Consider the following 144,179-nt stretch of genomic DNA (forward strand, 5'->3'; position numbering starts at 1 on the left):
CCCACTTATTACTTGGTGATTACAGTTCATGAGGGAACTGACCACACAGTCACTTGATGCTCTAGGATCAGATGCTCTCTCCTATTGGGCTTGTAAGATCCACACAGTGTTCATTCTCACTACAGATAATGCTAGGACTAGCGTGTTTCAGGTTGGCGACCCAAGTGACAGGGCAGCTTGCACCATACCCTGGCCTTGTTCTTTCTTGCAAAGCTCTTTTCTGTTCGTGTCTCCACTCAAAGATGGCAACTTTCCATGTCACCCAGTAAATGGCTGCAAGCAATATTTGCAAGTACAGAGCTCTAAAACATCTACCAAGTGTTGTGATTGTTTATATGTTGTGGGAGATGCAAGATGCAATAAGTTTATTTTGGAGAAGATGTCCTGACACACCCAAAATTACTGGATTCCTAAAAACCTGAGTGAGAAGAGACAAAAATTGAAGTGACTTCATGAGTTTCTCTTTTCTATAGCCTAGGAATTGATTGGGAGGAGACTAAGAGAAGCCCCCACCCTTAACAAAGTGAAAGATGCCTACGAGTGAATTAAATCAGGCACATATTTGTGGATTCTTCTCCAACATCCTCTGTCCACATTTATCACTTCCTCCTCCAAATTCCTGAATAAATTTTAGGAATAAATTTCTTGTCTTGTGTTGTCCCAGTCCCTGGTTTCTTGTTAAACACACATTAAAAACTCTGTAAAATAAAGGTCTACTAAAAAGAGAGACAGTGAGGATGGAAGATGGAATGTGTGAAAGAGAAAGAAGAAAGGGGAAAAAGAGAAAATAAATCAATTCAGGCCAACATATCAGCTATTCTACTCACTATATAACTGTGAGGAGCTGTTGGTTTTATTTTTCTCTCTAAGTAATGAAATCCTAATAGTTTATGGAGTTAAGGAAAAAATTTATGTTCTGGCAAAGGAGCTCAAGCAAATATTCAAGTTTAGATTTATTAAAGTGAAGAAAATTAGCTTCTTGGTATGGAAACATTAATTGTAGATCTCAGGTATCCTTCTAGCCTCTCTTTCCTCATGTGGAAGTTGCCCAAAATAAAACTGACATTTTTCTTCATAAATATTACTATCTTTGGGCTACTTCTCTATACAAGAACGAACTTTGTTCCCAGGTATTTTCAGCTCCAAATCCATATTCTTATTCCTGGTTTTATGATCTACTCTTTAATCTAACCTTGTGTTAACAATACTATCAATTTACCCCCAAAACTTACCTCTAGCCTCAACAATATTTACTTTTGTCAGAGAATCTTAGCTTTGCCCTTTATTCTGTTTATGGCTACAGGCTTAGGATAAGGCTGCTTTATCTCCAGGACGCATTTTTCCTTCCCACCACTTAAATCTATTACCATTATAAAAATGTCCCTTCTTAACAACTGCATGCCCTTGGGATAGTGGGGTAAACAAAGAGAAGGTGGAGATAGGTCTGACTTTCAGATATTCAGTAATTTAATTGATTTCCTGATGACTGTCACTATCGAGATAGGGCAATGCAGTTGATGCTATAGGCCATCTATAGCTTAGAAACACTCTTATTAGGCATATAAGGTTAGTTTTTTTCCATTGCTATCACAGGTAAGCCCTTTTTAATTGCCTCTATAGTGTCTCATCTATGACAAGTAGAGTCAGCAGTAGTCATTCAAAACAGTTATCCATAGACAGGTTCTATATGTTTACTTCATCTTCAAGACACTGGGTATTTGTTGGTGATCAAGATATACCCAACCCCTGTCCTTTTAGAGCTTATATATTAAGGGAGAGAGAATTAATACACAAATAAGGTCATTTCAAAGTGATAAATACTATCAAATAAACAGGATGATATGACAAATTGGACAAAGGTGAGACAACTGTAGATTGAGTCATTAGGGCAGGTTTTCTGATGTTGTGCAATGTGAACCAAGGTTTGATAAAAGACACGGCATTTCAAAGTCCTAGGAAAAAGCATTCCAGGTAGAAGAATCAACAAGAACAGAAATCCTATGGTTGAAAGGACATTAGTGTATCTGGGTAATTAGAGAGGATTCAGTGTAGTTGTGGCACAGTGAGGAAGGGAGAAAGTGGTACAAGTTGATGTAGGAAAAGAGGCAGAGACAAATCATCCAGGTCCTGTGGACCAAAGTACGGAATTTAGTTTTCACCATAAGTAAAATAGAGGCCACTGGAGGATTTTAACAGGGGGTTGATACTTAGTTTTCTGTCAAAATTGCTATGTTTTCTCCATGGAGAAGGGGGTAGGACAAAGACAGCACACCAATTTCACTTTTGCTCCTACTTCAGAGATAGGATCCTGGAAAAACATGAATGTTGGAATAAGGTGATTTTTAGTGTCTATTAATGATCACTAAAAATTTTCTAGGTAGACCCTGTTTCTCTTGACATCTTAGCACTAAAGTTATTGCCTGCAGAGTATTCCACAGCCAACATCAGTAGATCAAATGACTACAAAACATTTGAAAGTTCTATATACAAGCATATAGGGCTAAAAAAAAATATTCTAGGGGCGCCTGGGTGGCGCAGTCGGTTAAGCCTCCGACTTCAGCCAGGTCACGATCTCACGGTCCGTGAGTTCGAGCCCCGCGTCGGGCTCTGGGCTGATGGCTCGGAGCCTGGAGCCTGTTTCCGATTCTGTGTCTCCCTCTCTCTCTGCCCCTCCCCCGTTCATGCTCTGTCTCTCTGTCCCAAAAATAAATAAAAAACATTGAAAAAAAAAAAAAATTAAAAAAAATATTCTAAGATAACAGGAAGTTCCAATTACTATGGGCTAGACTAGCTGATTAGATAAGGAAGGGATAAGACTGAAATGATGCTTAATTACAAAGACCTTAACCAGGGCAATTTTGTGTTTAAGTGGTGAACACAGAATAGATCTTCCAATTCTGATTTACCCCCTTTCAACTAGAGAGACCCCCTTTGTTCTCAAGGTTAAAGTTAAGTCTACATGAAGGTTTATCTGTATTTATAAGCACTATCATACAGTATATTATTTTTTCATTGAGGTATTATTGATGTACAACAGTATATTGGTTTCAGGTATCCAAAGTAATGATTAGACACTTGTATACAATGAAAAATTATCACCACATGAACTCCAGTCCCTATCTACCACCTTAAAATTTTTTGAAAAAAAAAATATTTTTTCTTGTGTAAGTACATTTAAGATTCATTCTTCCAGCAGCTTTCAAATATGTAGTGCAGTGCCATTGACTACAGTCACCAAGCTGCACACTACATCCCCATAACCTATCCATTTCACAACTGGAAGTCTACCTCCCAACATCCTTTACCCATTTTGCCACACCCAAACCCCCAGCCTCTGGTAGCTACCACTTTGTTCTCCGTACTCATGAGTTTTGTTTGTTTTGTTTTTAGATTCCAAACATAAGTGAGACTAAATGGTATTTGTCTTTCTCTGTCTGACTTACTTCCCTTACCACAATACCCTCAAGTTCCATCCATGATGTTGCAAATGTCAAGATTCCTTTTTTTTTTTTTTTTGGGTGGGGGAGTAGTATTCCATTCTGTGTGTGTGTGTGTGTGTGTGTGTGTGTGTGTGTCACATCTTCTTTATTCATCCATTGATTAGGTTGTTTTCATATCTTGGCTATCGCAAATAATGCTGCAATAAATAAAGGGGTGTGTATATTTTTTGATTTAGTGTTTTTGTTTTCTTCTGATAAATACCCAGAAGTGAAATTGCTAGATATTATGGTAGTTCTAGCTTTAATTTTTTAAGGAATCTCCATATTGTTTTTGGTAGTAGCTGCACCAATTTACATTCTCACCAACAGTGCATGAGGGTTTCCTCTTCTCCCTCTTGCTGACACTTGTTATTTCTTGTCTTTAATAATAGTCATTCTGATGCATGTAAGGTGATAACTCTTTGAGATTTTGATTTTCATTTCCCTGATGATTAGTGATGTTGAACATCTTTTCATATGTCTGTTGGCCATTTGTAGGTCTTCCTTGGAAAAATGTCTAGTCAGATCCCTTGCCTATTTTTTAATCAGATTGTGTGTGTGTGTGTGTGTGTGTGTGTGTGTGTGTATGTGCGTTGCTGTTGAGTTACATGAGTTCTTTATTTATCTTAGATATTAATCCCTTATTGGGTAAATGATTTGCAAATATATTCTCCCATTTAGTAGGTTGCCTTTTTGTTTTGTTGATAGTTTCCTTTGCTGTATAGAAGCTTTTTAGTTTAATGTGGTCCAACTTGTTTATTTTGGCTTTTCCCTTTACTTCAGGAGTGAGATCCAAAAATATATCAGCAGGAGAATATCAAGAATCTGACAGCCTATGCTTTATTCTAGGAATTTTATGGTTTCAGGTCTTAATTTCAAGTTTCTAATTTGTTTTAATTAATTTTTGTGTATGGCATAAGACAGTGGTTCAGTTTCATTCTTCCATATGTGGCTGTCCAGTTTTCACAACAGCATTTGTTAAAGAGACTGTCCTTTTACCATTGTATATTTTTGCCTCCTTTTTAAAATTAATTGACCATAGATACATGGATTTATTTCTGGGCTCTCTATTCTGTTTCTTTAATATATGTGCCTGTTTAATGTGTCAATAATGATTGCTATAGCTTTGTAATATAGTTTGAAATCAAGAAGCATGATGTCTCCAGCTTTGCTCTTCTTCTTCAAGATTGCTTTGGCTTTTTGGGGTCCTTTGTGGTTCCATACAAATTTTAGGATTGTTTATTCTATTTCTGTTTTTAAAAATGCCATTGGAATTTTGATAGGGATTGTATTGAAACTGTAGCTTTCTTGGATAATGTGGACATTTAAAAAATATTAATTCTTCCAGTCTATGAGCATGGAATATCTTTCCACTTATTCATGTCTTCTTTAATGTTTTTCATCAATACCTAATAGTTTTCAGGGTACAGGTCTTTCACCTCTTTGGTTAAATTTATTCCTGGATATTTTATTCTTTTTGATGAAATTGTGAATGGGACTCTTAATTTCTCTTTCTGATAGTTTATTGTCAGTGTATAGAAATGCAACAGATTTTTGCATGTTGATTCTGTAAACTACAACTTTACTGAGTTTGTTTATGAGGTCTAAGAGTTTTTTGGTGGAGTTTTTAGGGTTTCCTATATGTAAAATACGCCATTGGGGTGCCTGGGTGGCTCAGTCTCTTAAGCATCTGACTTTAGCTCAGGTTATGATCTCACAGTTCATGGGTTTGAGCCCCACATCAGGCTCTGTGCTGACAGCTCAGGCCTGGAGCCTACTTCCTATTCTGTCTCCCTCTCTTTCTGCCCCTCCCTTACTCGTACTCTGTCTTTCTCTCTCAAAAATAAACACAAAAAAACCTTTTAAAGATAAAAATAATGTCATCTAGAAATAATGACAGTTTTACTTCTTCCATTCCAATTTGGATGACTTTTCTTTTCTTTTCTTTTCTTTTTTCTTTTCCTTTCTTCTTTTCTTTTTTTCTTTTTTTTTTCCTTTTATTTCTTTGTTTTGCCTAGTTGCTCTGGCTAGGGCTCCCAAAACTGTGTTGAATACAACTGCTGAAAGAGGGCATCCTTGTCTTGCTTGTGCTCTTGAAGGAAAGCTTTTTACCATTGAGTATGATATTAGCTGTGGTCTTGTTATATATGGACTATATTATGTTGAGGTATGTTCCCTCTATACCTGCTTTGTTAGATTTTTTTTTTTGATAAATGGTTGTGGAATTTTGTAAATGGTTTTTCTGCATCTATTGAGATGATAATATGATTTTTATCCTTTGTTTTGTTAATGTGGTATATCATGTTGTTTGATTTGTGGATGTTGAACCATTCTTGCATCCCTAAAATAAATCCCACTTGATCATGGTATATGATCTTCTTAATGTGTGTGTGTGTGTGTGTGTGTGTGTGTATTTTTTTTTTCTTTTTTTTTTTTTCTGATGTCCTTGTCTGGTTTTGTTATCTAGGAAGTGTTGGTCTCATAAGATGAGTTGTAAGTGTTTCCTCCTCTTCAATTTTTAAAAAGAGTTTAAAAAGAATATGTATTAAATCTTCAAATCTTTGGTGGTATTTGTCTGTGAATCCATCTGGTACTGGAAAGTTTTAGATTACTGATTTAGTCTCCTTACTGGTAATCAGTCTATTCAGTTTTTGTATTGCTTCATGATTCAGTCTTTGAGAAGTATACATTTCTTGGAATTTATCCATTTCTTCTAGATCGTCTGATTTGTGGGAATATAATTGTTCATAATAGTCTCTTATGATCCTTTTTATTACTGTGGTGTCCATTGTAACTTTCCTTTCATTCTTAATTTTATTTATTTGAACATTATCTCTTTTTTAATTAGTGAGTCTAACTAAAGGCTTGTCAACATTTTTCTTTTCAAAGAGTGAGCTTAGTTTCATTGATATGTTCTACAGTCTTTCTATTTCATTTATTTTTGCTCTGAGCTTTATTTCCTTCATTCTACTAATATGGAGTTAGTTCTTTTTCTATTTTGTATAGGTGTAAAGACAGATTGTTTATTTAAGACTTTTCTTGTTTCTTGAGGTAGGCCTGTATTAACTATGAATTTCCCTTTTAGAAATTTTTGCTGCAACTCATATATTTTCGTACACTGTATTTCCATGTTCATATGTTTCAAGGTGTTTTTTTTTATTTCACCTTTTATTTTTTCTTTAACCAATTAGTTTTTAGTAGCATGTTGTTTAATCTCCACGTATGTGTGACTTTTCCAATGTTCTTCTTATAATTGATTTCTAGTTTCATAGCATTGTGATGGGAAAAGATATTTGATGTGTTTTCAATCTTCTTCAATTTTTTTAAAGGTTATTTATTTATTTTGAGAGGGAGAGAGACTCCCAAGCAGGCTCTGCACTGACAATGTGGAGCCAATGCAGGGCTTGAACCCACTAACTGTGAAATCATGACCTGAGCCAAAATCAAGAGTCAGATGCTTAACTCACTGAGCCACCCAGGCATTCCAATCTTCTTTGATTTGTTGAGACTTATTTTTGTGGCCTGATGTGTGATCTACACTGGAGAATGTTCCACGTGCACTTGAAAAGAATGTATATTCTGCCACTTTTGGATGGAATGTCCTTTAAATATCAAAGTCTATTTGGTATAATGTGTCATTTAAGGTCAATATTTCCATATTGATTTTCTGTCTGTGTGATCTTTCCATTGGTGTAAGGAGGGGAATTAAAATTCCCTACTATTATTGTATTATTGTCAATTTCCCCCTTTATGTCTGTTAATAGTTGTTTTATATATTTAGGTGCTTCTATGTTGGCTGCATAAATATTTATAAATGTTGTGTTCTGTTGTTGGATTGACCCCTTTATCATGATTTAATGCCCTTCATTATCTTTTGTTAGTCTTTGTTTTAAAGTCTATTTTGACTGATAGAAGTATTGCTACCCATTTTCTTTTCATTTCCATTTTCATGGAATAGCTTCTTCCATCCCTTCATTTTCAGTCTTTGTAATTCCTTACATTTGAGTTGAATCTCTTACAGGCAGTGTATATATAGATGGGTCTTATTTCTTTTATCCATTCAGCTACTCTATGTCTTTTGACTGGAGCATTTAGTCCATTTATATTTAAAGTAATTATTACTAGGTATGTACTTACTGCCATTTTGCTAATTGTTTCTGGCTGTTTTGTCATTCCTCTCTGTTCCTTTCTTTTTCTCTTGCTCTCTTCCTTTGTAGTTTGATGATTTTCTTTACTGTTGTGTTGAGATTCCTTTGTTACTATATTTTGCATATCTACGACACATTTTTGCTTTGTCGTTACCATGAGCTTCACATGTAATAGCCTATATATATATATATATATGTACACACATATATATACATATGTATGTATGTGTGTATATATATACATATATATGTGTATATACATACATATGTGTGTGTATATATATATACATATATATGTGCGTGTATATATATATATACATATATATATATATAAAACAGTCTATTTCAAGTTGATAGCAACTTAAGTTTGAACACATTCTAAAACTACATCTTTACTCCCCTCCTCAAGTTTTATTTTGATGTCCTATTTCTTATTTTGTGCATTCTTAACTTATTACAAAAGTAATTATTTTTACTATTTTTATTTTTGTCTTTTAACCTTCCTACCAGCTTCCTTTGGGATTAATCCACTACCTTTACTATATACTTACATTTACTAGTGTGATTTATATGCTAATATGTTTTCTTGTTACTAATTAATGTCCTTTCTCTTCAACTTAAGGAAGTCCCTTTAACATTTCTTATAAGGCTGGTTTACTGGCAATGAACTTTAGTTTTTCTTTGTGTGGGAAATTCTTTATCTCTTCTTCAACTCTGAATGATAACTTTGTCAGGTAGAGTATTCTTGGTTGGAAGTTTTTTTCCTTTCAGCACTTTTATTATATCATGCCACTCTGTACTGGTCTGCAAAGTTTCTGCTGAAAATCTACTCATAGTCTTCCGAGGGTTCCCTTTTATATAAAAGGCCGTTTTTCTCTTGCTGCTTTTGAGATACTCTGTCTTTAACTTTGATATTATATGGGAAGTTTTCAATCATTATTTTTGCTAATAAGTTTTTTGCTCTCCTTTTCTCCTTCTGGGTCCCCTATAGTGCAAATGTTATTACATGTTGCCCGTAAGTCCTGCAAGCCATCTTTACTCTTTAAAATTCTTTTTTTTTTTTTTCTTTTTGCTGCCCTGTCTAGGTGAGTTCCACTATCCCATATTCTAGATCACTGATCATTTTTTCTGCTTCATCTAGTCTGCTGTTGCACCCCTCTGGTGTGTTTTTTTCAGTTGAGGTATTGTGTTCTGCTCTGTGACTTCTGTTTGGTACTTTCATATATTTTCTGTCTCTTCCTTGAAGTTCTCACTGTGTTCACCCATTCTTTTCCCAAGTTCAGTATCAGGTAATTTACTTATCTCCATTTCATTAAATATTTTTTTGAGGTTCTTTCTTTTTCTTGTGTTTGGAAAATATTCCTTTGTTTCTTCATTTTTGTCACTTTCTGTGTTTGTTTCTATATATTAAGCAAAACAGCTACCTCTCTCAGTTTTGAAGGAGTGGTCTTGTATAGGAAATAAGCCTTATTTTTTCAATCTTGCCCTAGCACTTGGTTTTCTTTCGAAACTTTGTCACTGTCTGAGCAGCCTGATGTATTCTCAGTAGATCCCAGTTAATGAGGCTGTGCAAGATTTGTCAGTGTTCCAAAGAGAGAATTCTCAGTCAGCACCTAGTTTCAGGCTGATTGGAAGCCAGAAACTTACACAGCAGCTTTTAAAGTATCTAAATATATACAGCTCTGTGGGTCTGCAATAGTAAACTTTGCTGGCCTCTATACCAGGAGACCTAGAGGTATCCCCTGGGCAACAGTTGCAAAAATCAGGGCTTTAAATGAGAGCATAAGCTCCTTTCTGGGAGGTATTGGTGAGCTGTAGTTAAGGCTGAATTCGAGTGCAAAGTTGGTGTCTCCTGGAACACATTTCCTGAGTGCACTTCCCTAGCCTCCAGATATGTGGGAAACATGAAGTCAGCCCCTGAGGCTGAAGCTCCAGGACTAGTTAATAGGCCTTTTTCACAGAAAGACTAATGTGTGCTTCAGTCTGCTCACTGTATAGTTCCTGGGAGTGGTCTCCTGCCAAGAGCTGTCTCTCTGATTGTTAGTGAAAGGGACCCAGGAACACAGGTACCCCTGGCAACCAGAGCCAGGCAATAAAGAACATCCCTTGTGTGGACTGCATGTGCCTGCCAGCTTCAGTGAGACAGAGAGTATAGGACCAGGGCACACTTGCCAGTGCTAACAAGGTAGAGGAAGAGCCCCCAAAATGGCACCCACCAGTGCCTGTATCCTTAGAGAGCATCTGAATAGGCTCCCGTCCCACCAGCAGATGCTTTAAGATAAGCAAATGAATCTCCCTTACAAATAGCCTAGGTGTTTTTCAAACTTCTACTTTTGTGCTGGTCTCTGGGATGAGTGAGTCTGTGCATAAGCCCTTTAAGAGAAGTGTCTCAGTCCCCTACAGCTCTTTGGGGCCCCCTTGGATTTCAAAACCAGACATTTGAGCAGCTCATCTCTGTTGCAGATCCTAAGGGTGATGTACCTGATGTGGGTATTAGCCACTCATTCCTCAGGGAGAAGCTCCAGATTTCTGAAACCCCTCCTAGTTTTGGGTCACCACTTCAAGGATAGAGCTTTGGGTGAAACCACATCTCTGCCTCTCCTACCCATCTAAACAACATTTAACATTTGTGAAGAAGCTATTCAGCTAGTTTTCAGGTCTTTTTCAGATTCAAAGAAAATTGTTTTATATGTAGCTATACATTTAGTGTGTCCATTGGAGGTGATGAGTTCAATGTCTTCCTCTTCTACCATTTTGATTTGGAGTTCCCCTTCCAATATTATTCTCAAAACATGTGTAATATTTTGTTTTTATCTCACTAATAAATTGGAATTTCATTTAGCATAAAAACTAGTAGATCGATAGGCAACCAGATGTCCATCCAAGATGGAATTTGGTAAATATTTGATTGATCCATTTGATATGAGCTTCTGGGACATATTCTTAAGCTAATCTGACTTGCATTTAACAAAATATAAAAATATTCAAGGTTTATGTCAATTACTTATATATTGAAGCACTCCTGCTAAAAACTACCTCTATTGCAATAACCCAGGAAATAAAATTAAGAATTTTGACAATTTATTTTTGTACAGTATCTGCTCTTATGATGTATTACTTCCAAAGTAGATAGTATTCAATAAAAGAAGTGATAAAGGCTGTATTCAATCTGGTTAGAAAATTACATAATCCTAGTAGGTATTAAGTAAGAAATATTAAATGGCTATATTTTTCAAGATATTGAGCACAAAGAAGGAGAAAGTTCTGATTAATAAAATATATCTGAAATATATGTATCCTAAAGTGAATGAAACAAATTAGGAAGATCTGGGTTAAGTGTGTTTACCATCAATGGTCTTTAAGCTCAGTTGAATGGAATATAGGCAGACCCAGTAATCACCCCTGATAGAACTCATAGTAGATATATTTTTGTTTTGTTCTGGTTGCCTGCCATTGAAGTTTCTAATTCTTATTAGCACCTTATCTCCCTGTTGTCAAAGCCTCCATGTCATGTAGCCTTGATAGAAGGGAGTGCCCAGCCCCACACATACCAAGGGGGATGATTTTTCTCACTCCATACTGACATAGCCAAGAGATAGCACATGTTTTGAGATTGGGCAACTTGGCTTTGGATCTCCTAAGACTGTGAATTTTGAAGGTCTCATTCACTAGAGTTTATATTCTCTAAAGTAGCAGTCTGAAACAGCCTCTTACTGCTTCATGAACCTTGTCATATTTTCATTACCTAACCTTGTAGAGCTCCCCTTGGTCTTTGCCCAGTTCCCAAATCAAATTCTTCAGGCTGTCATGAATTTTTTGAGCCTCCAATATTCTTTCAATAAAATTCCTTTTTTGCTTAGGATAGAGTTTGGTTCTAATGCTTGGAAGCAAGAAATGGGATTAATACTGACCCAGACAGTATTTCATCTCTTTGTCCTCAGTGTCCCTTCATACCCCCTCCAGGCCAACCCTACCCAGTCCTATTTTCCCCTTTGGTGTAAGTGTCTTCTATGTTTCCAGTGTGCACTGCTTCCCCAACCAGAGCCCCAATGACCAAGATGCCTTTTCTTTCTTTTTCTTCCAACTCAGAATCTACTCTTACGTTATAAAAATTATTAGGAGAAGATTAAAGCCAAAGATAGAACAGCTTTTTGTAAACTTAGTATCCTTAGAATCTGATACGGTAGGTGTTAAAAGTGTGGCCTCAGAGACCACACTTCCACAAAGGAAAACACGGGAGAAGCCCCAGAATTTGCCTTTTTTATAAAGTAAATAGAATCTTACTAAACAGAGTCAAAGAACTACAGTTCTATCTGATGAATCTATCTGTTTTCATTTGGCTTTGAAGGAAAAGAGTCACATTTGGATGGTTCCATATTTCATTATGTATTTCATATCTCATTCATATTTACCTCACCCACTGATTTCATAAGCAATATGTAATTTCTTTGGCCTTCAGTGCACAGTTTGCTCTAATTTGTCTGTGCTTTCTTGTGAATTTTTTATTACCATTTAAAGATTATTTATTTATTTTGCTAAACGAAGTATCTAACTTCTTAAAATCAATTATAGAGCATTTTGCAAAGGTCAGTGTAGTCATTGCATTACTGAGACAACTTAAAATCTGCTTCTCAAAGGAATCCTTCCCCTAAGCTTGGAGAATGGTAAACATTTGCCATTAGCAGCCACTTGCTGAGGAGTCCTTTAATAAACTGTAAAATACATTCACTGCTTTAGGATATCATAGAACACATAAATATGTGTTTTATTCTACTCTATCAAAAATACTACTGATAATAAAATTAATTTTTTTTCTTTTTTTACATTTTTTAATGTTTATTTATTTTTGAGAGAGAGGGAGGGAGAGAGCAGAGGAGGGGCAGAGAGAGAGGGAGACACAGAATCTGAAGCAAGCTTCAGGCTCTGAGCTGTCAGCACAGAACCTGATGCAGGGCTCAAACCTGCAAACCGTGAGATTACGAGCTGAGCCAGAGTTGGACGCTTAACCAACTGAGCTACCCAGGTGCCCCAATTTTTTTTCTTTTAAAAATAATTGTATATGTACTATTCTGAATAGAATTTCTCTGTAAGAAATGAAAAACCCAAAACATTTTTTTTCTAAATTTCATATAGTTTTCATTATAGCTATATAATAAAAATGATCCTGGTTGGAGGTTGAAAAAGTTTTAATCCCCAGTCTAACTTTTTAAAAATCTTATAATTTGCAGTTCCAATTTTTTCATCTGTGAATGAATATAATTCTACATGCCTGATTATATGACTTTAAGACAGAATTAAGCTTTATAAACTATAAAAGCACTTTACAAACAGAAAATACTTATAAACACTATATAAATATCATCATAGAGTATGTCATTCAATTTAAATAGTGTTTAAGATAGTAACAATAGTAGTCTATATAGTTTTATGTGTTTGGCACTTCTCTAATCTGTGTGTGTGTGTGTGTGTGTGTGTGTGTGTGTAGAGAAAGAGAGAGAGAGAGAGAGAGAGAGAGAGAGAGAGAGAGACTCATTTAATGCCCAAACACACCGTATAAAATTGGTATTATTGTCCACATTTTTGGATGAGAAAGCTGAGACACAGAGAAGTTAAATACTCCGACAAAGATGCCACAGATATTTCACAGGTGTTTTGCATAAACGTGGCAAGAACAAAAAATTTTCAATGAACATCTCAGTATGCATAAGTATTTGGGAATTGACCCCGGTGTCTTGATAGTACCATGACATAAATATACACTTTTGTCCTTATGAAGCTCAACAAAATAAATGCATTCTATTTAACTAAAAGGAGTTTGTGTTATTCTCACTTCCCTTCCAAATCCTATGACTCTAAGATGATTGCCTGCCTTTACGCAGATAACAAAAATAGCCAACTGGAATGCCATGTAATTGCAGGAATTTTAATTGGCTGGGAAAGAAGAGCACAAAATAGTATTACAGTCATAACTAGCCTAGATTTAAAGTTAGTGACTAAGTTCGTGATTTAGGAGGCTCTTCTGCAATGTGTGCTGCTTCCTCTGAATCCTTCATCAGAGAACTAGAGTCCTACATCTTTCCTTACCTAAGCTAAAACTCCGACCACTACCATCATTTCTGTTATATCATTTTTTATCACATTTGTTCTGGTAAAAGGCATAGAAGTCATTATGCTCATTGTGGTGTACCATGAATTATTATTTTTTTAATGTTTATTTGTTTATTTTTAAGAGAGAGAGGGGGGGCAGAGAGAAAAGGAGACAGAGAATCCGAAGCTGGCTCCACACCATTCGCACAGAGCCCTAAGTGGGGCTCACACCCACAAACCCTGAGATCATGGCCTGAGCCGAAATCAAGAGTCAGACGCTTAATTGGCTGAGCCAACCAGGTGCCCCCTGCACTGTGAATTATTGATGAGTGTTAACCGTGAAATTACAACATCAATGATTTTGTGCCAAATCAGATACCATTGCTCACTAGACTATGACGTATACTGGGCAGAGTTTTAAGAGAGGTAAATGTGTAAAATTTGATTTCCCACTTTTATTTGCTTCTTAAATTAGAAAAAGGTTGCCGCTATTGGATTAATTGCAAAGAATACTCAGGTTTAGTGGGAGATGTTCTGAGTTGTGAGGTGGATGTAGGGTATCTGGAATGGGATGAGAAGAGGGTCCTGTTATGTCTCTCTTCACTGAAAACCATTAGCAGTGATTGCTTTACATTTTTATAAGTTTATACTCACAGAAGCATGGGGAATCTGGCCCCAAGATCATGAGATTCAACAGGCCTGTGCAAAAGAGTAGCTGAAAAAAAGATGAAGGGGGCTGGGCAGTTTCATGAGGGAATACAAGCAAGAGATGTTAGCCTCCGCTGGGCACCAAAATGAAGACCTCTGGCCTAGATTCAATGTAGGGAGGTCACCGTGAGCGAGTACACTTGGATTCTGGAAAAAGAACCACACTAGAATGGAATATGTTAGAAAAGCCAAGTGATTGCCACTGTTTTGTAATCATATATGAGCAATGATTTTGTGCTAGCTTCTTCGTTAAGGATCTCATTCTCCTGAGCTATCTTTCAACGTGGAAGTATTTCATTTGGAATAGTTTTCCTCATCTCCTTCTACCCATTGGACAAGTATGACTCATATGATTAGTGAGTTTGTCAAAAGGAAATAATCATGCTTAGCTCTAAATGCATGGCATCTCTCCCTTTCAGATGCTCCTATTTTTGGAGAGAGCTGCTATCTGGTCTCTTCTCAACCACGTGATAAGTGGTCTGCCCCTACAAAGAGGGACTAAGGTCGTTCGACTCTGTCAGTGACTAAAAGTGTGAATTTATTTTCTGAGTGAACTATTAGTGGCCACATGGTGGCCACACACTGAAGTCACATCATCGAATTCAGCCTTCAGCAGTAATAGCATTAGTATTAATGTTTCCATTTGTCCTTTGTGTCTTATTTCTCAGTCTTATATTTGAGAAACAAAAGGGCTGTGATACACCGACCCCCACTAAAGCCCCAATCCATATGTCAATTCCTTAAATCTTGGAATATTATTAGTATTCGTTTTCATTGCTACCTAAACAAATTACCACAAATGCAGCACCTTTAAACAACACAGATTTATTTTATCAGTTACTGTAGGTCCGACGCATTGCACAGTGTGGCTAAATTCTGCCCAGTGTCTCGGTGGGCTCAGATCAAAGTACTGGCTGGAACTACTTTGCAACAGATACCTGGTCACTTGCCATGTGGCCCCCTCCATCTTCCAGCCAGCAACAGCCATTCAAACTCTTCTCATGCTTTGAATCTCTCTGACTTGCTGTTGTGGCTCTCTCTTTGGCTTTTCAGGCTTCACACAAGTACACTGGACCAACCTAGGTAATTCGGGATAGTCTCCTGATCTTAAACTCAACATATTAGTAACCTTGATTACACCTACAAAAATTCCTTTTGCCATATAAAATAACACGTCCATAGGGAGCAAAAATCATGAGGGCCAAGTTTCTGCTTGCCACAGTTAGATAATAACATTTCCATTTGTGAAGTAAGAATGTTGAGATTTAGAAAGGACAAAGAATTTGCCATAAGTCACAGATAGTAAATGGCAAAGCTAGAATGAAACACCAAGTATGCTTGCGTTCAGGCTCAGTGTTTCCCTTGAACATGAAATGCCCCCATTCTTGCCCACTGTTCACCTTGGACAAATGATGCAATTTATTTCTAATGAAACACAGCTTGTGGGGGACATTTTTCTGTATAGCAGAAAAGAGAAAGACATGGCCATTGTACTTCAAAACCCCTCTTCCCTTCATCTTGGTTTTTCTGATTGTGCTCCTGTGTCACAAATGTCCCTGCTTCCTAACTAATGGGAAATGGTTGGAGAGAAAATAATTAAAAGCAAATAAAAAAAAAGAAAGAAATATAAGAGGAAGAGGTACAAAAAGGAAAGAAAGAGAGGGAAATAGGAAGAAAGGAAAAGAAAAAGTCACAAAAAGGAAAAAGAGAGTAAAAGCAGAAATGACACTAAAGGGGTGCCTGGGTGGCTTAGTCAGTTAAGCAGGCTGACTGGCTCAGGTCACATCTCACAGTAAGTTTGAGCCCTGCATCCGGCTCCACACTGACAGCTCAGAGCCTGCTTTGGATGCTCTGTCTCCCTCTCTCTCTGCCCTTCCCCTCTCTCTGTCTCTCTGTCTCTCTGTCTCTCTGTCTCTCTCTCTAAAAAATAAATAAATAAACACATTAAAAAACAAAATGACACTAAAGTTCTCAGAATTAAATATACTTGTAATCTGGTATAATGGTTTATACACTGAGAGATTAGTTAAAATTTTTACCTACTATTCTTTTTTAATTTTGTTTTGTTTTTGAGAGGGAGAGTGGGAGCAGGGGAGGTAGGGAAGAAGGGGAGAGAGAGAGAGAGACAGAGAGAGAGAAAGATCTCAAATAGGTTCCATGCTCAGTGTGCAGCCTGATGCTAGGCTTGATCCCAGGATCTTGGGATAATGAGCCAGATGCTCAACTGACTGATCCACCCAGGCACACCTGTTTTTGCATTTCTAAGAAAAGCCTGCGCATTGCTGACTAAGCCCCAAACAAAACATATGATCTAGCATTAAACAGCTCAAAAGAGTCTTTAGCTGCTTTAGTGTGAAAACAATGTGAGCCCAGAATTCCAGCTTTAGGTCACTTCATTCCACTTTGTGTCTCACTGTCCTCCTACTTAACAACTGTCCTCGATGCAGACCTCGCTTCCCCTCTCTCCTACTCTGTATTTTTGTTGCAGGTTTCCTCTGTCCTCCTTCCTCCTCTCCTAAGCCCCCAAAACTCACTTTTCTTATTACACCTTTTTCCATTTTGTCCCCAGAAACCCCTATTTCACTGGAAGTATACCCCTCAGTCTTTTTTTTTTTTTTTTTAACAGAATGTTCTCTTTGCAAGTAGATCTCCCAAAAGGTCAGTTCCTTTGAGCACTTACTATGTGGAAGACACTGTTCTAGTACTGGGGATACAAAAGTAGAAAAGGACATGGTCATTGGCCTTGTAAATTTTGTAGCCTGGCTATTGGGTAGAGAAGTGGTTAATGTTAATGAGATATGGTTAAAATCAATGATAGATGACACCATGATTTTCTTGCCTTCCATCCCTATTTCAGATCATCATTCTTCCACCCTCCAACAAAATCTCTTTAAGAGGTATGCTCTACCAATATATTATATCTACCCTCAGTGCTACCCATATCTAATTTTAAGTGTCCCCCTCAAACTCATTTCTCTTTCCCCTTCAGGAGATTTTCTAAGCTTTCACCTTCTTCATGAATACCATCCCTCCACTACTGCCCACCTCATTCTCCCAGGTACTTAAGCTTCTTATTCCCCCATGTAAAAAGAACTTTAATTTGGACCTTTTTCTTGTGTCTTCTTCTTTTCATAGTAGAGGAAGTGTCTCTTCACTCTCTCTTCCCTCATTCAGGGTAATTCTTCCTCCTGTTCTTTAGATTTTGCTGCTTTGTCTTCCTCAGAAACTGTGACTCATCATCCATTGCTGGTTTCTTCTGTGTACAACATGCAAACACTGACAAGTCTCACCCATCTGGAACAAAAAAAGCTTGCCTTTGTCCCGTATTACACTCTTAGTTAACTTTTATCTCTCTCCTATATTTTACTCCTTCTTGAAGAAGTGGTATTGACTATTATCATCATGACCTCAGCTCCAGTTTGATCTAAAATCCAAGGCAATGTAGGTAATAATGCTTCATCAGAAGCTGCAACAGATGTGACTTCATGAGACAAACACACAGAAATAAGAAACATTTCTTACTTTCTTTTAGTTGGATTAAATACACTTCTAAGTCTCCCTCCAGCCAGAATGTTGAGAAACCCAATCTTTGCTTCGAAAGAACCCTCTACTACTCGGGTTCGCCATGAATTGAGAGGTTTCTGGGGTGCCTGGCAAACAATGTGTTTACTCCTGTAATTATCTGCTGACTACTGGTCACTGGCCTCATCTCCCACCACTTCTCTGCTCGGCCTTTGCCCCTGTCTTATCAGTGACTTTTATAATATCCTTTACTGCATCCATGCCCTCACCAATCCTGTCTTCCATACAGAGATTGCCCTTTTCTCTCTTCCTCCCTTGGATTTCTCCTGTTTATTCCTCAAAACTGAGCTCAGGTTTTCATTTCTTCCTTGCTCTTCCTAACCCCTCAGCGTGAATTAGACATTCTCATAGCGTCACCATTGCATTCTGTCCAGACTTCGTTTAATTATTACTAGGTTCTGTGATTAGAAGAAAATATGTTAGGCTCCCCAGGAATTTAGAATCCTGGGGAGAATGTAAAGGAAAAAATAGGCAATTGCAATACTGTATGTGAAGTTTAGCAGAAGTAATTCTAGAACTTAGAGAAAATTTTTGAATAGTTAACATGTATTCAGCCTTTTATATCTCACATATTACAAATATTTTACGTGTGTCATCTCATTTAATTCTCACCACAAAACTATGAAGAGCACCTGTACCGACTTATAGGAAAGAAAACCGAATACAAAGAGATTTGTAACTTGTCCAAGGACTCACCACCAATACATAGTGAAACCTTTGACATAAGGAAGCCTGACTTCAGGATGTAGTCTATTAACTAACATACTATACTAGTTCACTTATGTTTCATAACATTTCCTCAACAGTGAGTATTAAAAGAGACTTTGTAGCTGAGAAATCATTGTCTACTTAAAGACCAGAGTGAACAAAAATAGAACTTGATGAGTGGTGAGAAATGAGTTTTCAAAAGTAAGGGTGGGCAGATAATAAGGAGACTGTAAACCCTACAAGAATTTTCATTTCAGCGTGATAGCAATGGGCACCCAGTTAGGAAGCTATTGATATGGTTTTGTCAAAAATGGGGCAAAGCAGATAGAGAAACATATATGGATTTTAGATAAAATTACCAGCCATGGGTGACCTTGAATACTGAGTATGAGGAGAGTGAGCAAAAGAGTCTCCCACTTTCTGGCTAAATTAATTGTTGGAAGATGTCATCTTTCTTTAAAATAGAAAACCGGGGAGGAGGAGGCTATCTTTAAGAAGAGAAGGTAATTTGCATTGTTGACATGCTGAGCTTGGATGTGGCCATTCCAAATGCCCAGAAAACAATATATCTATTTAGGATAAGATCAATGTAAAGATATGAGCCAGATGCAGGAGCCATCACTACATGCACTATAAGTGACCCTACATAATTGTGTGACACCAACTGGGAATGAGAAAGGCTTTGGACAAATCCTGAGAAAAACCAACTTCTAAAGGATACAGAGAGAAAGAGAACCTATAGTAGAGACTTACCAATAGCCAGATAGAAAAACCAAAAGATTCTAGAGTCAAGGGACTATTGTAAGGAAGCCTGAAAAAGAGTGTTTCAAGAAGAGAGTGAAGACTACAGAATCTAATGCTAGGATAAAGTCAAGTAAGTGTTCATTGGTTTTGACAAGAAGACAGGAATAGTAATAGTGGAGCAACAAGGAAGAGTGAAGTTCTCTGCCCAGATCTCTGCTTCTGGGCCTGAACATCCATCCCCAGCTGCTCCAAATATTTGTGGTTATTAGCTCTCAATTGCACCCCTCAGTGGAAACTGCACCTGCCAAAGGGATTACCCTCCCTGAAGGGTGGCCCATGACCAATGCTTCCTCATGTGAGAATGCAAAGATCTCTTGTTCAATTTGGGATAATTCTGAATGACCATCTTAATTTCATAGCTCTCTTAGTTTCGGCTGAGATCAACAGATTTTATGCTTGCTAGTCCGCCTATCAGAGTCCATTTCAGAAAATCCAATCCAATACAGTGCATACCAGAAGTGGTCCTGTAAAGTGGACTGTAAGTTGGATTTTGGAGGTGGGTCCCTCACTGGCCAGCTGGCAGTAAGGACACTATCAGCGGGAGTGGTTGAAGTATGGCTAGCCCCTGGCATGATGTGATAGCACAAGAGCTGAAAGCTTCACCGACAGCTAATGGAGATGAAATACCAGTGGACAAGGAAGAACTGACTGACAAAATGTCTCAGGCATTTGCAAGGAATGAGGTAAAATACATTCTTAAAATAAGTGGCTATTGCCGATCATCACTAAAGAGAGATAAAAGATGGTCTAAAGGTGATAAATTGCCAATTAGAGACAAAATGTGAGAGTCAGAGAGACATCCTTATGAAAATTCTAACCTCCTGTAGCCAGAGGTCAGAGAGAGGAGAGTACCAGACTCACAATTTATTTATAGGAGTAGGAAAACTTCAAAGACATTGAATTCCCAGCTCTGAAAGTTCTTCTGTACCGTGGTGGAACCCTAAGAGGAAAAGAGTAGATGCTGTCGAGAGCCTTGAACACCCTGAGTTCCATGAAACCACTGAGCCTGAAGTAATGGCTCATTCCCTGTTATTAAAAGACAGTGGCTGCTCCCTTTGAAGATCATGCTGAGGCCTCAGATGAGGCAGGTGTCTCACAATACAATGCTTTCCCTCCTTAGCTCCTCCTTGTACTTTCCCCATTGGCTACCAACCAAAGGGCCAAATTCAAACACAGCTCAGTGGTATATGCTAGGTCTGCTAAGGGGAGAGAAAAACTATACACTGATGGAGATGCAAGATGGGAACAATATGTGCCGGCAAAAGGCACAATGGTGTGTATAAAGACTGGAGCCTGAGGGTGCTAGAACAAGGGGAAATCTAACATAAAGTTGGATTGGGAGAGTTTACCAATATGGTGCAATCTTGTATGACACAAGATTTAAATTCTAACAAGTGCTCTAAGAAATTATGTTAACATGTTGCTAAGATGGCTCCTAGAAGCTTGAAGAAAATGTTAGAACTATCAGGGCAGATAGGGAAGGAAGAAATCAATGAGAATGATGAGATCAAGGTGATGGTGTTTAACTGTCTAAATAAAGTGGATCCAATTTATTACAGTGAGTGTTAAGATCAGAATGGGAGCCAAACAGTCCCAACCTGTGAAGATCTATGCAAATAGTTAATACAGTACCATGATCTGAAGACAACATAGATGGGCAACATCTAGGGTACTGCCTAACTTATATAATAAAAATGAATCAATTAATCAAGAATTGATAATCAGGAAGATGAGGGCTGTCACCTCGATAGAAATTTAATTTCAAAACCTGAGCCAGTTTTCCAACCTAGAAACCACTGACTGAATTAGAAGCCATGTCCCATTAGGAAAGAACCTGCAAAACTGTGATTCCTTTAGAACCTCCCTAAAACTGTGATTCCTTTAGAACCTCCCTAATGGCTCTATCACCATTTTTTTGGGTAATGATTGCATTGTGAAATGAAGATTATCAAGGTTTTTAAGGTTGTTGGACACAGGACATGGGACATAAATCACCAAGAATCTTACCTTCTCCAAGTTAGAGTGGATGCCGATATGGGGGGAAATAATAAATGAAGTCCTGCACAGGTGTGGCTCACATTTGGTTTCCTGGGTACATGCACCCACCTGATGGCTATTTCCCTGATCTCTTAATGTATATTTGTAGCAGACATACTTGGTAATTGCTTCCTCGACCTGTGAGGTAAGAACTATCCTGATAGGTTACAATGAATTGCCCTCATCCCCTCTCTCCAACCAGGAGAGTAAATAAAAAACAATGTGTTCTCTTTGTAGGATTGCAAGTGTCCGAGATTTAAAGAAGGCAGGGGTGGTTGTCCCCATAATATCACCATTTACTTTGCAAAATTTAGATAGATTGTGGTGGTTATTAGTGGACTTGCCACAAATTTAAACAGATAGTAGTCTCAACTGCAGCTGCTGTGCCTGTTATCAGAAGTATGATGTTTGCTGGGAAGACTAACAGCCTCTGGTGTATGCTATGCAGCCATTAATCTGGCAAATGCCTTCTTTCCTATTCACGCGAGAAAGAAGGATCAGGAGCAATGAGTAGTCATGTGTGATAGGCAACAGTACAGATTTCTGGTCTTGCCCCCAGGCAATATTCACTCTCCTGCTGTGTATCATAACATAAACTGAAGAAACCTGAACTATTAGAATATTTCAAGAGATGTTATTTTAACCTGATGGGGTGAACAAGCTGTAAACACTATGTCAGTATCCAAGTAAACACATGCACACTATAAGGTGAGGGGTAAACCCTACAGTGTTTTAGCAAACTGTCATAGTGGTACTCAAATTTGTTTTCCACACAAGGCAGAGGTGTCTTTTTATTTCCCAGATAAGTTTTAATTTGAAATCACATTATGTAGTCCATAACACATGTGTATGTTTAAAAATAGCACCAAGAAATTTGCAGATAAAGCTGCAGTCCCATTTGATCATTAACTTCAGAGCTGACTATACCATTCTGAGTTTGGTATCTCAAAGTTTATTATCAGAAAGAAATTATGTGTGTAGCAGGCTATGTGTATATTCACACTCGTAAAACATATTACATTAATTTGTCTAGGATGTATGGTTTTACATAAAAGAAATCTGACACTACATGTTACTGTCAACCTGCCTTTTTTTCACTCAATGTTTTGTTTTTGAGATCTCTCAGTGTCTACATATGTAGGTATTGCTCATTCATTTTAACTGCTTTTTAATATTCTATTTCATGAGCATACCACATTCTACCTGTTTGTTCTATTTATAGGTGCTAATTGTTGGCACATTTTGATATTATGAAGAGTGTTTTAGTAAGCATTTATTTATTCAAAATATATTTATTGAGTACTTCTGATGTGCCAGGCATTGTTCTGGTTGTTTATATTAGTGAATAAAACAAACAAAAATCCCTGCTTTCATGTAATTTGCATTGTAACAGTGTAGACAGGTGGTAAATAATAACCAACAGAAAAAGTAGAATGGAATAAGAGTTGTGAAACAAAGAATAGAGTAATATAAGCAGGTCAAAAGTGCTATAGTAAGATGGGATGTCAGGTTTTATTATTAAATACAGTTACCCAGTTTCTAGCAACTCCAGAGGTCAATTTGATTCAGTATTGCCCATGTTCCAACCACACATCACATCGTTAGCATAAACTATCTGGCATGCTCCAAGGCCTCATGTATGCAAAGAAATTCCTAACAGAATATTCTAAGGGCTTAGGGTTACCTCTCAAGAACCAGTAATGAGCCAGTTCTTTCTCTGGAATGCAAAAGATTTGGACACCCCAGGCCTACTGATTAACCCTTTACTGAACATTTTCAAATATGCAGTTTTTTTCCATTCAAAATTTTATCCATTTTTTTCCCTTTGGTAGGAAGGTTGATCTGAGTATGCTGTTGAAGAAGCAGAACTTTGCTCAGTATTTTGAAAGTATTGCTTTATTGATGTCATGCATCTAATGAACCTGATAAAATAGCTGATGAAAACCAATTTTTATACTTTGTTGTGTTGATTTCCTTTCTGGTGGCTGTAGAAGTTTCTCTTTATCTTTAACATATTGAAGCTACTGTATGTACAGTGTGTTCAGGTGTGAAGTTTAATTTATTCCTTGATTGTTTATTTTTTTTGATTTTGCTTTGTACTACATAAGCTTTGGCAATACGGGAAATCACACTTCTACAATTCTGAGAAATTCTTTCCTATTATTTTCTCAAATATTGGCTTTCTTTTACTTTCTCTATTACTTTATTCTGGAATTCCATTTAAATAAAATTTTGAACTTCTGGATTTATTCTTCATGCATCTTAACTTCTCTTTGACACTTTCCAGAGTTGACTCTTGCTGTTCCTGGTAGTTATATTTTATAAAGTCTCTGTAAGCATAAGAACTATATTGTTCTTTAGCTAGGTTCAATTTGTTATTTAACCTGACTATAATGAGTCTCTTTTTCATTAATTTCAAACAAATTTTCATTCCTCTGATCTCTGAGTTCATTTACCACAAAATGTAAATTTTTTTATAACAATTTACTTTTGTGTCATGTATATATTTCTCTTATTTATCTTTCCATAAATAGTAGCTATACTTATTCCAACTCTTTTTTTTCTATTTCTATATTATCTCTATGGCATTAGGTATTAATTCTTTGATTCATGAATGTGTCGCTTCCTTTTCTGGCCTTTCTCATTGGTTGATGATTCTTAGTCACATGTTGATCCTGTGCCCCCAGTTATGACCAGCTGCTGACACCATGGCCTTGTGTGTAGTCACTAACATAAGGAGATATATCTGTCTCTCAATATAGAAATGTCTGGAAATAATGTTTTTATAAACTTTTTACAAAATATGTGTTTTAAACTGATAAACTACAATGTCAGTCTTGAACAGAAGCCAAGAATTTTGGTGTGCATGCTCAGATTACCATCTTGAAACTAGAAGCCCAGTGGAGTTGTCAAAACTTGATAGGAGATGTAGCCACAGAAATAAAGGTCCCTGAAAAAAGTTATACCATTAAAAAAAGAAAGTACAGGAATAATGAAACAATCTCAGAATAAAAAAAAATCTATCTCCTTTTTTTCCTCTCATTTCTTTCCAGGGCCTTTTTTTTGAACCAGATCTAAACACAAGCCAGAGAGTTGATGAGCCCAGGAATGCAATTTATTGAAATTTTTAGCGCAGAGTCTAGAAGAAGAGTTACATGGAGAAAATCCAACACATCAAAAATACTTTTAAGAGATAATTTGTCGACATCCTACCTTAATACATACAGGTCAGTGTTTAATTGATTATGACCGTATAACTGAGAATCCACCTCTTATGTTAACCAAAATTAACATACCTGTTCAAATAATCTATACCTTATAATTATTCTTTTTCTTTAGCTAAAATTTTTTTCACTAATTTCAACACCTATAATCCAGAATACATAAATATATAAATTATACATATAAATATATTAGTAAGTAAACTTCAATAAATTATATTGCAGACACAACCATTTTATCTGTTTCTTTGTGTCTTATCTAAGTTTTATATACATTAAGATCCATTAGTGATCTGAAAATCAAGAGATTGGGGCTGGGATTACTGAAAAAAATTATTTTATTTTATTTCTTACTAAATCTTCTTCACACAATGGTTCTTTTATTTTTTTTAGAGACAAGAAAGCAAAGGAGTTAAAAACATTTGCCATGCTCAACAATGTTCTGATGTGCTGGTTGGTTCTGACCAGCATAGCCAATGTCAGCTAAGTTAACATACCATTATGCAGAAAATAAACGTAGCATCAGGAATGCAATCTACAAATTTGCTGATCATGGTTGAACACCAGCCAGCAGGTAGTAACTAATGGCACCACAAACAGATGTTGAGTGAACTATATTTAGTAAATACAATGAATTCTCTTTCTTTTCAACTCTATACTTGATGACAATATATCATCTTTGGGTATTCTTGTTATCACTAATTTTACCACAAATATTATTATGTCAAAAATGACCTAAAACATACATATGTGTGTGTACTGTATATATAAAATTTGCCTCACAAGTCTGTTAATTTTTGCAACTACGAAACAATATAAATGATCAATGTCCTCAAATTAATATAAATTAATCCAATTTAATGAACATTTATAGACACACCATTTACCAGGTACTGTAGTATGAACTAGGAATAGGAGGATAAAAAATCATGTTCACTGCCCTCAGAGAGTCATCATATGATAGAAGAAAAGCCTTGTAAATGAATAGTTACATGCAGGACAGAAGGTGAAGCAAAGTCTGTAGATGAAATAGATCATATAAAGTCAGAAAGAATATAACGAACCGTGTCTAAGAGGTTTATAGGTCTATTAGAGAAGTGATCTGAGTTGTGTGTTTTATAGTAGATTCAACAGCCTCTTTCAAGAGGTATATTTATAGGAGTTGGTCGTGGACTGGGGAGTACCAAGGCAAGGGGGATATCCCCTTTGGTGGAGCTTTTCTCTTAATGTAACGTGTATAGAAGTTATGCATTATCATTTATACTCTTATCTCTTAAAATTTTAAAGAATTTTAAAATTATTTAAAGAAAAGTTAATAATTTAAATCTTAATATTAGACTCAATCGTGTAACAGCATTTATTGCCTTATCAACATCACTGATGTTGATCTCTTATGTGTAAGGTGTGTGCTCTATGTGCTGGTAGAGGAGACACAGATGATCAGTGAATCCTTCTTTAGAGCCCTGACAATCTAGTAAAAAGGCAATGTTTATGCAGGCAAGAGGCACACAAAATGATAGCTAATATAATATGTATACTAATACAACAAATAATAACAGGAAATAACTACAACAAAATGACAAAATAACAAAATACGAATAGTATAATTAATATTTTTAGTGCTTAATCACTTATGTAACATTTCTTCACATTAATTTCACTTAGTGCTCTCAAATACTTTGAGTTTGATACTTGTACTCCTATTAAATTGATGAAGCAAAATAGGTACAGAGAGGCAATAAATATATAAGAATAAATAAAAGAAAAAAGTCAGGGATGAAAAGGAACATAGTCTATAGAAGACAAATTGGACTTAACATCATTGAGAGAAGAGGTTGGGACAGGTATGTGGGGTCAATGGAATGGAAAATATTAAAGAAATATCCAAAGCATATCATGAGCATACCAGCTTAGCTAGAACATGCATATGGAAGAAAAATAGTATTTATATGCATATGAAATCTTCTATATCAAACATCAGAAAAAAGTTTCATCAATAGAGAAATGATCATATAATTTATTGTATACTTATGATGGAATTCTAAGAAGTATTAAAAATGATGTAAATGAATATATAAAGTCATAATAATGCTGAAAATTGTTGGGTCTATATAACCATTTAAAAAATCTCATAAATGCATATGGTACAAGATCCAGAAAATATGAAACAGTTTACAGTGAAAAGTAATCATCTCCTCTCAGTATCTATTCCAACCCCCACTAGAGGCAACGTGATTATACATAACTTATATATCTCTCTAGATAATCTATACATATACAAGCAAATGTACACATATGTACTATACATATATATCTGTTTTATCTAGATATTATACCTACTTCTTAAACTTATTTTTTTTAATATAACAATAGATGAGTATTAAGGAGGGTACTGGTTGTGATGAGCACTGGGTGTTGTAAGTGACGAGTCACTAAATTCTACATGTGAAACTAATATTACACTATATGTCAACTAGCTGGAATTTAAATAAAAACTTGAAACGTCCAAAAAATAACAATTTATCTTAGAAATTGGTTTCATCAATTATATACAGCTACCATTGTATATATGCATTATAATTTATTAATGAGGATAAAGACCTTTTCATATTTAAAAGATATTTTATATTTTCTTCTTTGATGAATGGTTGGTTAATGTCCTTACTTATTTTTTTTTTAATTTTTTTTTAACGTTTATTTATTTTTGAGACAGAGAGAGACAAAGCATGAACGGGGGAGGGTCAGAGAGAGAGAGACACAGAATCTGAAACAGGCTCCAGGCTCTGAGCTGTCAGCACAGAGCCTGACACAGGGCTCGAACTCACGGAACGCGAGATTATGACCTGAGCCGAAGTCGGCCGCCCAACCAACTGAGCCACCCAGGCGCCCCAATGTCCTTACTTATTTTAACTGGCTCATTAATTTTTTTTTTCTGTTAATGTTAGAAGCTCTTCTAAAGTTAGTTATTCCTTTTTAAGTATTAATTTAAATTCCAGTTAATTGACATACAGTGTAATATTCATTTCAGATGTACAATATGATTCAACACCTCCATAACACAAAGTGCTCATCACAAGTGCACTCCTTAATCCCTATCACTTGTTTTACCCATCCCCCCACACTCCTTCCCTCTAGTAACCATCAGTTTGTTCTCTATAGTTAAGAGTCTATTTCTTGGTTTGCCTCCCTCTTTCTTTTTTTTTCCCCTTGCTCATTTGTTTTGTTCCTTAAATTCCACATATGAATAAAACCATATGTTATTTCTCTTTCTCTGACTGACTTATTTTGCTTGGCATAATACTCTCTAGCTCTATCTATCTCACTGCAAATGGCAAGATTCCTTTTTTTTTTTTTTTAAGGACATGGGCTGTTTCCATAATTTGACTATTATAGATAGTGATGTTATAAATATTGGGGTGCATGTATCTCTTTGAATTAGTATATTTGTATTCTTTAGGTAAATACCTAGCATTGTAATTGCTGGATCACAGGGTATTTCTAACTTTTTGAGGAAACTCCATACTGTTTTCCAGAGTGGCCGTACCAGTCTGCATTCCCACCAACAGTGCACCCGTGTTCCTTTTTTCTCCACATTCTCCCAAACACCTGTTATTTCTTGTTTTGTTGATTTCTGACATTCTGACAGGTGTGGGTGATATTTCATTATAGTTTTGATTTGTATTTCCCTGATGATGAGTGATGTTGAGCATCTTTTCATGTGTATGTCTTTGAAAAAAATTCTATTCATGTTTTCTGCCCATTTTTAATTGGATTATTCATTTTTTGGGTGTTGAGTTTTATATTAACCCTTTATCAGTTATGTAATTTGCATATTTTCAAATTCTGTAGGTTGCTTTTTAGTTTTTTGATTGCTTCCTTCTCTGTGCAGAAGCTTTTTATTTTGAGGTAGTCCCAATAGTTTATTTTTGCTTTTGATTTCCTTGCCTCAGAATATCTATCTAGAAAGAAATTGTTATGGCCAATGTCAAAGAGGTTCCTGCCTATGTTCTCCTCTAGGATTTTTATGGTTTCAAGTCTCACATTTAGGTCTTCAATCCATTTTGAATTTATTTTTGAGTTTCATGTAAGAAAGTGGTCCAGTTTCATTCTCTTGCATGTTGCTGTCCAGTTTTCCCAACACCATTTGTTGAAGAGACTTTTTCCCATTGCATATTCTTTCCTGCTCTGTTGAAGAGTAATTGAACATGTAGCTGTGGATTCATTTCTGAGTTTTCTTTCCTGGTCTATTGATCTGGGTGTCTATTTTTGTGCTGGTAGCATACCGTGTTGATAACTACAGCTTTTTAATATAACTTGAAGTCCAGAATTGAGATGCCTCCAGCTTTGCTTTTCTTTATCCAAGTTGCTTTGGCTGCTCAGGGTCTTTGTGGTTCCATACAAATTTTAGGATTGCTTTTACTAGCTCTGTGAAAATGCTGTTGATATTTTGATAGGGGTTGCATTACATGTCTAGATAGCTTTGGGTAGTATAGACATTTTAACAATATTTGTTCTTCCAATCCATGATCATGGAATATTTTTCTTTTTGATAAGTCTGACTAGAGGCTTATCAATTTTATTTTTTTTCAAAGAACCAACTCCTGGTTTCACCGATCTGTTCAATTGTTTTAGTTTCTATATCATTTATTTCTGCTCTAATACTTATTATTTCCTTCCTTCTGCTGGCTTTCAGCTTGGTTTGTTGTTATTTTTCTAGCTCCTTTAAGTATAAGTTTTGGTTGTCTATCTGAGATTTTTCTTGCTTCTTAAGGGAGGCCTATATTTCTATATACTTTCCTCTTAGGACAATTTTTGTTGCATCCTAAAGGTTTTAGACTGTTGTGTTTTCATTTTCATTTCTTTCCATGTATTTTTTTTATTTCTTCTTTGATTTCCTGGCTGACCTATTCATTGTTTAGTAGCATATTGTTTAACCTCCATGTATTTGTGGTCTTTCTAACTGTTTTTCTTGTGGTTAACTTCTAGTTTCATAGTGTTGTGGTCAAAAAAGATGCGTGGTATGATTTCAATCTTTTTTTTTTATAGCTGTTGAGGCCTGTTTTCTGACCTAATATGCAATCCATTCTGAAGAATATTCCATGTGCACTTGAAAAGAATATGTTTTCTGCTGTTTTAGGATGGAATGTTCTGAATGTATCTGTTAAATCCATGTGGTCCACTGTGTCATTCAAAACCATTGTTTCCTTATTTTCTGTTTAGATGACCTGTCCGTTGATATAAGTAGGGGTGTTAAAGTTCCCTACTAGTATTCTGTTATTATCAATTAATTCCTTTATGTTTGTTATTGTTTTATATATTTGGATGCTTCCATATTGGGTGCATAAATATTTCCTCATATTGTCCATATTACATTTTTAATTTTATAATTTTGTCTTTTATCCTGACCATATTATGATATTTTTGCTCTGTAGTTATGTTTTATTTTTGCATGGTTGAATTGATCAATCTTTTTTCTAGTATCACATAAATTATTTCAGATTTTTTCTAGTGCTGTTAACATTTCGTATGTTACATTTACATCTTTGGTCACTTTAATATTTTAAAAATAATAAAGGCAGAGTGAGGGATCTTCTTTAGTTATCTGAACATTATTTGTTGAAAAAAGCTGTCATTTCCCCAACAACATGAAATGTCTTTCTCATACAATAAATTGACATAATGTTAAGTATATTTCTGGGGCCTCTATTCTATTCATTAACCCGTGTGAATATCCCTTATCTGTAATTACCTAACTAATTAACAAAATTTGTTTAATGTTTATTTAATTTTGAGAAAGAGAGAGAGAGAGAGAGAGAGAGAGAGAGAGAGAATGAGCAGGGTAGGGGTAGAGAGAGGGAGACACAGAATCCGAAGCAAGCTCCAGGCTCTGAGCTGTCAGCATAGAGCCTGATGCAGGGCTTGAACCCCAAACCTTGAGATCATGACCTGAGTTGAAGTTGGATGCTCAACTGGCAGAGCCACCTAGGAGCTTCCTAACTAATTTTTTAAATATATAGCTCTAGGGGCGCCTGGGTGGCGCAGTCGGTTAAGCGTCCGACTTCAGCCAGGTCACGATCTCGCGGTCCGTGAGTTCGAGCCCCGCGTCAGGCTCTGGGCTGATGGCTCAGAGCCTGGAGCCTGTTTCCGATTCTGTGTCTCCCTCTCTCTCTGCCCCTCCCCCGTTCATGCTCTGTCTCTCTCTGTCCCAAAAATAAATAAAAAAAAAACGTTGAAAAAAAAAAAACAAACAAACAAATGTATAGCTCTATAATAACTCTTAATCACTATCAATCACTGTAACTCATGATCAAATTAGCTGACCACCCTTATTATTTATGATAATTTTTCAAAAATGTTCTAAGATACACACAATGACTTCATATGCAAAGGTTAACAAAATAATGTGCTATCTCCACTGCTACAACTGATTGAAAAAGTACAAGTGATATTTATTTTTGCTTTTCTCTGGTTTTGTACTTTTCATACCATTGACTAGAATTTCAGTCTAGATGGCTTGCTTTGCTTTGTAAGGGTTTGGAGCTCTCATTGCTTTAACATTGCCAGTTTGGGTTTGTTGCAATTTCCTATTAGACTCATCAGTAAGCATGAAAACACCAAGAGATGTTTCAGTGAACTCCTGGGTTCTAGATAGATTCCTGTCTTCCCACACTGTGTGGCAGCAACCACTCCTTAAGATATTCAGGATCATGTCCAACGCTATGATAATGTTCTTCTTGGCCTGCTGTTGACTCGCATGAGATGACCTGAAAAGCTTTTGCTTTAATGGAACTCTTACTGTGTTCACAGGTAGAATCTTCCCCTTGTTGCCTTGTTCCCTTCCCCAATCCCATTTACCACTATGTCTTCTAATCCAGCAGAATCTAAATTTGTAAGGTCAGGAAGTAGAAATTCTGCAAAATGGCCACTGAGTGAGGTGATGCAGGGAGCCAGTACTACTCACCTTCCTTGTTTCTTAGACTCAGGTAGTCTAGGTATTAGGGCCATAGCACTGCATATCAAGTATTAGTTCAGAATATATGTCTCCTCTAGAGGATGCACTAAGCTGTTGCTTTACATAGTTTATTTTATTTAAAAATTTTTAATGTTTATTTATTTTTGAGAGAGAGACAGAGAGAGTGTGAGCAGGGGAGGGGAAGAGAGAGAGGGAGACACAGAATCCAAAGCAGGCTCCAGGCTCCAAGCTGTGAGCACAGAGCCTGATGTGGGGCTCTAAGTAATGAACCATGAGATCATGACCTGAGCCGAAGTTGGGTGCTTAACCGACTGAGCCACCCAGGTACCCCTTTAGATATTTTAATAGGTGTCTCAAAATTATATTTGGCTAGCTACTTCCAAGCTGGCACATTGTTTGGTGGACCAGTGAATCCCACAGTCAGACCCTCAGGGTCATACCTTCTCTCTTACAATAGTCCACTTGGTCTGAGGTTATGTTATGGAGGATCGTATGCAAGTAAATCAGGTACTTTCTAAGTTTTTTGAGTTGTATTCCCAGTAGAAGCACTGCAGGCAGGAAGGGTCAACTCATATCCAGAGATTACTTCAATTCTGGAAAGAGAAAATTGCTGCCCCTCTAGGGTAAAGGTGGTACAGTGTGATCAACCTGCCATAAAGTGAATGGCTGGGCTCCATTAGGGGTGTTGCCATATATAAGGTTTGGCATTGGTATCTGCTTGCAGATTGGGAGTTCCCACAGTTGCAGTGGGTAGATCAGCATTTTTGATGGAAATTTTGTACTTCTGTTTGCCATTGGTCTAACGCTATCCCAGGGGAGATTAACTCCCTCATATATCCAGGCTTGCACAGGCAACAGAAAGACTGAATGGGTGGGTCTATGGAGGTGTCCCACATGGTGGTGAAAGGGAAGCTCCAGGTCAGAAAAGAGACAAACTGAGTGGAGAGGGAGCAAGATATTTTCAAGTTACATCTGCATGCAACTTGTTGCTGCAGGCATGGCCATGGCATAAAGTTGGACTGAGAGAATATGAAGCAGGGCAAGCAAGTCGTCTGATCCTGGGACCTTTTCAGCAGACTAGTATTTGGGGATGATTTTTTACTTTCAGTAAAGTCAAATACAGCATGCATGTAGAAGAAGACTTCAAATACCAAGACTAGGAATTAGTCTCTTTTTCACATCTAGGCAGGACTGAGGGAAAGCCTCCATTTTTGAATGGCAAATATTTTATGCTCCTGAATAAACATCAGGGATAAATATTTTAGTGGATGAATCTGTGTACGAATATTTTAAGGTCTTTGATACAGACCACTGAATGGTTTTAAAACATTACAGCTAGAGAGTATAATGCTAAGCAAAATAAGTCAGTCAGAGAAAGACAAATACCATATGATTTCACTCATATGTGGAATTTAAGAAACAAAACAAATAAGCAAAGGCAAAAAATTTTAAAAGAGAGAGAGAGAGGCAAACCAAGAAATAGACTCTTAGCTATAGAGAATACACTGATGGTTGCCAGAGGGGGGGGATGGGGGGATGGATAAAATAGGTGATGGGAATTAAAAAGTGCACTTGTCTGTGATGAACACCAGGTATTGTATGAAACTGTTGAATTGCTATATTGTATATCTGAAACTAATACCACACTGTGTGTTCACTATACTGGAATTAAAATTTAAAAATATAAAAAAAAACAACAACAAACACGTTACCAAAATGTATTATGTGAGAATATCCATTTCACTGTATCTGTAATAACACTGGAATGAAACTTTTTAATCTCACAATGTAACAGTTTGAAAATAGCATTATATTTGTAAAAATCTGCAGTTCTTTGATTATTAGTATGGTTATATTTTTTAAATATATATAAACTTATTCTTCTCTGAGTGACCTATTCAAATCATTTGCACATTTTTAAGTTGCTCCTCTTTATTTTTTTTAATATGAAATTTATTGTCAAATTGGTTTCCATACAACACCCAGTGCTCATCCCAAAAGATGCCCTCCTCAGTACCCATCACCCACCCTCCCCTCCCTCCCTCCCCCCATCAACCCTCAGTTTGTTCTCAGTTTTTAAGAGTCTCTTATGCTTTGGCTCCCTCCCTCTCTAACCTTTTTTTTTTCCCTTCCCCTCCCCCATGGGTTTCTGTTAAGTTTCTCAGGATCCACATAAGAGTGAAACCATATGGTATCTGTCTTTCTCTGTATGACTTATTTCACTTAGCATAACACTCTCCAGTTCCATCCACGGTGCTACAAAAGGCCATATTTCATTCTTTCTCATTGCCACGTAGTACTCCATTGTGTATATAAACCACAATTTCTTTCTCCATTCATCAGTTGATGGACATTTAGGCTCTTTCCATAATTTGGCTATTGTTGAAAGTGCTGCTATAAACATTGGGGTACAAGTGCCCCTATGCATCAGCACTCCCGTATCCCTCGGGTAAATTCCTAGCAGTGCTATTGCTGAGTCATAGGGTAGATCTATTTTTAATTTTTTGAGGAACCTCCACACTGTTTTCCAGAGCAGCTGCACCAGTTTGCACTCCCACCAACAGTGCAAGAGTATTCCCGTTTCTCCACATCCTCTCCAGTATCGATAGTCTCCTGATTTATTCATTTTAGCCACTCTGACTGGCGTGAGGTGGTATCTCACTGTGGTTTTGATTTGTATTTCCCTGATGAGGAAGTTGGTCCTCTTTATATCTAAGAGCTCTTTATGTATTAAGAACACTAACCTTTTGTCCATTGTATACATTGCAAATAATTTCCCACTTTTTCTTTGCCTTCTATATATTAATCATGATTTCAACATTTAGCTCCTCTCTATTTTTCTTGTATTTCCCCCTGATTTTTGTTGTTGCTGCTATTGTTGTTGTTGTTAAAAACTGATTTGACTAATCTTTTTCAAGTACAGCCTTTTGGTTTTTGTCAGGCTTGTTATTGAAAACTAACAAAAAGTCTGCCAGTCACAGTTAGTTTTCACTTGTTTCTCCTTACCTGTTATAATCTTTTGTATAGCATCATTTTTAAAGTTTTTATAGTTAATTGTATATGTGGAAGAAGCTTAAAATTTTCTCTGTGGAGGAAGTAGATAATAAATTATATTTTTAAAACTGAAACTTATCTCCTTTTAGTGGCTTAAAACAATTGTATATATTCCTTGCCTTGAGTAACATGGGATGCTTTAACACCTTAGATATTTGTTTTTAAGTCTATTTATTTATTATTTTTGAGAGAGTGAGCATGGGGAAGGGGCAGAGAGAGATGGGGAGAGAGAGAGAGACAGGGGGAGAGAGAGTCCCAAGCAAGCTCTGCACTGTCAGTGTGGTGCGTGACACAGAACTTGAACTCACCAACCGTCAGATTATGACCTGAGCTGAAATTAAGATTTGGATGCTGAACCGACTGAGCTATCCAGGTGTCCCTTAGGTCTTTGTTTTTCAAACTATGCTTAGCAGACAGCAGCAGCAGCATCACATACATGCTTGTAGATTCTCAGGCTTCATTCTAGACACATGAGATTAGGATCCCCATTTTAACATGGTCCCCTCATAATTCATTTGTCCATTATTAAGAATCATCATTTTAGGTCCTGTAGTCTATTTTCAGGGAGGCATAACACTTAATTAATTTATCAATTTCCTAGATGATAAAAATTGAAGTTTGTACAATGTCAAAACAAAAATCTATATTGTTTTTTCCACTCCCATCTCAAGATATTAATTTTAGAGTTGGACACATGACTTGGCATCTGAGCTATGGATAATTCTCTTTATTGATAGTCGTCATTAAACTGAGACTTTCAGCACCATATAGAATAGTTGATTTATAGTCAAAGAAATAATTATGAACATAATCTCTGTATTGCCAGATGTAGTGACAGCCATGACTTTTTGTCTTTAAAGAAGAAAATTAGAGGAAGAAAAGTTATTTAGTTTAGGAATTGTATATATTTGTATTATAATTATACCCATTAATTCATTAGCACATGTATTTACTGTGTATTTATGTACAAGGTGCTGTGCTAGGTGCTCAGAAAGTATTATTGCTACGAATAGTAACTACTTTTTAAATACTTGCAATGTGTAGGATATTTTCCTGGTCGCTTCTGTTCTGCAGTCCTCACATACATCCTTTGAGGTTGGTATTATTATTATCCCAGTTGTATAAAATTAGCATCAAAGCCTAGGAAAATGAAGCGAACTTTTTGGGTCACACAGCTAATGAGTGGTGGCTGGAATTTCCACCATGCTTCCCTGAGTTCCTAGCTTTACTACCTTTACTACCTAGCAGGTACCTTTGAGTACCTGCTTTGACTCTATTAGTAGATGGCAGTTTGAAAAATTGATGAAATCATCCATTCACATTTCAGATTCCTTCCCCTTCTTTCAAGGGTAAGTTTAGAATTCAGGTAACTTGAGAATTTTTCATCAGTATGGGTGCTGCATACCCAATTTATTTCTAGTCTCTTTGAAAAGCCAGAGGGAATACATTATGAAGGCAGAAGGCTGTGTATTTTCACCTCGGGGCAGGTGAAAGACACATTGTAAATGAACAGGGTGAGCAGCACTGGCCAGAAGAGGCAGGCTTCCCACTTCTTCCCTTCTCAAGCAAAAGTGTGGATAAGAACTTGCTTCTCTACATCATAAAGGGCACAGGTCATTTTATGGTATTGGAAGCAAGACTTGTTATTTCAGAGAAGAATAAAATGATATACTAAGAGAGGACAGAAAATTTGTGTGTGTGTGTGTGTGTGTGTGTGTGTGTGTGTGTGTTTGCACATATATGCAAGAAGTGGAATAAAGTGTTTTTCTTGAGGTTATTTTTAAAAATGTATAGTAGAATAAACATAACTATGGATAACAGTTAAGTATATTTGGTTAAACAGGCAAACACCATGCAATCCCAACCTTGGTGTAGAATTGTCTCTGGTTTACTCACAGAATCATTCTGTGAGATTCCAATTCTTTATTCTAAACAAGGTAGATGATAAGAGTATGAAGTATTTTCAATACAAATCTTACTCATTATATGTAGATTATTTTTAAAGGCATGAGACATTTTGTTTCAAGTTCTAGTAGTGGGAAGGATGTGAAAGCATCCCAGCAATTGACTTCATGCCAGAAAAACTCCAATTGAGTCATTCTCCTTAATTGCTTAATTTGAATGATTTCTCCGCAGTAGTTTCATAAATATTGTGTTGAATCTTTTTTTTTTTTCAGCATAAAAACAAATTTTAATGGCCTATTCTAATTTTACAAATTAGGATAAAGGGGATGTAAGCTGTTTGGTGCAATAATAACATTCAATGATATTACTTTAAAATAAACATTCTCGATGGGAGCAGTATCTTCCTCAATGGGGCAAAAATTGGTTCTTGGGGAGGAAAAACCAACTACTCTTTCTGTGTATAAATCACAGATATGCATACAGTATGTCAACAAATATACAGTGCAGCTCTGGTATTAAAATTTCATGGGAAATGATTAGGGAAGAAATGTCTAAAAGGTAATAATAATAATTTGGAAAAGGTAAAGAAAGGGCACTTGGGTGGCTCAGTCAGTTAAGTGTCTGACTTCAGCTCAGGTCATGATCTTACGGTTTGTGGGTTCAAGCTTCAGATCCCCTGTCTCCCTTTTTCTCTGCCCCTCCCCCACTCATTCTCTCTCTCTCTCTCTCTCTCTCTCTCAAAAATAAATCAACATTTTTTTAAAAAGGCAAAGAAACATGGCTTTAAAACACATTTCCTGTATCTCAGGCCAGCAAGTTCCTCCCATATTAATGTCACTAGGTTGAAGCACATATATTATGTTCTTTTCTCAGCAGTGTCCCTCCTGAAAGCCAGTGATAAAATACATCACCTGCTGTTGTTTCTAGTGAAGATCTGGATGCAAATTGACAGTCAATAAAGAACCCAAGGGCTTCCATTTCCTATGTTCTGTGTGCTTTTCAGCTCCCCACTAAGGTAGTTGAGTGTATTCCATGACAAGACGCCAAAATGTGTGAGTTCTGTGACTCAGGGAGAAGATACTGATGTACACGGTGAGACCCTCAGTACATTAATATCCACTACTGACCTTTACATTCATTATATTATTTTCAAATACTCCGTACAAGTACAAGAGAATTAAAAGAGAAAGAGACTTTTGACTTACTCAGCATGTTGTAGAACTTGAGGATTTCATGCGGGGCCTGCCCCGTACAAAATCATGAGGGTTTTTTTTTTCATAAATTTCCTCCTTCGGCCTTATGATACTCTGCTGTGATCCCTCTTTCCGCCCTTCATCACAGAAACCTCTTCCCTATCATTATCAAAAGATCTCATATTACATTATTATAATTTACATAAATTTTATGTAATATTTAATCTTTCCAAAGGATGTGTGCTTTATACTATTTGCCCCTAATTAATTATGAAGTCAAGAGTGCTTTATTTTTCTGTGAAAAACATTTCAGACATGAAATATTTAAGAAAATATTTTAGGGGAGATCTGGTAGCATCCTCAAAATAATTTCATGTAGACTACTCTTTATTGTCTACTGTGCATAGGTGTAATTCCAAGCTTGCTTTCAAGAATTACTTCCTTATCTAGCTGACAGTCTAAAAGCAACAAATAATTAAAGGATAAAACATAGCACATTTTCCTTTTCTCTGTCTTCCTCAAGTTGCTCCCTTACCTCTCTTTTATTCCTCTGGAATCCTTTATTTGAAATTTTTAGCATACCATCCTCTTTCATACTCTTTTGAAAAAGATCCTATAATTCACAACTTATTCCAATCAGTGGAGAGTTAGGTTCTAAACTGTAGGCAACTCCAGTCTTTTATTTTCAATTTTGATAAAAATGATTTAGAGTAACCCCTGTTCTTCACATGCAAATTAAGAAATGGATAGAGGAAGGAAGGCCATTTTATGCACAAGAACAAAGGCACAGAAGCCTATTTTCCTTTCTAAACCTTCATTTATTCATTTGCCTTCTTGTTCTTTCCCTTACCTGTTACTTTATTTTTTTTTTTAATTTTAAATGTTTATTTAAAGAGAGAGAGCATGAGCAGGGGAGGGGTAGAGAGAGAAGACACAGAATCTAAAGCAGGCTCTCGGCTCTGAGCTGTCAGCACAGAGCCCAAGGCAGGGCTCAAAGTCACCAACCGTGAGATCATGACCTGAACTAAAGTCAGATGCTTAACTGACTGAGCCACCCAGGCACCCCAACATTTTCTGTTACTTTAGATGGTCCAATCACTGATCCAATGTTACTAATAGCCCCAAGTTGGTTTGTTTCACCTAATATTAAAATGAAAAAAATATTCTATTTTCTAGTTCAATATAATAATGCTTGTTTTAGTAAGTAACACATTTAACTATAAAAATATGCAAGGATGAAGCTAATTACATCCCTTCCTTTTGTTTCACCTTTAATGGGAGTACTTCTCCAACTTGGCTGGCTGTTTGCTGGAATCTATTGGGGAACTTTAAAAATGTAAGCTGATGCATTAGATCCAAGGATGTGTCCAGGTCATCAGTAAGATTTTGGTTTTTACATTGAAGATTTGTGTTCTTCTCAAGCCTTATTTCTAGGTTTTTACATTATATTTCATTGATTCCAGGATGTCATGCCTGTTATTTTCACATTTTAGTATCTCCAAAGTCAAGATGTACCAGTGGCAACCTGGATGAAATGAATTATTGTACTTTTTTGTCATTACTGTGAATTGAATAATTTCCCCTAAATTTACTGAAATTTAATTTGGAATGTTTGCATTTATGGTAAATAATAAAATTAGCCAGTAGGTTTTTCTGTTTTTATTCCTTTTGTTGTTAGGATATTATAATGAAGTTAAATTTGGAATCTGTCCATTCATTAAATGATCTAGTTAATTTAAAGGATACTGCAATTATATTTTTTTAGAAGTTATGTTACACTTAGCTTTGAATCCAGCTGATTCAGATTATTATGATTATTATAATTATCATCATTAACATTAATTGAGGTATAATGGACATACACCATTATATTTGTTTTAGGTGTACAATGTAATAATTCAATGTCTGTCTATATTCTGAAATGATCACCACAATGTCTAGTTCACATCTGTCACCACACATGGTTACAAAAAGATTTTTTGTGATGAGATTTTTTCAGATCTACTCTCTTAGCAACTTTCAAATATGCAATATAGTATTATTAACTATAGTCACCATGGTGTACATTACATCTTCATGGCTTATCTATTTTATAACTGGAAGTGTGTACCCTTTGACCCGCTTTGATTTCCTCCATGGAATTTAACTCTTTTACTTCTTAGATAAGTTTTGAGTAAATTATCGTTAGTCAGAACGATTTCTTTTTGTTTGAAATTGAAGGGTATCTTTTGGTTTATTCCAATATTTTCAATCTTTGCATATCACTTGCTTTAACTATGTTTGTTGTTTGATATCCCAAAATGACAGTCTGTGTATTATTAGAAGGGGATAATTCATCTCTTTCACATTTTAGTGTGAAATTTATGTAGGTGATTTTATTCCTAATCTGTTACCTCATGTTATTTATTTTAGTTTGAGATTTCTTCCTTCCTCTCCCTCATTTTATTTATTTTTTTGCTAGTTTGATCTGCTATTCATCCCATTTCCCTATATTTTATTATAAGAGTTCTTCTGAACTTTAGTTCATCAATATTTATCTTTCTTTTCCTACAGCTCATAGTCATACATGCATTTTCTACTATTTTCTGGAAACATGATATCAATTTTCACCAATCAAAATGCTTTATTGCTCCCAGTCTCCACATAGCATGATGATACCTTGGAAGACTTTGACTTTCCAAAGACCATTTTCTGAAGCTATTTTCTCATCATCAAAATTCAAACTGTACTCTACCTAATGACTTCTCAGAAATCTGTAAAGGAGGAAATGCACTGAATCTCATTATTATGCCAAAGAGAGATATAACACCCATGCCATAGGCTAATTATAGCATAATATACATTATTGCCTGTTGTAATTTTACCATCATAAATTCAAGTCTAAGACATCTGAATCTATATAATCACAAGTCATAGTAAAATACTACCTTTGGTATTTATTTAATCTCACTGAAATTGTTCACAAAATATCATGTAGCTGAACAACGTTTTTACAGCTTTATTGTAACTGAATATTGAGAAATTGAAAAGTTCTATGTAAAAAGGACATTTTATGACTGACTATACAGAGATATAATTTTCCTGAAAAATCAGTATAACAAAATAATCATATATGTTTTGTTAACGGGAAGTTTTATCAGTGCCCTATATCCTCATATGTTAAGCAAATAATTCAATGCCATTAAATTAATTAAGATAGTATTTTTAATTTTATTTTTAAGAAGAACTATTTTAGTTAAACTAATTTACCTTTATTTAAGCTGTTAGCATCTATATGTGAATGATAATGAGTCTGAAAACCCAGAAAGTTAGCAAACATCAGGAGGTTATTTTTCATAAATTAGAAAATCCTCTCTGTCTTCATGTAGTCCTTTTTTTCTGGAAAATTTTATTCTAAATAATTATACTTCAAATTGTTTATTCTTTTTATAAAAAAAACATTCAACAATACATAGACTATAGGACTAGTTTCTAATAAGTATGATGGTTTTCTGTAGTATTATAGGACTATATATTAGCAAACATTAATTGATCACTTATTATGTACCAATGAAATCACTTATTATGTACATATGAAAATGAATATGATGGAGTTTCCTACTCTCAGGAATTTACAATATCCATAGAGAGTAAAACAAAAATCTAAGGAGCAGAGCAGATTGGTCACATGGAAAGAGGACAGATCTGGACAGTTTGGAGTTTGAGTCAAGTTTTGAAGGAGTTTTGACATATCAAGATGGGGGAAAGCAATGGAAGCATTCATTCCAGGTAGAAGTACTGATTGATGAGAAAGCTTAGAGATTTGGAAGAGCTTGATCCATTGCAAGAACTACAAGTCATTTTTTAATGATTGACTTGAAGAATATGTTGTGTGATAGTCATTGTTAAAGGATATATACAAGAACGTAGACAAGACCTAACAATAGAAATTAGATCAGCTATTCCACATTTTGGTCTTAGAATCCCTTTATTGAAGATTCCAAAGAGATTTTGGTTAAATGGGTTATAGATCCATTGATATTTTTACCATGCTGGAATTTAAGCTAGGGGATTTTAAAAATATTTATTAATCCATTAGAAAATAAGAAGAAACCCAGTTATTTTTACAATAGTAACATTTTTATGAAAAATAATTATATTTCCAAAAACAAAAACCAAATAACAGTGGGATAATTTTACATTTTTTGCAAATCTCTTTAATATCTGGCTTAAATAGAAGACAGCTGGATTCTCATATATGTTTCTACATTCACCATCTTATTTTGGCTAAAATAATGAAGGAAATCTAACCCCACAAGATAAATATTTGGAAAAGAGAAGAGTCTCTTAATAGTCTTTTTAGATGATTATGGATATTTGGTTTTTGGCACTACATCAAAACTTAAGGAGTGGATGGGAAAACTTAATATTGCTAAGATGACAATATTCCCCAAATTAATCTACAGATTCAACTCAATTCCTGTCAGAATCACAGCTGGCTTCTTTGTTAAAATTGACAAGTCGATTCTAAGATTCATATAGAATTGCAAGGGACCCAAATAGCCAACCTAATCTTGAAGACTCACACTACTTGAGTTCAAAACTTACAACAAAGTAACAGTAATATAGATAATGAGGTACTGGCATAATGTAGGTGTATAAATCAATGAGACGGATTTGAGAGTCCAGACAAAAACTCATGTGTCTATGGTCAACTGATTTCCAACCAGAGTGCCAAGATCATTCTGTGAGAGAAAGAATGGTCTTTTCAACAAATAGTGCTGGGACGAGAGTAGATAACCATATGTAAAAGAATGAAACTGGACTTTTATGTCATACCATATACACAATATAAGGTCTTAAATATAAGACCTAACCTAAAAAGTCTTATAAGAAAAAATAAGGGTAAATTTTCATGACTTTGGTTTTGCCATTGGATTCTTATATATTACATCAAAAGCACATGCAACATCAGAAAACCTGGAAATATCAGACTATCAAGATTTAAAACTTTTGTGCTTCAAAGGACACTACCAAGACAGTAAAATGACTATGTGCAGAGTGGGAAAATTTTTTTGCAAATTATGTATCTAATAAGGGACTTGAATCTAGAATCTATAAAGAACTCTTAAAACTAAATAATAAAAGAAAAACTAACACAATTTAAAAATGGGCAAATTAGGTGGGTCTAGTGAAAGATGGCACTGTAGGAAGACCCTGGACTAACCTCCTCCATGAAACACATCAAAATACACCTAGTAATAGGAAAATCCCACCTGAGGAAGAACTGAGAGCTGACTGATCAGCTTCTGAACAGCCAAAAATAGAGAAAACAGGAGAACAGCAAGAGGTATCTCTCTCTCTCTCCTCTCTGTATATATATATAATAAATATGTATATACATATATATATTAAATGGGCAAATGATTTGAATATGCATGTCTCCAAAGAAGATATAGAAATGGCTAATAAACACATAAAATCATTATTAATGTCATTAGTCATCAGGGAAATTAAAACCAAAATTACAATGAGAAACCTCTTCACATCCAATCAGATAGCTATAATTAAGAAGACACATAACAACAAGTGTTGAAGACAATGTGGACAAATTGGAACCCTCATATGCTGCTTGTGGCAATCTAAAATGATGCAGCAACTTTAGATAACATCCTGCAATTCCTCAAATAATTATACATAGAGTTACCACATGATCTAGCAATTCTGCTCCTGGTGACATACCTAAGCGAAATGAAAACATCATATCCATATAACAACTTGCATATGAATGTTTATACTAGCATTATTCCTAATATCTAAAAAGTAGAAAGAATCCAAATGTCCATCATTATATGAATGGATAAACAAAATGTAGTATATTTATATAATGAAATATTAATTAGCCATAAAAGGGAATGAAGTACTGAAGTCTGCCAGAACATGGATGAATTTTGAAAACATTGTACTAGGTAAAAAAAAAAAAAAAGCCAGATAAAAAAGGTCAAATTTTGTCTGGTTTCATTTATATGAAATGTCTACACAAGTAAGTCCTTTGAGACAGAAAGTACATTCGTGATTGCTTAGGTCTGGGTTGATGGAGCAATAGGGGGATGATAGCCGTAGGGTATGAAATTTCTTTTTGTGGTCATTAAAATATTCTAAAATTAAATGTGAAGGTGATTTTCCATATCTGTGAAAGTGCTAAAAGCCATTGAACCATACACCTTAAATGTTTGAATTGTATGGTATATGAATTGTAACTGTGAATAAGAGTTTTTACAAAAAAGCTAACAGGTTGCCTGGGTGGCTCAGTTGATTGAGGTCTGACTTTGGCTTAGGTTGTGACCTCATGGTTTGGGAGTTGGAGCCCCACATTGGGCTTGCTGCTGTCAGCCTGTCAGCACGAAGCTGGCTTTGGATCCTCTGTCCTCCTCTCTCTCTTTGCCCCTCCCCCACTCACAGTCTCTCTCTCTCTCTCTCTCTCTCTCTCTCCCTCTCTCAAAATAAAAAAAAAAAACATTAATTTTTTTTAAAAAGCTAATAAGTGTATTTTCTTAAAGGTTAGATGCAATGTAGAATCTAAAAAAATTCAATAAGTATTTCTTTTTAACATAAAATCCATTGGTCTATTTAGAACACTGAATGGATCTTTTACCTCTGAATGCTTTTGATCTTGTAGATATCCCAAAAGACCAAGTGTCCTTAGACTGCAGTTGGAGAGCTGCTGTGTTTGGTTACAGAGTTCGAAATTCAGAGCAGCACATCCAGTTTAAAAAAAAAAAAGCCCTCCCTTGAATCTTGTGAGCTTTTAGAGTAAACTCTCCCTAGCTAGGTTCAAAATAATGTACAAACATGTTTTAGATAGAGTAATAAACATTTCCATTTCCATTGGTCTAGTAATAACAATGACGAATGTACATGAAACTCAGGTCAAGTAAGGAGACTCACAAGGCTGGAAAGAAAAATTGGGGGAAACAATACTTATATGGTTTTATAGAAATTATGAGGGCCCCATGAGATGAAGATTTAATAACATGAGGAAGTTGAGTATAGGTAACTTTGGAACTCTGACTCTGAAGAGTAGAGTACAGTGTAATTCTGCAGGCAGAGCCCAAGAAGCTCCAAGTTCATGTTCACTGAGCACAGGAAAATGAGTTTTCTCAAGAAATGAAGGAATGAATAGTTTGGGGACCAAGAGAGTAGCCTTGTCAAAAATGAATGGTTTTTCTTACCCAACAAATGGAAATAAATAGCTCTCACTTATAGCCAAAGCTTAAATTAAGGGGGGACTTTGGATAACTGTAAGGTAGTAAGTTATCTATTTTTAGTTTATATATGTATAGTCATGGGACAATAAAAGTGGGAACAAAAATTGTTTTTTTGTAGAAGTTTGAGGTATGCATGTCATTGTATGCCAAGGCTTGATCACTCAAGGGGCAAACTCCTTCAACCAACTTCACCAGGAACTGAGTGTCCTAGAACCCATGGAATTGTTCCTATGCTATTCTGTTTTATCAGGTCATTTTTGATCATATTTATTCACTCTTTCAAGTCACTCTATATGTACTTCAAAGTACATTCAAACTTCTCTTTAGTTTATGTTCTTGTCTGATCCTGACACAAATAACTTAAAGGCTAATTTAGATTTTCGTCTTGTCACTTGAATTTGTTTCTTAATGAGTCATTCTTTCAACAAATATTTACGGACTATTTACAGAGTGTTACTATAAACAGCATACTTGCTCTTCTTCCCTTAACAAGACACAGTTGTAAAACTTTTATCTTAGGGTGAAACTATAAATGTGTAACTATACATACCACAAATAGTTACGCATAACCGTTTTGAACTTCAAAGAAATAATTGCTATGTAAAAAGGGTACTTTATTGAAAAGGAGCAGCACACTGACCTCTTTCTAGAACACATTGATTTCTGTAAAATTAACTTCTGCTATGAGATCAGTTGTTTTTGGTTCACATTACGGAAAGGCTTAATTATTAATTAAGCAAACTTATTTATTATACAAAGCTCTCATTTATAAAGCAGAGGGTCAGAGCTTGGGCTTAAAGTCTGATACACTGCCTTTAAAAAATGGATTCATATTCACTATAGTCTTTCCAGGTTAGGAAATATGATTTTTTAATATTGAACAATATTCTTTAGCTTCTATCAGTCTTAATTTCTTATTTGAGCTCCATACTTTAGCTTTCATAATTTAATAGCTAGATTAACCAACTCTTAGGTTTGCTTCCAGCTTTTATACTTGATGCTTCTGATGTCAAAGTGGACACACAATTTTTTAATTCAAACAACAATGAAAACAAAAGACAGGTTAAATGTTTCTCTGAAATTAAATACTGTCCTTCTCTGAAGGGTAAACTTACAGGGAAGTGACCGAACATGCTATTGTAGTCATGATGTATGACTATTGCTGAGAACACCCAAACAATGCGATTTCAGGTTTTAATGGATGTGTTTTTAGAAGTGTGCATTTGGTTTGTTTACTTATCTACTTGGTCAGATAATATTTGAGTGACCCTGTAAAAGGTCAAGATTTTAATAAAGAGATACTTCAGAAGTTAGGTTAATCTTTCTTCGGTTTACAAAGTCAAAACTTAAAAAAAGGGAACTACAAAATAAGCTTGGTTAGTGACATGCCATTAAGAACTATAGACACCAAACAGCACTAGTAACTCTTACACTGGAGTGAACAGCACTGTAAAATTGTGTATGTCCCTTTCATTTGTTTATTTGACATATGTCCAGTATTTTGCATAAACATGAAAATGGAGCATAAAGCAGAGTCATAAAATCATAGAATTCAAATCTCAAACCTCTTAATCGTAGTAATGGGAACTCTGGACTGATTGGATCTCTTTATCCACATTTTACTCAGATAAATTTATGAAATTTTAAATGCTCTTATGCAGACATGTCATTTTACAGACTTCATTAGGTGGTGCAGCATGGTGCCAATTTGAATTTCGTTTCTAATAAAAACGTTTGACTTCATTATTTTTATCTGAAGAAAGAAATGATTATAAAATGATGCAAATTAATACGTTGCCCTTTGGTAACTATATTACTTATATCTCTTAAATATTGTTTTGTTGTTTAAGAGGAAACAAACTACTATCTCAGATATTCCTGTTTTCCCATTAAATGATTAGATTTGCCTTCAACAAAGCACACTGATCAATTCCATGTTGAGGAGTTATCGTCTAGACTAGTTAGTGAGATTAAGCACTGAAAGTGTGGAACCACAGCGGATGCAATTCTTGCCTCTGCAGATGCCTGCCAGAAAATATGTTCAAGGTTGTTCCATAAATAGTCAATCTTTTTCCTGTATGGTCTTTAATAGGAGCTTAAAATGGATCTTTAGAAGGACGTGTGGATTGAGCAACAGGAAATTTTAACCAAGCCATTAATAGCTAATGATGTGAACTGTAGGCAACCATCCATGATCAGTTATAGGAAGAAGAGGAGAGAAAGGCCTGATCAAGGTGAGGGTATGTGGCAGCTTTTACTGCTATACCTGCTCATTCTTGCCTCATATGTTATTCCTACAGTAGACATAACTTACTGGTTTGATGACTTCTGGTTTGTTTATACACATACACATATGTATGCATATGTGTATACATTTATATTTATATGTTATTTATAATGAACAGTTCTGATCTTACTGTTGTTCTTTTCCTGTGCTTTGTATTATTTTAAATAAATATAAAATACCTTAAATATTCTTCTTTTTCCACTTGAGGAAGACAAGTATTTGTTTAAATATGCCCTACTAAGAATTACATATTTGATAAATGACTTGTATCTAGAATATATAGAGAGTGCTAACAATTCAATCATAAGAAAACAAACAATAAAAACAGTTAAAAGATGTGAAAAGATACTTTACCAAAGAAGGTAAACAACTATATGAAAATATGCTCACTATATTAGCCATTGGGGAAAAGCATATTAAAACCACGGGCTGTCATTAGCATCTATTAGCATCTTTAAAATTTTAAAGATTGATCAGTGTTAGTGAGTATGTGGATGAAATGGAGCCTAAATACACTGCTGGTGGGAATGTAAAATAGTATGGCCACTTTGCAAAATAGTTCGTCAAAATATTCGTTAAAAATATTACCCATACATCTATTATGTGATCCAGTCATTCCACTCCTAGTTATTTAACCCAAGAGAAATAAAAGCTTATGTTTATAAAAATACTTGCATAAGAATGTTCGTAGCAGCTTTATTTTTTAATAGTCCCAAACTGGAAATATACTAAAGATCCATTAACAGGTGAATGCATAAGCAAATCGTAGTATTCCATACAATAGAATACTATTTAACAATAAAAAGGAATAAATTATTGATACGTGCAATAATTTGGATTAATCTCAGAATGATTATTTCAAGTGAAAAAACTCAATACTGTGCACTGTATGTTTTGTTTATATAAAATTGTGGAAAGTGCAAATAAATCTATTTAAGCAGATCATTGGTTGCTTGCGGACAGGAGTAAGGGATTACCAAGTGACACTAACATTTTGGGGATGATGTGTATATTCATTAAATTGATTTTGTTGATTCTCTCATGAGTGATTATATACATAAAAACTCATTAAATTGTATACTTACAACCGTCCAAGTTATTCCATGTCAATTGTACCTTAATAAAACGTTTAAAAAAACGTATGCTTCTTGGGGCACCTGGATAGCTCAGTCGGTTAAGTGTCTGACTTAGTCTCAGGTCTTGATCTTGTGGTTCTTGAATTCAAGCCCTGCATCTGGCTCTGTACTGGCAGCACAGAGCCAACTTGGGATTCCCTCTTTTTCTCTCTCTCTGCCCCAACCCCCCACTTGCATATGCACAGGCTCACTCCTTCTCTCTCAAATAAATAAATAAACTTAAAAAAATGTATGCTTAATCCTACAAAAGTGTATTCTTATGAATTAACACATCTAGACCATAAATCAAAGACCTGCACAAGACCAGGGGCTCTCATGTCTAGACTTTGTCCTAAAGATTTGTACCAAGACTATTTTAGAGGTGTGTTCCCATCCTGTATTTCTCCTCCTTCTCTTTTTCTTCCTTTTCTTTCTGCCCTTCTTGTCCTCCTGTTTCTCCTTATTGCTCTACTCCTCCTTCTTCTTTTCTCCTTCCCTGCCTTCTTCTTCTTCTCAATCTAAAACACTTCCAGCTCAACCTCTCATATATCCCTTATTGACATTTCCTTTGTTCCTTCCTTCCTTCCTCCCTCTCTTCCTCCCTTCCTTCCTCCCCTTCCTTCCTTCCTTCCTTCCTTCCTTCCTTCCTTCCTTCCTTCTTTCCATGCCAGCCACTGGCCCAGAGATCTTGGTGGCTGATGAGGATGTGGAGTCATGGGAACTTTCATTCATTGGTGGTGGGAATGCAAAATGGTATAGCCATTTTGGAAGACAGTTTGGTGGTCTCTTACAAAACTAAACATACTCCTATTTAAAATCCAGCAGTCATGTTCCTTAGCATTACCCAAAGGTGTTGAAAACTCACAACCACACAAAAACCTGTACACTGGTGTTCAGAGCAGTTTTATTTATAATTGCCAAAACTTGGAAGCTACAAAGTGTCCTCTAGTAGGTGAATGGATAAATTGTGGAATATTATTCAGACAATGGACTATCCAGACAATGGAACATGATTCAGTGCTAAAAAGAAATGAGCTATTAAGCCATGAAAAGACACATAGGAACCTTAAATACATATTACTAAGTAAAAGTAGCCAATCTGAACATGCTATGTACTGACTGATTACAACTTTATGACATTCTGTGAAAGGTGAAACTATGGAAACAGTAAAAAGATCAGTGGTTGACAGGGGTAAAGGAGGAGGGGAGGAATGAACAGGCAGAGCATAGAGGATTTGGAGCAATGAAATACTCTGAATGATATTGTAATGATGGATACATGTCGTTTTATGTTTGTTCAAACCCAAAGAATGTATGGCACCAGAGTGAGCCCTGATGGCCTTTGGGTGATGATGATGTGTCAATTGCAGCTTTAGTAACAAATGCACCATTCTGCTGAGTGAAGTTGGTAGCAGAGGAGAGCATGCATGCATGGTCCAGGGAGTGGATGGGAAATCTCTATCTTCTTCTAAATTTTGGTGTGAACCTGAAACTGCTCTAAAACATAAAGTCTTTTAAAAAAAGGAATATTAATCTTGCATTAGTATGCAGGATATAATTTGTAAGAAAGACAAAGATCAGAGAGACATATAGGAAAGTAGTGAGAGTCTAAGCATGAGATGACAGAATCAAGCTGAGGAAGGAGAAGCTGATCACCAAACAAATGTTAAAATTTAATTATGTAAAATGAAGCACCAATTAACTTCATGACCCAGTTATAGAAAGGAGACTGCAAATCTGTATAATTTTAATTGATTTCATTTTGGATGAACTGCTCAGTTATACTTATTAAAAGAATCTTCAAAACAAACCAACCAAATTTTGCTTCAATCAACCAACAATTTGACCAAATTAACTAGGGATTTTGTTAAATTGTGCATATGTTCTCAAAAACTTTTCTCTGTTGGGGCACCTGGGTGGCTCAGTGGGTTAAGTGGCGGACTTTGGCTCAAGTCATGATCTCCCGGTACCCGAGTTCGAGCCCTGCCTCGTGCTCTGTGCTGAATGTGCTGACAGCTCAGAGCCTGGAGCCGGTTTCAGATTCTGTCTCCCTCTCTCTCTGCCCCTCCCCCACTCTGTCTCTCTCTGTCTCAAAAATAAATAAACGTTAAAAAAAATTAAATAAAAAGAAAACAAACGTTTCTCCGTTTCTGCTCTCACTTTTACCAAAATATGGAAACTACTTGAATTTCACCATACTATTCCAATAATTTTATATTTTCAGAATCAGAATAGTACATATATAAAAAAGTTTAGAATGTAAAAATGATCAAATTTATAGTTATTTGGTAAATAACTTAATGCAATAGCTATGTAGCCAAAATAATAGAATAATTTACACATCAACTGCATTGAACAATTTGAACAAAATTTGAATCCTGATGTTTTCTTATAATTTAAACATTCTTCAATAGAATGTTTCACACATAGCAATAATGTGCAATGTTTCACACATAGCAATAATTTTATTTTGATGATGAATTTTTAAGTTTCTCTTATGGTTGCTATTCTCTCATAATGTAGCTACAAATATTTTGTTAGTAACCTTTTATTTTTTAATTTTTAAATAGAGACTAAATAAATTACTTTGATCAGTTAGGCCTAACATTTATGAGAGTTATTTTGTTTTTACTTTACTTTCTTTGGTTAGAATATAGAATAAAAAGTAACAATATCTCATATTTGAGTAGAACTTCATTGCATTAAACAGTATCTTCAAAGGCAAAACCAGACTATAAACTCAATTCAATTTCAAATTCTTTGAAAACTCATGTCATTTTGTTCTTTTCTATGTCAGGCGATTGACCCAGCAGTACCCAGATAAAAGGGCTTAGCATATGAGTAATTTAGACCACATCTGTGGAACTCAGATGTACACTCTGCATGCATCATAAGCTTTTCCCAAAGTAGAAAATGAAATACACAGGGATAATTATTGCTGCTGAAAACTTCAATGCTCTGCAGGATGGAGTTTATTTTGACTAGTGCATATTATAGTACATTTGTGGAACAAAAGACAAGCTCACTTTTTAGAACCTGTTTCCACATTCTATGTGTCTTGAATATATTCTGACCTGGGCATAGTCAAATGCAATTGGGTATTTTTCCTCCCTCTGGCATTTTCCCTCTTCCTTAAAGATTAACAGTAAAGGAAAGCATCAGAGCCATTTTAATTTACTTGTCAAGCATCTCACCATTGATTTTAGTTATCTAACATTTGCTGCAGAAATATTGGGTACAGAAGGGAAAATAATGTCAAAACAGGGCAGAATTATTATTATGTTTTTAATCCATGGCAGTGGCAAACTTAGTTTGATTATACTCAGTGTTGATGAGATATGGGTAAACAGACCTTCTCATACAGACATGATAGAAATGTAAATTGTTCCAACCTGTTCAGATACTAATTTAACAATACCTATCAAATTTTAAAATGCACATAAAATTTGGCCCAGACAAATCCCTGCCAGGAATTTGCACAAGTACTTAAAGATACAAGACCATTTGCGGCAATATTGTTGGTATTTACAAAACAATGAAACCAACCTAAAAGTTCATTGGTAGGGGACAGGTTAAGTGGAAATCGTTTATGTAGAAGACAGTTAATAAAATGGTTGTCTATGTGCTGGTAAGGATAGATGACCGTGATGGAAGTACACTTGGACAAGCTGCCCCAAAACATGACACGTTGGCATCCTGAGTCCCTTCAGAAGAAGGACTCTGACGAACCACACAAGCAGAAGGGTCACTCTGACCTCCTCTCCATCACACTTCTTCCCTGAAACAGGCCATGAAAACCTTGTGTGAGAGGTGCCTTCCCATACCCAGAGGAAAAGAGCAGCGTTACCCCTGAAAACAGCGGGATGCTGGGAAGAACCCTAAGGAAAAGGCCTGGCTGTTTCCCTCAGTTTACTACTATTACTCCTGAATCTATCAGATTCCTCCACCTCTGTGCGCTCTTTGTCAGACCTAGCACAAATACTCGGCTCTGTTTCTCTGGGTCTCCATTTCCTTATGATGGCTCTCCTGTCGTGTAAAAAAACTTCTAGTTATGGAGCAGGTAACAGTGGACTGTTAGCTCTGCTGAGAAACAAAGAAGTTGTGCAAGTGAGGCCTTTTCTGTGTATTAAGTCTTTTGTTTTTGTTTTACCATGAGCTTGTATTACTTTAAAAATCATAACAAAATCTGCATTTAAAAAATATAAAAACACATCATTTTTTTAAAATGTTCAAAAATGAAAGTCTTTCAAATTTTAAGATCCTACATTTTCTTAGGAAATTGATTATAAATTTTATAATCAAAGTCACTGCCATGGGATCTATGTAAAGGAAAACAAAATGAGTAGAAAAGGGTTCTAATACCAGCAACTCAGTCATTGGGAAAAATCAAGAGGAATAATTGTAGAAACTTGTGTCATCAGTAATAAAAATTGACTTGAAAATTATTCATTTTGAAGCATATTTATTTGGTTGATTAGGATATTTGGGATTAATATTAGAATAATGTGAATTTACTCGTTTTCCTACTCATACTGAGATAAAACAGTTTACAGACTTAACTTTTTTTCTTTCTTTTTTTTTTTTTTTAGAGAGAGCCACAGAAGGAGTTCCAGCAGGGGAGAAGAGCAGAGGGGGAGAGAGAATCCCAAGCAGGCTCCACACTCAGCGAGGAGCCAGAGGTGGGGCTTGATCCCACCACCCCAGGATCATAACTGAGCCAAAATCAAGAGTGGGACGCTTAACCGACTGAGCCGTCCAGGTGTCCCCAGATGTAACTTCTTGTACATAATAGACGTGCATTAAATATATGTTGAGTATTAATTAAGAAGTGTATATAAAGATAGTCAGAAAAGTAAACTGCAACATCTGACCTATGACTTTGTACTTGTAAAATTTAGGAAGACAACTATCCAAGCTATAAGTTGAAATAGTGCTCAAACCACTATTAACCAGATTTTTAACTTAAAAGAAAGGGACAGAGGATACTTTGTAACAGGATATATTAAACTGACTCATTTGGTAAATAAAGTCAAGCTCTTAAGTGGCAGGTATCACAAAAGAGATTAGCATCTACTTGAGGCAATCCAGAAAGCCAAAGCTTGAGGAGAAATTTGAAGCTCTCACTGGCTATCATAACAGGAATTTTATTTAATTTTATGTTTAAAATGATGGGTTTATCAGTTTAGATGATTAGTTTTCAGCACAAGTCAGTCTTGTGTGAGTTTGGGTCTCAGAAGCTTTTCCTGGGGCCTAGATGACACTGGCTAGGTGGATCTCCTCTTCGAGAGCAAATGATAGTTAATTCTTGTCCCATTTTACTCATATCAACTACTGTTGATGGCAAAGAAAAAACGTGGTTTACAGAAAGATCATCACAGGGGCCCATGGGTTTGTGCCCTTCAGTTTCTACGATCAAAAAGCCAAAAACCACTAACAAACAAATACACAGCTTTTCTTACTGTGCTTTTATCTATGTAAAGTGGAAACACAATGCCCTTTTTACCTGGGGCAAGCGGTCTTCCTTCCTTCCTCCTTTCCTTCCACCGAATGAAACAGTTTTCAGGATCGTGTGTCCTGTTTCCTGCTTCCTTTCCCTGTGGTTCCAGGATATCATCTCTGCCAGATGTCATCAGTTAAGTTCTTGCCCTGGAGGGAAAGGGAAACTCGGTATCACCTGAAGTAAATGGCAGCTGGAATCCTAAAATGTCTAACAGGTGCATCACTGTCAAGCTTGTAGATGTTGACGGCAGCAAGTTTATTGCCGAGCTGTCGAGGTGTCTCACAGGTATCTATCATGATGGGCAGTTAAATGCAGTGGATGAATCATCTCATTTAGTGTCTTAAAATCAATACTTTTACATAAAGGAACTGTAATCGTTGAAATATATCATAGTTGTTGTTTTGTAGAAATTTATATGAAAGGTCTTAGCCAAAATAAAACTTATAGATTTATTTGGTTTATTCTGCATTATTTGGGTATTATGAAGAATAAAATATACTTTCAGCAGAAGTGAATATATCTTTTAATCCAGCTTTATTAAGGTATGATTGACAAAATTTGTATTTATTTAACGTGTATAATGTGATGTGTATACACACACACAATGTGTAATGGTTGCAACAATCAAGCTAATTAACATATCTATCCCATGACATAATTACCATTTTTGTGTGTGTGTGGTAGGAACACTTGAGGGATGCTCTATTAGCAAATACCAAGTATACAAGACACTATTATTAACTGTAATCACCATGCTGTATATTAGGTCTCCTGAACTTATTTCTCTGGTAACTGAAAGTTCTTACTCTGATCAACATCTCCGTCCTGCCCCCCACCTCCCATCTCCTGATAACTCCCATTCTACATTCTTTTGATGAGTCTCACTTGTTTATATTCCACATACAAATGAGATCATGCAGTATTTGTCTGTGTCTGGCTAGAGATAAATATATTTTATTTGGTTCTTGTTAGAATTTTCGATTTATTTACCTCTGAAATAAATGTGACTTTAGAAAATTAATGTTGGCCCAGAAACTTTTGATCATTGTAGAGACATACGCCTGTGTTTGGGAAAAGATTTTACTAGCACATTATGCAACTCCTATGATAAACTAGAGACAAATCAAGCTGTTATTCAGAGATAGGTGGGACATCCCACAGCTGTAACCATGGCTACAAATTGCATGAAAATCCCATAGTCTTGCCAGTTTTTTTCATGTGGTGGTGGTGAAACATTTAAACTATAGTGGTATTCAAGCACCATGGAGCAAGTATAGCAAATAAATTAGTTTTCTTGGTATACATCAACATCGTAAAAACGAAATGTCATAATTTCTTAAAACAGAAACTAGAGGCAAAGAAAGTCAGGCCTCATAAGACTTTACAGTTTTGATCAGGGCTTAGGAAAGAAATTAGGGTATTTATAGTAAGTGACTGTGTTAAAACAAGTTCTGACCTTGACAATATAGAAAAGTTCTATATCCTATCAGATGTGGCATTATCAGTTAAATACCACAAATAATATAAATGTGATTATGGTCAAAGGACATGGTAGGATGCACAGAATTCCAAATGATTGCTGAGACACCTTTGGAAGGATGCTTTCTCAACCAATGAGAGATGCTTTCCCAACCAATGAGAGAGTTTCCCAAGTGGAAGGTATAGCAGGCTATTAAAATACAGATCTCTACTCAGTGGCTGTGCTGGTTTTCCATAATAATAAAGACACACAGATGGAGATTAGGTTAGGAGAATATGCGTGCTCTTGATAATGATATTGCTGTTTAGAGATAACTAAGCAGTGGTGCTATATTGTCAGGCCAGACCTACACAGCCCCAGGAGCTCTTGAATACCAAGCTCTACTTCATTATTCAAAATAGTGACAACAGGGGTGCCTGGGTGGCTCAGTTAGATAAGCGTCCGACTTCAGCTCAGATCATTGTGAGCCCAAGACCTGCGCTGGGCTCCACGCTAACAGTGTGGAGCCTGCTTGAGATTCTCTCTCCTGCCTGCCCCCCACTTGTGTGCTCTCTCTCTCTCTCTCAAAGTAAATAAATAAACTTAAAAAAAAAACAGTGAGAACAAGATGGAATAAGGGTAATTTTAAGAGTCAGGTTGGTCACAGAGACCGAGATGCCATCAGAAGTTTACTACTGAAAATTAGCAAACCTTATTTTCTTTGAGAATTTCTACTTCTCTGGAAAATATTTCCTGAATATTTACTACATGTCAAGTACTGGAGTTTCTTGGTAGAGAATGTGGTAAACATGAGATAAACAAGTTGATTATACCAGTACACTTTGAAATGTCGGGTGTGCTCTTTTCCAGACATAGGCTGTTTTTTTTAATTCCCTGGATAACTTGGAAACCACTTTCTCTGCCTGTTCAAAATCACGGGGATGATGAATACCCACGAACCCAGATTTCCAATATTCCTGTTATTTCTAGGGAGTATAATCCCTGCTTTATACCCATGTCCTTGCCCTCTCTACCAGAAATCCCAGAGAGGAAGCCAGCATTCACGGTACAGAATGAGCTGGAATGTTGACATCTCAGCTCTACTCTCAAGTATAACTGCAGTAGCAGCTATCATTTATTGGGCACTTACTCCACGCCAAGCCTTACATTAGTGTGTGTATGTTATCATATGAATCTTCAAAACAACCAGGTAGCATAAGTATTATTGCCCCCAACTTGCAGATTAAGACACAAGGTTCAGAATGTAAAAATAACTAGCCCAAACTACTCATGAAGCAAAGATAGTATTTAGACGTAAGTTCTGAGAACATCTTCCCTATGTCTAGAATACACTAGAAAACACAGTAAACTTTGAGAAGTTGCTGATTGAAATACTTCAAGTAACATCCTAATACTCACAGGCAGCAATGGGCTGATCAGACTGCTTAGCAGGTGGCTGGGGGCTCTCAGCAGGCTTGGGGCTCTTAGTATGTGAATCCTCATTGTTTACCTTTGATTCCTTGACTTTAGGGGAGGAGTTTGGGTATGATGACCCTTTTTCTGGGCTCTTAGATTTTTCGAACTTTCCAGGCTTCTCTGCAGTCTCCTCACTGTCATTGAAGTTTGAGATTTACCTAAAGCGTTAATTCCCAATATCTGAGTCACTTGGTCAAGTTCAGATTGCTCCTGGTAAAACAGGGCCTAGTAGTGAGAGATTTGAGGAGAGCACAGTGGACCATTATGTCAATCTTAGCTCCTGATACATCGTAAGTCATTCGTCACTAAAATGGCCATCAGATAAATCTCTCAGCAGAAGCAACTATACTTGATCTGTTCATCTTGCTTTTCTGCTTTTTCTTCACCCCAAACTCTGCTAAGCACCTCATCTTGGTTTTATCTCTCATTTCCAGCTGTGAGTTTATTGTGGAAACCTGATACATTCTTGAGCTTGACTCTTAAACCTCCACAAGTTATGGCTCATATTTTCCAGGTGAATTCAAGTAAACAGCTGCCAGAGTGAAAGCCAGTATCTCTGGAATCCCACATCTCCCAGCCTATGAAATGACCCTCTAGAGGAATAAAGTGGGTAGTTTCTCTTTTTGATGAAAGTGGGGCCAGGGAACAATGCAGGAAGTCTGTAGTGTAAATGTAATAAAATTCTATTCTAAAAAATATAAAATATAAATGTTTTAAGTGCAACATTCACATTAATTTTTTAACGAGAAATAAACATCATTCATCTTAAGTTACTTGAGCATTTTCCTGCTTAGTAATAGAACCAAATTTTAGTGAGGATTCTAGCCCTACCCCATGCCCTGAGGTAAAACAAATTAGATGATATTACAAATACCAATCCAGTTTGAACAATACGTGTGTTTTTTCAGGCTCTCTATTCACTAAGCACCATAATGTTTCTCCTCTATTATCAATCATGTTATATAGAAATATGAAAATAATTCCTCAAAAATGTGAATACAACATTTATTTCAAACCATCTCTCTTAAACATCTAACCTAATTCTCTTTTTAATTCCCCATACTTCCCTCCTCAAGGAACATGCACTAGCAAACTATGCGTTATCATTTTCTGCTGGAGAATTTTATGCATGTTTAGATTAGTCACTTAGTCATGGCTGTTGCAAAATTCTGGCAAGGAAAATCTACTTATGTCTTTGCTATTGTCTGGTGATGATATCATCTTCAAAAGTGTATCATCTTCTGAAGGGACTTTCTGGAGCCCTTGGAAAACACATGGTGGTTGTTAGTGATAGGAACCAAGCACCAAGGCAGACTAATATGGAAATATATTGTGGATTTACTGTACCAGAGATTTCATAAGATTCTTTCCAAAAGTCATAATAAAGTCCTTCGTTTTCTTTTTTCTTAAGTTTATTTATTTATTTTTGAGAAAGAGAGCATAAGTGGGGGAGGGGCAGAGAAAGAAAGAGAGAGAGAGAGAGAGAGAGAGAGAGAGAGAGAGAGAATCCCAAGCAGGCTACTGCAGAGCCCGATGCTGGACTTGAACTCATGAACCATGAGATCATGACCTGAGATGAAATCAAGAATCAGATGCTTAACCAACTGAGTCAGCCAGGTACCCCAAGTCCTTCCTTTACTTTATTGTTAGTAGAGGTCAATGGAAAGGGTATTAGGGTAGGAGTCCAACGAGATGAGTTTAGGACTTAGCTACACTGCACTGCTACTTACCTTAGACAAATTATTTCACTTCTTTGGGATTTGTCTTAGTCAAATTATCTGGAGGGATTGGAATTGTCATTTTCAGCTCTGAAAACTTAAAGAAATGTGATAGAAGACGGTCATTTTATCAGTTTGTCTTTAAAAATTATGTTAACTTCTCATTTATCAATTTAACTTTTTCCTGCAGGAGTGACAATTTTGTTAAGTCTCCATCATACTTCTATCTACCACACCCCCTACTTAGTGTTACTTTTTTTTAACAATAATTTAAACTTCTTATTTATTTTATTTTATTTTATTTTTTTATTTTTAGAGAGAAGGCAAGCGGGGGGAAAAGGGCAGAAGGAGAAAGAGAGAGAATCTTAAGCAGGCTCCATGCTTAGCACAGAGCTCCACCCAGGGCTTGACCCCATGACCGTGAGATCATGACCTGAGCAGAAATCAAGAGTCAGACTCTCAAACAACTGAGCCACCAGGCACCCAACTTTTTATTTCTTTTTCAGCAATTTTATTCAACATGTCCTGGGTTTGGGGTCTTTTGCTTTATTGGTTATGATTTGGAGTGGTAAAGATGGATAGACTGAATGTGCATTTTAGATACCTCATGTCCTAGGGGCCCCTGGGTGGCTCAGTTGGTTAAGCAACTGACTGAATTTCCATGTAGGTCATGATCTCATGGTTTGTGAAATTGAGCCCCACATTGGGCTCTGTGCTAACAGGGCTCTGCACTAACAGCACAGAGCCTGCTTGGGATTCTCTTTCTCTTCCTCTCTCTCTGTCCCCTTTCCCACTTGTGTGCATGCTCTCTCTCTCACTCTATCTCAAAATAAATAAGCATTAAAGAAGAAGAAGAAGATGGCCTGAACTTCTTTTTCAATATATAGTCATTCTCATTTTCATCTAACGCTGCCATGAACTTGAAAAGTGAGGGTTAGCCTATGACCCAGCAATAGCACTGCTAGGAATTTACCCGAGGAATACAGGAGTACTGATGCATAGGGGCACTTGTAGCCCAATGTTTATAGCAGCACTCTCAACAATAGCCAAATTATGGAAAGAGCCTAAATGTCCATCAACTGATGAATGCATAAAGAAATTGTGGTTTATATACACAATGGAATACTACGTGGCAATGAGAAAGAATGAAATATGGCCTTTTGTAGCAACGTGGATGGAACTGGAGAGTGTGATGCTAAGTGAAGTAAGCCATACAGAGAAAGACAGATACCATATGGTTTCACTCTTATGTGGATCCTGAGAAACTTAACAGAAACCCATGGGGGAGGGGAAGGAAAAAAAAAAGAGGTTAGAGTGGGAGAGAGCCAAAGCATAAGAGACTCTTAAAAACTGAGAACAAACTGAGGGTTGATGGGGGGTGCGAGGGGGGGAGGGTGGGTGATGGGTATTGAGGAGGGCACCTTTTGGGATGAGCACTGGGTGTTGTATGGAAACCAATTTGACAATAAATTTCATACATTGAAAAAAAAAAAAGAAAAGTGAGGGTTAGGAAATCTAAAAGTTATTTCTTCAAGCTATTTTACCTGAAATAAACAGAATTAAAGGGTGGGTAATTTTGAGTGCATGGACCCTATTCTATTTTAAAGAAAAGAAAACCATAGTAAGCAGTATGAGTGACAGTGGCCCAAAGATCACTCGGGAAACATATGAATTAGGAGGCTAAGTGATATACCATGTGGCTTAACTCAGTGTCATAGGCAAGGCTCTTACACAGGTCGTTTCAAGGGGTTGATCCGAGGGTGTGAGTTTTTCATTCTGCTCATGAGCATGTGTGTGAGTACATATACCTACATTGGAATATTTGGCAATATCCAGATCACATGGTATAAAATGTCTAATGGTAATTGCATGACAATCTGTTGCTATGGTTTTGCATTTTTCAAAGTTTCATGTTACTCACTACTCTCTTTACTTAGAAAGGAATGGATATACAATCTTGGCATAGTTATTTTTGCAGAGTGGAAAGTCTCCCACAGAGTATGTTTGGCTACCTACAATAACTTTTTTTTTGGTGTTATTCATTACTGCTAGTATACACAGTGTTTATATTTTGACTTTTAAGATGAATTTTGAATTCTCTATCAATCCAGTGAAATATAAGTGGCTCCTGTGTCCTCCCATCTCCCAATGGAAGAGGAGAGAGTTTCACACCATGATAAAGTCAAAATGGGCCCCTATAGTGAGGAGGGAAGGGGACTTTTTGTGCTTCCTGTACTATGGCTCCCAGGAGGGGAGTCAAATATCACTGAGTGTTGGAAGGGAAAGGCCACCTGCAAGAGGAAGTCGCTACCCGCTTATCCTCAGAGCAGCTCTACATTTGGTGCTCTCTCTCCAGGGGAGCTCTGATTTCTCCTTTATGCCGGAAAGAGTCTTTGTGTCTCACCTTACAGGGAGAAGAAGACCATCTGCATCTCACAGAAACTTCTGAAACTGATGCCAAGAAACAGAAGGAGAAAGGGAATCTTAAAATGTCTGTGGTCCCTTTGACTCTGAGAAGCAAGCGGAAGCTGATGTCTTCGCAGAGTTGGCCCATATTCTCCTGCGATCTTCCCGTAGAGAAGAGGAAGCAGCAGACAGTGGGCTCCTCAAGGTGCCCAAACTCCAGGTCCAATGAAAAGCTGACCCAGAGAGGGTCCCTTTTGGATGGCGGCTGAGATGGAGTTTCTCTGGGGAGGCTTCTCCTGGTCTGCGGATTAGTCAGCTCTGACCTCTTAAGCCAGGTTACTCTTTGTCAATGCATGTGTCTGTTACTGGGGACCCCACAGAAGTGCCCTGAATCCCTCTCATCTTGGCATCATTGATAGTCCAACTCCAGTGACTCTTTATCCATTATGGAGGCAAACAGGAGCCTGTGAGGCTCATTTTCTTTTTGCAAGGCAGCAAAACAGGCAAGGTTAGCACATCTGTGGAACAAAGAGAATCCTCGTGAGAATTAAACTCATGACCTCATTCCCATTAGCACTAATTCAGTTCTGTCTACAGGCAACACAGTGTTCCCAAACACAGACAAGTTGTTACTGTTTCATAGCAGATTTTCTCTTGGAAGAGTAGCCAGTGGAAATACTATATATAGAGGTGGTTTCTTAATTGGTCATAGAAGTAATTATTCCTTTGCTACAGTGCTCTAGAAAAAGAGAGAGAGAGAGAGAGAGAGAGAGAGAGCATGAAAAGAAATGGCCTTAATGATGTGTTAGGTCACCATGACAGATGAATGCATAGGCAGTGGAATACCATGGGTATAGACTATATGTAACTTATGGTTAGTTACTCCAAACCATGGGAGAATGTTGTCTCCACTTTGGAAGAGAAAATAAAGTTCCTATTTCTTAGGACTAGAAGGGAAATATCTTGAGTTGAGTATAGCTTGGGCAGTGATGTAAGTAGGAAATACTTATAATTCCTATTGCCAGCTTGCTATGCTTAGTTTCTTCCTTTCATTCCCACCCCCTCCTTTGTCTACCTGTAAGATAATGTGAACATGAGACTGCAGATTTCCTTTCACTTCTGGAGGAAAGGTTTTGAATAATCTCTAAGGTGTTAGGGACTCAATATATATGAAATAGCTCTTTCTTCCTCTCAGGAATAGTTGCATCAGAAAATGAATAGAATAACTGGATAGGGCTATGCTTTACTCAAAGGTGAGGGGGGCAGCATTCCTATTGTTTATTAGATGATATCATGTGGAAACTTTTTTTTAAATTTTTTTACGTTTATTCATTTTTGAAAGACAGAGACAGAGAATGAACGGGGGGAGGGTCAGAGAGAGAGGGAGACACAGAATCTGAAACAGGCTCCAGCTCTGAGCTGTCAGGACAGAACCCAAGGTGGGGCTCGAACTCACAAACCGTGAGATCATGACCTGAGCTGAAGTCGGGTGCTCAACCGACTGAGCCACCCAGGCGCCCCGTGGAAACATATTTTAAAGAGTAAAAATCATGATACAAAACCATGTATATTAATTTGCTGCTATAACAAAGGAGACATAAAGAAACAGGAAGACAAAGAAAAAATATCGTGTATAGTGCGCTACATATTTTCCTTTCAAGCTTTTCTTTATGATATATGTATAATTATTTGTTCTATGCACACACACACACGCACACACACACACAAATTGTATCTGACACAGCCTAAAAGCAAAGCACAGCAAAATAAAACACCCAGAAAACCAAAATCAAGGTGTCCTGGCAGAAAAGGTTAAGGGGAGCATAGAACTTGACTGTTTCTTTGCTGGTTCGCATTCTCATCAGTATTACTCCAACTGTTCCCTGTTGCTTTTAGTGACCCAGAGTATTGCCACCTTTGCTGTGAAGATTCCTTAACCAGGTAATGTATCAGCATGCCTGATACATTCCACCTAGCAGAACTCTTGCTTGCACAATAAAATTGCTGACATGTACTCTTCTGTAATTTAATTAAGTCTTTAATACTCACAATCTCACAAATACAGAGAGGAATTGGGTGGTGATAGAGCGGGTGCTTCATTCAACCAATCTAACACAATCCAGGGAAGGCCAAAATCGTCATTCAAAAGTAGACCTGTGTGTGTGGGGGGGGGGCGGGGTATGATTTATAGGCATTCTCATCTCACACCATTTCCTATCAAAGAGAGGAATTTTTATTGGGTATAATAAAAATAGAAAAAAATTGATCCCAAGAATAATGCAAATGGCTGACAAACCTTTTGATTTCACATTCAAGTGATTCTGTGGATGAGAGTAGTTCTAACTGTATCCTTCTTTATACATAAGATCCAGAATAATTGCAAATATTTACAATGTGTTAACTACAGGCCAACTTAGTAACTTAGTGCTTTATGCGTAGTGACTCATCTCAGCCTCATAACGTGCCACAAAGTAGCAAATGTGATGATGCTTATTTTAAACAGGAGGAAACAAAAACAGGAAGCTTGTGTTACTTGTCTATAATCATACAACAGGGGAGTGGCTGGGATTTAGACCTAAACTGTGCTTGTAAAAACTGCCATTTTTTTTTAAATTTTTTTTTAACGTTTATTTATTTTTGAGACAGAGAGAGACAGAGCATGAACAGGGGAGGGGCAGAGAGGGAGGGAGACACAGAATCAGAAGCAGGCTCCAGGCTCTGAGCTATCAGCCCAGAGCCCGACGCGGGGCTTGAACTCATGGACCACGAGATTGTGACCTGAGCTGAAGTCGGACGCTTAACCGACTGAGCCACCCAGGAGCCCCAAAACTGCCATTTTTTTAATGAAAATAAATGAATTATTTTTTTTCCTGAAAAATAACAGAATTTGGCATTGGTTTCAAATCTGTGAAAAATAAATTTTTAATGAATGGTTAACAATAGGTAACATTTATTGAGTGCTTCCTCTATATCAGGTAATTTCAAAACACTTTCTCTGAAATATCTCATTGCTTGCAATAATCCTCTGAGGTACTGTTAGGTCCATTTTAAAGAAAAGAAAACTAAGGATCAAAGAGTAAGTCACTTGTTCCAGTTGCAAAGCTAGTGAGTGGAACACAGGATTCAGATAGTTGGACGCCAGGGTCCATATCACTTACCACCACTCTACATGTTCAACGGATTAGTTACCCGTCAATATTTATTAAACCGTCATGAAGTTTGGAAGTAGACTGAAAGATATTTTCTCCTTGGTATATGTTATCACCTAAACAGTATAGTTGGTCTGATTAGCAGGAAGTATGGAGTCCAGGTAGCAGCACTTAAAGTCCAAGGAGCTGGAATATAGGATGGCTGGTTCTTTGCCACATATTCTGAATGGTTGCAGATTTAAATCCTGCACTCTTTGCCAAAGCATTCTCGGACTTCTCATTGATGTTTGAGTGATTTCCCAAGATATGCCAAGCTTATTTGAATAAGTATTCATGTCTTGGGGATTTACAGAGCTAATGTGATTTCTCTCAATGATTGCACTCTTGGGCAAGAAGATGACATCAGGATAGCAAGATAAGGTAAAATGTATTTGTGTACTTTGTTGAACATGGTATTTTTGATGCATTCTTTGGAAGAAGGGGAAAAGCTGACAACATAAATGAATAAATTAAAAATTTATATTTTATTTTTTACATTTGTTTCTAATGTTTATTTTTGGCAGATAGAAAGACAGAGCATGAGTAGGGGAGGGGCCAAAAGAGAGAGAGACAGAATCCAAAGCAGGCTCCAGTCTCTGAGCTGTCAGCACAGAGCCCTATGGAGGGCTCGGACTTACAGACCATGAGATCATGACCTGAGCCTAAGTCGGATGCTTAACCAACTGAGCCACCCAGATGCCCCTGAAACTGGTATTTTAGAAAGAAGATAGATTGTCAGGGACTTTGCCACATACCAGCTGGTGACCTTACATTTTCTGTGACCCAGATTCCTAATTTATAAAATGGTGGGGTTGGGGTTGATAATCTTTAGACAATCCATCCATTTCTAAAATTTACATACTTTTTAATAAGAGCACCTTAGTGTAAGTTTTGTTTTTTTTTTCTGACAAATAATGGTTGGTAGTGGTTGTGAAGGGATGAAGTATGCGAAGGTTGGGAAGGGTGTGGTGATAGTTCGTGGATACAGACATACAAAGAAAAAAGGGATTTACAAAGTCAACTAGGTCAGTAGAATCTATTATAGTTTAGGGATGCCAATATTTGTGCTGTATTCTATAAATGCCAGGGTATTACCTAATCCTAGAAAATAAGTAAATTGCAAGCAATGAAAATGCTTGTGGGGATATATCTGTAATTATTTATTGACTTCTATGTGTAAAACACTAACACATAGCATACATATGTATGCTCACTGCTTGCCTTTTAAGTATAAAAGCTCACTGCTTGCCTTTTAAGGATAAAATAAGGTGAACTATTCTTATTTTGCAATGGGAATGAATAAATATCTATCAGTCATTTTCAAGACAGTCTTTAGACAAACTAACAACCTAGAAAGCCTGCAGCCCCTCTGAGCCAAAGATCTAATAGAAGAGAAGAAGGCTCTCAAAGACTAACTTCGCAGCAATCATATCAGAAGGCTGGAGAATATCTTCAAAAGTTGCTTGCTGCTGTTCAACTTCATCTGAAAATTTGTGAGACTTTTAAACTTTGAAGCACCTGGATTCAGTCAGTTTACCTGAAAAATAAGATAATGAAATAAAATAAAATAAAATAAAATAAAATAAAATAAAATATTTCTTTGAATTACTGATTTAAAAAAGCTTATTAAGAATTCTTTTGTAAAGCAGTATTAAAGCTAAGAGCCTTAAGCATTTATTGGGTTTCAAATGTTCTTTCTAAGTTGAAACTATTACTGTGCAAATAGAATCATTTGATAAGGGGTGCCTGGGTGGTTCAGTCAGTTGAGCTTCTGACTTTGGCTCAGGTCATGATCTCATGGTTTGTGGGTTTGAGCCCTGCATCGGGCTCTGTGCTGACAGCTCAGAGCCTGGAGCCTGCTTCGGATTCTGTGTCTCCCTCTCTCTCTGCTCCTCCCCTGCTCGTGCTCCATCTCTGCCTCTCTAAAAATAAACGTTAAAAAAAATTTTTAAAAAGAACATTTGCTAAATTTCTGCAATGGAAAAGCCAATAGACTGAGAAATCTGGTGTCAACATTTCTCTTGTATCCTGTCTGTAATAGGTTCTCTCTCCTAGGTCAGCAGGACAACTCCCCTCCCTCTTTTCCCCCCAACAAATAATTGAAACATTCCAAATAGGCAAGGAGAAGAAGAGAATTATTAACATCAAATAAATAAGCTGAATTGAGTATAAATAACTAAAGTTATATTTATAAATAAGGAAGTCTACTTTTAATTTTCTATCATATATTTTCTTGCAAAGGTTATATTCATTTGTTTTTTCATTCTGAACACAAATCACTGAATGTCTCCTAAGTGTTAGTCACTGTGCTAGATGATAGATACACATTAGTGAACAGGAAATCAGATTATTCCTGGAGATCACACAATAAGGGAAAGAGGCCTTTAAAATTATATATATGTGTGTGTGAATCAACTAGCTTCTCTATTTAAAAAAAAAATTAAGTTTATTTATTTATTTTGAGAGAGAGAGAAAAGGAGTAGGGGAGGAGCAGAGAGAGAGGGAGACAGAGAATCCCAAGCAGGCTCTGTGCTGTTAGTGCAGAGCCCAACATGGGGTTCTATGCCATGAACCATGAGATCATGATCTGAGCGGAAATCAAAATAGTCGGGATGCTTAACTGACTGAGTCACCCAGGTGACCCCCCACTTTCTTTTTTAAGTTTATTTTAGCTTCTATTATTTAACTTTACCTTTGGATTTCAGTTTCCCTCCTACTTATCTCCCAGGCTTCTTCAAAGTCAGTGATGTGCTTGCTCCTCATGATCTAGATATATTTCTGGATTTATCCTGTTGTTTTATCATTGTCTCTACAGAACCCCAGAAAAAGAGATCTGATGAGTGTTTCTCCCTCAACAAGTCCTGATGTCTCTAGAAAAAGACAAAAGAAATTCTATAGTATCTCTGATACCTCTTGCAAATTTGTTAACTATGATTACCTAGGTCTTGATCAAGAGTAAATTGCCATTGGCAGAGATTTAGTGGCCAGACAGGTTAGGTGAGGTCTGTTCATGGGGGCCTTAGGGTCAAATCAAGAAGGTCATAATGAGTAATCAGCACTATAGCCAAGAGTTGAGCCATCATGAATTACACTGAAAAGGCAAGATGAAGACAGCAACTGAGGTTAGCAGCCAAAGACAGAAGAATGGACAGAGAAGCCATGGGTTAGGTAATGGATTAGGAAAGGGTTAGGAAATCTCAGAAGTCTGTGTAAGAATTTGGCTTCTGTGTTAGGATTCTTCCATTCTAGGCCTCAAAGACATATGACACTGAGCCAGTGGGCAAGACCCAACAAAAATATTTCTGATTATGTACATTACATATTGAGAAATGGAAAAGCAGCTAATTAAGAAAAAACAAAGTAAAACAAAACAAAAAAACCTAGGTGCAAATCTTGCCCCCAATATTAGTGTTACAATAGAAAGGTTAGTTAATATCTCTGCAAATCACCATTCTCATCAACAAAATGGGGCAGGAGGGAACCTCCCTCAAAAAGAGTTTTATTTGAAAATAAACTAGATCTGTACATGAAATTGCCCTCAAACTAAAATGTACAATACACAAATAAAATTGACTACTAATGCAACCTCATTACAATTAAGAGTACTCAGATACTATTTTAAGAGACAGCCCTTCTCCCCTTTTTCGAATTATCTATTGCCTAGACAATTTTAGACTCTTGAAATTTCTATCAAAAATCTCAATTATATCAGAAATCATTCTCAAACAATATAAATGTTGGAAGAGCTTAGGAGTCATATATGCTTGGGATTCAATGTGAGATTAATAGTAAGACTCTCAGCTGTGAAAAAAGGTAACCTGAAGTTCTGTATGGCCAACTGATAGCGAGCCCTATCTGTACAGACTGTGTCGTCTGAAGACTGGGTCAGTAATTGGTGTGGGTCAGACGCAGGGGATGATGGTTCTCATACAGTGTGACTGACCAAGGAGCAGAGGGGGGTAAAGCCCCAGAGCAGTGAGCATGGAGACAAGTGACCAAGGGCTGTTAGTGACCTTGCTACTCACCCAATATGATCCTGGGCAAAGCTGGTGCTGTTTCCTACATTTGTGACACAAGGGTCTGGGACAAGGTGCCCTCTAACATTTCATCCAGTTATAATAGTCTATCATTCTACAAATTGTGTCTCATATCTGTACAGCGCACTTCACTTTCCAAAGCACATACGACTCATTCGTCCTGTGAGGCAGGACCTTACTTTATGTATTTTCTATCCTTTATGGAAGAGGAAACAGAGATTTAAAGGTTGTGGCTTCTACAAAATTTCACTGTCAACTTTGAATAAAAGACACAGATTCAGAAATATTTAGTTGATTTTTAAAATTATATCAGAGTTGTGTGTGTTTGTCTTTAAGAGATCTTGGCAATTACAAATTATTTTGAACTATCATGTGAGGTGGTGGCTGCTATGGAAACTGCATTAATACATGAGACATGCAAAGCCTGTCACATCAGATGTTGCTGCCCTTTGGCTATGCTAACTTATTCATCTGTTTTTTTTGAAAACTATTTCCTTTTTCTTCTTTTTTCCCCCCCAAACACATGCACATTATGCTTATAATCCAAGAAATCTAATTTTCAAGTGACTCATTCTCATGAAATGCATTCAATGACTTGGAACAAAAGATTCTGGTAAAAATGCAACCTGGAAAAATAGTCTGTATCAAAATATATACATAGCAATTGTTTTGTATTTCTGTGGCTCAACTAAAATGTGAAAAGAAGCTAAGTAAGGAAGAAAAATTAAACTTGTGAGTTGGGATCATGTTTATGTTATAATTGTAAAGGAAAATAATACATGAGTTCAAGCATGATTTTTTCATTATAAAGAATATATAAAGATATTTAGTATCTCTGAATTTTGACCAAAGCTATAAATTTTTAAATTTTTCATGCATTCATGAAATAGTAGCACTTACAGACATCTTAAAAGAGCAATCATTGTTTTTGGATCTCTATACATACACTATTAAATGTAAGTGTACCTTACATTAAATGTAAGTGTACCTTACATATATTCATATATGATACAATCTGTAAATGGTTGCTACCTGCTGTTGATTAAATGTATGTGTCCCAAAACTCATATGTTGAAACCTAATTATATTTGGGATTATGGGATTGGGACACAGTTCTGGCTTACTAAAACAAGGGCGAGGTTGACCAGGCAGCTGACAGGAAAGACCCTTTAATGGACACTCTTAACAGCATGGGCAGAGTCCATCAAGTGGAACTTATTTGTGAATACAATGACTTGAAGACTGAAGTTAAAGACTATCTCAAGAGATTTTCTGATGAAGTCATGGTTGTTATGAGAGAGGGGACACCAGCAGTTCTTTGAAGAATTTCAGTCAAAAAAAAGGTGGGGCTTTTAGAAGTGATTAGGTCATGAAGGTGGAGCCCTCATAAATAAGATTAGTGCCCTTTTAAGAAGATACCCCAAAGAGATCACTCACCCCTTCTGCCGTGTGAAGACAGAACAAAGACTGCCATCTATGAACCAGGAAACAGAACCTCACCAGACACAGAATATGCTGGCACCTTGATCTTAGACTTCCCAGACTCCACAATTATGAAAAATAAGTTTCAGTTGTTTATAAGCCACTCAGTCTACAGTATTCTGTTACAGACTGAGATACCACCTATACTCCAAAGCTTAACGTCTGGTGTTTTAAATGCAGGGCCTCTCTGTCCTAAGTGGGACTCACCTGTCTCGAAATTGTCCTTGTTCTACACTAATAAGTAATGGAGATATAGATCCACAAATTATGTGAACCAGAAGAAATATTTACTTTCTCTTACATTCCCTTTTTTTGGGAGAATATATTTAACCCCACTTTTTTGTCATATGACTTGCCACCCTGTGATGCCAGTTGTGGCTGAGGGGTAACAGTCGGCACTATAATTTTCTGAGTGCCAATTTTTAGGCCATTATGACATACTGGTACTCAACCATCTTCATCTCTCTGATTGATAATGAGTTGGATGGTTATATGCCAATCAGTTAATTATAAAACTTCTATAAAATATTTATTCATGAATTTTCCCGTTTTGCTTTCTGCTTTACATTAATTATATATATTAGTATAGAATATATTAATGTGTTTGATATATGAAAGGCTTAAATTTTTATGTTGTAGGCAAACCCATCATCATTATCTTTGCATGTATTATAATGATTTTATTCTTAGAAAATTCCATTCTTCTATGTTTTAAATATTTGTATTTCATAGTTTCAGTTATTACCTTCAAAATTTCTATAGATTTCAACAGAAATATTTTGGATGTGGGGCACCTGGGTGGCTCAGTCTGTTAAATGTCTGATTCTTGGTTTCTGTTCAAGTAATGATCTCACGGTTTGTGAGTTTGAGCCCCCTTGTTGGGCCATGCACGGACAGCACAGAGCCTGCTTGGGACCCTTTCTTTCCCTCTGTCTCTCCCTCTCCCTGTCATTCTCTCTCTCTCTCTTTCTCTCTCTCCCTGTCTCAATAAATAAATAAACTTAAAAAATATTTTAGAGGTAATGTCAACTGAGAATTGGACTTTTATTTTCAATAGTATATTTTCCCAACACAACGTTAAACATAATATATCTTTTTCCTACAGATTTACGACATTTTAAATCCTCTATTGATATTCTACAATGGTTCTAGAGCTACGCTTTTTGCTGTCCCTCAATTCTTATGCAGTCACCACACTGTAATGACTATTATAACTTTAAAATAAATTTTGGGGTGCCTGGGTGGCTCAGTTGGTTGAGTGTCCAACTTCAGCTCAGGTCATGATCTCACAGATTGTGGGTTCCAGCCCCCAAGTTGGGCTCTGTGCTGACAGCTCAGAACCTGGAGCCTGCTTCGGATTCTGTGTCTCCCTCTCTCTCTGCCCCTCCCCTGGTTGCACTCTGTCTGGCTGTCTCTCTCTCTCTCTCTCTCTCAAAAATAAACAAACATTAAAAAAATAAAATAATTTTTAACATCTGAGAGCATAATTCACTCTTTAACATGATTTACAATTCTCATTCATTTAATTTTCCCAGGTAAACCTGAAAAAGTCCTCTACCCCCAGCCAAAATTCCAATGCTTTTTCTTTTCTGTTTCATTTAGTTTGATTTCTTTGTTTGGTTTTATTTAGTTTTTGTAATGTGTATTTATTTTGAGGGGGGTGCAGAGAAGACGGGAAGAGAGAGAGAGTCCCAGGTAGTACCACCAGCACAGAGCCTGGTGTGGGGCTCCATGTCACCAACCATGAGGTCATGACCTGAGCTCAAATCAAGAGTTGGGCACTTACCCGTGCCACCCAGACACCCCTGTAATGATTTGTTTTTAATGTTTGTTTCAAACATGGAAGAAGCCATTACTTTCACAGAAATGTTGGATATTGAGACCAGAGTTTATAGAACTTTGCCTGTATAGGACACCTTGAATGAATAAGAGTTAACATTGGGCAGGAGTTAAGAAAAAGACATGGGGAAGTTACTCTGGAATACATGCAGCTTGGAAAAAGGACAAAGAAAACAGAAGTTTTTGAAAGTGGAGGCGGTGGTGGCAAAGAATTGATAGCTTACACAGAGAGGATGTGGGATGATTAACTGGTAAGTTAATTCATGTTGCTCAGCTGAGGTAATGTTAGCCTCAAGAATAAGTAATTTCTTTACCTAAAGAGATTTGCTCGCGATCTGGGAAAGTCAGGTGGGAGCATTTTTCAAAAAGCATTCCTCCTCCAGGAGATTCCCTCCAGAATCACTTTCTGCCCCCAATCACACTCATCTCCCATAGAATATTCACACTGCACGAAGTTACAAGAAAGACTTACATCTCTCCCAACTACTCTATTGCATGTTCTGATTCATAGATTCAGAGTCATAGGAATCACAAGACCAATGGAATTATGGCTAGGGGGCTTTAGTCGAGGAGGGAAGTTGATATTGTATAGATCATACATAGAGGCAGTGAAGTATCACAGATAAGCTAAGATTTAAAACCTGATTCCACTAAGTACTGGTGGTTCGATGATGGAAAATCGGTGAACTGATCTGATCTTGGTATTCTCATTCCTAAAATAGAACATAATAATATTTTCTAAGGAATGAAAAAAAGACTAAAAGAAATAATGGAATGAGTTATAAACTGAGAACAAAGCTTGAAACATAGTAGGAATAAATGTTAATAGCTATTCTTTATTGCAATTAATGAGTAGTTTTTAAGAGACTGAAGACTCTTCATGATACTAGGAAATAAATAAACTGTTTCCATGGGATATAAAAATATGCATAAAAGCCTGTAGACAAAAAAATTTAAGATCTAAATAGAATCAGGACAGAGACAAACAGCCAATTTTTTCTAAGTACTGTATTGATATATTCATAGAAAGATTAGCATTAAAACATTGAGTTCTATAAAGGATACTACCTCTTGTAAATGGTGCTTGATTATCTGGAACCTTGACTGAATTAAAGTATTTAAGGGGTGCCTGGGTGGCTCAGTTGGTTAAGCATCCAGCTCTTGGCTTCGGCTCAGGTCACGAACTCATGGTTCGTGGGTTTGAGGTCCGCATTGGGCTTTGCGCTGGCAGTGTGGAGCCTGCTTGGGATTCTCTCTCTGCCTCTCTCTCTCTCTCTGCCCCTCCCTCACTGTGTGCTCTGTCTCTCTCAAAATGAATAAATAAACTTAAAAAATACTTTTAAGTAGTTGAAACAGTGGAAATGTGACTTTTTACATTGGTTTGAAAGAAAGCTTTGAAAGTAAGAGCAACAAAATAAGTATATATAAAAGGTCAACAACTGTGTGAAAGGAAGACAATAAAATTTGTAGGTAAATGATAATTTTGGACATAGAACCAAGGACATTAAGACTTAAAGAAAAATTCAGAAAGCAGAGTAATTGATTTGTCAACAGAAATATCATCAGTCCATCTGAAGAAATGTGTGTGTGTTTGGTTTGTATTAAGAATGTCTTAGAGTTGTATGACTAAAAGATTGTCCCTAAAATGTGTTGCAAGTCCCATAAAACATTGCAGTGGCTTTGGACGTATTGTGGATTGTAAAAGAAACAGAGATTTCTCAAGTTAATAACTAATTAGATGACTAGAGGAGAAAAAGGGAAAAAAGGAAACAATTTAAAACTTTAGAAAGGAGCTAGCTTTGATGGAGTGATTAAAAACCAGAAAAAAAAAAAGCCACTGTGACCATTTATCTCTAGTTATACAGCAGAAGTAGATAAAATAGTTTCTGAACAGATTAATAGCAAAAAATTCACTCAGAAGGTATAAATTGTACTATAGCATTTCCAGATAACTTATCAACACACAGAAGGGAAATTTATAACTCTACAAAGAAAGTTAGAGAATTATCAGAGTAAGCCAACATCCTGAAAGAGATAAGAGGTGGAAAATATTCTTGAGCCTGTGTTCCTCAGTTCTAAATATACTCAAGGTAGTAATTGCACAGTTGAAAAGTGTATGGACACAGGGAACTTCATTTTCTGTAGAACTAAGAATTCTATTCTTAAACATGAATTATAATACAAAAAAGCAGCACTTTTAAAATTTGAGGCAAGGATAGGTTGAAATTAAGGAAATGATATTCCTTAAAATGTAAAAAGTACATTTTTTGACAGAACAAATCATCAGGTAATCTTTCAAGAATCTGAATTCTTTTGATGTCCAAGGGAGTTACTAGGATTGGCTTTGTGGCATTGCCATTCAAATACATTTTATACCAGAATGAGAAACTGAGAAGCAGTATGTAAACTAGAAAAAAGAATATGGGCCATCTGGGTGGATCAGTGAGTTGAGAGTCCAACCCTTGATTTTGGCTCAGGTCATGATTCCAGGGTGGTGGGATTGAGCCCTTGCATCAGGCTCTGCGCTGAGTGTGGAGCCTGCTTAAGATCTATCTTTCTCTTCCACTCTCTCTTTCTCTCTCCCTCTGCGCCTCTCTCCAGTTCACATTCACTCTTGAACTTTCTCAATAATAATAATAATAATAATAATATAAATGTATAAAAATCTTTAAAAAAGAATAATAAGAAAAAAGGTATTACATTTACTCATTCATTCGGTTTATCACTCATTTAGTGACTATTTATTGAGTGCTTGCTATATGTCAGTATTCTAGGTGCTGGCAATATAGTAGTGAATGAAGCTGTCAACATCTCACATTTTTATGTTATAATGGTAGTAACAATGATGTGACAACATATAAATTAATTTATAATATTAGATCATAATAAGTGTTATGAAAAATATATACAGCTATCATCTACAGTGTTGATGAAAACTCAAGAGGTAGAGTAGTTCAGAAAAAGTAGGCCCAATATAAAGTTGACCCTTGAACAACATGAGTTTGAACTGCCAGGTCTACTTATATAAGAATTTTTATCTATATATAAATATAAAAAGTACAGTATTATAAATAAACTACTCTTATGATTTTCTTAATAAATTTCTCTTTTCTCAAGCTTACTTTATAAAAACAGAGCATATAATACATAAAACATAGAAAATATGTGTTAACAAACTGTTTGTGTTAACAGTAAGGCTTCTGGTCAACAGTAGGCTATGAGTAATTAAGTTTTTGAGGATTCAAAATTATATGCAGAGTTTCAATTACATGAACTTGGGGGCTCAGCACCCCTAACCTCCATGTTGTCCAAGGTCAACCATAGTCCAAATGAATGTTTCTCAGTAGAAGCCTAAGGAAATTAAGAAGTAAAGCTAGTTTCTATGATAACTCAGCAGTGCTTCCCCGAGCTCTCTGTTCAGTGAATTCTTTGGTGCCTGGTCCTGGGCTGACTTACCCATCTGCAAGCTGATGGAGACATGAGTTTCCCAGTGGTTATATTGTGTCTCACATGAGATTACACACCCACCCAGCAGGTGTAATGAATGGCTGATACGGTGGGGGAGTTATAGGCCCAGCCCCTTACATCAATTTGAGACAACTCTACAGCCTCATCATGGCTCCAGATGAGAGCCCCTTCCCCCGTGGCTCAGAGAGAGATTCCCCCTTCCCCCGTGGCTCAGAGAGAGATTCCCCCTTCCCCCGTGGCTCAGTCTTGCCCCTCAGCTAGGCCCCACAAGGCCAGGGAAGGGGGATAGGTGGCGGGGCAGCTTCTCTGGGGCCAGGACAGGTGAGGGGCTCCCATCACTTACTCCTTACTGGAGTAAGCTGAGACCTCCTTTGTCACTGCCACGTGTGTCCGCTGCTCTCTCTGTGAATTTTTGCCACCAGCCATACTTCCATACAGGTATATCTCCTGAAGGCATTTCCTGGTAAATCCACCTGGAGTTCTCTGTCTCAGAATCTGTTTCCAGGGGGTCCAGACAAACACATAGATAAACTGAGGGGAGCCAAGGGCTTCCCTATGGAGCTTGGTGAAAATTCAATACAGTTTTTATATGAAAGAAAATAAAGTACCATGTTTGGGGGATATTTAGACATTGAATGTATGTGCAACTTGAAAATAATACTGTTGAAAACTTTTAGGAAGAAACTTGAGCTTAGATCGTTTAAAAACGAATTAGGGCTTATGCTTGAAAGGGCTACAAAGAACTTCTCATCAGACCTTTTTGTGATCTTTTCAAATTCTTCATAGTCTCCACCAAAGAAAATCTTTGTTCACACAGATACATGAAAATACAATCACTTAAGCACATTTCAAAACGATTTGAAAATTTGCAACTATCGAAATTGTATTTAAATGATCTTGCAGATATTCTTTATTTTATTAATAATATAATGATAAAAATTCTTGGGATAACTGTAATAGATTTTAAATCCATTCAAACTTTTCCAAATCAAGACTTTCAATATAATGGTGAATCTCCCATTTGCAGAATACATATACATTGCTGTGACCTGGCCACAGGTCTAAAAATGCATTTGGATGTGTCTAAAAATGCACTTGGATTGCAAAATGAACAGAACCCTCTGATGGATGTAAGGACAGTTTTCGTTTTAGATCCAACCCCTAACCTTGGCCTGCATACCATGCTCTTTGGGCACCTAGGACACTCAACATGCAGCTGTTCAACTGACTCCACATCCACAGTGGCTGCCGATGAGATGTCCACACGGTAAAGGATTTCCTTCCTGATTGTAAAGCTGTAATTGCTGGATATTCACTGCTTGCATGGACCTTGGGCATACTTTTCAGGTTTGTTCTGTTGGGGCTATTATCTGTAGAACTCAGGGCTGGGTCTCTGGAGACCATTCCAGGTCCTACCTGGCCATCCTAAGCACTTAAGTGATCTGTATCTCATGGCATACCTATAACCTTTTTGTAGCAATTAATCCCATGAGTAGCTCAGGGATATACTCCTAGGAGCATATTCTCAAATAACCAACAGAGAATCTCAGGGGAAAATGCAGATCTTAAGCAGTATAATTGGGATAAAAGAACTGAAATTTATAGACCTGGAAATCTGTGACATTTACAAAGCTAACAGCAATGTGTGTGGCAGGCTGGGAAACAGATGGGCCAGTGGTAACTTACTGAGCAGTCCTGAGAAAGAGGAATCTTCAGGCAGCAATGATCTGAGCGATCTGAAAAGCTCCCTGATTTAAAGCAGAGAATCTTTGGGGCGCCTGGGTGGCTCTAATTGGTTAAGCGTCCAACTCTTGGTTTTGGCCCAGGTCATGATCTCATGGTTTGTGAGTTGGAGCCCTGCATTCTGCTCCATGCTGACAGTGAGGAGCTGGCTTGAGTCTCTCTCCCTCTCTCTCCACTGCCCGCCAACTTGCACATGCGCACATGCTTTCTCTGTCTCTCTCCCACTCTTAATCAAAATAAATAAATAAACTAAATTAAAAAAAAGCAAAGAATTATCAAAAGTGCCAGGAATAGGCAACACTATGTGCCACTGGGCCTAGGAGTAAAGGGAGAAAAACTAAAATGAGGGAAACCGGGGAAAACTGCTCACAAACTAGTGAATCTCTGGTTCCTCTCCCCGACTAACCCACTGGACAGAAGACAAGGAATTATTTCCTGAGAAAGTTAAGACTGAAGGTCTTCGGAGTAGGGGTCAAGTGGCACAAATGACAACATTGGTATCACACAGAGAGTGGGAGATACAGTGACCTGATGCATGTTGTAGGTTGGGCTAAAACCTCCAGCCTTCTTTCTCTTCTCAGTTCCCGGAACTCACAGCCAGACTGTTAGCTACCAGATAGGAGATTGAAGAGAATATTCTGGGGAATCTGACCAGCTCAAAAGGGAAGTGCTAAAGACACCAACACTTATGGTTCATCCACCCAGTCATGCTGTAAAGTTCAAAACACCCACACACTGCTCAGTGTTTCAGTGTTTCCACCCAAGCCTTTAGACCATCACATTCTTTTATCTCTTGCCTGATCAATTTTTATTGCTATTCCAAGTGGTTTATCTAAAGGTAGAGTCTTGTTCAGGAAGGAAACTGATGGTCAGTTCTGAGAGTTCAGGAATCTACACTGCTCCAGCCCCCTCCATCCGTTTCTCTTCCTGTAGATCCCTTGAACACTCTCAAAAACTGGGCAGGGCATGACCTCTCCTAATTTAAGCTTTAGTTCTTAAATTTGTCCGTCAAGCTTTCCAGTGAATAGCTATTGGCTATTTTGTGATGTTCTTCTAAGGTAAGTGAGAGTCCTTGGTGTGGCTTTCTAGCCTTGAGAGGTTTTTAAAAAGTCTAATCTGGGGCACCTGGGTGGCTTGGTTGGTTGAGCGTCTGACTTCGGCTCAGGTCATGATCTCACGGCCTGTCAGCCCTGCATCGGGCTCTGTGCTGACAGCTCAGAGCCTGGAGCCTGCTTCGGATTCTGTGTCTCCCTCTCTCTCTGCCCCTCCCCCGCTTATGCTTTGTCTCTATCTGTCTCAGAAATAAACAAACATTAAAAAAAAAAAGAAAGTCTAATCTGGCATTCCTTATAAAATATTACAGCAAAGCAAGCTCACAAAAGCTTCTGTGGCCCATCACTTTTTTTACTTCGCTTATGTAAAAAGTCAGGACAAATCTAATGAGATTAGACTTATTTTGTAAATAAGAAAAAAAAGAGAGTGACTGTGGAGAGAAATTTTGTTTCAGTGGAGAACTATGGTGCAACTTCCAGGTTCTCTGATATCTGGCTACAGCTCTCCAAACTAATGTTTCTAATTCTTCTCTCACTGTTGTGTCTTGGAATCAGTGAGAATGAAAACTGTCCTTTTCCTGAAGCCCTGGAAGCTGAAGCTGGAAGACTTGACATAAACTTCAAAGAAATCACCACAACAGATCACATATGAGCAGCCTTCATGCCTGCTGCTATGTGTGCAACTTAGAACGTCCACTGGAACACTCAATGCCATCACCAAAGATCTTCAAACTGCAAGCCACGAAATCCATCGGATTGCCACTGCCATCCTTGCTCTCAGCATCCAGAAATCTCCTCCACTGGCTGCACTCTGGACCACAAACCAGGTTTCCAATTATGAATCTTTGTTTTTCTTTTATTTTCATAAACTGCCTCCATTAATGACTGACTGCTAGTACCGTCCAGCAAACATACTCTACTACCAGGTTCCAACAGATGCTTCAGTTGGCCCTTAATGAATAAAGGGAGATCAAATGAGAAATGGACTTACATTGTTCAAAGGAAAGAAGAATGTCTCTTGAACAAGAGGAAGACAATGACAAAGATTCATTGAATTTACCAAACTTTCTTCAGTAAGCTGCTGCTGCTTCTTTTTCTCTTCCTTCTCCTTCTTCTTCTTCTTCTTCTTCTTCTTCTTCTTCTTCTTCTTCTTCTTCTTCTTCATAAGTTTCTTCTAAGCCAAACCAGGCCCTGTCCTTGGGTGTGTCCTCTAAGAGCCCAGTTTTAGCAAGAATCTTGGCAAGTCATTTTAGTCAGAATCCCACCCTTCTGATACCTGATCACTTTTGATATCTGATCAAATTCTTCATTCCCCAGCAGACCCCAGATGAGGTCTAAGCATCCTGGGCTTCCTTCTGCAAGAATCCTGTTATGTCAGTTTAGCTAGAATCCCCCACCCCCACCTTTTAATATATATACATATATATATATACATATATATATATATACATATACATATATATGTATATATATATGTATATGTATATATAGTTTTCCAATATTTGTTTCTTTTTAAAAAAAATTACTTATTTAAATCCAAGGTAGTTAACATACAGTATAGTATTAGTTTCAGGAGTAGAACCAGTGACTTATCACATACATATAACATGCAGTGCTCATCCCTCCTTAATGCCCATCACCCATTTAGCCCATCACCTCACCCACCTTTCCTCCAGCAACCCTCAGTTTGTTCTCTGTAGTTAAGAGTCTTTTATGGTTTGTCTCCCTCTCTGTTTTTATTATTTTTCCTTTCCTTCCCCTATGTTCATTTGTTAGGTTTCTTAAATTTCACATATGAGTGAAGTAGTATATTTGTCTTTCTATAATTGAATTATTTCACTTAGCCTAATACACTCCAGTCCCATTCAAGTTGTTGCTAATGGCAAGATTTCATGCATTTTAATCGCCAAGTAGTATTCCACTGTGTGTGTGTGTGTGTGTGTGTGTGTGTGTGTGTATGTGTGTGAGTGTGCATAACACATCTTCTTTACCCATTCATCAGTCAATGGACATGTGGGCTCTTTCCATAATTTGGCTATTGTTGATAGTGCTGCTATTAACATTGGGGTGCATGTGCCACTTTGAATCAGCATTTTCATATCCTTTGGATAAATACCTAGCAGTGCAGTTGCAGGGTCATAGAGTAATTCTATTTTTAATTTTCTGAGGAACTTCCATACTGTTTTCCAGAGTGGCTGCACTAGTTTGCATTCCCACCAACCGTGCAAAAGAATTTTCTTTTCTCTACACCCTTGCCAACATCTATTGTTTTTTGTGTTGTTAATTTTAGCCATCGTGACAGGTGTGAGGTGGTATCTCATTGTGATTTTGTTTTGCATTTCCCTGATGGTGAGTGATGTTGAGCATCTCTTCATATGTCTGTTAGCCATCTGGATGTCTTCTTCAGAAAAGTGTCTATTCATGTCTTCTGCCCATTTTTTTATTGGATTATTTGTTTTTTGGGTATTGAGTTTGATAAGTTCTTTATAGATTTTGGATACTAACCCTTTATCTGATATGTCATTTTTAAATATTTTCTCCCATTCTGTCAGTTTCTTAGTTTTGTTGATTGTTTCCATCATTATGCAGAAGCTGTTTATCTTGATGAGGTCCCAATAGTTCATTTTTGCTTTTATTTTCCTTGCCTGGAGATACATCTAGTAAGAAGTTGCTATGGCCAAGGTCAAAGAGGTTGCTGACTGATATCTCCTGCAAGATTTTGATGGTTTCCTGTCTCATATTTAGGTATTTCATCCATTTTGAATGTATTTTTGTATATGATATTCTTGTTTCCTCTTAGTAATTTTTCCATCCACTGAACCCCACCTGATCCTTAACTATAAATTCCCAATTTTTCTTATTCAAATTTGAGCCCAGTTCTATACCAAGCCCTCTATTCTCCTAGTTCAATAGTTCCTGAGCAAAACCTGCTCTTACTGCTTTAACTACCAGACTCTGGTTTTTCTTTGCCAAGGATAACCACATATGCATAAAGGCTATAGAGAGATATTCCATAGGACTCTTTAGAAGAAATCATTTTATTTTTATTTTTGAAAGATTAAGTGGGAGAGAGTATGGGAAACCTCTATTTTCTGTTTCAGAAAAAAAAAAGTTTCTGACTTTAGGAAGTATAAGATATTCTGCTGTCTTAAATTTGGTTGATAAATTCTGTTGCTTTGATTGTTTTGAGCTGGAAATGAGATGTACTATGCAACTTTTTATTTTTGAAATGATGTTTTAAAATTAATTCAACTGTTCTCCCTGGGAAGGAAAAACAGGATGCAAAGAGATTAAGGTTTCTTTCTTTCTTTCTTTCTTTCTTTCTTTCTTTCTTTCTTTTTTTACAACCCAAAACAGTCTTTAAGCCAAAAAAGATAGGAAGATGGTAATGATATTGAGGAAGGTCTTGGTGATAGAATTCTGTGATCAATTTAACTACAACACAGAAGCTAGATTGCAGATGGGTGGCAGAGGGACATGTAATTACAAAGAAATTCAATAGCAAATAGCCAGTATCCAAAGTCTATGTAGAGGATGGCAGTGATCCAATTAAAAAGTATGTAGTGAATGTTGGATTCATGTGAAAGTTTTTAATGTCTCTGATACATGGATTGGTGCCAGTGGAATTTGAGCCAGCAGAAATCAAGATTCAAGGAAATGATGCTTTAGGAAATGAAAGTGCGAAGGTAAAAGCCCCAGACAATCAGGCACTCTCATTCACAATGAAGACTTTCAAATGATTTCTAAATTTTCCGAAAAGAGGAAATCTACATTTCTGGAAGGGCAACATCCATGCCATTAGATACTATATATACTAGGTTATCAGCATCCATTTAGTGGATGCACATTTTTCAGACTATCCTTAAAGTTTATTTTATTTTTTTAATTTATTTGGAGAGAAAGAGAGCAAGTAGGGGAAGGGTAGATAGAGAGGGAGACAGAATCCCAAATAGGCTCCATACTGTGAGCACAAGCCGGATGCAAGGTTTACTTCCACAAACCATGAGATTGTGACCAGAGCCAAAATAAGAGTCGGTCACTTACCCCACTGAGCCACCCAGGTGTCCCTCAGACTATTCTTTTATCAACTTATATAAATGAAAGCAAAAAAGTTTCAGATTTTATTTCTCAAATTGTACAATTCTTCTCTCCAAGGCTGGTTACTGAAAACTGCCATTACTCAGAAGTTTATGAAAATAAGGACACCAGATAAAAAAATATGAGCCATAACTAAATCTATAGTTAGTTTTAAAATATGTGGAGCATTCAATTTAAGAAGTTAAAAAAACATAATAAAAAAAAACAGTGAAATAGAGATAATGTATGTTTTGGTCATAATTTAAAAAATTTTTTTTGATGTTTATTTATTTTTGAAAGAGAGAGAGAGAGCATGAGCAGGGGAGGGGCAGATAAAGAAGGAGACACAGACTCCAAAGCAGGCTCTAAGCTGTCAGCACAGAGCTTGACTCGGGGCTTGAATCCACAAACCATGATGAGATCATGACCTAAGGTGAAGTCAGATGCTTTACCGACAGAGCCACCCAGGCGCCGCTGGTGATAATTTTAAACTCAAAGCCTAGTAGAGAGTAGGAATTCAGTTGTTCAAAGAATATATAAATGAGACATTGTGAATGAGCATGTATAAGTGAGGATTTAATAAAGATAAAGATGAGATTAATGAGGTATGAACAAATGAACTAAAAACAAAATCTAAAGTATTTTTTCAATGGTATTAAATAAAAGCTTTGGGTGATTTTTTGAAGGGTTGGGCAGCCAACATTTATTTATCTTTGATTGTTCTTATGCTATTTTCCTGTATTGCAGAAAACAAAAGTCCTCCTATGAGATTTGAAATTTAGTGTTAAGAACTGGAAGGGTCTGAAATCTGACCCTACTTGCAAGTTAACACATAGTCTGCCAGTGTTTTATGGAAGTTGGTAGAGGACAAGAAACTCCTGAATCTGAGATGAAGGATTTTATCATTCAGAAAAACAGCAGAAGTCAGAGGATCAGTATTTGCTTTGGTTCGGCAAGACACAAATCCCACAGGGTACTATACAGAGGGCTGGATGATACCTGCAAGTACAGTAGGGGAGAAGGGGGGGTGTTACAGGAGAAGATCTCTGAGTTTAGGGCATCTGAACATTTTAAAATAAGCACTAATCGTATCTGGCTTTTGCCTTGGAGGGAGAAACTATTTCTGCCCTCCAAGACTATTTGCTACATAAACATCCTTGAAAACATAGTCTTCATTAAAGTCAGTCAGTCAGACTATTCTCACGCATAGAAACATGAGAAATCCACTGAGAATTGTCTTCTAAAAGGAAGAAGAGAAGGAAGCACCATTATTGACTGAACAGCAATAAATAGGTTTGTAGGATTATAAAAGAACAGATGGAGATTTTCCAGCATTTTCTGAGCGTTTTCCTGTTGGATCACCCACTTTGATGCTGATGGAAACTCAGGAAATAAGCAGTAGTTTCTTGCAATTATTCTCTTCGTGATTTCTTTCATTCTAGTGGCTTTTTGCCACCTCCCCCAGCCCAGATTTTCAAATTGTTTTGTAAGTTTCTAATTCCCTCTATTAAATTTCTTCTTGCTTATAGTACTTAGTATGCTTTCTGTTTTTCTGAGCACACCTTATCTGATACAACACCTGGTATAAGAATATGAATCCAGGAAACAGACTTTCACAGGTGGGCACCTGGGATTGCCACTGGAAGTTCACATGACTCCATCATCAGTAGCGAACGGAATGCAAGTAGTCCAAACAAAACAATACCAAATAGAAAATAAAGTGCCCATTGAAGGCACAAGCTGATGGCACTGTGAGAGAAGTAAAGAGAAGAGAAGTAAAATCCTTTTATGACTGTTCTTAAAAATATATTTTTTAGAGTTACTAAATATAGAACCGAAATAAGATTTAATCTTATGAGTTGCATATTTATAAGACAAATGGAATTTTAGCCATGCTTTGCCTCTTACGTAAAAGTTGGGTATTGATTAGGAAAGAATGGAGCATCTAAGAATTGAGAACCTGCCAATGCATTCCAATGAATCTAAAGAGCTTAAACTGCCCACTCCCTTTGATCCTTACTTTCCAACAGAAGCAGCCCATCTTTGCCTCTCTGAGGATGCTAGTCTCACTTCACCTGATGATTCTAAATGACCTCAATAAAGCATCATCTTGTAAGGCAATGCTGGTTATGTTCAAGACCCACCCCACCACCTTCCATTGCTTCCAGACAGGTAATTAGAAGCCTAGCACAGGATGACGCGGATGATTACAAAGTCTTATCCAGGAGGAGGTTGCATAGACACTGAAACAAAACCAATATTTTCCAAATTTATATTCACAGAAACCAGGGAGGAATGCTAGTAAAAATGATTCTAGGGGTTTTACGGCAGACAAAACAAGACAAAAACAATAACAGTTAAATAAAAACCTGTTCAAGGTTAGATTACAGAATGGGTGCCCTTGCCAGACATTCTGAAGTAACCGTGTTACTGCAAACAGCTAGGATAGACTCTAACAGTTTACTCAGTATGTTGACTTAAATTTGGACATTTCAGTGACCTAAATTAGATAAGTGTGAAGTTCCAGGACTTTCTTAGTATAAAGTAGACTAGTGAATCTAAAAGCTTACAGACATAAGCACGTTGGAGAATATTAATCATGGGAAACTCTCACACATATACTCATATACCCATATGCTCTTCCTTGAGAAGAGTTACATTTTTTTAAATATTTATTTCTTTTTGAGAGAGAGAGAGTGCAAAAAAGAGCCAGAGTGTGAGCGCGGGAGGGGCAGAGAGAGAGGGAGACACAGAATCCAAAGCAGGCTCCAGATGCTCCAGACTCTGAGCTGTCAGCACATAGCCCAATGTGGGGCTCAAACCCAGGAGCTGTGAGATCGTGACCTGAGCCAAAATTGGAAACTTACAGTGACTGAGCCACCCAGGCACCTCCCACCCCCTTGAGAAGAGTTTAGAGACTATTCCCTTCACCAAAATTTTGAGGGATAGGTATCACTCGTGTCTTTGGAGAGTATGGTGGTAGCCGTTCTTCGCAAGCTGAGTTAGACCATGAGAGAAAGTGACATTGAAATGGACTCCCTGGTTTTAAAGGGTAAAGGGATCGTAAAATGGCAGAAGCCAGGTGGCAGCATTAAACTGCCAGAGACAAAGAGGTGCAATTACTGCAAAGGGCAGAGGGTGGAACAGAGTGGCTGTATTGTGAGACTGTAGGTCTTGATAGTTGGGCAGCCTACTGAGTTTTACTTGATTTTTATGACATATATTTGATCAGGATCTATGATAAAATCTCTAGGTTTAGTGATCAGAGACCTGAACTGAGTCACAGTCAGAGTTTGATTTTATTGTGATCAAGCAATGAATGGAATTTTGGCCAATGTTCTTCTGACACCTTGTGATTATTATTCCAGTTCCTGAATGCATGGTTGAAATAGATATAATCAGCTACTGACCCTTAGAAGAAGAGTATATAGTGGTATCTATCCATCTATACCTATCAATTAGGATGAGAATATATATATATATATATATATATATATATATATATATGATATATTTATAAATATAAATAATAATATATCTATTGGGGTGAGAAAAGTGGCAACTGAGGAAGTGCTACTTTGTACCAAAATAGCAAATGAAAATTAATGCCAAATCATGGGCAATTGCAGAGATTATTGCTACCATCAAATATGCAAAAAGTGCAGGGTGAAATTTTTTATAACTACATTTCCACTTTACTCACCTATTTGTTTTATGCAAAAGATAAAGGGATCTTGTAGAATATTCTTTGGTTGTCATGAGATTAATCAGGCGGTGACTCTAATTTTAGTTGCTGTTTCAGGTGTAGTATCTTTATAGAGTAAATCAAGTCAGCCCCTAGTAGTCAATACGTGGCTGTTTAGCAGTATATCTTTATAATATCAGGTTATATGAGCTCTTTCTCTCTGTCATAATATGTCCTACAGAAACCATCACACAGGATATTCCATTATCCACTGTATTGATGATGTCCTGCCATATGGCTTGTTGAGACATGTGTATGAAAGGGTACAGAAAATTCTCTTGGAAATTCAGGGATCTCGGTGGATTTTCTTGGGGTGTAAGGGGATGTATCAGGCATGTCAAGATATTCCATTCAGAATGAAGAAGAATGTTACTGTTCCTTGTACTTCCATCATAACAAAGAGTCATAGTTCTTGGTGGTGCTCTTGATTCTAGAGGCAACATGTTCTATATTTCAGGACGTTCTAATCCACTTACTAAGTAACCCTAAAGCTGTCAGGTTTGAATGGAGCCCCAAAGAAGAGAAAACATTGTCACTGGTTTGAACTGACGTTATGTTGCTTTGCCACTTAGAATTTACAATGAGTAAATACAGTGAGTGTTCTCTAGCACCTGGTTTTAAAGGGTAAAGGGATCGCAATCCCTGACAGGCATATGATAGCTTATATCCCTAGACTTTTTTTAAGTGCTGCCTTTCACAGTTAGTTGTTTTCCTTTAAAAAAATAGTCCCTGGCTTGCTTCTCAGCCCTAAGAGTAATAGAATAACTCATTATAGAATGTAAATAAACCATGCTACATATGGTTCCTGTATCAAACTGGATGTTATCTGGTCCTATCCATAAAGAGCATACGTTAACTTCACTTCAACATCAAGTAGAAGTGATATATCTATATCTGTATAAATATAAATATCATGTTCAAATAGGTAAATGTAAGTAAATTGTATGAGCAGGTGACTCAGACTCCCAAAGCATATATGTCTGCTTTATTGTCACTTTTCCTTCAACTCTAATGTATGAACATAGTTTCCTATGACTAGTCGTGTGAAGCAGAAAAATTTCATTGGTTTAGAGGTAAAATTTGGTTTAGAGATAGTTCTGGATGATAGGATGCCACCAGTTTGAAGTGAATTACAACTTTATGACAGCCCCATTTAGGAGTGTCTCAGAAAGATAATGAGGAAAAGAACACTCCCAGTGTATAGACCTTTCAAAGTACATTGTGTTTTTAAATTTATCTTGAAGGGATAATGGCCAGCAGTATGGATGAATACTCGTTCATGAGCAAAGACTAATGGATAATCTGGGTAATTACAGACTTGAATGGAATAGGAGAAGAGGATTGATGGCACAGAAATTTACACAGTATATTGAAAGCTCAGGAAAGCATTCCAGAGAAGGCCTTTAACAATATCTGGATACAACCCATTTCATGGAGGTCAACTTGCCTCTTTTCAGAGCCATTCCAGGGCTTGGTCATTGGACTCATGTATAAAATTGCCAGAATAAGGATGGAATCTAAACAACACAAGATTTCCCCCCCAAAAGGCTCATATGGCAAATACCACAGCCGAATGGTTAACCAACAAACAGCACAGGGCAAATCTGAACCCTTGATATAGCATCATTTCCTAGTGGGATGAGTGAATGACTCAGTGGCAGAATGATTATACTGGATCCCTGACATCTTGGAAGGGGAGACAATTTTCCCTTGGGATAATATATATACTTTGGCTATGGATTATATTCCCCCACCCACATGTTTCTGCAAGCATTACCTCCTGTGTATTTATTGAATACTTTATCCTACCATTGGTATTTCACATAACATGGTTTCTGACCAAAGAGCTCATTTTACAGCAAAAGCAGTGACTCATGTCCAGGAGACTCACTGGTCTTACCATGTACCATGTCATTCAGAAACCACTGTACTGATGGAATGGTGCAATGGTGCATTGAAAAGACAGTCAATTACCTGCTGGGAGAACAGCAGAGACCATACATGCAAATAACTTGCAAGTTTGAGGTGACATCTGATGAGATATAGTATATGCTCTGATAGCAACTGCAACTAATACCTGATTCCATTTCTACAATTGTCAGAGCATGAGTCTAAGGACATCAGAGGAGATGCCAGAGTAGTAGCCCCTTTCTCTGTTACCTCAAAGATGCATTCACTAAAAATTTGGCTTCCCATCCCTGTTATTTTGATCTTTGCTGAATTAATGAGCTTAGTTTTCACAAAAATGGTTCTATTCACCTGGAAGTTGAGAATTCCACTGAACGATTTTGAGCTTATCATGCCATTCACCTCAAGGGCAAAGCAGGGGTTTAATATCTGGATGATTGATCCTGATTATCAAGGAGAGATGAGACCGCTGTTGTACATTCTGGGGCGTTCTTCCTAAAACCATGATTGTTGTTGTTGCTGTTGCTTCTGCTGCTATTATTACTAACAACAATTCAGAAATGACATTTGGGCCACTCAACCAAGTAAAAAACAATGACCAGAGCAGAAATGCTGGCTAAGAGACAAGGAACAAGAACTGGATGGTGGAAGAAGGAAGTTATAAAAGCCATATTGAGATAGTCTCGTGACCTGTTGCCGTGTGTATTTTCATTTTTGCTTTGTTTACCTTTATAGATGATGGCAAATGCTGACTGAAACAAAAAGTTAAAATTAAAAATATATTATTCAGCATTCACAAAACGAAGTAAGTATAAAAGAAATGAATAATTACACCTTGAAATTATGTTGTTACTTAAGTTTATAGCATTTATACTTTTGAAGCTATTAAAACTTAAAACTCACTAAGATGTTGAAGATGAACTCTGTGTGTGTGCATGTGCACATGTGTCTGTGTGTGTCTATATATATATATATATATATATATATATATATACACATATATTTTAAGGTTATTTACTTATTTTGAGAGAGAAAGACAGTGAGTAGGGGAGGGGCAGAGAGAGGGAGAGAGAGAATCCCAAGCAGGCTGCGCGCTGTCAGCACAGTGGCCTATTCCGGACTCAAACCTGCAAACAGTGAGATCATAACCTGAGCTGAAACCAAGAGTCGGATACTTAACCAACTGAGCCACCCAGGTGCTCCTGCGTGTCTGTATATGTTAGCAAGTCTGTTTATCCCCTCTCGTTATCCTACTATTTCATACCATGTGTGTTGTTGCTGGTTTTATCTGGTTATAAATTCATTTAGTTATAAGCTGTCAAAGAGGGATTATACAGTAAGTATGCATAAATTTTCTTAGTTTCTCATGTATACATTTTTTGTATAACAATTTTCCTCCCTCCTTTCTTCTTCCTTTCCGAGGAGAATATAAAGTTACTGATATATTTTCAAAACTTCCCTTGGAAGTCCACCTTCATTATTTCTCGAAATCTACGGGAATGAAGATGAACATTGGCTATAGGGGAGGAAACATTCCTCTAACTCGAGGGAGCTCTAATCTGTTTTCCTGCTGCATCCTGCATTCTTTCCCTTAAATGTTTTTCCAGGGTGTTACAGAGCCCCAGAACCCTTGGTGATCTTGCCAAGAACAAATTGTGAAGTAGTTACTAAACCCATTACCTACTAAGATGTTGTTGTTCATCTTAATTGGACAAAATACATATCCCTGGCCAAAAAAATGCACTTCCTTAAATAATAGAAGACTCTCTAAATAATTCTTAGAGGTCTCAACGAAAATTACACCCTCCTTTGGCAATGGGGTGAATCCCAGATTGAGGTTTTGAAGTCTTCTTAAAAAAATTATTAATTACATTAGGAAGGGAAGAGGGTGCTTGCACGCATGTGCGTGCACACACACACACACACACACACACACACATATTTTTTTTTTCCAACAGTTGAGTCAGTGCCTCCTTGTGTTCAAACCCATTGAAGACTTAATCTGCTTTGGATTTCAAGGAAGTCACAGGGCTAGATAAACCAGCCTCGTGTTTGGGGTGAGGTTTTTCAAGAAAAGTTGTTGGATAGATATGTTCAAGAACAAGCTTGTGAAAGGCACTGCAAACAACAGCCACAGCTGCAAACCAGAGAGCACTCTATCTCTGTGAGATAGTTTGTCCCCCAGCCTTCCCAGGACTGGGGTGCGCACATGAACAATGCAGATAAGACCAGAGAGAGAGTCATTTCTATCTTTACAATGTTTGCCTTAATGCACATGAGAGAGTGAAAAGGAGGCATGGAAACACGTTTGAAACTCTGTGACTAATAACTTAGCCTTATCATCAAAGTCATAAACTGTAGGAACTGCACTCATTTAGGTTGACAGCTCAACTGTCATCACCAGATCATGATACACTGAAGAATGAGGTTCTGTGCCCTCTTGTGCCTATGACCTTGGAGGACAAAAGCCAGGCCTATTAAACAACACCATTTATTTGAGGTTTATACTAAAGCCTATTGTGAGGATGGTAAGAGAAGGAGGGGGAGGCTACCTCTACCGTGTCTGAGCTCTAGAAACAGAGAGCTAGCTACCTCTTCTTTGCAACTGCACCTGTTCCTACAGCAGTGGCATCAGGGATCATCTCTAAATTCTATTACCATTTGTGTAGGATCTTCGGGACATTAGTATTTTTCTATTTTTATTTTTATTTTATTTTAAAAAAATTTTAATGTTTATTTATTTATTTATTTTGAGAGCGAGAGAGCGAGAGAGAGAGCAAGCATGAGAGGGACAGAGAGAGAAGGAGACAGAATCCCAAGCAGACTCCGCACCTTCAACGTGAAGTCCGATGTGGGACTCGAACCCATGAGCTGTGAGATCATGACCTGAGCCAAAATCAAGAATTGGACACTTAACTGACTGAGCCACCCAGGCGCCCCTTTCTATTTTACTTTTTAACATATTTGTTATTTGATTTCTTTTCTCAACTAATGTTAAACAGCATCTATAATATAGTGCTATCAAGAAAACACTAACAAGATCTCACAAATACCTATGGCTCTGTGTGCTATACGTCAAAAAATATAAAAGAAAAAGCCAAAACCTTTATATTCATTGTATAATGTGTAGAATCTTATTATTTTGGTATGCTATGTGCACTTCAGATCACCTGCTATGAGAACCTGGTAAATCATGTTGAAATACAGTAAATTTCAGAATAAAATCTGATAAGATTTTCAGCTGAAAATACTTGTCATTTTGAGAGTATGTGTTTTTTTTTTTTCCCAAACCATTTTTTATTTCCTCTTTCACCTTGAGGAAGAATTATCAGCAGGAGATATCTATGGTTATTATTACAACATGAAAACATTTCCAAATTTTGTTTTGAATCCCTTCAAAGGGCAAAGAACTTTTCTATTTAAAGTATTTTGAAGGCAAATTGCCTAGTTGTTTTTTTTTAATCTTTAAGTTTATTTATTCATTTTGAGAGAGACAGACAGAGTGAGCAGGGGAGGGACAGAGAGAGAGGGAATCCCAAGCAGGCTCCTTACTGTCAGCATGGAGCCTGATGCTGGGCTTGAACTCATCAAATGTGAGGTCAGGACATGAGCACACACATAGAGTTGGACGCTTTATCAACTGAGCCACCCAGGTGCCCCTAAAGTTGCCCAGTTTTTAGTGAAAAAATTAATCATTTCAAGAGAAATGATCATATAGAACAAATTTTTAAGGGTTTTCACTGAGAAAATAAAGGAGAATTCTTTTTCTGAGTTAGCCAAACAAGAACTAGGCAAATGGAGAGTTTAGAAAAGGAAGACCTCATTAGCTTTGTGATTGTAGGTCTTCCAGGTGTATTTCAGCTTCTCCAGTCTTGGGAATAAAACTTTAGTAACTCAACGTCATAGGGTGGTTGTATCATTACCACTTCATTTTCATGGGTTTGGCAGCATGGTGGAATTTGGGAGATGACCGGATATTTTCAACGGAAGTTGATAATTAAGAAGGCACTTAAAAAATTAATAGGGGCACCTAGGTGGCTCAGTTGGTTAGGCCTCCGACTTTGGCTCAGGTCATGATCTCACAGTTCATGAGTTTGAGCCCCGCATCGGGCTCTGCACGGACAGTATGGAGCCTGCTTCAGGTCCTCTGTCTCCCTCTCTCTGCCCCTTCCCCCAATCAAAACAAACTGAAGAAAAAAGTTAATAGATTTTTTTGGAGCATTCTTAGGTTTACAAAACATTAAGCAAGAAGTACAGAGAACTCGTCTATGCCCCATACAACCCCCTCCATGCACATACCAGTTTCCCCTATTTTTAACATCTTGCATTAGTATGGCACATTTGTTAAAATTGGTGAGACAATGTCGATACATTATTATTAACTAAAGTCCATAGTTTACATTAGTGTTAGCTGTTTTTGTTGTACAAACCAAATGTAGTTTGACAAACGCATAATGGCATGTATCCACTATTCCAGTGTCATACAGAATGATAGCTTTGATGTCATATTGTGTTCTCCTTTACTATTTTAAAAACAATTCAGTGCGCAAATGGTAGGTTAAAATAGCTTTCACTCTGTGGTGATTATTCACCAATTGCACTTCGAGATCATTCACTATGCCCTTGGTGGTAAACTTTACAGAATGCATTACCGGCACTCCATTCTGAATTTGGTCTGGGTTTGGTCAGTGGAAGTTGCCAGTAGATGATCAGAGGAGAGGAGGAGAGGGGAATCAAGGTTTTTATTCCCTGTTTCTTCCCTGTTAAGCTAAAGTTTTCAGTGGCTCTACCCATGATCCTCTACCAATGGCTACAAGTGGGGCTCTTCTTCCATAGGTAGAGCTCTGCCCTTATTCTGGAAACAGATCCTTCCTATATACCCCTGGGCTAAGGATAGCAACTCCTTCCTATTTTAATTAGTTCTTGCGGGGCTACTGGGTGGCACAGTTGGTTAAGCTTTAGACTCTTGATCTCACCTCAGGTCTCAAAATTTTCTCAAAATTCGTGAGTTCAAGCCCTGCATCAGGCTCTGTGCTGATGGTACCAAGCATACCTGGGGTTCTGTCTCTCCTTTCTGCCACTCCCAGGCTTGTGCGTGCTCTCTCTCTCAAAATAAATAAATAAACTTTAAAAAAAAAACTTAAAAAATAGTTCTTGGGTGCTTTCCACTCCCTTGTTGTTGTTGATTTTTTAATGTTTATTTATTTATTTTGAGAGAGAGAGTGGCAGAGAGACAGAGAGAAAGAGGGAGAGAGAGAATCCCAAGCAGGCTCCATGCTGTCAGCACAGAGCTCACGGTGGAAGGGGAGGGGGGGTTAGGGGGGGTAGGAGGGCTGCGGCTTGATCCCACAAACCATGAGATTGTGACCTGAGCCAAAATCAAGAGTGGGAAGCTTAACCTTTATATAGTGATTAAGAAACTGAGGCCCAGAAGGGTCAAAGCCCAACTTCACAGACAATGTTGAACAAAGGCTAATATTTAGGGGTACTAACTCCCTGTATAGCTGTCTCCTGTGCACAGGAAAATTTGGAAAACTGCTTTGCTATTTTAATAATAATATATTATTATTGTGGTATGTTTATCATTATCTAAATAATATAGTATTATTAATATTAATATATTATTATTGTTGTGGTATGTTTATCATTATCTAAAAATAAAAATCAATAAGAGAAATAAATCTCCTATTTTTGGAACTGCTTAGTTTGGAAGTAAACTGAATCACTTAAAAATCTGATATAGATATTGTTTGGACCTTTCATGTTAATTTTCATTTTCTGGAAGATTTGTATGATAAGGAGTAGAAAATGTATTAGCATGTACTTATGTATGCATGAAAGAACATATTTTACATGTAAAACAACTTGATTGTAAGGTTTCATTCCAGGACTCATTTAATAGCTGGGATGGACTACATTATGTCTATATTTAACACTTACTAGATATCTACACAGTTTGCATTGAAAGAAAAAAATATTTAATTTGTATAAATGTTTTTGCCAAATCTCAGAAAATCCCATATAATTTAGATTTAGCAGGTGTTATTTTCAAAGAATTTGGCAGATTAATAAAATAATGACCAAATGATTGAGGCTTTGGATTTCGACAAAGCATTCACTGACAATGCCCCTCATCGTAATCTACTGCCAAGGTGGAGAATATGGCTCAGAGCAGACCCAATGACGGTTCTGATTAATACTGCAGTGGAGTATGAGGGATGGATTCAGGAGATGGAACACTGTTACCAAAGTAGTCAACTAACACCTTTACTGCAATGATTCTCGAACTTGGCTGTGTGGTGGAATCATCTGGCTAGTGAAAAAAAAAAAAAAGTAATACGTGGATCTACGCTTACTTCATGGATGTAGGATGTAGCTTGTGCAGTGAGATCTTTAAACAATTCTTAGTGATTCTACTGTACAACCAAAACTGAATGGGAGACACTAGGATGCATGCAGGCTCTGCAAGATGAATTTTATTATTTGAGAATAAATACGTGGTGGTGAGTAGCCGATAGGGAGACTTCACATGTAGGTTTTATGCTTCAGTGTTTAGATTTTATACTAAGGCCAATAGGGAGTTGCTTGAATTTTATGAGATATGAATTTTAAAGGGATTGTTGCGCTGTAGTGGAGAATGGTATGGAAATGGGCCTGATGTCATGCAAGGAGGCCACTTATTAGAGTATGTCAGGTCAGATGTGTTGGTGGCCTGGAAAGGGCGGTGGTGGTGGTGGAGATGGAGAGAAGCAAATAGATTCACAAGATCTCTAGAAAGATTTTTTGGCGATGCATACGAAGGTGAAAGAATGGAAGGAGTCAGGAATGACAAGCATTCTTCCCAGGAAATCAAACTCCTCTTCCTAGTATTTAGCATTTCCTGTGAAGATCTGGGAGATTCTTCATTTCTGAGGCATCCTTAGCCAAAAATCAGAGAATGCTGGTCATTGCAGTTTAATTGCCCTTTGGCTCCCAAACTCTGTTTGTTGGTTAGAAAGATTTGAGTTATCATTGTTACAACTGACCCTTACACATCCATGTCGAAATGAGTGGAAAATGTTTAATCTGCAGAAAAAATTTATTGCCAGGTGCACGAATGAGTCTGCATTTAAACCAATCTCGATTAAATTATATAAGTAAAAGAAAAATATGCTTTGTCAAATTTTAAAATGCAACTAATATGTGTCTTTCAGTTTGCCTTCAAAATTTCAGATCCATCTTTCTTTCAGGAATACCATGGTGAGAAAATACAACACTTCAAAACTCCTCTAAGAACTGCTTTGTAAAAATGGCAAGTTTAAGAGCAGAGTGGTTGACAAGGTTCTGGAAATCCTAAAGGAACAATTTCCAAATATATCATGAGAGTGAGAAATGAATCACAGAGATGGATGTAGTCATAGTTTTCCACTGCAATTCAGCCCCATCAGTAGATTTTTTATAAGCATTCTGAGAGAAAAAAATATATTTATGGTTAGAAAATGAAAATTGTACATTTCATTCTTCCGGTTCAGTATGCAGTGAAGGTGGTGTGGATGCCTCCTGCTGCTTTAAATCATTGGCTCACTGGGTTGCACCATTCATTACAACAAGTATCTGCACCCATGAGGCTAATTTGTATATAAGGATATAATTTGTATAAGGTAGGTTACAGCCTATGTTTAGATAATAGTCTCCCTCTTATCTATATTTACATTTGGTTTCAATTCAACTGGATGAGTATGGCTTTTGTCATTCTCAGGGAGGCATGTTAAACTCAACTCCCCACTATTGGGTCCTTTTATTTATATCATGTATCATGTCTGATGCCCAAAAGATAATCAGTCAATGGCTTCCTATAAACATATCATGGGAGGTAAGAGTCAAAATTATTGACTCTTAGGTGTTAGGTGTGTTTATTTCATGACGCTACAACTATCCTAGGGTATTGAATATCAATTTTTGAAAAAGTGTTATCACTGTAGCCTCTGTGTGTGTGTGTGTGTGTGTGTATTGCTGAAAAATTCTTCAAAACTACAAAGAGGTTGTTTTTTAGACAGTAAAAATGTATCAAACAACTAGAGTTACTTTAATGTGGAAAACACATAAGAATTCCCTTTATTGAAATCCATTGTGTTTCTAGAAACCAGATCCTAAAGCAGATTGTTAAAATCTGAACTAATCAATTGCTTCTGCACACCACTATTTGTTAGTAGTGGGAAATTTCAAATGAATACAACTTGTTAGAAATGTACACGTCATAGAATTATATTATACAAACTCAGTGTATTTACTATTTGTGCTGAGTCTGACAATTTTGTCTGTATATTTTTGCCTTTTGCCTTCAAGAAAGCACCACGTAGGGTAATTATGAACTCTTCATCTATATGAAATTTAAATGTAATTAGTTTGAGTTATGACTGTCACTAAAACATTAAAACACAGCAGGAGTGAGATTAATGGACTATGGATTAAATGTTGAGAGAACTGAGTAACATAATATAAAGTGGCTAATGTAGACATTGCTAGTTTGTTTATAGCAATAGCTTGATTAACCAAATCATATATGGCATCTGTGTACTATGGGAAAGGCTCAGAAAAAAGTTCTTATAATGAAAGGAGTGCCAGACCCACTGAAAAAACTTTAGCAAGTGCTTGAATACTTAAGATCGTGCCTCACTAGCTCTCTGGGTGTCACTCACTACAATGAAACACATATATGGTAAAGAAGAATAAAAGGATACAGCAGTTAGATCTTCTGAACAAAAAGGAAGAGAAAAACAGGAACTGAAGGCATCCATTGACATTAAAGGGATAGTGTGGTGGACGTTCTGCAGATATCATTGCTTCATTCTGTTTTTTCAGATGTACGTGAACTTAATCTCCTGGAGAATGATATTTTGGAAATGTCAGGCATTTTTTTTTTAAAGAAAATCTATTGTTTCACATTCTGCCTTCTTTTCCCTCCGAATTATATACATAGACAGTCAGGAAAAGATACGCGTTTGGTAGGTGTTATGAATTGGGGGAGGTTATGCTCACTAAATTAATGTTATGTTGTAAATATTTTGAGTTACTTCTGCTGAAACAATTAGGGAAAGATTCATAAAAATTATCTTCAATTTTTTAAAAAGTCATTTCATTTCAGTCATTTCAGTTGTATGATATTATTGATATGCAATAAAGGTACTTTGACAATAGTTTCATATGAAAATTTTTAAGTAATAATACAAAAGAAACCAATAGGTCTATTGGTAGACAAGTACTTTGTCTTTGATTCCAAGAATTTTTTTTCTTTATATATTTGAGATTGCTCACTTCATAAATGTTGTCACTGTGATTGAATACCAGTAGGAGTGATAAGATGATATTTCTGTCATTATTTGTTTCAGGGTTTTTTTGTTTTTTTTTTTTTTTTTTGTTTTGGATGGTGAAAGGTACTATTTTGCATGCAGTAAAACATGTATTTGGTTTTTTTTTTAAACATTTTATTTATTTTTGAGACAGGGAGAGATAGAGCATGAACAGGGGAGGGTCAGAGAGAGGGAGACACAGAATCTGAAACAGGCTCCAGGCTCTGAGCTGTCAGCACAGAGCCCGATGCGGGGCTTGAACTCACGGACTGCGAGATCATGACCTGAGCCGAAGTTGGCCGCTTAACCGACTGAGCCACCCAGGTGCCCCCATGTATTTGTTTTAAATGTGACAGGTATCATCGTGAATTTGAAAGGTTATATTTATCGAATCATAGTATTTTAGAGCTAGCAAGAAACTTACAGCTCAATTAATTAAATTCTTGTACTCCATTGATGGGAAACTTGAAGAATAAAAGATTGACTTTCTCAAACACCAACAGCTGATTTCCTTTCTTTGCTAACCTGAGTGAAGATTAGTCTTCTGGTTTTTAATATAGTTATGAACTCCAAAACTGTACTGTTATGTCACATGTGCAACTTCAAACCCTCTATTTATTCATGGATCTATTTTTCGGAATCTACTTATGGTTATGATTTCCCTATCTGCAATGACAATGATGATGATGGTAAAAATAATAAGGCAATAAAGGTTGATGATATAATAATCAGTTTTATGATGTCAATAGACTCAGGATTTCATAAGCACCAAAATGGTTCAATGATGCAATCTTCCTACATGTGTCAGTGTAGACCCACAGTTTCCCCAAATCTTCCCGTCCCTGACACCAGCTCTGTTACTGCTCAGAGTGCGGTCCATTCTGGCCTGACCTGAGAGCTTGCAGGAAGGCAGAATCTCAGGCACATTCCAGTCCTACAGACCCACAATCTGAATTTTAATGAGGCCATTTAGCAAGCACATAAAAGCAGTTCTAGAGCATCTTTGATGAATCTCATGCGCCTCTCTGATGAGAAGTTGGACCAGTCAATGGCGAATATCAGACTACCGCTTTCAGGTTGCAAACTTCTCTCTGTTTTTTGTTTTGGGGCGGGTACAGACCACACAATCTAGACTTTTTCTGTGGCACTTCTAAAATGTTTGTGATTGCCAAAAAGTGAGGAATGTTATAGTTTCACATCAGAACCTGGTGGCGGCTGTATCAATTACCATATCATGGCCATGTGGTATACTCTACACTTAGAAAAGAGACCTGGCACTTAATAGAAGTGGTTTTGCTCTGCACAGCTGTTAAAACTTCCAGCAAATGCTACCAGATAAATTATAAGGGTGAATTAAAGGGTGCCCTTTATAAATAGTCACAAAAGGCCTCAGCAGCTGATTATAGTGTGGGTGTAATTTGCAGAAAGGTTTGCTGTAGGCATGAAATCATAGTAGTGCTATTGGAATACAGCCAAGAGCCTAGCCATTTCCAGTAGCTGTATCACCACCTGCTAGTATACTTATTCAGAATTGAGTCAGAGGGATGGGTGAAGTCTAATGAATCATCAAGTCTTCGTCTAAAACACTTCATCTAGCTACTACTTTTCAGATGAGCCTCGTTTGTGCCAGACCCCCGCCTGGGATGACCTGAAGTCCTAGAGATAGAGGCTTTCTGCCATATGAAAAAATAGCTGAACACAGTTTTTATTCTGAGTCACTTCTGGAATCTTGTCTAGATCTCTGTGGTCCTGGGGGCCTCGGATATGAGGACTGGTTCTAAGCAATCCTTAACTCTGCCTTGAGTGCTGATTTGCTCTCAGAGCCCAGTGTTTCGAGTATTAACCTAGTCTACGACTCATTTGCCTTAAGTCACTTTTGACTTAGAATGAGCTGGGAAATAGCATCTTTGTATAGTTGCTGTTATTTATTTATTTATTTTGAGAAGAGATATAGAGAGAAAGTGGGGGAAGGGCAAAGAGAGAGGGGAAAGAGAGGGAATCCCAAGCAGGCCCCATGCTGTCAGCGCAGAGGCCAATGCAGGGCTCAAACCCCCAAACCAGGAAATCATGACCTGAGCCTAGATCAAGAGTCGGACATTCAACTGACTGAGCTACCCGAGCACCCCTAATTGCTGTTATTTCGCAGTACATTGCTTGTCACTCAGGGTCTGCTGTGGTTTGGGGACAGTTTGCTAGGGAGCAGTTTCCCCTTCCTGAGGTTTATTTTCCCAATAAATAAGCCCTCCCATTTTCCATCTGATTGGACCAGGGTTTTTAAAAGTATATCTGTGTGTGTGATTTCCGTGTGCTTTCTGTAGTAATAATAGTACATTTATATAGACCTTATGGTAGATAAGGCACTGATTTTAACACTTTATAAATATGATCTAATTTAATCCTTACTATGACCAGGACTTGGGTACTATTATTATCTGTTTTATAGATTAAGGAAACTGAGGCACAGAAATGTTAAGTTCCTTGATCAAGGCCACAAAGCTAAAAAGGAGGAGCTAAAACTCAATTTGAACTCTGGTGGTGAGAAGCTAACTTGTACTGTAATAGATGAGTTGATATTGCACCCGCCTTTAGTGGAGGAATAAGGGGAAAGGGGCAGCGGAAACCCTAAGAACAGGGCCCTCCAATTAGGGACTGGCAAGGGGAATGTCTCCAGCTTTCACAGTGACCTCAAGTTGATGAGTAGTGAAACAGAGACAGGCTCTTCTTCCTGTCTTCTCTGGCTGGAGAGCAGAAACGTAGGGGGAACATCCTGGCAGACAAAATAAGGAGCTAGTCATGAATTTGTCATTCCAAGAAATACATGCCAAGTCCCAGACAGGTTCAGGTGGCCACACATTTAGGGTCTCTAACACACACACAGGCAGAGGGTCGTGCCACCAGTGTGCTTTCTGTGAGTGGGAAAGAGCCTGGCCGACCCTCTGGTAGTTGGCCAGACTGGCAGAAGTTAAATGGAAAAATGTAGGCTGATGGAAGCAGATCCAGAAATCCTGTTTGAGTTCTCCGTGCCCAGATGGAAGAGGTAGGAGTAGGCAGGAGAGGGTGTGGCCTGGTCAGCTGGAATTTCCTGGGGGCTGGAGAGGACATAACTCAGCCAGTCTCACTCTCTTTGTACTGCGTTCGTGAGATTATATAATCTTGAGTATTGAGAAGGAGATAGAATTTCTTAAATTCAACAGTGTACAAGGAGCTCTTCATTAAAAGTAATTTGGTGTATTTCTTAGAGATAGGAGACACTACCACAGGAAATTATGCTACTGTAAGAGAAAACGTTTTGAATTATTACTGGAATAGGGAGGACGCCACTGGCATTAAAAACGTTTTATATTAAAGTAAAATGTTATTGACTGCCACTTCCTTTTCTCTTTAGATCATTAGCATAGGATTAAACATTTTTAAATGGGGTTTCAAACCCATACCAAGCAGCTGTCTTCTATTTCAAAAGACAAAGCACTCATACATATGTATTATGCACTTAATTAAAACTGTTGCATTTTCATTTTAAAAAGTTCTGATGCTGTCCTGCATTTTTATAATAATTTAGATCTCTGGACTGCCACCAGTTTGCATATTTTACATGGGAAAGGAGGGTTTGGGTAGGATAAGCATCTCTAGATTCATATAATTGGATGGGCATGGCCTGAAATGAGCTGTACACTCGCCGGTTCCACTGTAGCTGTTCCACCATTAGGTATTCATTTCTTTTACTTAACAAGGAGGTATTTTTCCCTCTGAAATTTCTTATTATAAAAATAATATATATTTATTATAGAAAATTTAGAAAACTAGAAAGAAGAAAATAAAAACTATCTATAATTCTATTTCTCTGAGAGGAATATTATTAACTCTATTATTATATATTTCATTTCTATTATTTTATTTACATAGAATCTCGATATTTTATAGAATTTGAATCATACATATTTCAAATATGTAGTTTTTAGTTTTCACTTCATTTTAGGTGGTGAATCTTTTTCCATTCCATTAACTCATCTTCAGAACATGATTTTTCATGACTCCATCATCATCATCATCATTATAGCTATATTTGAACTTTTTGCTTTATAATGTATGTAGTTTAAATTATAGAGGAATGGAGATGTAACCGAATTATATCAGAAAGAAGAAGAGTGATATGAAGTAGTATAGGATAAATTCTTAGGGATTAAAGCACAAAGTAAATTGATAACATGAGGAAATAATTTAAAAAATAAAAAGAAATCATAGTATAAGCAGCCAAGAGCTAGGAAGATTTAAAAATCTGCTTCTAAAAAGAGGAACATTTTTCAGAAAAGAGGAATTCAAACAGGAGACTGATGATATTTATTACAAGTTCCCCTAAAACTTGATTTTTAACCATCTGCAAATATGTTTTGGCTTAAAAAAAACAAGGTGTAAATAACTCTGGCAAAGAGTTAGACATTAAGATGATCCTCAGAAGCTCACACCTGAGGTTGTGGCTGTGCGTGTGTGTGTCCATGCAGAAGGCCAGAGGGGGAGTTCTCTATCAGAAATGTCAGAGGAGGTAGCGGGTGCCAGGGGTGGTGCCTTTGTGATGGCCTGAGGCCCTAGGGGGCTGAGAGCAGAGAGAATTCAGAAACTTCTCTAAGTCACAGTTTTGCTTTAGGCTAGTCTTGATAAGAAGATTCATTAAGTGGGATATAGGATCTCTAGAGCAATGAGCAGGGGACCTGGAAAAAAGACAGTTCCTCCAAATGTTATCATTATGTATAAACAGAAAGGAGCAGTGTTCTGACCAACAAATCTATTCACCACTGGCACGCAAAATCCCCTCTTGATAAACTGTATAGGGTGTGTAAGCCATTTTGCTGTGGTGTGATTTTGTTAAAATAAATTTGTAGCTAAAAATCACATTTTCAAGATGAAATATTTGGAAAGGAAAAAAAGGAAACATCTAGTTTTCCTCTAGTGAATTGTGAGTTAAAATAAAAAAAGCATCTTTAGTTTTTTTGTTTGTTTGTTTGTTTGTTTTTTTAAGAAAGAGAGAGTGTGCCCATGAACACGTGTCAGCGAAGGAGGGGCAGAGAACATCAGAGACCATTCCAAGTAGGCTTCACGCTTAGGGTGGGCCCACACAAGGCTCTAACCTATGACTCTGGGATCATGACCTGAGCCCAAAACAAGAGTTGGATGCTCAACCAATGAGCTACCCAGATGCCGCCAAATTAAAAAATCATCTTAAATCTAATGGGAAAATGTAAGGTATCATGCCTACATCATGTTCATCCCTATAACCCTTCTCTGTTTTTTCTGTTCTAGTTCTGAATCGAATTGTGCTCTTGTTTAGTTTGAGTGATGCGTTTGGAAATTTAGATTAAGAGGTCAGAAAATTGGAGGAAAACAACTGGTTATTTATTGATTTTATTAATTAATATTTTGAGGTGTTACATTGTGCCAGAAATTATGTCTGACTGATTTACAGTGGTTGATAAAACATTATCCCTGCCCTCAAGAGACCAGCCACTGGGAGGGAGCCACAGTAAGCAATTTAGTTATTGATTGAGGAGAACTTGGTGAACAGCTGAGCCTAGTTGGTTTCTTTTTCTATATATACTATAAAATGTTAAAATACAACCATTTTTTATGGAATGAGTAAAGAAAAAAAACATGTAAAAAAGAAAAAAAAGGTTGATATTATTTTCCTTTTTTAAGAATTCATTAGAACCTGATGAAACCAGTTCTGGATCACTAACTGAATTTGGTTTACATGAAACATTGAGAACAGGAATGGACTATTTACTCTTTGTTTTGGCTGAGCTTTTTCAATGGAGATTTCTCCTTTCTCCTCCTCTTCCAGGTGAATAGTATTTTCCCCATTACCTCTCTTTTTCTCTGCTTCCTTCACTCCGTCGCCTGTAGTTTTCTCTACTTTTTCTTTTTCCCTTTTACTCTTCTTTGGATGCCTTTTCTTCCCCAGTCCCCAGCCCCTTAACATAAACAGCAGCCATTAAATAGTCTTAAAAGTATGATCAATCAAACGCAGCTATAGGAGATACATGCAGTGGGAATAATACAAGACATCGGCATTCCTGTTTGGACAATAAAATGAGTTTTGCCTTCCCCGTGGTAGGCAAAATAACCATCCCCAAAGATGTCCATGTTCTCTGTCCAGAACCTGCGAATGCGTCTAATTACAAGGCAAAGGCAAATTTAGGGTATAGAAGGAATAAGATTGCTAATTAGCTGACTTTGAGATGTGGTGGGCCTGGATTATCCAGGTGGGCCCAATCTAATAACAAGAGCACTTAAAAGCATTAGAGGGCAGCAAGTAGAGAGAAGCAGAAAGATGGTCTTGTGAGAAGGGTTCAGTGTGATGCTGGTGTCATTGGAGATGGAGAAAGACAGTTGTGAGCCAAAGTATGTGGGCCTCTAGAAGCTGAAAAGGTAAGAAAATGGGTTCTGCCCTGAAGTCTCCAGAAAGGTACTTAGTTTTGTAGACACCTTGATTGTAGCCGAGTAAGACCCATGTTGCACTTCTGACCTCCAGAACTGATAATAAAGTGGTATTGGTTTAGCTACTACATTTGTGGTAATTTGATACAGCAGAAATGAAAATAAATACACCCTCTTTCGCTTGGCAAAGAATCTGGAGAAAGGATGTATATCTCTGATTTGCTCCTTGTCAATGACTCACAGACCCAGTAGATCAGAAGTGATTTTAGAATCCACTGAACACATGTGTTTGGAATTCAGGACCTCTGTACCTTTTAAGAAGCAACAGATATTGAAAAGAGGCCCAAGGGGTGTACTTAGTAACCTGAAGAAAAATGTTTCCTCATTCACATGCTTCTGGAAATAGATATATATGAGCTGTGTGTAAGTGTACTATGGGGGAAACAATAAATTTCTCTCTGCTTTTTTGAGTTCTTAGCTGAGACTCCTGTAATAAAAGATTAGGAAGAGAAAAACAAACAGAAGCTTATTAACATGTAAGCATGGGTGATACCCAGAGAAAAATGAACAATTCTGTGAGGTCCAGAACCTGTGAATGTGTTCAACCACATGGCAAAAGGGAATTTGGCTTACAGGTAGAATAAGGTTGCTATTTAGCTGATCTTGAGATGAAGGTGTCTTGGATTATCCAGGTGGGCCCAATCATAGCCCTTGAACGTAGAAGAGGCTGGCTTAGATTTCAGGCTGAAATACCATCACAACAGAGAAATGGGAGGAGGCATGTGGGTCTCTTGGGGGAGAGTAGAGGATTTTCTTTAAAAAAAAAAAGATAAATGGGCTTCGGGGTGCTTGGGTGGCTCAGTCTGTTAAGCATCTGACTCTTGATTTTGGCTCAGGTCAGGATCTCACAGTTGCTGAGATTAAGTCCAAGGTTGGGCTCTGTGCTGACAGCTTGGAGCCTGCTTGGGATTCTCTCTCATTCATTTTCTCTCTCTCTCAAAATAAATAAACATTTAACAAGAAGATGAATGGGCTTAGAAAAATAAATGGGAGATATGCTAGTTTGTGACAAAGTATATCTGAGCACGGTGTTGACTTCTCCTCTCCTCTCCTGTGATGAGTCAATCGTCCCCCCAAAACGAAAGTCCTACGGAGGATAATCTGTGACAACTGAGTTCCTTTTGGAGGGTTCATCTCTAGGCAGATGAGAGGAGTTCAGAGAAAGCCTCTCCCTGCATTTGCTCAAAATAATCAATATGCTAGAGTGGCATAATTTGGGATGGCATATCTTCAATATACACAGGCATATGTAATTCTAATATATATTACGATAAATAAAATGAACATACTATCAACAGCATTACTAGTCCTTTTTTTCTCCTTTTTATACAATTGATAAGCAAATTTTAAAATTACAATTAATATCTTGCTAGAGTATTTGAAATTTTTTTAATGCTATGTAAGTGTATTCAGCCATCCAATGTTTAGGAACTTTAAATCCCTTTATTTTCAAGAGCATAGAATTGAGAAATAAAAGCATGTAAGCAAATTTATCTAAATCAGAATAGTTTATAGTGAAAAGACAGGACAGGGATTTTGTGTCCTGGGGGTGCCTGAGACCCTTCTTGTCCATAATGCTGCACTACACTGAGCAGGTAAAGGCTTCAAAGAGGTTCTGTCTCCTCCTTCCTCTTAAAATTATATTTGTTGTGTTCCTAATAATAACTACCACAAGATGAGGAATTGCCAATTGGTGATTTTTCTGCTTAAACAAACATGTCCTTGGGATTTAGCCCTTCTTAACTTGTTAATAGGTCCATTTTGAGACTGGACATGATCACTTTGCACAATATATTCTTAGACTATAGGTAATGGATGGGGTAAATCACTATGGAATCTTTTTTCGTATTTAACTTTTCTACTTATTTGTTGAACGTCTGTAAGATGTGGATAATGTTCAAGATACTGTCTTTTTTTTTTTTTTCTTCCATAAATATTTCAAGGGTTCTATATAGTCTCTAAACCAGGTATTTTGTCTTAATGAGCCAAACTGAATGTTAGCCTTCCAGGACAGTCACAGAAGCCATACTTGCTTAGGCCTGAATCAGTGAAAACTCTGAATAACACATATTTGAGATTTTCTTAAACATACAGATAAGAACAATAGTAGGGGAAGTGGATATATCTTACCATTCTTAATGTTTTTCGTAGCTCTATGAGCCTACGAAGCAGGTTTCAGGGGAGGGTTGAGGGTAAGAAGGAAGAAGTACTGGGTCAGCCGCAGGAAGAAAAAACCACAACTTTATACCATGAACGCTGAGCGCTGTGTTCAGGGTTGAGGGTTCATGGAACGTAGAATGCATCCATAGCGATAGTCACACGACTTTGAAAGGCATGCAGGCAGTAACTGTAAAATTCAAGAGACCGTAGGCCCTAAGTTGTTCCTTTAGATAACAACAAATGTTTATCACAAACCAAACTTTCAGTTCCTCTTCTACATTGCCAGAAGGCTATAGAAAGTTTGAGTACAAGCCAAGTCTTGAAGTATAATAGGTTAGGGCAATATAAACCAGTCTCCCTGTAGTTTCATTTTGTTCATGCCATTTTGTAAGCTTCTTGTTTGGGAATTAAAAAATTCATGCAAGCTCAACTCCTTGGATTTGGACAGCAAATTTTGGACAGACTCCGGGAGCAGGTGGTGTTAAGGTACAATTCTGTCTGATTTTTAAAATTCATAATATTGTCAGTATACCTATACAACACATACTAGTTGAACATTCACCATGTAAAGAATTAATTTAGCAGCTGGGGATATGGTAATGAACAAAACAGAAAAAAGATCCGTGTTCCCTTTAGCACAATTCTAGTTGACAGTTATAGACAATAAACAATGTAAATAGAGTATAGCAGACATTGAAGGCCTACAGAAGGGGGGGGGATAGAGGGAAGAGGGATATTATTAGATATATATTCTAATATATATTATGTTTATTTATATATAATATATATTTATATGTAATAATTTATATTTATTATATATTTCATATATATTACATATTATATATTTATATATAATATGTTGCATATTATATATATTTATATATAATATAATATATATAATTAATATATATTATATATTAGAAGGTAGAAACTTTTGAAACTGTGTCCACAGGCTTTATTCAGAAGCTTTCATTTGAATAAAGACAAGAAGGAATTGAGATTGGGGAACAAATATCTAAAGGAAGCTTTTTTGAGCAAGGAATAACCACTAAAGAATCTGGGGTTGAGAGCATGACAGCGGGGAGGGCAATGTGACTGCAAGGGAGGAAGTAGGAGGAGGGGTTAGAGAGGATTAGTGGTTGCAGGCAGTCATATCCTGTAGGTTACTGTAAGGACTTGTAAACTTGGAGAGTTTACCAGGCTACACAAATTACAACCTAAAGTTTGAAGACCTGAACTGTCCAATATAGTAGCCTCCTGTTAAATTTGAGGATTTAAATTGAAATTAAATAAAAAAAAAAATTAATTTCTTGAATCCCCACATTTCAAGTGTTGAATAGCCTTAGGTGGCTATTGGGTATCCTATTGGGCAACCCAGACCTAGAACATTTCCATTACTGTAGAAAGTTCTTCATTAATGCTATTCTAGATTAGTCATATTGTCTATTTCTTTCATTAAAATTTTTGTTGAATGTTTATTTTGAGAGAGAGAGAGAGAGAGAGACAGAGAGACAGAGAGACAGAGCATGAGCGATGGAGGGGCAGAGAGAGAGGGAGACACAGAATCCGAAGCAGGCTCCAGGCTTTGAGCTGTCAGCACAGAGGCTGACGTGGGGCTGGAACTCACAAACCGCGAGATCTGAGCCGAAGTCAGACGTTCGGCCACTGAGCCACCCAGGCACCCTTGTTTATTTCTTTAAAAAAAAAAAAAAAAAAAAAAAATGCCCCTAAAGAATATGGCTGACCGTTTGCTAGGCTTTTGAGATAAAAATGTAAAGAATTGGGATTTTCCTTATGAATCTTTCCGTCTCTTAAGGAGAGCAAGATAAGTAATCATAGAACTATTACTGCAGCCTTTTCAGGGTACAGGTTTCAAAGGAAAGAGTTATCAGTTATCCTGGGGAAGTGGTGTTCCCCCTGAAAGTGAGTTAGCAGTCACACAATGGATCAGGATGTTTCAGGTGAATAGGTATGTAGAGACTGTGTTACTTATTAACTACCATGGTAAACCTGTATCTGTCATACCTCATCTAATATTTACAGTAATTTTGGAGAGCACCATTGATATCCTATCTTACAGATAAAGAATATAGAAATTCAGAAGTGAAACAAGTTGCCATGATCACCTAGCAATTTGATATGTGAAAAATTAAATTAATCATGGGCAGAAAAAAATTCTTCTTAAAAATATGCTAATTGAAAATATGGCTAGATAACCAGGATTTAGACTCTGGGTGTTTGGCTTTAAAAGTTGTGCTTTTACTTCCTATGCTATGTTAGTATTCCTCAAAAAGGTTTTATACAATGCTAAAGAGGGTGGGGGGGGGGGAATAAATCAGAATATGTAATCAATGTGAACATGTATGCCCTCAACAAATTATATAAAGCAACTGACAAAATGACCATATATATATATACATATATATATATATATATATATATATATGTATATATATATGTGTATATATATACACACACATACTAACAATTAATGTTGAAGATATCAACATAAACTTCTTAGAAAGTGATAGGTCTAATAAACCAATATTTATGTAGAGATACTGGGGATCTATCCAATTAAAAGTTTGAGTGATTAGAAAATTATGTAACTTATTTATAATATCTTGTCAAAATCTGAGAGACAAAGCTAAAATAGCAATTAGAAGGAACTTTTTAGTTTAAAATATTTTTAATAAACAAAACACCAAGAATTCTATGAACAAGTAAACTAAGCATTCAACATGAACTAGAAAAAGTTTGAACATAGAAATAAGGAAATTAAAAATAATTAAAAAACAATATAAAAATAAAAATATTTATTTAGTAAACACAAAGATACAGATGCAGAGCAGCAACCAAAAATAGAGAATAAAACAAAACCAAAAACTAAGCTTTGAAAAGGTTTGAGTTAATGCTGGGGAAGGTGGGGAAGAGTGAATCCGGATCTCTGTTGAACCCAGTCATCAGTGAACCCCCAGGTTTCCAAGTTCCACTTTTCCTACCATTTCCTCACTTCCTTCTTTTGCATGTATGTTTCTAAAGTCTGAGAAATTCCCTGTAATTTTACACCTCTGCAAATGTTCATAGAAAAGGCAGCAGAGCCCATGGGATTGACTTGGCTCCCAATATTTATACCTGTTTCACTTCTTCCCACTCCTCCCTTCTTTCTTCCTGCTTTCCTTTTTAAAAAGCTGCCTATATTTGTGTTTTATGTTTTCGTCATTTATGGTGGGCAACTTCCTTGAACATGGGGCACTCTTTAGCACTACAGAAATATTTAGAGCAATGAGTAAAATACGTTTTTGTTAACACTTCAAGCAGAGATTATAAATAATGCTTTTAACGGGGGGGCGGGGGGAAGGCTATCTTAAGCTTCACTGCCTTCATTAAGGTGCATGCACTTCAGTGAGTTAAGCTTAACCAGTTTTATGACACAGCTTGGAGGCAGAATTTGCAAGCAGATTTCTAACTTTAGTAAAGCTGGGTTTGCAGGATAGTGTCTTCTAACTATGGACTGCTTGAAATAGGCACACACTGATATTTCTTAAAGATAGAAATCCTACCCTTATATAAGAAGTAATCATTCTTACCTCTGGAGACTAGGGGAAAAAATCCACCCACCAAACTGGAGATAAATCTAGGCTGAAACTTATGTGTATGGTTTGATTATAACAGAATCTTTCAAGTATTTCTTAGTTAATATGAGTAAAGAGGCCATGCTTCTCCAACTGATCTGATACGCACCCCCAGCCTGTGGTTTCACAAATTCATTGTGTAGCACAATCATTTCTAGAACACAGTACTCTGTTTTCCCCTGGATGTGCTCTTATTTTCTAGGAATGAGGGAACTATGGGAAGTGCTTCTTTGTCACTAATGAAGTTCTGAAAACGCCTAGAATACTAATGAGCAGGGGTAATGCTGGGAAAATCAAAAGGAATCTGCTTTCACAACTATTAGGGTTCTTACTCATCTTCTTCCCCTATCAGCATTTCCTCACAGCTAAACTTAAGAGTATTTCCCCTTACCCTAACCCCCTGCTTATGCTGACAGCCTGGGGAACCCAAGTCCGCCCGTAGTCCTTAGTAACTACAACTAATAAAGGAAGTGTGTCTATAGCCTTGGCTCTAACATCTATCTAGGAATTGGAATGAAGTAGTGATGCCATGGCCAATTGATAACTGCTGGGCTCCCTTTCATTCTTGCTTCCATCTAGTTCTCTGAACTTGGCTAACACAGAGATCATCAGTAGGATTTGGCCAGGGTCATCCCAGTCTCCTTCCCTGAGTGGGATCAAATGCACGTATCTCTTTTTTCATTCATTTGCTAATTCAACAAATATATATTGAACACTTATTTTCTAGGCAATCTTCTATGCCTCTGAGAGAGACCAATAGATTCATTAAATTTCTTGCTCATCATACATCTTCGTGGGGGACAAAGAAATAGATATAAGGATGCTTGGGTGACTCAGTGAACTAAGTGACTGAACTTGGCTCAGGTCATGATCTCACAGTTTGTGAGTTTGAGCCCCGTGTTGGGTTTTGTGCTGACAGCTCAGAGCCCAGAGCCTGCTTTGGATTCTGTGTCTCACTCTCTCTCTGCCTCTCTTCTGCTTGCTCTCTCTCTCTCTCTCTCTCTCTCTCTCTGGCTGTCAAAAATAAACATGGAAAAAATTAAAAAAAAAAAAAACATATAATACAAGTTCTGGTGTAGATACGTGCTATGAAGAAAAATGAAATAAGGGTAAATGTATACAATGGCTATGGGAGCCAGGCTAAGAGCTGGAAAAATTATGTTAAATGAGGTGGTCAAGAAAGGCTTCTCCTAAGAAATCAAGCCACATCTCCATCTGTGGAAAAAAAATTTCTGGGCTGAAGGACCAGCAAGACCCAGGCTCTAAGACCAATGCAAATGCTCATGGAAGGAAAAGTCCAACGTGGCTAGAGCACATTGAGTGAGATGAGTTACAGAATAGTGGGAGTGGGCAAGGGCCATATTATGCAGGCTCCTTATAGGCTATGAGGTAGAGTTCAGATTCTGTTGTCATCGTGATGGTAAATTGTTGGATGGTTTTGAGCTAGGATGTGGCATGATCTTACCTATATTTTAAAGGACATTTCTACTCTGTGGACAATAAACTATAGCAGGACAAGACAGTAGTTATGTAAAAGGCAGTTGTGGTGGTCACAATTGAGAGAAATATTGGTGTCTCAATCAAAGTGATAAATGATCAAGTTGGAATATGCTCATGAAAGAGCCAGTACCGCGAATTCTTGATTCTGTTCCTTACTCATAGGACTTAACTCCATGGGGCAATTTATGGAGATACTTGGATTTGAACATTCTTGTTGCCCTTGCCAATGTCAACTTTTCAGTCACTTTAACCTTGGCCTACAGACATCCCCCAATTTTTCCTAGTGACATGTGGTTTACATTTAGCTTTGGACGTTACTTTTTAGGCTTGGACTTCTTGATTATTTGTTATCAAATTTGCAGCCTCTTAGTTCCCAAACTACGACTTGCCAATGCTTTTCACCTGTGAGGGGGTCTCCTCTTGGTCCCTGCTTGTCTTACATTCCCACTGGCCCTGAGTTTCAGATGTCACAGTGGCTTCCCAATGATCCAACGGAAGTCATGAACATCAGTGACTGAATAGAAAAGATAAAACTAAGTTGCTGTATTTGATTCTGCTCAAAAAGAACTAAATGGAAACTCAAGAACTAAAAAACTAAAATTTCAAGAACAGAAAAAAATCAGTGTCTGAAATTAAGACACCAATGCATGAGTTTAATAGCACATCTGACACAACTGAAGAGAAAATAAGTAAATTGGAATATAACCTGAAGTTCTAGCTCCAAGCTTCAATTTCCTGATAAGGGAACAGATCTCTTTGAGAATGTTGTGATAATTAGAAAAATACTCAAATTTGCATCCTCAAACAAAGTTAAACAAGTCTGCCTCAATTTTTTTTTAAGATTATTTATATTTGAGAGACAGAGCGAGCAAGCATGCATACACAAGCAGAGTAGGGGCAGAGCAGACAGGGAGAGAGAATCCCAAATAGACTCCATGCTGTCAGCACAGAGCCTGACATGGGGCTTGATCTCGTGAACTGTGGGATCATGACTTGAGCTGATATCAAAAGTCAGACACTTAACCAACTGAGCCACCCGGGGACTCCTTGATTTTTTTTTTTTTTTCTTTTTAAGAAGTCAATTTCCTAATCCTTTGGGAATTATTTGCTAAGGAAATGAGTCTTAATTTTCTTTTATACAGATAATTTTGTCCATATATACAATTATAATATTATTTCTAAATTAGTGACATGAATTATTGTCTTAAATGTCTCTGAATCCTTCCAGTTTTCCTCCTCACCATTGTCACTACCACTTTTTAGGTCCTTTCATTTCTCACATAAATCACTGCTATGAAATTCTCTCTTCCTTTCTTTTAGTTTTGCCTCAACCTAAACCATTCTTCACATAGCTGACAAAATGATCTTTCTAAGCTGGAGGTCTGTTAAAACAGACCCTGCTTAGACACTTAAAACACTTTACTGGATTCTGTCCAATTGATCCATAACCTCATTCAGGTTCCCCTTTCCTCCCTGTCTGTCCTCCCTGTTGTTACTGTGATAAGCCCTCATTTCCTCTAGTGCTAGCCCTACTTTTCTAGTTAACTTACCTTTCCACTATCAATCCCTGATCTGATGAATTTCTTGGTCAGGTACGGTTGGTGAATGGGAAGTGGAGATCCATATTTGAGGGATCAGAACACATTCAGAAATTGGTGGAGTGTGATAAGCAGGAATGGAATCCCCAGTATGGACGTTGTAGGTCTAGGGAGTAACTATAAAATATAAAAGCACTAACCTTGTGGCCAAAAAAGAGAATGCTACTGGAAAAAGAAGGCAAACTATGAAGTAGCTGCAATTTGAGTTCAATCTTATGAAATTTCTATGTAGTACTTAACCATAAAGACCTGAATTGGAATTATTCTAGCTCACTAGACTGAACATTCTATAGTGTTAGCATTAATAAGTGTTAATAGAACAAAAAGTTAATTTTGACTTGAAAGTATTCCTGCTATTCAGCATTCCAACCAACAACTATAAGTCAACAATTAGTTCACTAGTCTATTCAGTTCTTATGCAGGATGTCATTATGTCATGCAGTTTTTCAAAAATTGTGTGTGTTCTTTTTTTTCTAGTCTAAAAAAGTGCCAAGTTCTCTTGTTGGAAGAGCAATTAGAGTAGATGCATTCCACATACCTTGGTAACAGATGTTATCTCACACTGTGCAAATTCCTTGAATCATTCAAGGTAAACATGGTGTCCAGGAAAGTAAAGTATTTCAGCCAAACTTCTGTCCAAGAACCAGCTGTTTATACAGTTAGAAAAATGATGCCGTTCAGAGTCTCTTATTTTAGCTATAGGATTTTGCAGCATGCTTTATAATGCTACAAATATTTACTTTCAGAGGTGCAAAAAGATTGCAAATTTTGCTCAGCGTTTTGTATTTCTCTTTGCCTTTCTTTGATAAAGAATGAACGTTATTAGAATGGAAATAAAGTAAATCTTGATAGACTTGTAGGCTTAGGAAAACTGTAAAGCCACCCCTATAATGGAAAGAAAATGTCCCTCCCCCCCCCCCCCCCCCCCCCCCCACCTTGGGAAGCCTTCTAGGAGAACTTGCTTAAAGGTGTCTCTTCCATTCTGATTTCCCAGCTCAGATCACTTTTACCTACTCTGGGGAAGAGAATGGAGACTAAGAGTTGATTATATGTCATTTTGCTCTAAACTGTGGGTTCTGTTACTCTAAAGAAATACATTTAAAAAAAAAATTTAAGCAAAAGGAAGGGAACAGAAATAGAATAATGTAGAAACAAGTGACAGCCATCTGTTAAATTTCACCAACTGCTGGTGATATTGGTTTCTTGTGTCATTCTGACTCAAAAGAGCATTTTAAAATTTAATATAACTATTATAAATGTCTTAAAATACGTCATTTGGGCCACATGACTTAAGAAAAAATGACTTTGCAGGATATATGCCAAGGGTAAATGTTAGACTTGCCTGCATAGGAAGGCAAGTAAATAACCGTGAAAAGGGATTCTGGCAGACAAAATATGTAATTTATTAAGCATTTTTATAAATATTAAAGCCATTTCCTCAATAAAAATTTACTTTTGTTATAGTTTAGATTGACTAAGGGAATACTTTTAAAAAGAAACAACTTTGGGGTGCCTGGGTGGCTCAGTCAGTTGGGCATCCGACTTCGGCTCAGGCCATGATCTCCCCGTCTGTGGGTTGGAGCCCTGTGTCGGGCTCTGTGCTGACGGCTCAGAGCCTGGAGCCTGCTTTGTATTCTGTGTCCCCCTCTCTGTCTCTGTACCTCTCCCACTCATGCTCTGTCTCTCTCTCAAAAATAAAAATAAAAAGAAACAAATTTTAATTATGATTAACTTGATATTTGTGTAAAAATACTTTCCCTGGGACTAGAAAGGAGCTTGTTTCTCTCTAGCTCACCCCAAAATTTCTAGGGAGCTAAAGAGAACATCCGTTAAGTGCTTGCTTTTGTTAGATTTATGTATAACTATCCATCAAACCTTGGTTTAGCTTTAGTCATAGAATAAGCTAGCTCAGAGAAGTCTCTGGGAGACATATATGCCTATGCATGCCTGTCCAGGGTCCATTCTATTTTATTAGGCCTCAAGTGTAAAACAACTTCTTTCATTTAGTTCTTTTGCATCACATAAAAGGAATATCTGACCATTTTTATCCACAGAACAATCATTTAATGTGGTTCCTAAGGCCCTAGTGAATTTTCTCATTATTCTGAGATGCTATGGGAAATCTTTTTTTTGTTTTGTTTTGTATTGTTTTCAATGTTTATTTTTGAGAGAGACAGAGACAGAGTGTGAGTGGGGGAGGGGCAGAGAGAGAGAGGAAGACATGAAATCCAAAGCAGGGCCCAGGCTCTGAGCTTCAGTGCAGAGCCCAACACGGGGCTCAGACTCCTAAACCATGATACCATTACCTGAGCTGAAGTCGGATGCTTAACTGACTGAGCCACCCAGGCACCCCTCTGCCAAGAGATTTCTGTGTCGTTCCAATAGCTTGTGTACCGTTCATATCAATTGGTAGAAATTACTTCTGGTGGGACGGGACAGGAACAGATGGAAATTAATTTCCCTTTCTGCATTGTAAGCATAATGGTCTTGTCCTCAACTCTGTAAATCCTACAAATTGGTAGAAAAGGACATGTTGTTGAGAGAGAAATGTCAAAAGGCTATAGGGATATGTGTCTATGGCTTCCACTGGGCTCTGCCTTAGAAGCTGTTTATTCTCAATTCAAATCATAAGACAGGGTAATTAATTTTCCCAGTTAACTGGGAATAAGAAATTAGAAAAAAAACAGAAAACCAATTCTGCTCATCAAGCTATCTACCCAGGAGGGATATAAAAAAGCATATTTTTTTAATGATGTTTTTATTACTTTGGTAAACTTGTCTCAGTGGAACTTTCTCCATTTTATGCTTCATCTCACTTGTATCCATGTCTTCTAGGTAATGCTATATGAATGATGCCTCTCTTTTTTGTCTCTCTCTTTCCTTCTCTCCTGTAGTTTCTTTATCGGGTCTTATCCTTACTGGATATATCTGCTACCTTGATATTGGACTCTGGTTTCTTCAGGCAGTAATTTTTAGTGCTCACCATTATATGGCACAGAACTAGACTCTATTTCCCAGCTCCTCAGTCCTAGATGTGGCTACTTTGACTAGCTCACCCCAATGAAAGAGGTACAAGTTTTCTGTATCACTCCCACAGCAAAATTGTTAAAATAGATGTGAAATTTTCCATAATTTTGCATCTGTGACCTCTTCTGAGTGTTCTTAAGGAACATCAAAGTTGGAAGAAGTCTTAATCCTTGAATGACTGTTACAGACCACCATGTTCCTCCTATAACCTAGAAAAAACAAAGTGTAACATAGACAGAATTTAAGCCACGGAGACTGGGAGAATGTATATTTGTAATAGGAACTAACCTTCCTAACACACTCTTAAAAATCTCTCCTCCATGGACATCCACCTTACCTGGTCTGCTTCTATCTCCCCAACCATTTCCTTTTTCTCTGCCTTTTATGGAGCCCACTTTCTCTTTGTGCCTCTTTCACATTGGTCTTACCCAGAGATCCGACTTCCAACACCTTATTCTTTTCACTTAGCATATTCTTTTGCGAGACTACATCCCTCTCAAGTTTGAACCTTTCCTTGTATAATCTCAAATTTCTGTCCTTATACTGAACCTTTGCTGTCAGCTTCAGACTGGTACATGCAAGTTGTTTCTAGAAAGTTCTAAATAGATACGCCTTAACTCCTCAAAGATAGACTAAAATCAAACCCATCCTCTTCCTCTTCAAATTAGCCTGTTCTTTTCTGCTCTCTAACTTGGTGAATGTTATCACTACCTACCAACTTAATGAAGGCAGAAATTTGGGATTTGTCTCAAACTTCTTACTTCTACCACAGTTCCACATAAGAAAACTAAAGTTTCTGCTAATTTTACCTCAATACCCTTTTTTGAATCAAAATGGGTCTTTCCATTCCAGCTACTGTTGTCCTATATATGACCCTCATAATCTGTAATTTGGACCATTACAATAACAGTAACTGGTTTCCCTCCTTCTATCATAGATTCATCTGCTGCAAACCTTACTTCCAACAGAAGAGAAACTAACTCGGTAAATACTAAGGTGAGGAAGATAATACAGTGAACATATTTAGATTTTAAGGGGCAATTGTGAGCCTTCTAGCTACAATATATTCATCTCTCTTCCTCTGAGGGGATAAAAAAATAGGATTCAAGCAAGTGAGAGCGTTACTATCCAGATAATTACACTAAAAATCTTGGTGGTAGTTCGAGTTTTTTATTCATTGAAGTCTGATGTACATATAACAAAACTCACCAATTAAGGATTACAATTTCATGAGTTAGGATTAAAATTTCAGTCTTACCACCACCATCACAGTCATGACTCCAAACATTCCTCTCAGTCCAAGGACTTCCCTTGAATCCTTTTGCCTTCAGTCCCCTTAATCCACCGCCTGAACTCTGGCAGACACTGATTTTTTTTCTTCCTGTCCATCATAATAGTTTTGCCTTTCTTGAATTCATAAAATGGATTCATAGAGTATATATTCTCTTAGATAGGATTTCTCTTATTTAGCATAATGCTTTAGAGAATTACCAATGTGTGTATTGGTATTCCATTCTTCAGCTTTGAGTAATTTTTCTTTGAATGGGAGATATAAAATATGTTCTATCATTCCAGTGGATGGATATTTAGGTTGTCCAGGTTGGCACTATTTTGAATATAGCTGCTATGAATATTTGAGTACCTGACTTTCTGGGGAACATAGGTCTTCATTTTGGGCGACTGATAATCTAGAAGAGGAAGTTGTGGTTGTCTGGTAAATACATGGTTAAATTTATAAGGAAATCAAAAATTGTTTTATGCTCTCCCCACAATGTGTGAAAGTTTAGATTGCTCGACATCCTTACCAACACTAGCTCATATCTTCTGACTTTTTAATTATAGACATTTTGGTGGCCATTGCATCTCATTGTGATTTTAATTCGAATTTTCTTAGTGACTAAGGATATTGGACATTTTCAGTGTGCTTATTTGTCATTTAAAAAAATTATTGGGTGGCTATGTGCTCTGTGCATTCAAACCATAAGACCCCACCTTCAGAGGAATTCTTCCTTTGTCTTCAAGCATATCCTGTGTTAGCAACTTAGTGTTTTTATCAGCCTGTTTTCTGCCTGTAAAATTTTTGAGAGTCCAACAGTCTTCTCTCATATTTCTCTTCTCCCTCTTTCTAGAACCTTGGGCCCAGAGTATCCACCACCCACAGGGAGTTATTCATAACTTTGAAACCCAATGGATTTTGCCCAGGTTGAATTTTGGAGGAACTGAGAATCAGAGAATTGCTCTGTGAATAGGAACATGAATACATATGATTATAGGGTTAACACTCTTTTCCTTTCATCATACAGTACTTTTTTGGTATGATGGGTTATGTAGTATGCTTCTTAAAAAATAAAAAGGAAATGTACTAATTTATCAGGGGAGTAAGATATTTTGTGGCTAATATCTCTAAAAGGAAATTATTCTTTTATGAAGAATATTGAATAACAATAAGATACTTAACAATGATTTTATATAAGATACAGAACATTACTCCATTTCTGAAAATTTAAACTTTAACAACTTTCAGCTTTAATAAATGATGACATTAAAATATGCTTAATGAAGATCTTTAAGTAGGTAGTTAAGCAGATGAGTCTGAATGTGGCTTTTGGGTTTAACCCATACAAGACAAAAATAGGAAATCTAAAGGAGTAGATATATAATGCCCATTTAAGAATGACCAAGAGGGGCACCTGGGTTAAGCATCTGACTCTTGATTTCGGCTCAGGTCATGATATCATCGTTCTTGATATCAAGCCCCATGCCTGAGATTGTCTTTCTCTCTCTGCCTCCCTCTCTCTCAAAATAAGTAAACAAACTTAAAAGAAAAAAATTACCAAGAAGTTTTTGAAGAGTGAATAAAATTATACCTGATTAATTTGCAATGGCATTAAACAATTTCCAGTAGTCCAGCATATCTTTCAGGTACTGGTAGTCTATGTTTTTATATTTTTATTCTTCCGGGTTAATCCATTTTATGAGTATCTCCAGTTTCATTGTCTTTTTTTATTATTATTTTTTTTTTGCTATGTTTCAACCTCAGCTATGCACCTTACACCTTAAAACATGGTCAGTTTTATATCCAAGCACTAAACTCAACCCTCCAATGTAAATTCTCTTGAGAGATACTTAAGAAATTATCAGTTTAAAATAGGTGCCTTGTGCTAATTCCAAGTTGTCATTTGCGTGAAGAGCATGAGGTAAACTTTACACCAAAAGAATGTGTTGGTATTAGAGTTAAATAGCAGCAACAAGAATAACAGCTAAAACTCACAGATATTTATTTCCATATTAGTCAAGTTTATAATCTATCCTTTGATCAAGTCCTTTGCTTAGGAACTAGTTCTTACTGAATCTTAAGTGTCTTACATAATCAACAAGATGCTATTAATGCTGGCTTTTGGCTATCCTTTTACTGACCGTCAATTTACTGTAGGTTGATTTTTGGGGGGAATTATTAGAAAACTTTTCTGTCTTCATAATTCTGAAAACTGTCTTCTGATGGTCAGCTTATAACTATTATGAAAATAATAGCAACAACATGTATGTGGTTACAAATGTATTTAAGTGACCATGAATTCACTATTAGAAACCCTTGTCACTAGGCTTTTATATGGAGTCTAAATTTCAGGCTATAATACCACTATTCTTACCAATTCTAGCATTGACTTGGCATTTACCATGTTAACTGTTACCTCATTAGATTCCCAAGACCATAAGCAAAACGTTTGCATAGCTACTAGGAGAATTAGGCTTTCATCAGATACTAAAGCCCACGGCCTTAACCATTATTAACACCAACACTCCTATGTGGTTCTGATGCTCTAAGCAGAACTCCTCATTGAACCAATGGATAATTATATGCTGACCATGTGTCAGTTGCTGTGAATGCCACTAAGGATACAAAAGTCCCTGCCTTTGGAATATTCAATGTAAACACAATCAATCGGGGAATGTCTCAATAAAATGTGTTTTGAGAAGGGGCACGGGGGTGGCTCAGTTGGTTGTTTCCGAATTTGGCTCAGTTCATGATCTCATGGTTTCTGAGTTCGAGCCCCATGTCGGGCTCTGTGCTGACAGCTCAGAGTGTGGATTCTGTGTCTCCTCTTTTGCCACCACTTCCCCCCACCCCTCTACCCCAAATAAACATTTAAAAAAAGTGTTCTGAGAAAAATACTGACTTTTAAACATTGGTAATTGTAGTTATTGAGTGTCATTTACATTAAAAAAGAGTTCTTGCTAGATCTCATTGCTGTGAAGAAAGAAAAAAGGAAAGAAAGACAAATCTTGACAAGTTGGCAGGCGTGTTTAGAAAGGGTTTTGGGGGCACCTGTATGGTTCAGTTGGTTAAGCGTCTGACTTCAGTTCAGATCATGATCTTGCTTGCAGTCCTTGAGTTTGAGCCCTGCCTAGGGCTCTGTGCTGACAGTTGAGAGCCTGGAGCCTGCTTCAGATTCTGTGTCTCCCTCTCTCTGTCCCTCCCCCAATCACTCTCTGTCTCTCAAAAAAGAATAAATGTTAATTTTTTTTTTTTAAATAAGGGTTTTGTCTTCTCTTAAGAAAACTGTTTAAGAGAGGGTAGGGAAACCTTTTTTCCACTTCCATTATCTAAACAATACATTGCAACTATATATATTTATAGCCTATTATAAAACTATAAATGTTTATAATTTACATTTTAAACATAAAGGTCTCAAATATGTAGAAAATAAATGCTAAATTGAAATTGCAGATTATATTCAATGTCATAGCTTCATTTGAAAATCGTGCTAATAAAATTTTTTTTTCCTATTCTTCTTTCATATCCTCTATCCAATTTGCCTTTTTGCTTATTTTTTTTTATTTAAAAAAATTTTGTTTAATGTTTATTTTTGACAGAGAGACAGACAGAGCACGGGTGGGGGAGGGGCAGAGAGACAGGGAGACACAGAATCCAAAGCAGGCTGCAGGCTACTGCCAGCACAGAGCCCAATGTGGGGCTCAAACTCAATGAACGTGAGATCATGACCTGAGGCCAAGTACGACGCTCAACTGGCTGAGCCACCCAGGCGCCCTGCTTATTTTTTTTAATAGCCAGTTTGATGTTTTAATGATATCTATATGTCTTAGATGAGAGTTCTTTGGAAGCAGAACGTGTGATGGGGATTTAGTGAATGTGACTTACTTGGAAAGTGATCTCAGGCCCACAGTAGAGAGAGAAGCAGGAAAAAGCAAAGGAAGAAGGCTGAGCGAGGATGGGTTTGCAACTGGATCCTTGACTGTGAAGGTGGGGGAATCTCAGAAACAAATTACACCATGGTTATATTCCTGAGGCAAGGGGACAACACTTTGTTACCCTGTGCCAGTCAAACTTGGGAGGGCAGTTTACCCAGCAAGTCACAACTATGAGGCATTAACAGCCAATTCCCAAAGCAGGTGGGATATGGGTTCACCAGCAGGCCAGAGGGCACCTACACTGTTCACGATGTGTGTACATTGTAGAGCTCACACAGTCTATAAAGTTGTGCTAAATACCAGTTGAATTTCTTTGAATTCACATTTCCTATCCCCTAGGGTCATTAAGAGCGAAGTGATTGCTAATGACTCAGTCTAGGATTACCTAGAGGCTGAGTAACTAGTGAGCCAGGAAAGCTACTTTGTTGAAAGATGCAGGTCAGTTTTTGCCTGATTGGTCAGTGAGTTTTTGGAATTACACCCAGTGCCTTAATTTTCTAGCCCTTTAGTGTAAACTTATTAAGAAAATGCTGCATATATGATTACAATGATAAAATCTATATAAATTCTATTTTTACATAATTTGTTTATTCCTAATGGTGTGGTTTGTAGTGTGGACTTACCAGGAAGTGTGAGCAATCACCCAGTTTTCCAAGTGGAAAGGATTGCTTCAATGGGATGTTCAGACTCTTGTGTCACTTTCTTTATCTTTAAAGCAAGAATGAGGACTAGTATGTGGCATGTTTTATTAAGATAGATTGCTTACACAATCTTTTAACTCGATTCAATAAATGTGAATTGAATCATATCTCTTGGGTTGGGATGAAGAATGCTAAATTCTACAACATGATTCTTTTAGATAAAACACATGTCCTGCATTCTTGATTATATTGCTATATTTTGTAAAAGGATTTTTTTCTTAATAAGGCATTTTTGCTTGAGGAAACTCAAAAAGCAGTTTTTTTTTTTCTTGTTGCTATTGTTCCCTATTTGCCTCTCTATAGTTACGTTTACACTGACAATTGAAATAATAGAGTCCGATTCTGGAACAACTGGCTGAATGTTAAATGCAGTGTGTCGCTGCCACCCTTGTCTATATTGAAGGAGTATCAGTATTTTTTTTTTTAAATAGTACGTCACTTTGGGTTTTATCCTATGATTATCTAAATTGGGGTCTAAGTTTAGCTGAGACAATGACAGCCATAACAACCCACAGTTGAGTAAAGCCAAGGAGAACTTTAAAAGAAAAGTCACAGATGAAAGAGATCCAAGCTTGCCTCACATGTATACACTTACATGATTTTGTTTACCAGCTACATTTTAGAGGAAAATGAGGGTATTTCATCCAGAATAGAATACATGATTAAAATTCAGAAGGAGAATATGGAAGGGAAAAGAATAAGAAAGACTATAGACGCCAAGTAAGAATCCTAGTATACAAAATATAATATTTGAAAAATATTTAAATTACTAAGTAGTTGGCTTCCATTCCTAGCAAAGGTAACCTTTAATAAATTCACATGACTAATAACAACAAGTAAAGTTTCATTTTGTGGATCTTTCAAGAAACCATAGCTTATTTATAGACATTGGGAGGCAGTAAGTGCATCCTTTTGACCATAGCACCACATCTTAAAGACATCACATTTCTCTGAGTCTCATGAAACATTGAAAATATAGTTTCAATGTATTTCTTAACTAAATATTAAGAATGCTTTGAAAATAATTACATATACTTTAATACATCATTTGGGATCTAAATAATTGAAGAAATTGTAGAGAAATTTGTCATGAAGGACAACAGAAATATACCATACATTGACAACAACAACAAAAAAGGTAAGAATAAGTTTTACAATTTTATTCTTTGGAGGTAATGGAAAAGAGTTTGTTATCTGTGCAGTGATTTTGTTTTTCCTCTTAAAATGTGGCAAATTAAAGTTACATTAAATTTGCTATTAATATGTGTTCTTTAAAAGAGAAATTTTAGTGTTAGAATGTTTTACTACATCTGTACTGACTTACTAAAATGAATATGGTATCGTTTTGTCTGCCCAGAATCATTAGGCCATGAGTCATTTGGAGAGCAAATATTTTTTAATTACCTGAAGAGTTATCCCTTTACATACTGTAATGATTTGCTTCAAATCTTAACTATTCTATTGAGAAATGTTTTCAGAACATCTTGTGTATGTGTGTATGTTCTTAGAGTGCTGAGTTTGAGTATAATTTAGGTATTAGGCATTATGGTGAGAGCAAAGATCATGGGTTTTGGCACTGACCAGGGTTAAATTCTAGTTCTATCATTTAACAAACTTTTAACTTGCTTAAATTTCTGATTTTTTTTAAGAAAAATGAAATAAAATTTGCTGTCTCCTGGAATTGTTCTGAAAATTAAAGTTGAGCTTATACAATGCTCCTGGTACTGATCCATTCCTTAGATGATTCAGGCTCCTTGTGAACATCAATTGAGAAATTAGGATTATATGACTACATGTTAATTAACGCTAAGTTTTTTTGGGGATTCATTTATCTGATTGAACTTTTTCTTACTCCTTTGTCATCTCTCCTCCAATTTGCTCCCTGTAATCTGCTGGGAGCCCTGAAAGACAAAAGAAAAGAAAAAAACCAAAAGCCAACTAAAAATTCACCCAAACACTATACAAATTGTCTACAGCTGTACTGTTAAATACAGTAGCCACTATCCACATTTTAATTTTAATTTCAATTAAGAACCCATTTCTTTAGCTTCGTATTTCATGTTCTTCATAGCCACAGTTGCAGGTAGCTACTATATTCGATGGTACAGAGAAATAGTCCCATCATCACAGAATATTCTAATGGATTGGGCTGATCTACAGTGTTTAAAGTTCTGTATTTCTGTTGTGGAATTTTAAATATCAGTGGAATGTGGCTCTGGCCTTGATGTAACTTAAGCCTAGTGGAAAGAAACAAGATATTTTGGGGAGATGTTTGGAAAATGTGAAAACTCAGTGGTGTAGATGATGACTATTTGAAAAACACTGGAGTTAGAGTAAACAGCTCAGGATTAAAAGAGGAAAGAAACAACGGAGATGAAACCTAAAGTGTAACTAACATTTATGATCTTCCCAGTACATGAAGTATAATAGGATGTACTAACTTGGGTCTACTTGCAGAAGGAGAGAAGAAGAGATAGTCTTGTGTCCTTACTTGTATTAGTATTTTAATTTTTCTTGTATTTTACAGTTTTTACTATTTTTTAAATATTTAATATTTTAATAATACAAAATAGACTTGTATTTTAAAATAATCATGACATTTGTAATATTTAAAATTTTGTCCCTCTCTCAATCTGTAAATTAATCTTCTGGCAGCTGTTTTTATTCTTGTTCTACTTTATTCTTATTCTACTTCACTGAAAGATCTTTCTTGTTCTGTCCAAGACTAATGTATTCTTAAGAGTTTGAATGCCTTCCCTTCCTATATCATCTCAGATAGTACCTTCTATTTCATTCCCCCCCCACCTCTGTTTTAAAATATACTTTCTTTCCTTATTAGCCTATTACCATAGGTAAGAGTCCTATATCAAACCCATCTGATCCTTTTACGTCTCTTGCCTTCCTTTTCAAATTTCCTAAAAGTGTGGCCCCCATTTGTCTCTCTAGCTCCTCACTGAAAATTTATTTTTCAACCCTGAAACTTGACTTCTGAATCATTATTAAGTGGATATATTTTTTTCTTCTTTACCACGGTCTCCAATGAACAATGAATTATTGTTGCCACTAAAAGCATAGCCCCCATTTGTCTCCCCAGTTCCTCATTGAAAATCTATTTTTCAACCCTGAAATTTGACTTTTCAATCATGTTAAGTGGATGTTTTTCTGTTTTCTTTTTTTTCTACCATGGTCTCCAATGAACATTGTCAACAATTACAGTTGCCAGTGCTAGCAGATCCTTGACGGTCCACCTATTCCTTGGATAAAATGGCGACCACTCCACTTGCCTATGCTGATGACTTCTGAATGTGTCTCTAACCCAGATATCTATCTATCTATGCCACAAGGATGTAAGCATTCCAAACTTTGCTTTAACACAAACCTGCCATGTCACCAAAATCCCCACCTCCCACAAACCTGCCATGTCACCAAAATCCCCACCTCCTGCTCCTCCAGTATTTTTCTCTCAGTCAGTTGCACCACTATCTATTCGTTTGCCCTATCTAGAAGCTTAGAAAACCATCTTAAGTACCCCAGATATATTTGATCTACCAATGGCTGATACCTCCTTAAAATCCCTCCCACCCCCCTTTCTACCCCCAACCCCCAATCAGGGATTTAGTGCAGGAGTAAACTTGTTCCCAAATCTTTGTCCTTCAGTTCTCTCACCCTCTCCAATTCATTCTTCACACTGTCTCCAGGGTGATCTTTCTCAAATTTAAATCTGCTATATAATTGTTTTCTTCTCTATTTCCTTAATTTTTAACTTTTCTGCTTATGTTCTTTGGTAGATTCTCTCCCTTCTTACAAGAAACATTGCCTGGATGATTATGTTTTTTTTATTAAAATAAAGCAAAATACAAAATTGTCAAGGTTTTAGCACCACTCTGAGAATATCCAGAAAAGGGGTCATGGTCTAAGACTTGAGTTTCAAACTCCCTTCAGCATCTCTCTGTCACTACTGCTTCCCCCAACATGCCAGGTCCTAGAGATGGTACTACTCTGTTAAATTGTCAATACCGATTGCTTTATATAATATTCAGTGATTAAATAAGTTTACAAAACTATAACTAAATGTTATAAAAAATAATTAAAACTTAAGGGAAAACAGAAAATCCAGGAATTACAAAAGCAAAGATTTTTTGGTTTTATTATTTCAAATCTTTCTGCCTTCCTTGTTTTTTTAAAAGAAGGCTAATCAATGTCTCTTAGGCCAACATTTTAAATGAAGAAAAGGTAGGCTTCCAACACAGTTACTCAGCTGCTCTGCTCCCCTGTGAATAAATGTGACAAATTAATGTAGCTCAGATGTTTTCATTGGTCTTTGTGCAGATGCTGATGTGAGCCTCTGGCAGGACTTGAATGTGGACTCCCAGTGATTATGGATGCTTGATCCACACCTAAAAATCCAATAAGAACCAGGATTGGCAGGCATTATCCTGGATGATGTGAAAATTTAATTTGCCTGCAAAAAAACATATGAATAATAAAACACTGCTCTTAGAATAATTCAATGAATATTTCATGGTCATTGTGAGTGGAAAAGTTACTGTAGATGCAGGTAGGACTGTTTTCCATAGACAGTTGGCTCAGTGGCCTAATCAACACCAATAATCAATATTATCAGTGAGAAGGCTTAATATTATTCTCCAATTACTATTAGTTTCCAATATTCTATCACACCATTTATGCCAAATAACTCCCTATGGAAAATGGATTAGTTTAAAAACTTAAAGATAAGTTTTGCAGCTCATTTGTATTTGTTTGGGGAAGTACACATGGACAGCTATTTTAATAAAAACTAGACAGTCACTAAGAATCTTTTGTCTTAAAAAATGTTCATAAAAAATGTCTCAAGAAATGTATCTTGATAAATGGAGACTGATCCCAAAATTTCTATATAAAACATGGCTTTATTTCTTTGTTCAGAAAGTGAATTAAATCTTTCATATCATAAACATGTCTACTAACAGGCACTATGTGTGTACCTATAGTACATAATGCTAATGACCTTGAGCCATACCCCAGAACTGAACGTTCTTAGATTTTCAAAGCATTTCTTCAGCGTAGTTTCAATGTTAAGGTTAATTTAATTGCAATCAGCTTTCTATAATTCCAAAATGAATGTCCTCCAAATTATAACCTTTACCAGCAAGCATATTTTATTTAATCACAGAGCCAAAAAAGACCTTTGAAATCACGTAGCTTATTAACTTGTGAAGCTGTTTATAGATCAGCATCATCTGGGGAAATTTTTTTTTAAAGACTGCAGATCTGTAGGACTTGCCTCAAACCAATTAAAACCTGAAGATTAGAATTTTTAGGAAAATCCTTAGATATTGCTAATGCTGATGAAAGCCAATTTCAGAAGAATAAACTCATTCTTTCCAGTTTATAAATCAGAAAACTGAAGCAGGTCAAGGAAGACAAAGTGACTTACCCAAATAATATAGCAGATATGAGCAAGATCCTGACTCCTAACCCCCAACACAGAGTAATTTCCAAGAATAAAAATGGAGAATTTCTTACATAAAGAAACACAGGAATTGTTTAAAACAGGGAAAATGTATGAGTTTCAATGATTTCATGTGATAGTTCTAGGAATAAATTCTTCTGCTTCTATGTTAGCTGCTGTTGAACAAGACTGAGCAAATTATATGTTTGCTTGAGATTTGCTGTTCTAGATTGAGGCCATGCTAATAAATGTATTACTTGTGACAAGTGCAAAGCCTATTACTGTCAATAACAATATACATTTTATAATAATTTACTTTGCATATTCCTCTAAGAAATTCAATATATTTTCCTTCAACTTTCAGCTTTGTGGTTTTGTAAGGTGGATTTCCAAATGACATTGAAATGCAGCATTAAGTTCTAAAAATGTATTCACTTGGTCCATAACACAACACTGCTAAGACATGAGCAATCACTTCTGATACTGCTGCAACACTACAACGATGCTTAATTCTTGCCAAGTCAATGGGTTCAACTATAGCAGCCATTACACAAATCATAAACCATGAAAAAGGGCTCATATAATACTTTGCTTTTGTTTTCATCTCCAAGGTGCCATGCATTAAAATAAAAGCAAAAATCTATACTGATCTTTAATACATTCTGTCTTTTGATATCCTTCATTTTTCACCCTGTGCCTCACTGACGATAATGAGCACTCTGAAACATTTAGTAGAGTTCAGAATTTAGCTCTAAGTGCTTTTGGCAGATCAGTGTTATAGGTCCTTAAAGAATGATGTTTTCACAATAGTAAGTATTTACTCTCCTGCTGAATTGAAATTGCAGCTCTTTCTTTGGGAAACCATTGCTTTTCCTTTATTTACTGGTCCTAGCAAGTACCATTAGACTTTCATAAAGCTGACAATCCTTTTATTTTTGCCACTGTGGGCACCTTCACCAGTCAGTGTACTTTCCTGTTCCTGGATGAAAGGCAAAGGAATCGGTCTTTGACCAGTCATCAGTGTGCTTCAAAGTTTCCTAAGGCTCATCATCATGGTATGTGTCAAAGAAGTAGGAGCTTCTGACAGTGCCAGCTCTGTTCCTAAAGAGCACATTCAGATTCAGTGCGATCACTGCAAAATGAGAGGTAGAAATAGAATGTATCTAAGGAGCTCTTAGTTCCAAAGGTCTGTAGAATTTTGCACATGAAAGGTTGGGCCACGTCTGTCCTGGTCCTTGTCAGTTGTCTTGAGTTTCTAGTGTCAGCCACATCTGTCACCTTTAGATTGTTCTTGAAAGATTTCCTAATTACTGGAAGCTTAGTCTTAATTAGGTAGTGAAAAGAATAATCAGAACACTGATTGTCTAAGCATGGCAGTTGATCAAGTGATGTGAGTGAATGCTATCTGTGTAACAACAAACCTTGCCTGATAAAACTCCTCCCTACCCCATCTACCTCTCACACCTCTGAAGTTCTCTGGCATTGCCTACCATCCTTAGGAGGCAGAAATAGAGGAGAAATAATTCAAATGTTCAACAGTTGGGATGTTTTTCTTTTTTTTACTGTGTTCCTATCATATTGTAGGAAAAATGGGCAAAAGTAATTATAGAAAGAATCCAATCTACTTTAGTTTACTCTGAGATGTCCTAAAGTTAGGTAGAAATGACTTTGTTCCAACTGTTTGAGGGTTATGGCATGCTTTTATTGGTTATGTTTTAAAATACATTTTTGGTTTACTATGTATATAAAAATGTTATGTAAAAAATATGTCTAAGGTAAGCAATGATAATTCAACTGTATATGCTGTCAAAATCTTGTTTTAAGAAATGGTTATGATTCCCTTTGAGATCATCTTTGTAATCTTCCTGAATTCCATTCTGTATTTTTTCTGCTCAGAAGAAATAATTTTCTGTATAACATTCCTTTGCTTTGCTTTTTGACTTTTATGGTATGTTGTTTACCAAAACAACATAAGGTTTAAGTTTTCATGGCTCTAAGAGGGAATTACATTGTACAAACCATCTATGATTTGCCTTTTAGTTTTATTAGAGGCTATACTCCAGAAATTCATTCTCACTGTTGTTTAAGGGCACAGTAAATTCATGCTTGTTGTCCTACCTCAATATAATATGAACATAGAGCAATTTATTGATTCTTTTGTGAATATACATTCAGAGTGTTTCCATAAATACTCAGCCCTCCAGAAGTACTTTGGCTTCGGTTCACATGTGCTGGAGTTCTTTAGGTAAAGACTCTCGTGTTGAATTACGATTCCAGGTATAGCTTTGTTTAGAGAACGTCCATTGGTTTTGCAAAATGCTTGAAGTAAGGGGTATTCCTGTCATCATTTTATAACCATCCCATTTATTTCAGTTCTTACCAACAATTGACATTGTCACACTTTCCTATTTGCCATTTCTGTGGGTATGAAATTATTTAATGGTGATTTTAATTTGCATTTCTCAGACTAATTGTTTTTTAAAGTTTATTTATTTTGAGAGACACAAAGACAGTGCAAATGAGGAAAGGGCATAGAGAGAGGGAGAGAGAGAATCCTAAGCAGGTTTCCCACTGTCAGCACAGAGCTTGACGTGGGGCTCAAACTCACGAAACTAAGATATAACCTGAGCCAAAAGCAAGAGTTGGATGCTTAACTGATTGAGCCACCCAGATGCCCCTCTCAGACTAATTTTTAATTTTTTTTAATTTTTATTTATTAATGTATGTATAGTTGACACAAAGTAACATTAGTTTTAGGTGTACAACATAGTGAGTTGGCAAGTCTATATACGTTATGCTACTCTCACCATAAGTGTATCTCCCATCTGTTCTCTAATTTTGAGGTTGAGCATAATTTCATGTGTTTATTTGATGTTTAGGATTAATCTTCTGTCATGTGCTTTTAAATGGCTTTTGCCATGTTTTCTATTGTGTTATGTGTGTTTTTAATAGACTGGTAAACTTTATATATTTTGGATACTAATTCATCTCCCCCCCCCAATTTTTAGTTTGTTTTATTTTACTTATGGTGTCCTGTGGTACCATAAAACTTTATTAATGTGTGTTACTTTCTTATTGAAGATACCTTCCCTTAACTGGTAACATAAAGATAATGTACTATATTATCTGTTATTAATTTTATAAATTTATATTGTCTTTAAATATTCTACAACTAACTTTTTTACATATGGTGTGAGGGAATAATTCAATTTTATGATTTCATGACATCAAGATGTAATATCAGTAACATTTATTGAAAACTATATCCTTTCTCCATTGACATATAATGCCGATTCTATCATAAGGCAATAATCAAATATATGTGGGCTTTCTGTTGGGGAGGAGCAGAGAGGTCTGTTCAACTGGTTTATATTTAAATAATACCAGGTTATCTTAATTAATCTAAATCTATAATACTTTTTAGTGTTGGTAAGGTAATTCTTCTACACTTTTAAGAGTATCTTACTTATTCTTGGATCTTTGTAATTCCATACACATTTATAATTTAGCTTTTCAATTTCCACAAAAATAATACTTTGATCAATGTCAGTTCACATTCATTCTATTGATCAGTTTGGGAAGAATTGATACACCTACAATGTTGATATTCTGGATTCATTGTTCATGTTTTATTTTCTATATATTTTTTAAAGTGTCTTCCAGTGAATTTATAAATATCTTATAATCTTTGTAAACTTTCATTATGTATATTGTTTTCAGTGAGTGACATCTTTGAAAACTGACTTTGAAATTTTAGAATTGTTTTAGACTTAGAGAACAATTAAGCATATATTACAGAGTTTCCATATACCCTAGTCCTACTCCAGTTTCCCTTATTTATGTTAGTATGGCCCATTTTTTTTTTTTTACAACTAATGAACTGATTGTGATACAGTAATGTTAACTATAGTACAAAATGTATTCATATTTCCTTAGTTTAATTTTTATTTTTGAGAGAGAGACTGACTTAAGCAGATGCAGAGCTCAATCTCATGACCCCAAGAACATGACCTGAGCTGAAATCAAGTCAGACACCCAACTGACTGAGTCACCCAGATGCTCTAGATTTCCTTAGTTTTTACATAAAGGCTTTTTCTATTCTAGGATGCCATCTAGGCTATCATTACATTACATTTGGTCACCACTCTTGAGCCTCTTTTTGCTTTGGCAGTTTATTAAACACAAAGAAAATCTGACAATCTCCACTATTTGGAGAATGACTTACTGGTCAAGTATTTTGGAGACCCTTTCTCACTTGGGATTTGTTTTTCTGTCTCATGGTTAGACTGAGACTATGGATTTGGGGAAGGAAAAACACACAAGTAAAGTAGCATTTTCATCATGTCATATCAAGGGTACTTAGTATCTACACGATTTATGACTGTTGCTGCTAACTTTAATAACCTAGCTAAAATAGTGTTTATCCAGTTAGTTCACTACTGTAAAGTTACTATTCAATTGCGCCCACCCCTTTCCTGTAGTTTTGGAGAAAAGTCACTATATTCAACCCATACTTCAAAGTAGAGAGTTATGCTCTCTCTAATATTACATTTTTAAAATTTTTTTCTGGTGAATAGAAGTTAGTATTTTTTTAGTAACTTGAAAATTGCTGAACTGTCTCAATGCTTATTTTTTGTTTTGTATCTGATATTTTTTATTGCCCTAAGGTGTTACTCAGATGCCTACAGACAATGGTTAATAGAAGTGTTGATACTGGATTTTATTATATTTTTCCTAATCTGTCTGCATTTAGTTCAAGCTCATAGTGAAGCCTGGTTAATTGTGCCCAAGGATCTTGGAGAAACAAATATGAAGTGATGGATTTATTTTATTTTTTAATGTTTATTTTTGAGAGAGACCGAGCGTGAGTGGGGAAGGGGCAGAGAAAGGGAGAGACACAGAATCCGAAGCAGGCTCCAGGCTCTGGGCTGTAAGCACAGAGCCTAACGTGGGGCTCAAACTCAAGGACAACGAGATCATGATCTGAACCGAAGTCATACTCTTAACCGACTGAGCCACCCAGGCACCCCTGGAAAGACAGATTTTTAAAATCAAATATGATAGGTTATATTCTGTTGCAGCAATCAAAACTTTTTCCCGAAAGTTTAGCTTGCTTACCATCAACTTCTTGCCAAGTGACCTAAAACATAACCACACATCAGTTTAATGACAGCCAGAGTATAGACATCTCTTTGTTCATCAAACTATTTCCTCTCCTGCCTCCTATGTATTACCTAGTCCCCTCTTTTTGTCCCTGGAAATGCTTACTCTGCTTTCTTCCTGAGTTCCCATTCTCTTGTTTTTGAAATGTAGAATCTGTTCTAGACCCTCTTCTTTCTGTACGTTTTCTCCTCTATGTATTTCCATTACCCTCTTATTTCAACTTTGGCCACTATATTTCTTTTACCTTTGAACTCTTTTCAAACCCCTATGCCAGTGTTCTACTGCCTGTAGGATAATGGAATGATGCTGTATGCAGACTTGTCCAGGGTAAGGGTAGGTTACTTTTTTCCCCTCCAAATCAGACCATCTTATTTTTACGTATGTGCATGTATCCCACTCTACTTCTCCCAGTTACAAGGCTCAAAACTTCTTCATCTCATTTTTATACATGGAAAAAGAAAACTTAATATGTAGATGATGGTACTGGGCTAGACATGGAAGATAAAATGATGAACAAATAGCGCATGCCCTGCTCCATGGACAGCTCCTAGAGAAGCACCTGTCTCTTTCCCTTCATATAAGAAGTTCAAAGATCTGCAGATTCATACTACATTCCTATCCATTTATTTTCTTCTTTTCAATTCCTAATATCTCTACTAAGATTCAAACCTCCCTTCATTCTATTTCTGATCCCCACAGACATCCTGAATATAATCTACATGTTGGAAAGTTGGCCTTTCTTCAATACAGCTCTGAATATTTTGATCTCACTAAACCAGGTAACTTTAAGTTCTGAATCTGACATTCAAAGCTCTCCTCTAAATTGTGTTTGTTTTTTTCTGGGTGTGTGATCATTGCACTATTAAACTTCAAAGAAGGAGCTTCATTTATTCATAGTTGGTATGACTTGCCAGTAAAAGGTAATTTAAAGTGAATATTTACCTGAGATAAGATATTTTTTTCCCAAGAAAATAGGCAGTGTTTCAGTCTTTTTAGGTTTTCTTTAGATTTAGGCTTTTTTTTTTTTTTAAAGGTTCATTAATGCTCCAATCAGCTCACAACATTTAACTAGCTAATCTAAGTAAGGAAAGTCAGAGCTGTTTTTTTAACCTGCTCCTGACCTATTGTACTCTCATGGGGAAGTCTGCTTTTTCTTGTTTGCTTGCCTATAAAATAGTATTCATAAATGGTTTAATTCCTGACTATCAACAGGTGAATTATAGTCATTGTAGATAACCTTGATTTTATGTCCATATTGGTTTCATTACAGAATGGTGGAAACTATCTTTAGTTGAAATTACATACTAACTCTTGTCTGCTTTCAATCTTTCTTCATGCAGCTCACTGCACTTAAAGAGAACTATTAGATATATTTATTTTTTTAATTTAATTTTTATTTTTTTTAACATTTATTTATTTTTGAGACAGGGAGAGACAGAGCATGAACAGGGGAGGGTCAGAGAGAGGGAGACACAGAATCAGAAATAGGCTCCAGGCTCTGAGCTGTCAGCACAGAGCCCGACGCGGGGCTTGAACTCACAGACTGTGAGATCATGACCTGAGCCGAAGTCGGCCGCTCAACCAACTGAGCCACCCAGGCGCCCCGAGAACTATTAGATTTAAAAAACATAATAAACAGGGGCGCCTGGGTGGCTCAGTCGGTTGAGCCTCTGACTTCAGCTCAGGTCATGATCTCACGGTTTGTAAGTTCGAGCTCTGCCTTGGACTCTGTGCGGACAGCTCAGAGCCTGGAGCCTGCTTCGGATTCTGTGTCTCCTTCTCTCTCTGCCCATCCTCCACTTGTGCTCTGTCTCTCAAAACTAAATAAAAAAATTTAAAAAAAGTTTTTAAACATAATAAATTAATATTTTCACATTTTTTGCAATCTCTGAACAATTATTTCTTAGCTACTACTTTTGAGCTAACGACTCCTTATTAATTGAGCATACCATGTTAGTTATGTATTATGTCTATTAACTTGAAATGAGAAGCAAGAATGAGAGGGATTGAGAAGAAAAGTTTAATGTTTTCTCATCTCCTATATTATTTCTTAAATGGAAATGGCTAGTTATTTAATATACATATATTTTTATTTTTTAAATGTTTATTTATTTTGGACACAGAACATGAGCAGGTGAGGGGCAGAGAGAGAGGGAAACAGAATCCAAAGCAGGCTCCAGGCTGTGCACTGTCAGTACAAACCCTGACATGGGGCTCAAACCCTGAACCGTGAGATTGTGACCTGAGACGAAGTCCGACCCTTAACTGACTAAGCCACTCAGGCACCCCTTTAATATATTTTTAATGTTTATTTTTGAGAGAGTGCGGCACAAGCAGGCAAGGGGCAGAGAGAGAGGGGGACAGAGGATCCAAAGTGGGCTCTGTGCTGACAGCAGAGAGCCCAATGCGGGACTTGAACTCAGGAACCGTGAGATCATAACCTGAGCCGAAGTTGGTCACTCAGCAGACTGAGCCAATTAGGTGATCAGATGCTTCAATATTTAATGAATAGGCCTCTCAAACAATAGATAATTACTTACAGTAATTTCTGAATTTATTTTGAATCTGATTATGCCTCTCCTGTTTCTGTGACCTTGGGTATAGTACTTAATCTCTCTAGCCTCTATGTTGTCATGTATAAAATGGGCAGTAAAAAGGATTACACTGAGTCCACATGTCTGATGTACCTTGTAACACATGGAATAAACAGATGTACATAAATAGGTGTAAACTATTAAACCAGAGGTTCTCAAAGTATGGTCCCAAACTGTTGTGGCATCATTACCTGGGAGCTTGTTTAGAAATATCAAATCTTGGGGTCTCACTCCAGACCACTAAATCAAGAGCCAGGTGGGTGGGGCTCAACAATCATGTTGACCAGTCCTCTGAGAGTCTCATGCTAAATTCAGGGAACCAATGGAATAAAAGTATGAATGAATATAAAACATTAGACTGTAATTATGGGATTAAGCAGGGGATGAGCATACCTCAGATGGCTAAAGAAAATTTGAGACAGTCACTACATTTGACCTGGGAATTTGTCATTAATCTTGGAGGCAATTCAAAATAGTTAAACTCATTTTGAAAACATTAGATTCTGTCCAGGAGAACAAGGTGAGGATGTGACTGACATCCCCATGTCATATTTAGGGAACTAGAAGTTTTTCAGAATGCACAGATCAAAGAACAGGAGGAAGAATTTATTCCGTTGAAAATACCTATGTCAGTTTCCAAAATACAAAATCCCTTAAAAACCGGAAGTATATTGTTTTACCATATACTAAAATTTGTGGCAGTTAATGGTGCTGCAGTGAAACCATATCATCCAGTGGGAATAATGGAAATCTCGGGGTGGAGTTAGGACTCTGTTTTTAAAGTGTTGGGATTCTTAAATCCCTAAACAAAAGGAGATGAAGAAAATGGTAAAGCTTACAGTCCAACACTGAGGAAAAGTTTAAATTCTTTAAACTTTAATCTATTGCTATCTTCTAGTCACCAAGAAACACTTAAATATGTATTCCAAACTGTGTGGATTGGAAATGACCTACTTTTGAAGTATTCGTTTCTTGAATGAATTATGTGAAGGTCAGAAGAAGGGGAAGCAGGGGGCGGACGTAAATGCTACCAACAAAGGAGTGTGTGTGTTTCAGCCAGAGTGCTCTGCTTGGCTTCACTGGGCAAATTCGTGATTGCCCTGAGGCAAAACCATTCTATTTCATTCCTGACTCTCTGCTGTATGCTCTGGCTTGCTTTCTATGAGGTTTTTAGAGTTAGGAAAATGTGATCCTAGAAACGTTTGAATATAATATTCTGACTACAAGGCATGAATTCTGTTACTTAAATTGTCAACTTGTGTGTATGCATTAGGACAGAAGGGTTCAGCAGCCCTCTGCCCTATTGTGTTAACATGACCACCTTATAAGGAGAAAAGAAACCCAGTTAATTTAGTTTTGTTTTAAATAACCTGCTCTCTTCCTCTTTTTTTTTTTTTTTTTTTTTTTTTTTTTTTTTGTAAGTGTCTTTCTCATCAGAGTAGGATAGTCAGCAGGGTCATAAGACCTTCAAGATTTTCTTGTTAAGGCTTTTGGACTCAAAAATATCTCTGTGGTGACTATCAAATACCAAGACATTGATCTATGGGTGGTGGGGGAATGATTCATCTGCCTAAAATTACATTTGACTCTTGATTTTTATTAATATGCTTTTTTAAAATAACTGTTTTTAATCCCCATGCTATTAGGAGTCTTCCTTCCAGATTTTTCTTTTATATTACACAGTGGAACCTTAAAATTGCTTTGAACAAACTTTCCTATGTCTTCAAGCACTTGTACACCTCTCACATCGCTCAAAGCTCCTCCTCCCCGATTACACTGTCTTCCTCAGATGCCCATCTTGAGGAGAACAGCATGTGCCACAGGGTTTCAAAACATACGGCATCCCCTGATTCCGTAAGATGGCTTCCAAACCACTACTTTTCTTAATGTCATTAACAATTATTTTAAATTGTATACACATTTTTATTGTAGTAATACATGGATATACTTTTAAAATGTAAATAGTTCTACAAAGCTTGTTATAGAAATCCAGTAGTCTGCAAAACATGGAGTCAAATTCTAGGCCCTAGAGGCAATTCTTTCTTTATTATTTATAATATTTAATTTTTTTTTATTTTGAGAGAGACAGAGACAGTGCAAGAAGGGGAGGGGCAGAGAAAAGGAGAGAGAAAGAACCCCAAGCAGGCTCTATGCTGCCAGTGCAGACATAGATGCAGGGCTTCAACTCTTGAACCATGAGATCATGACCTGAGCCGAAACCAAGAGTTGGATGTTTAGCCAACTGAGACACCCAGGCACTCCAATTTATTTATTTTTAAGAGAGGCACACACATGTGCACATGAACGCATGCTAGTGGGGAAAGGAGAGAGAGAGAGAGAGAGAGAGAGAGAGAGAGAGAGAGAGAGAGAGAGAGAGAGAGAGAGAATCCCAAGCAGGCTCCAGTGTGTTAGGGCAGAGCCTGACATGGGGCTTGATCTCACCTGAGCTGAAATCAAGAGTCGGGTATTTAACCAACTAAGCCACCCAGGCACCTGAAGAGGCAATAGTTTCAATTCCTGGTTGCTTCTTTTGGAATTTGCCTTCAGATTTATAAATATCATGTATATATCATTTTTTTCTTTTTTTTTTTTCACTTTTAGATGTTAGCTGTTGACTTCCTACAGAGTAACAGGGCTTACCTTTATTAATCACTTATCCCCATCTTCCCACTCACCCTTGACCTCCCTACCCACCTCCAAATATAGGGATAGTTAGTTATTAAGTTATTTTCTAGATCAAGATTTAGTTTATGACCATGTGATTATTAGTCACTGCTGAGTCATGAAATACTAAACTACTTTTCTATAATATTTCTTCCCCTTAGAGTTGATATTCTCTGTTTCCTCTGTACCTATCACTATGTCATCCTTAAACTCTGTGTCAGCAGTAGATATCATTTTATGTGTCTCTGATCTTCATTTTTTTATTCTCCGTAGCTATTCTATCGTCTCACTGTTTGCTCAAGTTGTCTCCCTGCAAGCTCAAGGCCTTATCTCTAGAGATGACTCATGACTTAGCACATGACCATGTACTGAAAATCAAAGTGATCAGCTTCTGTAACAGACACAACCTCTTTGATCCCACCCTCACCACTTTCCTTCTCATCTCAGTAGACAAACTTGCTGATACCTGGTACAATCTAAGTCTACCTCCTTTGCTCTGGATCACAGCCCTCCAGCAGGTCAGTAAATTGCACATCAAAATAGCTTCAAGCTCCTTTCTTACTTTATTTCATTTATAACTTTAGTCCAGTCCTTACCACCTGTGTTTACTATTGCAGCATTCTCCTACATGCTCATTTAGCTTCTGCCCATGCCACCCCAACCTATCCTCACATTGCCACAGGAACGGAAGCTCCCCACTCTGTGTGTGGTAGAATGCATGCCCCTTAGCATGTCATGCAAAGTCAGCAGGGCTTCCTGACTCTCCAAACTTGTCTTTGCTAGATTGGCAAACATTTTTTGGACATATTTATTAATAGCAAAAGTCACAGTCATTAAGTATCATTCTTTGTGTTTTGATAAACATGTATGCCCATGAGACTCTGTATGCATATATTTATGCATGTATGTGTTGATTTATTTATTTATATTTTTAAGTCTATTTTTAGAGAGCGAACATGCGTGTGCATGAGCAGAAAAAGGGCAGAGAGAGAGGGAGAGAGAAGCCCAAGTAGGTTCCGCATTGTCAGTGCAGAGTCTGATGTGAGGTCTCAGTTCTCAGGTTCATGAGATCATGACCTGAGCCCAAATGAAAAGTCAGATGTTCAATCAACTGAGTCACCCAGGAATGCCTGTAGTGTTTTAAAACTTAACCTCCAAGAATAATGAACTACTTAAGTATCTTGAAATCTGCCTCATTCTGTAGTACTTCTGCACATGCCTATGCCTGTTATCCCTTGACCTACAACGCTTGTACAGTCACTTGGTAGAAAACACTTGTACAAAGTAACTTTATCCACTTTTTTTTTTAACTGTCATGATCCCCATGAATCCTTATTGTACTTAACGTACTTATACAAAGTACCTATATCCACCTTTTTTTTTTTTTTTTCAGTGTCATGGAGCCCATGAATCCTTATTGTCCTTACATATCACATATCTCTGTTCTCCATCATACTAGACACCTTCCAGAGTAGGGTTTCCTTAAAAACTTTTCTACAAATATTCCATCCTTGGTAGCAAGTAGGCACTCAATACTTACTGAACAAAGGCACAAAATAAATACTGAATAAATGTGTGGGTTTTTTCTTACTGCTTTTTTGTTGTTCTTATTTTGTTTAATAGTCCACTTCAGGTGAATGGCGCCATGGTTAAGAGCAGAAACAGGAGAATGACTACCTGTATATGAGCCTGGGCTCAGCTACATACATATTACCTGTGAGATTTGGGAAAGTTCTATAGCCAAATGTAGCTCAGCATCCTCAAATGTAAAACAGGGACATTCATGGTATTTATTGCATGGGTTGTTAAAAAGATTAAATTGTATCCTTTTAAAGTTCTTGGAACACTTTTTGGCACCCAGTTAACATTGAACACTATTGTTATTATTAACTTACATTAATAATGTTTACACTTACAAAATCTTACAAAAATAAAATTTTGCATTGAAGATATTAAAAATCTTAGCTAATCTAAGGAAGATAAAGTATCATATCTCAGAAATCATTTAACTTAACAAGGTATTTCTTTCATGATATCTCTTGTTGGAAGGTAAGAAAAATATTGAGCTATCACAATATCTATACCACAGAAATGAGAAATTCCAGATTCTTGGACTCCGAGCTTATTTATATGTTACATAGACATTTCCTCTTTATTATTTTTATGGGTATTATTATATAATTATATAATATAATTATAATTATATAATATAATTATATTATATAATTATACATAATTAATTATATAATTATATATATAATTATATTATATAATAATTATTATTATATTTATGGGTATATATTATTTTATGGGTATTATACATAAACATTAGTGCAGCAAATCAAAATTAAACCCATACTGTTCCTACTGGAGATCACAAAACACACCAGCACATGAGAGAATGACCTAGCAAGCCCAACCCATCCAGTTCAGATGCATAGACAACTGATGAGTTTTTGAAAAATGAGAAAGTATAAAAGGTTAAGAAAGTAAAACAAGGAGAGTGATCCATGGTAAGAAACAGGTGGGATTGATTTAGAATGTCTTCCAGAAGGAGATGCTGATTAAATAGTTGTTTTATATTCCAGATCTTGTTGTAGCTTGTCTTTAAAAATAATTCTTTTAGAAGACTCAATAATCTGATGCAAAAATGAGTTGGCAACTCATTCAAAAGGAAAACTGTGGTTAATAAAAGTAATTTTTCTGCTTTACACACAACAGAATTTGCACCAATATATTTTTATGGCTATTCAACTAAAAATAAAATCAAGATGGGGACTACATTTTTCTTTAGTATAATCTGAATTTTTAGATTCTAAACTTCTGTAGCTGTATTCCTGCCATCTGGTGGTTGAAAATATTGATGTTCTTGCAGTCTGTGAAGCTATATTCTTTGTACACACATATTAATATGCATTGCCTCCCACAGAGTAATTTACCATAAGTGAAACTGGCATGCATTTCAGTACATTGCACATGGAAAAATGGAATGTATTTTCCTTTTTTGACTTCTTCAATCAAAATTTATGATGACTTATTAAATTATTTGCACACAAAAGTTTATTGTGTTGAATTCTATAAATGGTATTGTTTTGGAATGAAGCTTATTTTTTTCATTTCAACATGCTCTAAAGATAATTTTCTCCACTCTCTCCAACTCAGTGCATTTTTAGAATGCCAGGAATTTTTAGGAAGCTTTAGAAAAAGTTATTAAATATGGATAATGTCTTTTCAAGAATGGGCAAGGAAAATTGGATGCAAAATGAAAGAGTAAAGTACAGTTTTCAGTGGAGTCTAAGACCACCATTCAATTGGTTTGTGAGCCTCTAGATCTTCCTTCACTTCTGCAAAAAACAGTTTTGTGTATGCCTTCCACACCGTGCAAAGTACTTCATGAAGCAGGAGTACGTGTAGCAAGAGAATGGGGAATGATAGCAGACATTTACGTTATTATAGTGGAAATAAATGCAAGATATCCCAGGATATGTAATCCATCAAAGGGTCCCTTCTCCCTAGAGTCAGGATCAAACTTAATTGCTGACTCCCTTTAAGACCTTGACTCTAGATCATGACTGCCCTGAAAACCTTTCACTCTTACTGGTTATCAAGAACCTCTACTAACCAGTTGCTGTCAGAGGACTGTCAACACTATGGGGAATTCTTCCTCTTAGAATGCGGTTGATCTTACGTGGCTTATTTCTCTGTTTAAGCCTTTGCAGCTGTGTGTGCAAGAGAGGTGTTTGTGCTTAGATAAGAGCATTTTTAATATTAACTCTGAGTTTTTTCTATTTTGTTAGGACAAGGATATGGAATTGGAAACATGCTATTTGGGTAGGATACCAGGCCTGCTTTTCCCCCCTGTTAATTACCTTAATAATTTTGATTTCAATAAATTTATCTGTAAAATGGGGATGGTGACAAAATATACCCCACTTGCACCAGAAGGCTTTTCAATGCTGAATAAATAAATTGTCAGAGTTTTTAAAATACACTGCTAAAAAACTGTAATATTCGACATTGCTCCAATTCTATTTGCTTCTTCCTATCCCTGGTTCTAGCCAGTTCTAAAAGAGGATAAAATAGTACGTAATGGGGGAGGAATATTGTATTTGAGAGCAACTTTCCACAAGGGGACAATTGATGACGTAGACTAAGTGTATGGGGAAGTCTACAAGTGAGTTAGGGAGACTAAGCGTGGGGCCCTCTACAAATACCTCTACCGTGTCCACTGTCAAACTCGGGTTGAAAGTTTGCAATTAAAGATGAATTTCTTTTAGATCTTGATGACACTTCTTCAGAAAGTCCCTACCGAGGTGAAAACACTTTACAGAGGTTATCGGTTAGTTATCAATAGCATGTTGAGAGAAATGAAGGGGAGATCTACCGGAGTCCAAGCAACATATGTGGGTAAGAAGAGAAGAAAGGATACCTTCTCTTTCACATCTACCTTTGTCTTCCCAATGGATTTTCTTAAGCCTGAGCCCAATTGACATGATACATTTTTTTTTTTTTCTCAAAACAGCGCATGCCATCACTAACACATGATTAAGGATTCAGCATGGATATAAATACTCATTTGTTTTCCTTCACTATTTTCTAGGCTTTCCCAAAGTTTGATTTTTTAAGCATTTTCGAATTTATACTGTGTGTAGTTATCACTGTGGTAACCTTATAAATAAAAATATCTCTAGCACATACAATACATCTTAAAACATTTCTGGGGATAACCTTGATATGTTGGTGGTAACTCAGGGAATTTTCCATTCCTATTTAAGAAATCAGGGTGATTTTTTTCTTTCTAAAATTACTCCCCGCCAAATATATTTTGTTCACAACCATAAAAATGATGTTTAGAATGGTGACAGGTTGTGATCACAATTTTCTCTGTGCCAAGGATGAATTTATAAAAATACCATTCTTGCAAGATTGCCAATCATTTTATATTCCTTTCTTAATATATTTTAAGAACTAAGTCTGTAAAATAGAAAAGATAAGGAAATAACTACATCTTAAATGGTATTCTTTATGTAGTAAAATCTTTACAGAGTTTGAAAATAGCACAAGAAATTTTAATTACGATCCTTAAATACCATAAAAATATCCATTCATTCATTCATTGTTAGCACCAAGCCAATAGTTATATTGTATAAAGTCTTGAATGATATATGTAGCTGTTCAATATGGATCTTGCCGTTAAGGAGCTCATATATTTCAGGGAACTGTATGAGTTTAGGCAGCATGATAAGAACAGCATGACAGGTACTTGAAAGGTAAGGTACAATCAGAAAGAATGACAAATTCTTCTTAAGAATAAGAATGAAGAAAGGCTGTGTGGAAAGGACAAAAAAGGAGCTGATTCTTGAATGAAGACAATAGACATTTTACTAATTAGATATGGTGGGTAGAGGTGTGCGTAAGAATTGGCATTTTGGATAGATGAGTTGACATACATAAGAATTACATATGACATAAACTAATATTTAAATAATAGATTACAAAAGAATAAAATCTGACTAATATGGCATAATATGTCTAATGACCCACTTACTTCCCTCACTAGAGTAATAACTACAATTAGAAATAATGTATTGTAAAATGGAATCCTTAAGTATTTTGCTTGTCTAGTTTGGCTCTAATATTTTAAAGTGTCAGTAAATTATAAACGATACATGCATATGAAAGAATGTGTTTGAATGATAAGGAAGCCTAAGAGAATGTATGAATCTTATATTCCCTCCTCAAGCTGCGTGGCTATAAAACTGATAAACCCCTTGAATGTTTTAGTGTTTGAAAATTTTTGAGCTATATTTTTTAGGATTTTATTTACGTAAGCAGGGAGAATATGGTAAAGGTTTTACAGATTATACTGATTATCAAATAATTGTAAATCTTACTGCAAAAGGATCAAAAACAAGTGTATTAATAGGATTATTTATAATAGTAAATTACTAAAACCAACCTAAATACTTACTAATAGCAGAATTACTAAATCAATTCAAGTACATCCATATGTTGCAAATACTATGCAGTCTATTTAAGCCCATTAACTGGAGACATTTAATGGAAATTTTGTTTTATAATATATCAAAATAAAAAAATGTAATATTATATTTACTATGTAGAATAGGCATTTAGAAAAAAAATCCTATCAAAGATTCTGTACCTTTATCATGTGTTCAGTTTTGTACAATGAATTGGCTGGTTTTTAATCTTTGGGAAAATCCTTAGGAATAAGTATGCATATATAATAACTGATGCAATTGTGAAATTTGTGTAAGTACATATTATATACAATGTGCTATATAATATAACTATATAATATAAAATATAAGGTATATACAATACATGATTTCTATTATATAACATCTATAATATAGTATAATATTTATAAAAGTATTTTTAATATATAATGTATGTTACGGAGTAAAATCTGACACTAAATCAGAAAAGAAAGAGCTTAAAGCGTAACTTTATAGAGGTGGGATTCAGCAGATAGCTTGGCTCTGGAGAGGTGGTCTTTGCTTCCCAATACTGTCTCTCTGGCAAGTCACTAAAATATTAGTGTTTGTCATCAGTTATGGTTGCTTTTAGCTTTTTCTTCTTATATTGGCTGAAATTACTGTAACATGCATTAACTACTATCATAAAACAATAATGGTTTTGAATAAAAAATAGGATGAAAAGTTGGTACTGAATTTATCAGCTAAAATAAACGAAAATTTCTTTGTCTTTCTTACCCACATCAGCAACTTTTGGAGTAACCGAGAACATTAATTACTTCTATTCAGGTACCTAAAAAATGCACTTTCATTTAATTAATTCATCCATTTCTTCTGATAGCTCAAAAATGTAACCATTGTTTCTCCTCTAGTTGCCTAGTAAATCATATAATTAGTTTCTACTCTGAACATAAGTTTTATAAAGAAGGCATACTGTACGCATTGTTCTTGGTAGTATCCTTCAAGAGTGGCATCATTATAAAGTGGGTTAAATACCTGAAGAGGCAGTTA

Source organism: Panthera leo, chromosome A2 (assembly GCF_018350215.1).
Source record: "Panthera leo isolate Ple1 chromosome A2, P.leo_Ple1_pat1.1, whole genome shotgun sequence".
In the NCBI taxonomy this organism is placed as follows: Eukaryota; Metazoa; Chordata; class Mammalia; order Carnivora; family Felidae; genus Panthera; species Panthera leo.